At 42.6% G+C, this 144,179-nt stretch overlaps 3 protein-coding genes across 7 annotated transcripts in view; all 3 read right to left on the bottom strand.

Moving 5' to 3' along the window:
• Positions 1–2,021, bottom strand: part of LOC124085501 (signal-regulatory protein beta-1-like) — a 15,442-nt gene extending 13,421 nt beyond the window's left edge. The window contains exon 1 of the mRNA XM_046433181.2: positions 1,906–2,021. Within this exon, the coding sequence (XP_046289137.1) occupies positions 1,906–1,978 (73 nt within the window). The 5' untranslated portion in view covers positions 1,979–2,021. The remainder of the gene's footprint in view (positions 1–1,905) is intronic.
• Positions 2,022–36,348: 34,327 nt separating this feature from the next.
• LOC124085500 (signal-regulatory protein beta-1) lies at positions 36,349–129,488 on the bottom strand. 5 transcript variants are annotated; one of them, XM_058575475.1, is made up of 6 exons: positions 129,369–129,488; positions 110,240–110,593; positions 66,537–66,890; positions 44,884–45,234; positions 37,611–37,725; positions 36,349–37,007 (listed from the first exon to the last, which is right to left on the bottom strand). In XM_058575475.1, the coding sequence occupies exons 1-5, from the start codon at positions 129,439–129,441 to the stop codon at positions 37,613–37,615; spliced, it is 1,245 nt and encodes a 414-aa protein (XP_058431458.1). In that variant the 5' UTR covers positions 129,442–129,488; the 3' UTR covers positions 36,349–37,007; positions 37,611–37,612. The 5 variants fall into 5 exon arrangements, 3 of the variants coding, with proteins under 3 accessions (XP_058431458.1, XP_058431459.1, XP_046289136.1); XR_009225803.1 differs by lacking the exon at positions 36,349–37,007 and adding an exon at positions 42,456–42,697 and having other exon boundaries at positions 37,615–37,725; XR_009225802.1 differs by lacking the exon at positions 36,349–37,007 and adding an exon at positions 42,408–42,697 and having other exon boundaries at positions 37,619–37,725.
• A 12,773-nt stretch (positions 129,489–142,261) lies between these two features.
• LOC131423769 (signal-regulatory protein beta-1-like) lies at positions 142,262–143,162 on the bottom strand. Its single transcript, XM_058575477.1, has one exon. The coding sequence runs from the start codon at positions 143,016–143,018 to the stop codon at positions 142,554–142,556; it is 465 nt and encodes a 154-aa protein (XP_058431460.1). The 5' UTR covers positions 143,019–143,162; the 3' UTR covers positions 142,262–142,553.
• Positions 143,163–144,179: the final 1,017 nt, after the last annotated feature.

Raw genomic sequence — 144,179 nt, 5'->3', positions numbered from 1 at the left:
GTCACCCCCACATTGTGATTCCATCTCACTCCTGTCAGAATGGCAATCATCAAGAACACAAACTACAGATGGTGGTGAGGATGTGGGGGAAAGGAACCCTTACTCACTCTTAGTGAAAATGTCAATTAGTAAACCCACTATGGAAATCAGTGTGGAGCTTCCTCAAGAAACTAAAAACAGAACTACTGTATGATCAATTCTAAAACTTCTTGGTATTTATCTTAAAGAATTGAATTCAGTATAATATGGAGAACTGTAGAGGCACACGCATACCTATTGGAATGAGATGGGCATCATTACCCTAGGTTTATACATGATTGCACACAAGGTGTGACTCTATCGTGTACAACCAGAGAATGAAATGTTGTGCTCTATTTGTGTACAATTAATTGAAGTGCATTCTGATGTCATGTATAACTAAGTAGAACAAATTTACAAAATGGAAAAAAAGAGCTATTTGTCAAATATAGGCAAGAAGCAGAAGAGCTTAGGAGTAATAAACCACAAACCCTCTTCCTCTTATTCCAGCGTTGTCTACACCCATTGGCAGAAGCTGTATATAGTGCATAAATCAGGCAACATATCCCTCACTTACTAATTTCACTTAAAAATTAAAAGAAGACCCTCTTATTTCCTTCAAAAAACAAAGAAAGAAAAGAAACAAGATCAAAATCATCTTGGGGTCTCTAGACCACTCACGATGACCATAAGATGCCCCAGGGATTTGGAAGCAAAAATCAAATCCCATGGTCTTGTGCTACACTACATTAAAACACAATGTTTGAGAAGAGGAGTAGTTGAACCATGAGCTCAGGATCAGACCACCTGCCTGGAACCCCCAGCCCCAGCACTGCCACTGAATGACCACGGAGGTCCTGGTGCTTCTGCTTCTTATCTGCAAGGTGGGGTGACCAGGGTGTCTGCTGTGGGTGTCATGATCACATGACAAGCTGTGTAGCATTTCAAGAGAGTCTGGCCCATGGTGAGTGTTCAAAAATTCAAAGTCATTACACAATAAACTTCCTGAGGCTGAGAGCCTTCCACTGGCCCCCTGTGATGTAGATAGGGGTAAGGACATCGTCACAGACTGTGTCAGTCAGCTTTGCATTACTGTAAGTAATACCTGAGACAATCTGTTACCTCATCTGCAAGTTGGAGTGACCAGAGTGCCTGCTTTGGGTGTCATGATCACATGACATGACAGCTGCACAGCATTTTTTTCAAGAGAGTCTGGCCCATGGTGAGCATTCAAGGAATTAAAAATTAGTACTCAGTAGGTTTCCTGAGGCTGAGAATCTTCCACTGGCCCCTATGATGTAGATAAGGGTACGGACATCGTCACAGCCTGTGTCTGTCAACTTTTCATTAATATAAGTAATACCTGAGACAAATCTACTTATGAAGAGAAAAGTAGGATGACAGCTCACAGTTTTAGAGGTTTCAGTCCAGCATTGATTGGCCCCATGGCTATTGGGTCTGTGGCGGGCAACAAATCAATGGAGGAGAAGGTATGATGGGACAAAGCCATGTACCTCAAGGCCAGACTATGAGAGAGAGTCAGAGAAATTACATCCCTCCATGGTCTTAAGAAGGTCGCCTCAACTTGCCTCTTGGGATCTCAAGAATTTCAGGATATGAACAATGATCTTTCTGGAAAGTTATTCTGTAGGTGAAATATTATAATATGCAAGCTGTTTGAAGAATCAGCTGATGTGACGCCTCTGGCCCCAGCTGCAGGGGAGGCCTCCCAGAGACAGTGCTCAGGACCCTTGGTCTGGGCTCCAGATGATGCCCGTCCCAGCCTCCATGGCAGAGCCTGTGTTTGTCCTGAGTCCCTGGGAGTCCATGGGCAGAGCTGACCCAGGGAGCAGGACAGGGGACTCTCCCCAGACAGAGCTCACTCACCTGTGAGTCCCAGCAGGAGGGTCAGCAGCAGGACAGGACCAGGACCCTTTATCTGGGAGGGAGGCACAGACATCGTGAGCTCTAAGGAGCCTGCTCTGTCCCAGTGTCTTGTGCTGGGGAGGTCACCAAATCTGCTTTATGGAGAAATAGATGCCCAGCTTCTGTTGTTGCAAGAGGAAGTGACAGTGATGGAGTGACAAACAACTTCCTTGAAGATTGTGCTGTAGTGACCAGGGAGCACAGGCAGCAAAGTTTAGGGTTTCTCATGCTCAATTTTCAGAAGGAATTGGACAGGTCTTGAGGAACAAGGCCTCCTTCTTCTGGGCCCGTGCTGGTTCACAAGGCGCCTCGTAGCTTCCTGGGTCTTAGTGACAGTCTATTTGGGAGTCCCAGGACAAGCATGTTGTGTCCTAGACTGCTGATCCTGAGACCCTGGTGTGGCTGGCTGGTGGCCTCACTCTGTAGCAGCTACACACAGAGCTACTCAGGCCTCCTCAATGTTGGGGAGGAATTGGGTCACCTCCTGCCATGGCCAGTCATTGCAATTTTTTTTTCTTTAGAGGATTATGGTTACCCATAACAGTTGGGTTCATCCTGACAAAACCATACGTGCACGGAATTTGGGGTATCATTTCTGGATGCCCCCTTTTTCCTCCTGTCCTCACCCTACACCCAATTCTTCTTCCTAATTTCTATTAGACTTGCTTTAAACCCATGTCTTCATTTATTTTTTATTAGTTCTTTTGATTTATACAAAATGTGAAATTCCCTGTGGTATATTTTTATTTGCACATATATTTTTATTTTAAGGAATTAATGCTGCATTTCCTCTCTTTTTCCATCCCTCCTCTTTGACTCTTGATCACCTTATTCTATTCTACTGACCTCTCCCACATCTTTATTCTATTCTATTCTTCTTTCCTTCTTTCCTTTATTTAACTCTAGTGTCCACAGCTGAGAGAAAACATTTGATGTTTGGGAATGTGACTTATTTAACTTAGTATGATGTTCTCCGTTTCCATTCATTTACCAGCAAATGCCATGATGTTATTCTTCTTTGTGGCTGAGGAGAACAGGAAGTGACCACGATGGAGTGACACGCAATTTCCTTCAAAGTTGTGAAGTAGAAACCAGGGAGCACAGTTATAAAAAGCATAGTTTCTGAATACAGCACCATTTGGCACCTGGTTGATTCAATAATTTAGCTATTATAAATTGTGCTGCTATGAACATTAGGTGGCTGTATCCTGGTGGTATGCTGATCTTAGATCTTTGGAAAAATACCCAATAGCTGGGTCATGTGGTGGTTCCATTCCTAGTTATTTGAGGAATCTCTGTTCTGCCTTCCAGAGTGGTTGTCTTCATTTGCAGTCCCACCAACAATGTATGAGTGTACATTTTCCCCTCATCCTCACCAACACTTACTATGATTTGTGATCTTGGCATTGGCCATCTAATTGGAGTGAGATGAAACCTTAGTGTAATTTTGATTTGCATTTCCTGGATTACAAGGAATGTTGAAAATTTTTTCATATATATATTGGCCATTTGTGTTTTATCTTTTGAGAAGTTTCTGTTTAGTTTTTTGGCCCATTTGTTTTGGGGTTATTATTATTTTGATGATTTAGGTTGTATGTATTTGAGTTCTGTATATATTCTGAATATTAATCCCCTGTTGGAGGAGTAGCTGGAAATGACCTTCTCCCATTCTGTAGGCACTTTCTTCATTTCCTTCATCATTTTCTTTGCTGTAAACAGATGTTAACTGACAGCACCCCAGTCATTGATTCTTGGTTATCTTTCTTGCAATTTGGGGGTTTCATTAAAGAAGTTGTTGCCAGAATCTACATGATAAAGTATTGACTCTATATTTTTTTCTTTTTTCTTTTTTTAGCATATGCAAGGTTTCTGGACTAATTCCTAAGTCTTTGATCCATTTTTATTTGACTTCTGTGCAGAGTGACAGATATGAATCTTATTCCATTTTCTACATGTAGGAGCTATCCAGTTTTCCCAGCACCATTTGGTAAAGAGGCTTTTTTACAAACTATATTTTCAGAACTTTTGTCAAATATCAGATAGATGTGAGTATGTGAATTTGTCTCTGTGCTTTCTATTCTCTTCCATAGGTCTTCATGTCTATTTGTTGTCAATACCATGCTGTTTTGTTACTCTATCTCTGTAGTATAATTTCAGGTCAAGTCTGGTGATGTCCCCTGCATCATTTTTCTTGCTCAGTATGGCTTTGGGTATTCTGTGTCTCATATTTTTCCAAGTGTATTAAATAATTTGTTTATTCTAGTTCTGTGGAGAATGTTATTATTATTTTGATGGGGATTGCATTGAATCTGTATATTAATTTTGGTAGTAAGGTCATTTTGAGTAATTAATTCTGCTTATGCAAGAACATTGGATGTCTTTCCATCTTCAAAGGTTTTCTTCAATTTCAATCCTTAGTGTTCTCTAATTTTTACTGTAGAGCTCTATTATCTCATTGGTTAGATTAATTTCCATGACTATTTTTTTCCTTGAGGTTTTCTGAATGGGTCGCTTTTCTGATTTATTTTTTGGCTGAATCACAGTTGGAGTATAGGGAAGCAACTGATTTTACAGATGTAGATGGTGTGTCCTGTTCCTTTTCTGAATTGATTTATAATCTCTAGAAATCCTCTGATGCAGTTTTGGAGGTCCTCTAGTTATAGGAACATGTCATTAACAAGCAGATGGCTTCTTCTTTTCCTATCTGTATCCCTTAATTTCCACGTCTTGCCTGATTACTCTGTTTGGTGTTTCAATAACTATATTGCACAGGAGTGGTGAGAGTGGACAACCTGTCTTGTACTTAATATTAGATGAAGTGCATTTAATTTTTCTCCATCTGTGACTTTGTCATTCCTAGCCCTTATAATGCTGAGGCAAGTTTCTTTCTTCCTCACCTTCTCCAGAATTTGTAATATGAAGGGATGCTGGATTTTATGAAAGGTCTTTTCTTTACCTATTGAGATAGTCCTGTGATTCCTGTTCTTAATTCTGGCCAAGCGTTGAATATCATTTATTGACTTATGTATGTTGGGCCAACCTAGCATTAAGATTTGGTTGCATGTGACCACACCCATTTTGGAATTCTGGCAAAGGCCTGTGGTCAGGGTGCCAGCAGGTTTACCACCACAAGAGTCTTTGTCTGGAGACTCCAGGCAGTTTTTGCAGGTCCAGTGTTGGTATTCCTCTGGTTTTGGAGGTGCCTAGAGTCTTCCTGTTGGGAGTGCTGGTGTCCCTTGTCTTGCTGCTACATCTCAGGGTTGCTCCTTTGCATGAGTGTATCCCTGGTGGTCTCTCTGCAAGGAGGAGCAGCAATGAGATCTTGGGATGACAGCTTCAGAGAGCCTGCAGTCTCTGAAGCTCAGATCTGTGGGATGGAGACTGGGTTTGCAAGAGCTAATCTGGGTCTGGTGATCCCAGGAGACATTAGAGACAAGGCTGAGAAACTTTTGAATGCTGAGACAGTTTGGCTTTTTATCAAGATTTATTTTGCAATTTTCTAATATCTCCACCATACTTGGAGCAGTGTGTTTTCTATGCATCAGTGTGTGGAAGACAATGATATATGAATGGTGTTTTGCATTTTCATTGTATTCTTCTGTCTTTCATTTTCCCCCTTTGTTCATATTCTTTCTCTCACTTGTCTGTTTTCTTGAAATTTCTTTCCAACTTTTCTCCAACCAACAGACAATCTCTGTTAGCTTCTCTCCCACTATTCCTGTCAATTTTTGCTTCTAGCTTCTCTCATCCTCCCTCATGAACATCATGTACAATGCTACTTCTGTTCTCTCATCCACCATTTGAAATTATAAATCATTTTAGCACATTTTCTGTTTACACTATAGAGAGTTATTGAACTCATCATTTGGGTGTAATGCTTGAAAGAGGAAGAAGCCTTAGTGGGAACTATTAGGTTTAAGGCTATATTTTATTTATACCGGATGCTATTGATACTGATCTCACCATTAAAGGTGAGACACTGGAAACTTTCAGGGACGCAGGGTAGAATTTGTGCTGCCTTAGGTCTATATTCCTAAATGGGAAAATACATGAACAACATGAAAAAAAAACAAGGGAATAAAGTGCCCCAAACAAACCAAGATGCTCCAATGACAAAAGCCACTGATAACACAGTAGAAGGAAAGTCCAAGAAGGAGTTCATAATGTACATAATTCAATTGATCTGTGAAGTAACAGATAGTATAAGAAATAAAATCAAAGAAAAAATACAGGAAGTAAAACATCACTTTAATAAAGAGTTAGATTGTGAAAAAGTAGAAATTCTCAAAATGATGGAATCAGTAAACCAGATTATAAAATCAATAGAAAGCACCACCAGCACACTAGACCCCTTGGAAGACTGAATCTCAGAAAATGAAGACAAAATATATACCCTTGAAAGTATAGTTGACCATGCAGAGATGATGATAAGAAACCATGAAGAGAAGAATTATGGGATAACATGAAAACACCAAATTTAAGAGTCATCAGCATAGATGAAGGAACAGAAATACAAATCAAAGGAATACACAATTGTTTCAATAACACAATAGGAGAAAAATTTTCACACCTAAAGAATGGAATGGAAAGCAAATACAAGAGGCTTACAGAACTCCAAATGTACAAAATTACAGCAGAACCATTATATGACACATTATCATGAGAATGAATAACATAGAGAATAAAGATAAAATCTTACAAAGACTGTGAGAAAAAAATGAAATTACATATGGGGGAAACCAATTCAGATTTCAACTGATTTCTCAATCAAGACCCTCAAAGCTAGTAGGTCCTAGAATAATATATTTCAAGCTGTGAAATATAATGGATAACAATCAAGAATTTTGTACCCAGCAAAATTAAATTTCAGATTTGAAGATGAAGTTAAAACATTTCACACTAAAGAAAAATTAAAAAAATTCTCAACTAGAAAAAGCTTTCTAGTTACACTACAGAACATTATCAACAAAATATTCTATGAGGATGAAGTGGGAAAAAAAGTGAAAACCAGCAAAGGGAGGATCTACACTAAAGGAATATTCAACCAAAGAAGACATTAAGTCAAATTAAGAACCAGAAATAAATAAAAAGGACAAGGAATAGAAATCATATCATAAGAATAAAATATTTATGGCCTAAAGTCATCAATCAAAAGGCATATATAAGCAGATTTGATTACAAAGCAGGACGCAATAATATGCTGTCTTCCAAAGACTCACCTCATGGGCAAAGGCATTCTCAGGCTAAAAGTGAAAGGATGGGAGAAAACTTATCACTCATTGATTGCATAAACAAGCAGGTTTTCATCCTAATCTCAGTTAAAGTAGACTTCAAATCAAAGTTAACCACAAGAAACAAAGAAGAACACTTCATACTTCTTAAGGGAAGCATGTATCAGCAGGACATACAAATTATAAATATTTATGCCCCAAACAATGGAGCATCTATGAACATCAAATAAACCCTTCTCAATTTTAAGAGTCATATAGACCAAAACACAATAAAACTGGGTGATTGTAACACACCTCTCTCACTGCTAGACATATATTCCAAACAAAAGCTAAATAAAGAAACCATATAACTAAATAACACAATCAATAATTGAGACTTAACAGACATACATAGAATATTTCTTCCATCAACAAATACACTTTGTTCTCAGCAGCACATGGCTCCTTCTCTAAAATAGACCATATCTTATGCCACAAAGCAACTCTTACTAAATACAAAAAAAATAATAAAACAGATATAATACTCTTTATTTTATTAGTTTATAATGGAATAAAATTAGAAATCAATGATAAAATAAAAATAGAAACTAGTGTAACAAATGGAGACTAAATAATATACTATTGGATAATGAATGGATAGTAGGAAAAGTCAAGCGAATGAAATAAAAAAAAATTCTTAGAGGTAATTGAGAATATCAATACAACATATCTCTGGGACAATATAAAGGCAGTACTGAGAAGAAATTTTATTGCTTTGAGCTCATTTATTAAAAAAAATAAGACAACAAATAAATAAACTAACACTACACCTCAAAGCCCTAGGGGAAAAAACAAATCAATATGAAAGCATTAGAAGACAGGAAATAATTAAAATCAGAGCTGAAATCAAAGAAATTAAAACAAAAGAAATGATTGAAAACAAATTGTTGAACCAATGAGTTGATTCTATGAAAAAAAATAAAGAAAATAGAAAAACCCCTGGCCATGCTAAAAGGGAAAAAGAGATAAAGCAGAAGAAGAAAAAAAAATACTAAAATACAGGATGAAGAAGAAATATCAAAATGGACATGTCTGAAGTACAGAAGAAATTAAAACTATTTTGAAAATTTATAGTCCAATGAAATAGAAAATATCAAAGACATTGACAAGTTTCTAGAGACATATGCCTCACCCAAATTTAATGAGGAGGTCATGTGTGATTTAAACAAAAATTTCAAGTAATGAAATAAAAAATGCCATCAAAAGCCTAACAACAAAGAAAAGTCCAGGACCAGATATATTCTCAGCCGAGTTCTTCAAGACTTTCAAAGGAGAATTAACATCAATACAGCTCAAAGTATTCCAAAAATAGAAAAGAAGGGAACCCTTCCATACTCTTTCTAGGGGGCTAATATCACCCTTACACCAAAACCACACAAATACACACCAAGGAAAGAAAACTTCAGACCAATATCCCTGATGAACATAGATGCAAAAATTCTCAATAAAATTCTTCAAATCACATACAAAAACATATTAAAAAGATAGTGCACCATGATCAAGTGAGGTTCATCCCACAGATGAAGGGTTGGCTCAACATATGGAAATCAGTAAACATAACTTATTATATTAATAGACTTAAAAACAAAAATTATATGATCATCTCAATAGATGAAGAAAAATTATTTGACAAAATATAGCACACCTTCATGTTCAAAAACACTAGAAAAACTAGGGATAGTAGGAACATACTGTAAGAAAAACAAAAAGAGACAGAAGCAAGATGCAGAGGCAAAGTAAAAGGTGCTCACCCAAGCTTCCAGCTTTATTTATATAAATAGATTACATTAGGTCATTGATATTATTAGTACATATTGCTTATTGTATAAGTAACCATGATGTGGGCAGGTTTAGGCCCAGTGACACATTGGTGTTGTCTAAGAGTGTTCCTTTATTCCCAGAAGCTGATGTCTGAGATCAAGGTCAAGATCTAGCACAGGGTCTCCTCATGAAGGACATTATTATAGCAGTTAGGCTTTGAGAATGTATTAGTAATCTTACCAGTTTCTTGGAGAAATGGCAGAATATTCAAAACTTTGGAAAAAGGGCACCTGTTACTCCCCCCTCCCAGGAGTTTGCTCACCAGAAGAATGCTGTCTTATACATTTTCACAGCCAGAATTCTTACAACATATCTCAAGCTTGTAAAAGCTATATTACTACCCCCAAGGCCAGCATCATTCTAAATAGAGAAATTGAAAGAGAAATTAGGAAAACTACTCCATTCTCAATAGCTTCAAAAAAAAAAAAAAACCACCTGGGAATCAATCTAACAAAAGAAGTGAATGATGTCTACAATGAATGAAAACTACAGAACACTAAAGAAAGAAATTTAAGAAATCCTCAAAAGAAGGAAAGATCTCACAAGCTCCTGGATAGGCAAAATTAATATTGTTAAAATGATCATCCTACTAAAAGTTTTATACATATTTAACACAATTCTCATTAAAATACCACTGATATTCTTTATAGAAATATAAAAAGCAATCATGAAATTTATTTAGAAAAATAAGAGACCCAGAATAGCTAAAGCATTCCTCAGCAAGAAAAGTGAAGTGGGAGGCATCACAATACCAGACCTCAAACTATACTGCAAAGCTATAGTAACAAAACCAGCATGGTATTGGCACCAAAATAGACTTGTAGACCAATGGTACAGAATAGAGGACACAGAGACAAACCCACGTAAATAAAGTTATATCATACTAGACAAAGGTGCCAAAAACATTTACTGGAGAAAAGATAGCCTATTCAACAAATGATGCTGGCAAAACTGGAAATTCATATGTAGCAAAATGAAATTAAACCTCTCTCACTCACCCTACAGAAAAATCAACTCAAAGTGGATCAAGGACTTAGGCACTAGAATATACCCTGCACCTAATAGAAGAAAATATAAGTCCAAATTTTCAACATAGTTTCCAATTATCCTATGTATTTCAGTACTATTTGTGTCAATATTTCCTTCTTCAACACAAACTTTAGTAATTTGAGTTTCTGTATCTCTTCATTAGCATTGACTCAGGATTTATCACTTTTATTAATTTTTTTTTCAAAAAAACCATCTTTTGTCATTAAATTTAATTGTTCCTTTTTCTTGTTCTATCTCATTGATTCATCTTTGATTTTAATCACTTCCTGTCTTCTGCTTTTGGTGTTGATTTGTTTGTTTTTTCTAGGTCTCTCAGTTGTAATGCTAAGTTATTTATTTGTTGACTTTCTCTTCTTTAATGAATGAGATGAAGGCCTTGAAGTTTTCTCTCAGCACTACTTTCAAGTGCTCCAGAGATTTTGATATGTTGTTTTGCTATTCTCATTTACCTCTAATTATTTTTTATTTTTTTCCTGATTTCTTCTGCTATCCTTTGGTTATTCAATAGGTTATTTAAGTTCTAGTGTTATTTAAGTTCTAGGTGTTAGAGTAATTTCTATTTTTATTTCATCATTATATTATTTAATTCCATTATTATCTGATAAACTGCAAGGTATTATCTCTATTTTTAAAAAATTTTCTAAGAGTTGCTTTGTGGCCTAAGATATGGTGTATTTTAGAAAAGGACATGTGTGCTGCTGAGAAGCACATGAATTCAGTCAATGATGCATGAAATATTGTTTATACATATGTTCAATCTAAATTATTACTTATATTTTTTCATTCTGTAGCTTCTTTAGTTTTTGTTTGGTGGATCTTTCCAATAACGAGAGAGGCACTTTAAACTCACTCAGTATTATTGTGTGTGATCTGTTCGATTCTTGCTATTGTGAAAGTTTTTTTTATGTATGTAGAATCTCTATTATTTGGGGCATAAAGATTTATGATTGTTATGTCTTATTTATGTTTAATTCCCTTAAGCAGTATGAATAGCCCTCATAGTCCCCTTTGATTGACTTTGGCTCAAGGTCCATGTCATCTGATAGGAGAATAGAAACCCCTACTTATTTGTAAGATGCTTCTGAATGATATGTTTTCTTTCAAACTATTACATTCTGTTGGTTCTCTCCCTGTGAGGTGAGTCTCTTGAGACAGAATATTGTTGGGTCTTTTTCTTAATTCAATCTGTCAGTCTATGTTTTTTGATTGATGACTTTGTAGGCCATTTACATTCAATGTTAGGGAGAAATGATATTTATTCCCTGTAATGTTTAGGTATTTCTGGGTTTCACTTTGAATGAATTTCTCCTTTGATAGACTATTCTTTACAGTAGTTCTCCATTTGAAGATTTTCACATATATTTTTCATTTCTTCTTCATGAAATATTTTATGGAGTATGTTTTGTAGTGCAGGCTTTCTAATTATGTGTTATTTTCACTTGTGTTTATCATGCAAAAAATTTAATTCAATGTCAATTCTGAAGGATAATTTTGCTGCATATATATATACTACTCTTAGTTGACATCTATTTTTTTCAGCTTGTTATGTATTATTCAGAGACTACCTAGCTTTGAAATTCTGGGTTGAGAAATAGGCTGAGATCAGGATTGATTTCCCTTGAAGTGTGACCTGGCATTTTTCTCTGGTGCCCTTTAAAATTATACCTTTATTCCTTACGGTAGGTGTTTTTATAATAATGTAAATTGGTGTGGGTCTCTTGTAATTTTGAATATTTGGGACCCTGTAAGCCTCTGTATTTGATTTTTCATTTCATTGTTAAGGTTTGGGGATATTTCTGATATTGTTTCATTAAAAGGGTTGTACATTCATTTGGTTTGTATCTCTGAGCCTTCATCTAACCCAATTAATATTATATTTGGTCTTTTGGGGTTATTCCATATTTCATGAACAGCATTGCAGGGGTTTCATCAAGAGAAGCTGTTTCCATAAAGTTGGGCTTTGTGAAGGGATGAGGGACAGACACCTCAGTGGCATTTTGGGTCATCAAGGCAGGGAGAATTGTGTGCTGAAGAGCCAGGACTCACTGGCTCCAGCTCCTGTTCAGAGGCAGACACATATCAGATGGGGATCCTGGGTTGCTTCTTGATATGAGAGGGCTCTGTCAGGAGACCCTGCCATGGGCCCCAGAGGGTTGATTCCAGCACATGTTGCTCTGACATCCACACCCAAGAAAGCCTCCTATGCTGTCCTTCAAAGCTGGGGGACCAGTTTTGCCTGAGGAAAAACTCCTTCCTTTCCCCTGTTGCTTCAGATATCTAGCTCAAGTTTAGTCAACACTTATTGTGTATTATACCTTCTGAAGTAAATATTTTTTATTTCTTAGCTGTCCAGACCCACAACAGAACTTTTTTTTTTTTTTTTTTTTAAATTATTATTATTATTATTTTTAATATTTACTTTTTAGTATTTGGCGGACACAACATCTTTGTCTGTATGTGGTGCTGAGGATCGAACCCGGGCCGCACGCATGCCAGGCGAGCGCGCTACCGCTTGAGCCACATCCCCAGCCCCTCACAACAGAACTTTTAATGCAAAATTTCTAGGTGATGCCTGGGTTGTGGAGCCTTGTCTTCAGTTTCCCATGTGATACCTATGCACAGACAGTGGGGAACCCCCGACCCCACCCACCACAACAGTAAGAACATCTCCACAGGAAGAAGTATTTTGCTCTTGTTTAAAAAGTTTTGTGTGTCCTGCTATGGCATCTCCCTGTGGAAGGAGATCATGGCCAACATTCAGGAGAGGTTCTCCAGTCACTGGGATGAGCTTCAGGGTGTGAATGTGAGTGGCTTCCTGAATCTGTGGGAAATGGAGGAGGAGAAGAGATGCTGCTCACTGCCCAGTGGGTGAGGTCAGGGCCTGTATTGAACCCCTCCTGGGCCCTGGATCCTCCATGGGGATGGTGTCTATTCCCAGGGCCGCAAGAAGCCTGGGCAGTAGCATACGGGAGAAGAATGTTGGCCTGTACTGCTCCTGGCTTTTTGCAGAGCTTACAGAGTGCAGTTTGGAACCCAGTGGGCCTTGGTACTTGTGTCAAATGAAGATTCACCCATACAGGGGAAATGCTCTATGAAGGCAGCAGACATGGTCTGGCTTTGTGACTGGCAAGTTAATCAAACCCTCAGAGTCCTCAGCTGGGGATCCACAGGGCAGGCCAGATGGAAACAGTCAGAGCTGTGGAGCAGGTAAGGGGTACAGATGTCCCCAATTTACCAGCCATGGAACCTTGATCAAATAGTATGTCTCCACAGGCCTTTGCCTCCCTGACCTGCAGAAGGGGTGACAGCAGGTCATGACATGAGCACCCAGTGCTGCTCCTACTTCTTAGCTGTGGCTCTGAGGATAGAGGGCGTGACCTCTGACCTCCTGTCACACACAAGGGAGGAGGAGGCAGCTGCACTCACCTTGTACATACAACTCCATGCCAGGTCCAGACTTAAACTTCTTATCAGTGCCCAATTCCTGGAACTTCACACAGTAGTAGGTCTGTGAGTGTGACATTACTGATGTGGTTGGAAAAGCCCATGTTGTCCCTCCTAGTGACATCTGAAAGATTTGGGACTCAGGAGAAGTAGCCTCCTAAGAACTTGTAAATTAACTCCCGGCCTGGCCCTGCTCCCTTAAACCACTGGATGAGCCCCCACGGAGAGGAGGGAGGTCACAGTGCAGTGCAGAGTGGCTGACTCTCCAGCAGCAACAGACACTGACTTCTCAGGCTGAATCACCTGCAGCTCCTGTGCAGCTGCTCCTGGGGGGAGACACAGGGTGGTTACTGTTCAGCCTAGTGGAATTCTTTTGGTATTTATATATTATCAGCAACACCTGTCAATGACTGAGTGCCCACAGAGCAGCTTTGAGCTCAGGAGAGTGTGTGTGTCCTCACATTGAGTCTCCCTTTGCCTGAACCTACACACTGTGAGACACCTGCCCCTGAGGCCCAGAGCCCTGAGCAAGGAGGAGGGAGGGTACTTGAAGGCCTGAGCTCTCCCATGAGCTCTCACATGTCACCAGCTATTTGTTGATCTTCACTTTATGACTATAAGGTTCCTGGCACTTCATGAACCATGACATTGAGTGGGGTCATGTGCCTCTGTGACTCCTGAGTCTTGAGGGAAATACAGGGTACAGTTGTTGGGACATGCATTTTTATGGTGAGTCTCTGGCTCACCTTTCCTGTTCCACAGAGATCCCAAAGCTCCTAATGGGGTTTTCTCCATCACCTAGGAGGGGATCATGTTACATACAACAATGATCATGCTCAATTAAGAAAGGTGAGATTGCTGAAATCCCTCACATATCTCCCCACAGCATAAACAGGTTATGTATGTGCTATAATGTTACTGTGAGTAATGCCTGCAAACCTAGTGCCTAAAAACAATAGAATTCCATCATTTCATCATTGTGAACATTAGAAGTCCAAATTTGCTCTCACTAGGAATCCACAGAGGGGTTCTGAGAGCTGTGATTCATTACGAGGCTCTATTCCCTGCCCTCCACAATCAGGGGATTCTTGAGCTGCTTTCCCACGTTTCCATGCCTCCTATCACTCTACCCTCTTGCTTCCCCATTCCCATGTCCTTCCCTAGCTCTTACCTTCCTTTTGCTTTCTCATTAGAACACTAGTGACCTCTTGTGCTCAACCTGATAAGAGACCAGAACTGTGAAACAGTTGTTTCAAACATGCTCAGAGGAAAATATGGACGAAGTAGAAAAAGAAATCTGGAATATGAACAGCAAATTGAGAACATCAACAAAGCAAGAAAATATAAAAGGAAACACACAAAAATTTGGGAGTTGATAAGATCAATTAACTCAAAAGTTCACTGGAGATTCCACAACAGATTTTTACAGGCAGTTAAAAAAATCACAAAAGGAGCAGGAAACATTGACATTGCTGAGTCTGCAAATCAGGAAAGAAAAACAGAATCTTATAAAGAACCTAACTTCCTTTCAGGATATCAGAAAGTGCACTGACACACATATGAGAACCCTGGAAGAGATGAGAAAGAAAAAAGAAGCACAACAGTTTGTTTGAAAAAGAAATGTCCTCCACAAACTTGAGTGTAATCAAGTATATTAATGTATAAATCCAAGGTGCTGAACAAACTCCAGGTACCATCATCTCAAGCAGACCCACACTGAGGCACATTGGAATCCATGTCTCAAAGGTAAAGTAAAAGAGACAATGGTGAAGCAGAAAGAGAGACATGGTCACCTCATATAGGACATCCTCCTACAATTTTTATCAGATTCTTAGTGATGGTGATGAAAGGCAGGAAGATGATGGATCTGAAGTGCTTAAAAAAATAAAAATTTACCAAAAATTCTATACCTGGCACAACTGTCTGTCCAATAAGAATAAAAAAATGAAGATATTCCCAGAAAAAAACTGAACAGGTCTCTAGAAACATCCTGCAAGAATTATAAAGGGAGGCCATTAGGTTGGAATAAAATAAATGATAGATATAAGGTCAAGATGTACCACAAAATAAAAATCTTCCCTATCACTAATATTTTAAACTTTCTGATGCCTCAACATCACCACAAACAGATGTGAACACTCCCTCAAACAACAGGTACATCATTGCAATTGGACTGTGATCTAGTGACATCAACATGCACTTGTGAAATCCCTCACAATGTTGGCTTGTGTTCTCTGCAGGGACCTCCAACAAGGTATTTTCCCAGGGGTTCTCTCTACGAATCATGTTCCTGAAAAATTCTTAACTTCTTGTGCATCTCCTGGTTTATTTCTCACAGCTCTGTTGGTGTGGTCCTTAGGTGGCTCATCAGACACAGAGGAGATGAGAAAGGGAGGTCCTAAAGTCAGGTGCAATGTCCCTGGTATATAGCCTCTGACTGCTCATGCCCCACTCCCTGGCTGTCCCCAGTGGCTCCACCATGTTGCACAGCTCTCTAGCCTGCTGGCTGTCTTGTGCCCTGCTTTGTGCATCTCTCTGTTACTTTTCAGAGAGCTGCTAATACTCTCTACCTTACAATGCTGATCCTGTCCCAATACCAAGAATTCACACTGAGATACCAGTTTCTAGCCATGACCCCAGCTACAGAATCATCCTACTAATGGAATGTGGAAAACCAGACCATGAGAATTGTCTGGTGTCTCCTTGTACAGGGAGAATAAAGAAGGAGCGATTTGATTCCTCTGTCCTTAAGATGCCCAAGGAAGTAATTGGAGGTTATAAATCTCCCCTGGACAATATGCTTGGACTTTGAAGTGCTGCTACCATTGACAGGTTATGAGAATCTCCCATATAATTAAGTGGTCACAAATAAAGAATTTAAAAGTTACAATTGAGACCCTTTCCCCTCTGTGTTAGTCAACTTTGTATCACTGTGATCAAATACCTGACAAGAACAACTTAGAAGAGGATGGGTTATTTGGTTTCACAGTTTCAGAGGTTAGTTGTTGTCAACTGGCATGAGGGCAGGATGTTCATAAGAAGAAGAGGAGGAGAAGGAGGAGGAGGAGGAAGAATAGGAGGAGGAGATGATGATGAAGACTAAGAAGAAAAGAAAAAAGAAGAAGAAGAGGAGGAGGAGGAGGAAGAGAAGAAGAAGGAGGAGGGAAAGAGCAAGAGTAGAATGAGAAGAATAGAATGAAAGGTAGTGTCAGTGGGAAGAGCAAGTGAACATTATAGTCCAGGGACAACAGGCAGTCCTCCCGTTCATGCCCCAGGACCTACTTCCTTCCACCAGTCCACACCTGCCTGTAGTTACCACTACATTATGATTCCATCTCACTCCTGTCAGAATGGCAATCATCTAGAATACAAATTATAGATAAGGATGTGGGAAAAAAGCAACTTTTACTCACTGTTAGTGAAAATATCAATTAGTAAACCCACTATGGAAATCAATGTGGAGCTTCCTCAAGAAACTAAGCACATGATCAAATCTATCACTCCTTTGTATTTATCTTAAGAAATTAAAATCAGTATAATGTAGAGAACTGTAGAGGTATATGTATACCTATTATTAATGTTTAGACATGAGGTGTTGCTCAAAAGCTCATGTGAGACTCTCCAAGAATCTATGGAGATCAAATGATTGGGCAATAAAGAGCCTTAACCTAATCAGTGTCCAGTTGGACAATGTTCTCTCTGATATGTGGATGCTAACACACAACAAGAGAGGGTGGGGAGGGAAGCATAAAAGTTCATTGGATTAGACAAAGGGGAATGAAGGGAAAGGAGTGGGAGATGGGAACAGGAAAGACAATAGAATGAATCAAACACAACTTTCCTATGTTCATATATAAATACACAACCAGTGTAACTCTAAAGCATGTACAACCATAAAAATAAAAATAAGTAAATAAAATTGATAAACCATTAGCCATGCTAATGAGAGAAAACTCAAATCCCAAAATGGATTAACTGAGGTATGACTACAAGCATGTATGGTATGCCTGGAGAAGATAAGTCCATGGGAGCAAGCCTTTGGGGTCTGTATTGGTTTGTGAATGAGTTTTTATCTCTTTCTGATTCTTGGTGGCCATGTCCTGACCTGCTTATCCTGCCACATACTTCAGGTATAATGTTGTGCCTCAACTATAACCCTGAGGAATGGAGCCTCTATAGGCTGAGACCTCTGAAATTGTGAGCCCCCAAATTAATCTTTTTCTCCTCTAATTATTCTTGTCATGTCTTTGGGTCACAGTAGAAAAATAGATGCCTAAGACACTCATGTTTATCACAGCACAGCTCATAATAACCAAGTCATGGAATCACCGAAGTGATTCAATGGATGTGTCCTTCAATGGATAAATGGATAAACAATATGTGCTATATTCAGCCATAAAAAAGAATAAAATTATGTCATTTTCAAAAAAAAGAATATAATTGCCGATCATCATATCAAGCAAAATAGGACAGACTCAGACAAGTAATGTTTTCTTCTGTATGTAGAAGACAAAGGGGAAATCCAGGGTATCTTGAAAGTAGAAGAAATGGAAGGAAATCATGCTAGGAGAAAAGGAGGGTACACAGAGGTATTAGGGGCCTTAGAGAGTCATTTCAATCAGCTTATGTCTTATGCATATATGAATATGCCACAGGAAATCCATTATTTTGTAAAATTCCCATACGCTCCACCCTCCAAAAAAATTAAAACAGTAAAAAAGTAAGAAGAAGCCCTGGAAGTTACACAGCTCCACTTCTGCAAGTCATTTGTGATGGGGCCACAGAGTCTTGTCTATACCAAAGAGAGGGGCAACAAAAGGGATGCACCAACATCTTGAAAAGCATGTAGAACTGTATTGTCGAGGTAAATTTTGAAAAGAAAATTGGTCCTAGTATTGATCAAATCTTTTTCTAATCTTACCAACATTTTCCCCCCACTCCATTGATTTTCAAAAATAGTGTTAAAATCTTAAAAAAAGAAAAAGAAGAAGAAAGAGGAACTAAGCTCTCTAGCATTATGTCCATGCTTGCCTTCCAGGCAGAGGAGGTGGGACTACACTTTGCAGAGAAATGATGAGGTAAGGGCCAATTGCCACAGTCTGGCTGGGCACAATCAGGAGCCACTTGTCAAAAGAAACTAACTTTATTTTTAGAACCACACAGGCCAAACAAAACAGCCTCTCAGGAAAAACCCTCAGAGCCTCAACTGCCACCACCGGCTTCCCACAAGCCTCTCTCTCCAACACAAGCTTCTCTCCACCTCCCACAATCCTCCTGCTCTTGAGGACCATTGGCTGGGTCACGTGGGCGGAGCCAAAAAAGTCCCCCAATGAGCAGCTCCGTGGTCTGAAAGGGCAGGGAAACAGCCCAATGAGCATCACCGCAGAGGAGCCAAACAGCTAGATGTTGCTGGGGCAGCTGTGAGCCAATCATCAGCTGGCAGCTGGAAGTTTGCTGGGGCCCCTTCGGCTGTGGCTCTCAACAGCCAATCTATGTCAGCATAATAGCTGCTCAACACATCTATAATGTCAACACAGTTAGGGGAGCAACAGGGAGTCTCCACAGTAGCTGTGCATTGCAAAAGGATCTCATGTCATCTCCCCCACCATCCCCAGAACTCAGGTTGCTGTAACTGGATGCCATCTTAATAAGTGAGGTACTGTCTGAATTTTTACTGCTTGAAGGGATCAAAACCCACTGTGTATCCCCCACTCTGGTACCCCACAATTAATAAAATAATAATTAAATAGAAATCAAAATAAAATAAAAATAGAAGTAATTCTAACTCCTGGACACTATATAATATGCTGTTGAATGACAAATGATTGCAGAAGAAATCAGGGATGAATTTAAAAAATACTTAGAGGCAAATGAGAATAATTATACAACATATCAAAACCTCTGGGATTGTATGAAGGCAGTTCTAATAGGAAAATTCATTGCAATGAGTTTATTCTTTAAAAGAAGGAACGTCACAAAATAAATAGCCTAACATTACTCTAAAAGTCCTAGGAAAAAAAGAAAAAAACAAGTCAACACCAAAGCATTGGGAAGCTAGAAATAATTAAAATCAGAGCTGAAGTCAAGAAAATTGAAACCAAAAAACTATTAAATAATAGACAAAAAAACAAAAAGTTGTTTCTTTGTAGAAAATAAATAAAAGCGATAAAACCTTGGCCAAGCTAACAAAGACAAAGATAGAGAAAACTCAAATAAATTCGTGATGAAAGAAAAACATCACCACGGATGATACTGAAATACAAACAATAATCAGAAACTATTTTAAAAATTTATACTCAAGTAGAAAATCTTGAATAGATTGGCAAATTTCCAGAAACAAATAACCTATTCGAATTAATCAGGAGGACATAGAAAATTTAAGCAGGTCAATTTAAGCAATGAAATTTAAGATGCTATTTCAAGCCTACCAAGAAAGAAAAGTCCTGTATCAGATGGATTCTCAGCCAAAATCTATCAGATCTTCAAAGAATAACTAATACCAATCCTCCTCCAATTGTTCCATGACAAAGAAAAGGAGAGCTCATTCCATGAAGCTATTATCACCCTGATACCAAAGCTGGAAAGATACATCAAGGAAAGAAAGCTTTAGACAAATATCCCTCATTAACATAGATGCAAAAATTCTTAATAAAATACCATCAAATCATATAAAAAACACATTAAAAAGATAGTTCACCATGATCAAGTGGGGTTCATCTCAGAGATTCAAGTTGTCTCAACATACAGAAATCAATAAATGTGATTCATCATCACATCAATAACTTAAAGACAAGAACCAAATAATTATCTCAGTGCATGCAGAAAAATCATCTGACAAAATCCAGCATCCATTCATGCTGAAAACACTAGAAAAACTAAGGATAGTAGGAACATACCTTGTAAAGTCTATATATGATAATCCTAAGGCAGACATCATTCCATACAGAGAAAAATAGAAAGCATTCCCTCTAAAAACTAAAACAAGACAGCAATTCCCTGTTTCACCACTTCTATTCAATAGAGTTCTGGAGAATCTAGCCATAGAAATTAGACAAAAAATAATGGGATACATATAGAAAATAATAACTCACATTATCCCTATTTGCCAATGACATGATTCTATATTTAGACTTCCCCAGAACTTCACTAGAAAATTTCTAGAACTTGAAAAAAGAATTCAGCAAATTAGGAGGCTATAAAATTGAAACCCATAAAACAATTGCAATTCTGAATTTTTAATGTTTGAAGGGATACATTGATGATGAATCAACTGAAAGAGAAATTAGAAAACTCTCCCATTCATGTTAACCTCAAAAGAAATTGAGAATCAATCTAACAAAAGAGATGGAAGACCTCTACATTGAAAACTACAGAACATTAAAAAAAGAAATTGAAGAAGAACTCAGAAGATAGAATGATGTCCCCTTTTCCTGGATAGGCAGAATTAATATTGCCTAAATTGCCATTCTACCAAAAGTGCTATAGATATTTAATGCAATTCTGATTACAATTCCAATGACACTTTTCATAGAAATATGAAAAGCAATCATGAAATTTATTCAGAACCATAAGAGGCCCAGAATAGCCAAAGCAATTCTTATTGAGAAAAGTGATGCAAGGGGCATCACAATAGCAGACCTTAAATTATACTACAGAGCTGTAATAACAAAAACAGCATGGTATTGGTACCAAAACAGACATGAAGACCATTGGAACAGAATTGAAGACACGGAAGCAAACATACATAAATAGTTAACTCATATTAGACAAAAGCACCATAAACATACATTGGAGAAAAGATAGTCTCTTCAACAGATGGTGCTGGGAAAACTGGAAATCCATATGTAGCAAAATGAAATTAAACCCCTATCTCTCACCCTGCATAAAACTAAACTCAAAGCAGATCAAGGACCTTAGCATTTGACCAGAAGCCTTGAACCTATTAGAAGAAAATGTACACCCTACTCTACATCATGTCAACTTAGGAACTGACTTCCATAACAAGACTCCTAAAGTGCAAGAAGTAAAATCAGAAATAAATAAATGAAATAATATCAAACTAAACAGCTTCTTCACAGCTAAGAAACAATCAGGAATGTGAACAGAGAGCCAACAGAATGGGAGAAAATTATTACCACCTGTACCTCAGATACAGCAAAAATCTGAGTATAGAAAGAACTTAAAAGATTTTAATACCTCCTACAAAAAAACCCCAAATAATCCAATCAATAAATGGGCAAAGGAACTAAACATGCACATCACAGAAGAAGAAAATATGATTGGTCAACAAATATTTTTAAAAAGGTTCAACATTTCTACAAATTAGAAAATGTAAATTAATACTATACTGAGATTTTTTCTCACTCCAGTCAGAAGGCAATTATCAAGAATACAGGTAAAAATAAATGTTGGCAAAGATGTGGGGAAAAAGATTCACTCAGACACTGCTGGTGTGACTGCATATTGGTACAACTGCTCTGGAAAGCAGTATGAAGATTCTACAGAAATCTTGGAATGATACCACCCTTTGACCTAGTTATTCCACTCTTTGGCATATACCTAAAGGTCTTAAAATAAGCCTACTACAGGGATGTGGTCACGTCAATGTTTATAGTAGCTCAACTCAAAAAATGAAGCTATAGAATCAACCTAAGTGCCCTTAAACAGATGAAGAAATAGGAAGAACCAGGGAGAAGCCCACATTGCAACACTCCGTGCCCCTGTGATGGGGTTCTTTACTCACCAAAGCATGGCTTCACAGCCCAACATCAGGAGACATATAGGCTTGGGGCTGCCCTACCATGAAACTGGAATATCACCGCTTCTATCAAGGGACAACAATAAGGACCTGGTAAGATGTCACCAATGTTCCCTGAGGGCCTGGCTACACCAGAGGTTTCTCTACTAGGAGTGACAATAGTTATCCTGTTGCTGAGGTAACAGGAATTATTGCCTGGGGTTGCCTATTTCTTTTTTCTCCTACTAACAGCCAACTTCTTATGATTATCCTCTCACTAGTCATATAACCTAATACCTCTGTATTCTCATATCCTACCTCATAAACATCTCAGCCAATGCCCCCCCCAGATCCCTTTCTACCATTAGAAACTGTAAACCATTACAGAAACCTATTGACTATATGTTAGAAGATAACTGAACTCATCATTTCTGATTATAGTGACAAAATTTAAATGTAAAAACAGAATCTAACTGATATATGGATGCATGTTGGGTACATTGAGTGCTGTAATATTGATCTCTCCCTTAATAGTGAGGTATTGATAACTTAAAGGGAAACTATAATACAATAGGGCAGAAATTGTAATACCTTGGATCTACACTGCAAGTGAGGAAGACAGACATCATGAAAAACCAAGGGAGGAAAGTGTGTCCCAAACAAACCAAGATACTACAACAATAGAATCCATAGATACTGAAGTAGGTGAAATGTCAGACAAGAAGTTCAGAATATACATAACTAGAGAAGGAGTTCAGAATATACATCATTAAAATGATTTGGGAATTAAAAATTACCTAAGTGAGCAGATTCAGGCAAAAATCGATCACTCCAAAAAAGAGATAAGAGAGCAAAGACAGGTTACAAGAGATTACTTCAAGATATAGGAATTCTGAAAAGAAAAACCCAGAAATCCTTGAAATTAAAGAAACAATAAGCCAATTAAAAACTCAATAGATAACCTCAACAACAAACTAGATCATTTGGAAGACAGGACCTCAGACAGTAAAGACAAAATATATAGTGTTGAAAATAAAGTTGACCTCACAGTGAAGATGGTAAGAAACCATGAACAGAATATCCAAGAATTATAGGACACATCAAAAGATCAAATTTAAGATTTATTGGGATAGAGAAAGGTTCAGAGATTCAAACCAAAGAAATGCACCATCTCTTCAATGAAATAATATCAGAAAATTTCCCAAGCATGAAAAATAAATTGGAAAATCAAATACAAGAGGCCTATAGGATACCAATTGTACAAAATTACAACAGATTTACACCAATACACATTATAATAAAAATGCCTAGCATACAGAATAATGATAGAATTTTTAAGGCTGCAAGGGAGAAAAATCAGATTACCTATATAGGAAGACCAATTCAGATCTCAGCAGATTTTTCAATGCAGGCCCTCAAAGCAAAGAGAGCCTGGTACAACATATATCAAGCTCTGAAAGATAATGGATGCCAACCAAGCATCTTATATCCTCCAAAATGAAGATTCAGATTTGATGATGAAATAAAAACCTTTCATGATAAACAAAAGCTAAAAGAATGTACAGCAACAAAGCCTACGCTATAGAACATTCTTGGCAAAATATTCCATGAGGAGGAAATTTAAAACAACAATGAAAATCTGCAATGGGAAGAACTACTATAAAGGAAAATCCAACCAAGGAGAAAACAAGTCAAGCTAAATACCAAAAATAAATAAAAATTATCAGTAATATAAATCATCTCTCAATAATAACCCTGAATGTTAATGGCCGAAAATCACCAATTAAAAGGCATAGCCTGGTAGATTGCATCACAAAAAAAATCCCAACCATGTGCTGCCTTTGAGAGATTCATCTCATAGGAAAAGATGCCCACCGACTAAAGGTAAAAGGTTGGATAAAATATACCATTCCCATGGTCTATGTAAAAAAGCAGGGGTTTCCATCCTCATACTTGACTTCAAGCCAAAGTTAATCAAAAGAGATAAAGATGAACACCTCATACTGCTTAAGGGAACCATACATCAACAAGACATAACAGTTATATATGCCCCAAACAATGGAGCATCTATGTTCATCAACCAAACTCTTTTCAATCTTCAAGAATCAAATAGACCACTACAAGATAATTTTGGATGACATTAATGCATCTGTTTCACCACTGGATAGATCTTCCAAACAAAAGCTACACAAAGAAACCAAATAACTCAATAAAACTATCAATAACTTTGACTTATCTGACATATATAGAATATATTATCCATCAACGTGTAAATACACTTTCTTCTCAGCAGCACATGAATCCTTCTCTAAAATATACCATATATTATGCCACAAAGCAACTCTTATTAAATACAAAAAAGTAGGGATACTACTCTGTATTCTATCACACCACAATGGAATAAAGTTAGAAATCAATGATAAAATTTAAAAAAGCTACTCTAACACCTGGAGACTAAATAATATGCTACTGAATGAACAATGGGTGGCAAAAGACATCAAGGAGGAGATTAAAAAATTCTTAGAGGTAAATTGAGAACACTGATACAACATATTGAAAAAATCTGGGACACTAAGAAGGCAGTACTAAGAGGAAATTTCCTTGCATGGAGTACATTCTTTCAAAGAAGAAAAAGTCAACAAATTAATGACCTGACATTATATCTCAAAGCTCTAAAAAAAGAAGAACAAACACCAAAAGCAGTAGAAGACAGTAAATAATTAAAATCAGAGTTGAAATCAGTGAAATTTAAACAAAGGAAACAATTGAAAAAATTGACAGAACAAAGAGTTGGTTCTTAAAAAAAATAAATAAAATGGATAAACCATTAATTATGCTAATGAAGAGAAGGAGAGAGAAAATTGAAATTACTAACAGTCATGATGAAACAGGAAATATCACGATGGACACTATAGAAATACAGAAGATAATTAGAAATTATTCTGAAAATTTGTACTCCAATAAAATAGAAAATATTAAAGATATCGACAAATTTCTAGATGCATATGATATACCCAAATCAGGATCATATGCAAAATTTAAACAGATAAATTTTAAGCAAGGAAACAGGGTTCCATCAGAAGCCTACCAACCAAGAAAAGCCCAGGACTGGATGGATACAGAGCTGTGTTCTACAAGACGTTTAAAGAAACTGACACCAATACTTCTCAAACTATTTCATGAAATAAAAAAGAGGGAACACTTAAAAAACATTCTATGAAGCCAATATCATCCTGATCCCCAAACCAGACAAAGACACATCAAAGAAAAAAAACTTCAGACCAATCTCTCTGATGAGTATAGATAGAAAAATTCTCAATAAAATTCTGGCAAATTGAGTACAAAAACATATCAAGAAGATAGTGCACCAAAATCAAGTAGGGTTCATCCCAGGGATGCAAGGTTGGTTCAACATATGGAAATCAATAAATGCAATTCACCACATCAATAGACTTGTGGGGACAATTGCATGGAGTACTGGATACATGGCATATATTAAGGGTGCCTGAGTGGCAGGCTACTCCCTTCATGTTAGGCATGTGAGCCTCAAGCCACTTACCCTGTAGCCACAGCCCTGAGCATGAGGCCATGTTGTAGTCCTGGCCCTTCCTCCACTGCCCACTCCTTAATTAGTCACTGCAAGGATAGTTAGCTGGAATTGCATTGGTGGCTGTCAGTAATCTGCTTAGCTATTGCCCGAGTATATGTACATGATAACTGCACAATAAAATTAGACCTGCTTCCTTCTTGATCTCTGGAGGTGTTGATTAGAGACTCTGCAGCCACACTCTCCTCTCCCCTGTTCCATGGACCTCCTGGCTGAATGAGAGAGATCCGACAAATAGACTCAAAGATAAAAAACATATGATCATCTCAATAGATACAGAGAAAGCATTTGACAAAATACAGCACTTCTTCATGTTCAAAACACTAGAAAAACTAGGAATATCAGAAAAATACATCAACACTGTAAAGCTTATCTATGATAAGCCCCATGTCAACATCATCCTAAATGAAGAAAAATTGAAAGCCTTCCCTCTAAAAACAGAAACAAGACAGGGATGCCCCATTTCACCACTTCTATTTAACATAGTTCTTGAAACTCTAGCCAGAGCAATTAGACTAACAAAAGAAAATAAAAGAATATGGATAGGAAAAGAAGAACTCAAATTAGCACTATTCGCCAATGATATGATTCTATACCATAGAAGACAAAAAAATCCCACTAGAAATCTTCCAGAACTAATAAATTAATTCAGCAAAATATCAGGATATTGTTTATTTTTGTTATTTAACTTAACTTGGTTTTCCTCTTTGATTAGTTTTTCCTTTATTGTGCTACCTCCCTCTGCTGGTTTTCATTGTTGTTTTCCGTTTCCTCTTCATGAAATATTTTGTAAAGGATGTTTGTAGTGCCAGTTTCCTAGCTATAAATGCTTTTAACTTTTGTTTATCATGGAAGGTTTTTATTTCACCTTCAAATTTGAAGCTTAATTATGCTGGATACAGATTCTTAGTTGGCACCCATTATCTTTCAGAGCTTGAAATATGTTGTTCCAGGATCTTCTGGCTTTCAGGGTCTGTGTTGAAAAATCTGCCATTATCCTAATTGGCTTACCCCTATATGTAATCTGATTCCTTTCTCTTGTGCCTTTTAAAATTCCCTCCTTATTCTGTATGTTGGGCATTTTCAATATAATGTGTCTAGGTGGGGATCTGTTGTTGTTTTGCACATTCGGCTCCTGTAGGCTTCTTGGGTTTGGATTTCTGTTTCATTTTTCATGTCTGGAAAGTATTCTGACATTATTTCATTGAACAGATTGACAATTCCTTTGGTTTGGACCTCTATGCCTTCCTCTATTCCAATAACTCTTTTTTTAAAATTTTTTATTGTTGGCTGTTCAAAACATTACATAGTTCTTGATATATCATATTTCACACTTTGATTCAAGTGGGTTATGAGCTCCCATTTTTACCCCATATACATATTGCAGAATCACATCAGTTACACATCCATTGATTTACATATTGCCATACTAGTGTCTGTTGTGTTCTGCTGCCTTTCCTATCCTCTACTATCCCCCCTCCCCTCCCCTCCCCTCTTCTCTCTCTGCCCCCTCTACTGACATTCATTTGTCCCCCTTGTATTATTTTTCCCTTTCCCCTCACTTCCTCTTGTATGTACTTTTGTATAACTCTGAGGGTCTCCTTCCATTTCCATGCAATTTCCCTTCTCTCTCCCTTTCCCTCCCACCTCTCATCCCTGTTTAATGTTAATCTTCTTCTCATGCTCTTCGACCCTACTCTGTTCTTAGTTACTCTCCTTATATCAAAGAAGACATTTGGCATTTGTTTTTTAGGGATTGGCTAGCTTCACTTAGCATAATCTGCTCTAATGCCATCCATTTCCCTGCAAATTCTATGATTTTGTCATTTTTTAATGCAGAGTAATACTCCATTGTGCATAAATGCCACATTTTTTTAATCCATTCATCTATTGAAGGGCATCTAGGTTGGTTCCACAGTCTTGCTATTGTGAATTGTGCTGCTATGAACATCGATGTAGCAGTGTCCCTGTAGCATGCTCTTTTTAGGTCTTTAGGGAATAGACCGAGAAGGGGAATAGCTGGGTCAAATGGTGGCTCCATTCCCAGCTTTCCAAGAAATCTCCATACTGCTGTCCAAATTGGCTGCACCAATTTGCAGTCCCACCAGCAATGTACAAGTGTACCCTTTTCCCCACATCCTCGCCAGCACTTGTTGTTGTTTGACTTCATAATGGCTGCCAATCTAACTGGAGTGAGATGGTATCTTAGGGTGGTTTTGATTTGCATTTCTCTGACTGCTAGAGATGGTGAGCATTTTTTCATGTACTTGTTGATTGATTGTATGTCCTCCTCTGAGAAGTGTCTGTTCAGGTCCTTGGCCCATTTGTTGATTGGGTTGTTTGTTCTCTTATTGTCTAATTTTTTGAGTTCTTTGTATACTCTGGATATTAGGGCTCTATCTGAAGTGTGAGGAGTAAAGATTTTTTCCCAGGATGTAGGCTCCCTATTTACCTCTCTTATTGTTTCTTTTGCTGAGAAAAAACTTTTTAGTTTGAGTAAGTCCCATTTGTTGATTCTAGTTATTAACTTTTGTGCTATGGGTGTCCTATTGAGGAATTTGGAGCCTGACCCCACAGTATGTAGATCGTAGCCAACTTTTTCTTCTATCAGACGGCGTGTCTCTGATTTGATATCAAGCTCCTTGATCCATTTTGAATTAACTTTTGTGCATGGCAAGAGAAAGGGATTCAGTTTCATTTTGTTGCATGTGGATTTCCAGTTTTCCCAGCACCATTTGTTGAAGATGCTATCCTTCCTCCATTGCATGCTTTTATCCCCTTTATCAAATATAAGGTAGTTGTAGTTTTGTGGATTGGTTTCTGTGTCCTCTATTCTGTACCATTGGTCCACCCGCCTGTTTTGGTACCAGTACCATGCTGTTTTTGTTACTATTGCTCTGTAGTATAGTTTGAAGTCTGGTATCGCTATACCGCCTGATTCACACTTCTTGCTTAGCATTGTTTTTGCTATTCTGGGTCTTTTATTTTTCCATATGAATTTCATGATTGCTTTCTCTATTTCTACAAGAAATGCCGTTGGGATTTTGATTGGCATTGCATTAAACCTATAGAGAACTTTTGGTAATATCGCCATTTTGATGATGTTAGTTCTGCCTATCCATGAACAGGGTATATTTTTCCATCTTCTAAGATCTTCTTCTATTTCTCTCTTTAGGGCTCGTTAGTTTTCATTGTATAAGTCTTTCACCTCTTTTGTTAGGTTGATTCCCAAGTATTTTATTTTTTTTTGAAGATATTTTGAATGGAGTGGTTGTCCTCATTTCCATTTCAGAGGATTTGTCGCTGATATACAGGAATGCCTTTGATTTATGCGTGTTGATTTTATATCCTGCCACTTTGCTGAATTCACTTATTAGCTCTAATAGTTTCTTTGTAGACCCTTTTGGGTCTGCTAGGTATAGAAACATGTCATCTGCAAATAGTGCTAATTTAAGTTCTTCTTTTCCTATTTTTATGCCTTTAATTTCTTTCGTCTGCCTAATTGCTCTGGCCAGCGTTTTGAGAACTATGTTGAACAGAAGTGGTGAGAGAGGGCATCCCTGTCTTGTTCCAGATTTTAGAGGGAATGCCTTCAATTTTTCTCCATTCAGAATGATGCTAGCCTGAGGCTTAGCATAGATTGCTTTTACAATATTGAGGTATGTTCCTGTTATCCCTAGTTTTTCTAGAGTTTTGAACATAAAGGGATGCTGTACTTTGTCGAATGCTTTTTCCACATCTATCGAGATGATCATATGGTTCTTATTTTTAAGTCTATTGATGTGGTGAATAACATTTATTGATTTCCATATATTGAACCAGCCTTGCATCCCAGGGATGAATCCTACTTGATCATGGTGCACAATTTTTTTGATATGTTTTTGTATCCGATTCGCCAGAATTTTATTGAGGATTTTTGCATCTAGGTTCATTAGAGATATTGGTCTGTAGTTTTCTTTCTTTGAAGTGTCTTTGTCTGGTTTAGGTATCAGGGTGATGTTGGCCTCGTAGAATGAATTTGGAAGTTCTCCCTCTTTTTCTATTTCCTGAAGAAGCTTGAAAAGTATTGGTATTAGTTCCTCTTTAAAGGTTTTGTAAAACTCTGCTGTATACACCTCCGGTCCTGGGCTTTTCTTAGTTGGTAGTCTTTTGATGGTTTCTTCTATTTCCTCAATTGATATTGGTCTGTTTAGGTTGTCTATATCCTCCTGACTCAATCTGGGCAGATCATATGACTTAAGAAATTTATCGATGCCTTCACTATCTTCTAATTTATTGGAGTACAAGGATTCAAAATAATTTTTGATTATCTTCTGTATATCTGAAGTGTCTGTTGTGATATTGCCTTTTTCATCCCGTATTCTAGTAATTTGAGTTCTCTCTCTTCTTCTCTTCGCTAGCATGGCTAAGGGTCTGTCGATTTTGTTTATTTTTTCAAAGAACCAACTTTTAGTTTTGTCAATTTTTTCAATTGTTTCTTTTGTTTCGATTTCATTAATTTCAGCTCTGATTTTAATTATTTCTTGCCTTCTACTTCTTTTGCTGTTGTTTTGCTCTTCTTTTTCTAGGATTTTGAGATGAAGTATGAGATCATTTATTTGTTGGTTTTTTTCTTTTTTTAAGGAATGAACTCCAAGCAATGAATTTTCCTCTTAGAACTGCTTTCAATGTGTCCCATAGATTCCGATATGTTGTGTCTGTGTTTTCGTTAATCTCTAAGAATTTTTTAATTTCCTCCTTGATGTCTTCTATAACCCATTGATCATTCAGTAACCTATTGTTCATTTTCCAAGTGATGTATTCTTTTTCCTTCCTTCTTTTATCATTGATTTTCAGTTCCATTCCATTATGATCAGATAGGATGCATGGTATTATCTCTACTCCTTTATATTGTCTAAGAGTTTCCCTGTGACATAATATATGATCTATTTTTGAGAAGGATCCATGTGCTGCTGAGAAAAAAGTGTAACTGCTTGATGTTGGGTGGTATATTCTATATATGTCAATTAAGTCTAGGTTATTAATTGTGTTATTGAGTTCTATAGTTTCCTTATTCAACTTTTGTTTGGAAGATCTGTCCAGTGGTGAGAGAGGTGTGTTGAAGTCTCCCATGATTATTGTATGGTGGTCTATTAGACTCTTGAACTTGAGAAGAGTTTGTTTGATGAACATAGCTGCACCATTGTTTGGGGGCATATATATTTATGATTGTTATGTCTTGTTGGTGTATGGTTCCCTTAAGCAGTATGTAGTGTTCCTCTTTATCCCTTTTGATTAACTTTGGCTTGAAATCTATTTTATTTGATATGAGTATGGACACTCCTGCTTGTTTCCGAAGTCCATATGAGTGATATGATTTTTCCCAACCTTTCACCTTCAGCCTATGTATGTCTTTTCCTATCAAATGCGTCTCCTGTAGGCAGCATATTGTTGGGTCTTGTTTTGTGATCCATTCTACTAGCCTGTGTCTCTTGATTGGTGAGTTTAAGCCATTAACATTTAGGGTTATTATTGAGATATGGGTTGTTCTTCCAGCCATATTTGTTTATTTATGTTACTAAACATGGTTTGTTTTCCTCTTTGATTATTTTTCCCCCTTTAGTGTCCTACCTCCCACTGTTGGTTTTCATTGTTATTTTCCATTTCCTCTTCCTGTAATGTTTTGCCGAGGATGTTTTGAAGAGATGGTTTTCTAGCTGCAAAATCTTTTAACTTTTGTTTATCGTGGAAGGTTTTAATTTCATCTTCCATCCTGAAGCTTAATTTTTCTGGAAACACAATTCTTGGTTGGAACCCATTTTCTTTCAGTGTTTGAAATATGTCATTCCAGGATCTTCTAGCTTTCAGAGTCTGTGGTGAAAGATCAGCTGTTATCCTGATTGGCTTACCCCTAAATGTGATCTGCTTCCTTTCTCTTGTAGCTTTTAAAATTCTCTCCTTATTCTGTATGTTGGGCATCTTTATTATACTGTGTCTAGGTGTGGGTCTCTTATGATTTTGCACATTCGGGGTCCTGTAGGCTTCTAGGATTTGGGATTCTGTCTCATTCTTCATGTCTGGGAAGTTTTCTCGTATTATTTCATTGAATAGATTGCTCATTCCTTTGGTTTGAAACTCTGTCCCTTCCTGTATCCCAATGACTCTTAAATTTGGTCTCTTGATGTTATCCCATATTTCTTGGATGTTCTGCTCATGGTTTCTTAACAGTCTTGCTGACCTGTCTATGTTCTTTTCAAGTTGAAATACTTTATCTTCATTGTCTGATGTTCTATCTTCTAAGTGTTCTACTCTGCTGGTAGTATTCTCAATTGAGTTTTTCAGTTGGTTTATTGCTTCCTGCATTTCTAGGATTTCTGTTTGTTTGTTTTTTATAACCTCTATCTCCCTGTATAGTTGATCTTTTGCTTCTTGGATTTGTTTATGTAATTCATTGTTGAAGTGATCTTTCATTGTCTGATTTTGCTGTCTGATGTCTTCCTTGAGACTCCAGATCATCTGAAGCATGTATATCCTGAATTCTTTATCTGACATTCCATCTGCTGCAGCTATTACCTCTTCTAATGTTGAGTTGACCTGCATTGCTTGTGGTCCTTTCTTTCCTTGTCTCTTCATACTGTTCGCGTTCCTTTCTACTTGGTGAAACTGTTGTGCTATTGAATTTTCCCCCTATATATTTATATTGGTCTTTTATAGTTGCAAAGTCTCCCTCGCAGGCGCGGGCGGTGGCTCTGCCCCTCCTCCAATTGGGGCAATGTGCATACCACGCTGGCAGGCCGCTGGGCCTGCTCTGCCGGTCGGTAGCAGGTCCGCCTACCTTGCAGGCGCGGGCGGCGGCTCTGTCCCTCTGCGGGCCGCTAGGCTTGTTCTGTCAGTGGTCGCAGTTCTGCCTACTTTGCAGGCGCAGGCAGTGGCACTGCCCCTCTGCAGGCCTCTGGGACTGTTCTGCCAGTGGGTCGCAGGTCCGCCTACCTTGCAGGCGCTGGGGGGGGGGGTGGCTCTACCTTTCCTCATGCCACTGGGCCTGTTCTGTCTGTTGGTTGCAGGTCTGGCCTGTTCTGATGGTGGTCACAGTTCCGTCTACCTTGCAGGCGTGGGGGGAGGGGGCGGCTCTGCCTCTCAGCAGGCCGCTGCTCCTCTTCTGCTGGTGGGTCGCAGGCCCGCCTACCTTGCAGGAGTGATTGGAAGCTCTGTCCCACCGCGGGCCTTTTCTGTCGGTGGTCACAGTTCCACCTACCTGGCAGGCACGGGGGGTGGGGGCCGGCTCTGCCCCTCAGCAGGCCGCTGCTCCCCCAATAACTCTTAAATTTGGTCTTTTTATGCTATCTCATATTTCTTGGATGTTCTGCTTTTGTTTTTTTATCATTCTTTTCAAAAGGATATACTTTATCTTCATTGTCTATTATCCTATCTTCTAAGTGGTCTACTCTGTTGGTGATGCTATCATTTGAGTTTTTAATTTGCTTTATTATTTCTTTCATTTCAAGGATTTCTGTTTCTTGTTTTTGTATAACCTCTACTTTACTGTTGAGTTGATATTTTGCTTCTTTGATTTGTTTATGTAGCTCATTATTAAAGTGATCTTTCACTACCTGTATTTGTTGTCTAATGTCTTCTTTGAGATCCCAGTACATTTTATCCATGTATATCCTGAAATCTTTCTCTGTTATTTTTTCTGCTGTAGCTGTCAATTCTTCTAATGATGTGTTGTGTTTAATTTTTTGTGGTACTTTCTTCACTTGTCTTTTCATGTTGCTTGCATTTCTTTTTTTCCAGCTCTGTGGGGCTGGTGTGTTATTGTTTTTACCCTACAGATTTGTAGTGCTCTTGTATGGTTCCAAGATCCCTCCTTTTTGGGAAGGACAATGTTAACAGATCCTAATATCAACAGTGCATCACCTATGAACAAATTATTGTTATTAATACATTTATAGTTAGTCTCAATGTCCAGAAATGTTGGATTCAATTATTATTTAAAATATAATCAGTAGTTTTATAAAAAGTGTACAGTTTCTGGTGGCAGACAGTGAACTGGGGGTTGGGCATAGAACAATTTGCTAAGGGGGAAAGATGTGAGGGTATCGGGCTAATATAACTCAGGAAATTTGAAGGAAAACTCTAATGAAAAGGGTTAGATGCAGGAGAATAGACAGGAGGTGATTTAGGGTAGAAAATTACTTGGGAGGACAGTAGAGTACATAAAAACAAAGGCACGTATGTATTTAGAAAATTACAAGATGTTAAAATAGTAAAATTTGGAGGGTTAAAGAAGAAGAAAGAAGAAAAAAGGGAAAGAAAAAAGAAAGAGAAGAAAGAGAAAAAAAGAAAAAACAGAGAATAAAAAGGGGGGCCTTATGTAATTTCTCTATATTATATTTTCCAGGTGACTCAGTTCTCAAAGTTCTATTTCATGTATAGTTCTTGGTTTCACATATGTCAGGGTTGTGAGGTTCCGAGGATAGAAGTGTAGAGGAGGAAGAAGTATAAGATGGAAAAACAACAACAACAACAAACTCTTAGAATTCCGTTTCCTTCCTTTCTGCTTCTCTTCTCTCCCAGTAGGTGGGGTGGTCTGTTTTAAGCTGGAGTCTCTGTCCTCAGGGTGGTGTAGGTAACCAGGGTGACAAGACTTGAGCCCCGCCCCCCCCATGGTCTCCCTCTCCTGCCTTGAGCACCCAATCCTGGTCTCTCTGATTTGCTTCAGGTTTTTTAGACCCCTCCCTTCCTTTGCTTATCACCCTCAGGTTCCTGCCGGGTGGGTGGGTGGTGCCCTGGTTGCACAGAGGTCCAGTTCAGCTGAGAGTGGTTTTTGTGCTGGGCAGTCATGGTGCCAGTAATCAGAGCTGGGGGGCGGGGGGTTGGGGAGGAAGTTGGAAACCAGGTACCTGTTCAAATGGAAGTCCACACTGATAGCTACACCCACCAAAAAAATGGCGAGAGAGGTTTTCCAGGAAGGAGTCTGTCTGCTTCCTGTGCCAGGATGTCTGGTGAGGTGGGGGGAGCTGGGATGGCCTTGTGCTGTGCGATTGCAGTTGTGTGGCCTGCGTTGGAGCGGAGCGCAGCTGATAAGGTGGTTCTGCTCTGCTGCTTGAGAGCCGTGTGCACTAGAACTGCGGGCTTTGGGTCCGGAGTCCGGAGTCTTACTGGAACAGAGGCTCTGATTTCTGTGCAGGTGGTCGGTAGCAGATCTGATGGTTTCTGTGAAAATCCGCTGTCTAGGGGTCCTGTTGTAGTTTCTGAGATGTTGTAGTCCATCTAGGTGAGACCTTGTGGAGACCTGCCTGACTCTTTTCTTGGTTTAATTCCACAGAGCAGCCAGAAACAGTACCTCCTCTATTCCGCCATGTAGTCTTGAGCTTTTCTTTGTTGGAAGGCTTTTAACTGCTCTTTGAATTTCATTCCTTGATACCATTCTGTTTAGGTTTTCCATACCTTTCAGGTTCAGTTTGGGCAGGTCACATGCATCTGGGAATTTGTCAATGTCTTCTAGATTTTCCAATGTTTTTGAGTCTAAATTTTGAGCATAGTGTCTGTCCAATGTTCCTGGATTTCAGAAGTTTTTCTAGTGATATTTTCTTTTTTGTCTCTACTTTGATTGATTTGTGTCTTCCTTCTCTTACTTTTGGTCATTTGGCTGAGGGATTTTCAATCTTATGTATCTTTTAAATGAACCAATTCCTCCTTGCTTTGAACCTTTGTATTCTTTTTCTTTCTTAATTTCATTAATTTCTTCTCTAATCTTAATGATTTCCTATCACCTGTTCTTTTGGAAATTATTTTGTTCTTTCCTTAAGACCTTGAGTTGGAGTATAAACTTATTTATTGAAATTTCTTTATTTCATTAAAGTAGGCACTCAGTGATTTAGATTTCCCTGCTAGAACTGCATTCATAGTGTCCTAGAGACTTAGATATGTTGTACCTGTGTTCTCATTGCTTCTGAAATTTCTTGGTGTCTACTCTCATTTTTTTGATCTATTTTATATTTAAAGAATAAGCAACTGAGATGAAAGTGCAGTGAGGACAGGAGAGGTAATAATTCTGGAAGTGAAATTAAACTGGGCACAAGGGGTCAAAACAGAAGTTGCTGGCCATGGTGTGTGGACACTGATCCTTCATCAGTGGACTGTTGTGTAGCAGATAGAGGAAACTGGTTAAAGTGGCATTACCTACCTACACTAGAGGGAGGGAAATAGTGGTGCCTAAAAGGGTGATGGTATTAAATGGGGCTAATAATTGGCCAAGGTAGAAAAGATGCTTGCTTCACATCTTCAATTAATAAGAACCAGGTGGACATGGTTGAAACTCCTGCAGATAAGGTTTTACAAACAAATAAATTACTAATGCTCAGTGTCTAGTGTTTCAAATTGCTGTTCACTAAGCTCACATTTTATTATTATTTACATTTCCCTATATGTTTAAACTGACATTTAACTGATAATTTGAGTGTTTTCAATATTTTGAAGAAACACTGTAAAGGTTGAAGAATGATAGTTATTTTTAATGACTGCTATGGAGATTCCCAGAGTTTCAGTTTGCATGGTCATTTTTACAATCCTGCCCTTCCATGGAGAGTGATGACTGCCTGTATCCAGGACAACACGATGTTCATAACTGCTAAGGAGAGAAAATATCTCAGGTTATGGGGCACTTGTTTTTTTTTTCTTTCTGTGTTTGAGGCATAGGACACTTAGGTAAAGAGAAAGGAGAATAACTATTTGCATTACACCATTTGAGTTTCCTTTGAGAAACTCAACAAGGCTGTGGAGAAGGGGTAGATAAGAAAAAGAAGACAGAATGACTCTTGAGAGCAAGGACTTGGGGTACTTGATGGCCAAGCCCAAGGCAATGGAGGAGAGCCATCGTGACATGTTCAGGTGGGGCTTGCTTGTCACATTCTGGGGGGTGTGTGTCATGAGATGCTACACAGAGGCAGGTCTGCAGACTCAGCCATGGGACATCGAGGGCTGGCAGAGGAACATCAGGAGCCTGTGGGCTGGTGAGAGTTCTGGAAGGAGGCATTTGGAGCAGCATCTATAGAAGCTTCCCAGCAGCTCCTTTCTCTCAGGCTGAGCACCATGGAGCAGGAAGAAGGTGGCAGAGACTGAGGGTCACAGGTAGCAGGAAGTGATGAAGGACCTGTGGGAAACATGTCCATATTCAATTATCTGCTCACCATTCATGAGAGTCTCCTTCAAGCTATGAGGTTCTGGTTGGTCCTTGTTAGATGCCTGTCTTGAGTGAACCAGCAGCCCATGGACTGCTCAGCCTCTCAGCCTCTCCTGTGTCCTGTTTCCCTGCAGGTTGGTCACACTAAGAGTCCACAAGGTGGGCATCCCTGGGAGCAGCCCACCTAGAACTTCCCAACATTGCTCCATATGGTAGAACCTTCCTGTCCATGGAGGCCCAGCATTGGAGTATTGGACTAATCTAGAGATGACATCCAAGGGACACACCTAATCTGCTGCCCCTCATTGCATTCCCTCAGCTCATCATCTCTGGAGCCTCAGGACTCAGTGGACACCCATTGTCAACTCTTGACCTCCTCATCTCCTGCACACCCCACACACATCCTGGGAGCTGGGACCCCACAGAAGTTGCCTGAGATCCTGAGGGTGCTGAGGGGTGTGTGCCTGGTTCTCTAGACCCACTGACTCTGCAGCTGTGCACAGGTGGGCTGCCACTCCCCCTGGCCCTGCCCCTTCTGCAGGCTGTGGTCCACCTTTTATCCTGGGTACTTACAGTCAGGACTTCTGCTTCCTGTGGATGTAGATGGCAGAGACACCGACTGCCAATAGGATCTTAGGGCCAATAAATAGGGCTATGAGGTATGAAGAAAGAGTAGACTTCACTGCTCCTGAAAATCAAGGGACAAGAGGGGCTGTTAGAGGGACTCCTAGTTGTCCATTCTCAGGTGCCTACATTTGCCCCAGGTGAAGTTACCAAGGCCCCCAAAGTTGTGAAGCTTTAGCACACACACCCTGTACTAATGTCCTGGTCAAGCCAGAGGCAGAAGCCCAGTCAGAGTTTCCTCATTCCCAGTTACCCAGCCTTAGGTCCCAGGGTGACCCCCTGAGGGAAGGTGGAAATGTGAGCTTCGTGCACATTGCCCACCCAGCTATACTAGTTACCTACTTGATTCTCACTCTCCTGTGCAGAGGGATTATCATCACCTCTTGATTAGGAAACTGAGGTCTTGGGGGTCACAGCCTAGAAGAATCCAAACCCTATATTGTAATTCCTGAGACCATGTTCCTTGGACCAGGGGAATGACCCGATATCTCTGGACTATGAGAACAATTTTCAATGGGGCATGCATATGGGGTGAGGGTTGTTCCATGGGAAGACAGGAGAGCAAGGCTGCCCACTTGGTACCGTGGGTAGCTCAATGTACCTGTGCCTGGGGACCTTGGGAGCCTGCTAAGGAGGTGTAGGATAAACGAACAAAATTGCTGGCTGAAAAACACTTTTGTGGGTCAAGAAAACGTTTCTCATACATGGGAGGGGCCACAATCTCCAAATAGCAGACCACCCCTCCAGTTCTATGTCACCTGAAGTCTCTTTCTGTTGGACACACAAAGCCAGATCCTGGCAAGCAGACCTGTGGAGTCTTTGAATTTTTACCATTAGCCATTTTTTCTTTTAAAATAATGCTAACAAAGATGGAAACATTTTTTATAATAAAGAAATGCTGCAAGTCCTTAAGAAGGAATGGACTCCTCAATGTGTAGGGTGGCTGCCCTACTGGAGGCCATGGTTCTCAGCTCTGGGACTCCCCCTCAGTGGAGGAGAGCTGCACTGCCTGCACCCTCCTCCCTCTAGATGGCACCAGAATCAGAGCCTGGCTGAGCAGGGAGTGGAAGGCCCCGCCCTTCTCCTCCACTGAAAGCAGCTCCACCCTTCCTCTGGCTTCTGTGGGGGCAGCTGAGCTGCTGCTTCTTCTGTCTCAGGTGGGAAGGAACCTGATGTTGATCCTGAGAACATTTCAGAAAGTCCCCCGATCCCCTATGTCCATCACAGAGGGCACTTCCTATGGGAACCCAGTTCCAGGAGTGATCTGGAAAGCAGGCTCTACAATGTGAATCTGAACCTGGGACTCTTCAGCTGGCTGGTCACATAGACGCCAGATCGGGTGGTCAGTGGCACCTCATCAGGCACTGGCCTCTGGTGGAGGTGCTGTTGTTCACACTTTGCAGAAGTGAACTGGTTTAACCACAAGAAGGAAATTCTTGGCATCTGGTTCTTGAACATAAATTGGGAAATTGTTGTTATAAGACTCTGGCATTTAAAGGCTGTTTCTTGGCATCAGTTCATGGGAGAAAGACAATGAGAAGCTAAGCATGAGTCATCAGAAAGTAAAGGCCAAGTGTGAGATCCAAGGGACTTCTTGGTACTCTTGTAGATTTTTTGTCTCCTGTAACCAGAGGGCAGCTGAAGCAGAGGTTACATTCCTAGACATAATTCCAATACTGGAAGAGCTACAGAGGAGATTCATTCTCAGGCTCAAGGGCTTTCCCTAATGCGGAAGTTGTAGATGCTACATATGAAGGTTAGGGCCATATAGATGGAAGCACTCGAAGACCTTCAGTGGACTTCTTGGTTGGTGATCACAGTCACATCAGGATGGCTACCACTTAATTCTGCTCCAGAGACATCCAGTGCCATCTTCCATGTTTCATTCCAACAAAAATGCTTCCTCTGCATCATGTAATCCTCATTCCATCCAAGAAAGGAGAAGTGCTATGGTCCCATGTTACAGAAAGGATCTGGGATGCACCAGGCCACACTTCTAATGGGCTGGCCCTCAGGATGCTGTTTTCATGTTGGTGTCCAGGGTGTCAGAGGAAATTGGGAGAGTCTCAGATCATAATTGAAGCATTCTACCACTAAAGCAACAACAACATGAAGAAAATATACCCTATGCAAGCAGAATAAAGGAAATAATTATGGAAAATCCAATAAAATAGAATACAGAGAACTATACAGAACATCATGGAAACACACAGTTGGTCCATTTGAAAGATCAATGAAATTGAAAATCTCTTGCAAAACTAATGACAGAAAAAAAGAAAGAAAGTGAGAGAGAGAGAAAGGGAGAGAGAGAGAGAAATGGAAGGGACACACTACTAACATCAAGATTGAACAAAATCTTTTTGCAGACATTAGATAGATAATAAGGAGATAGAAGGAGAAAATCTCTGGTATAAATAAAGTTGACACCTTAGATAAAATGGACCAAAATGCTTTGAGAAGCACTACCTAACCCAGTATACTCAAATTGAAATTTGGCAGTTTAGGAAACTGCTAAAAAATTACATCATTTTAAAATTTGGGGAAAGACTTCTTGATGCCCAGATGATATCCTAAGAAACTTTTACCATGCACTTTATGATGAATGAAAAACAATTTTGGTGCAGAGAAAAGAGATATAAAAAGAATTTTGAAAAATTTGAATACATACTGCAATCCTTTTTAATGATTAGAGATAATTATTATTAATTTTATTAACTGGAATAAGGCCATTGGATTTGTAGACGAATGTCCTTCATCATTTGACCATTCCAGCTGTGGACTTCACTGACACTATGTGCATTCCTGATTAAGCGCTGGTGGACGGGATTTGGCAGCCTCCATGTATCTCCTACTATCAAGGAAATTGCTATTCGCTTCCTATCATTACACTTCCTACAAGAAGGCACAGGGACAAATCAGTGGTACAGTGTTGACCCAGCCTATGAGGCATATGGTTGGGCATGCTGAGAAGAACCTGGAACCTGAGCGTCTCTGGAGTCCAGACCTGCTCCTGTGGTTACACAGGGAAATAACTCACATTGGGCCACAGAACGGAATCTCCAGATGACTCTGGTGTTTAAGACAATGTTCATGGGAGAGGGACATTTCTTTAATTAGCAAAAATTTTCATTATAGGCTGGTGTTGGCCCTGTCCCCAGGGACCTTAGTTTTGCATTGAGTCGTGTAGAAAGTCACCAGTGGTCAGGGCAGGAAGTCATCAACAGCAATTCCATTGCTCTCCAGGGCCATTCTGGTTTCCCTTCTGCAAACTCCTAACACACAGGTAGTTGAAGCAAAAAAGAAGGATATACACAAGCAGAAATTTCCATGTTATGAGCATGCTTTAAGGGTCCTCATTACTATCGGTCTGCTATCACAAATCAGAAGGAAAAGATCTGTGGAGTCCACTCGAGGTCACCTAGGGGCCTGGTCCAAACAGTCTCCACATCCTCGGGGAGTCTTTCCGATTTCCCCTAGCAGGTGCCAGTCTGCTGGGTGAGGATAAAGATGTGTATGGAAAATTCTCATCTGGAATGGAAGCTGGGCAGAGGTCAACATGGTAAGGGGGAAGGGGAGGCCCTGAGGAAGGAGAATAGAGCAACTGTTAGGTGCAGAGATGAGAAGCAGGACATTAAGACAGGATTGTTCCTCCCTCCATTTCTTTTTTAATATCTGCGTATTTCAGAAGATCCATGGAGATTTGGATCAAGCTCTTGATAGTGAAGACTCTTGGAGTGAGGAGTGGGGGATTGCAGGTGAATGTAAGGTTCTAATATATATTTATAGACTTGAGAATTATTCTATAATGAATTGGAATACTAACTTTGGCAGTATTTAAAAAAGATACAGGATATAAAAGACCCAGTCGGTTGGGTGAGATGGCTCATGCCCATAATCAGTGGCTTGGGAGGCTGAGGCAGAAGCATTGCAAGTTCAAAGCCAGCCTCAGCAAAAGAAGGCCCTGAGCAAGTCAGGGAGATCCTCTCTAAATAAAATACAAAATAGGGTGGGGATGTGGCTCAGTGTCTGAATGCCCCTGAGTTCATTCCCTGGTACCTCTCACCCCCCAAAAAGATCCTGCCAGCTGGATTGGAGACCCCACCAGGGAGATATCTTTTTCTTTTTCATACTATAGGTACTTAACCAGTGAACCCCATCCCCAGGCTTTTTAAATATTTAATGTCCCCACTCTTGGCACATGAGTTCACTAGGAGCCAGCTCAGTGGTTACAGTTCCAATCCTTGTTATCTTGATGACTGAGGTTTCTGTCCTGGACACATTTCCATTCACACTCAGGTCACATGCAAGCTCAAGAGGTAGAACCTCTTTGCCTGGCAGGTGATAGTCACCTGGTTGTGTGTCACTGTGAATTTTTGAGTGACCTCCAAGATGAGTGGAAAGAGAGGAGGATGGAGAGGGCCAAGAAGACATGACAAGCGTCAGGTGAAGAAGGCAAGTGGTGAGTGCCACAACGGCCCATCCCCCATCCTGCCTTCTTCCTTAGTGTCCCTGTTTGAAGACCCCATGAGATGTATGCCCAACCCCACAGAGGAGACCCTCAGAGTGTGGGTGTGGGGAGCTGACTAAGACGCTGCTGTGTTCCCAGGCTCTGGGTGCCCTGGGGGAAGGGGGGTCACTGCTCTCACAACAGACAACATCAAGGTAAAGTATAAAAGCATTGGATCAGCTGAGAGAGGCCTCTACAGGGGTGTTGTCCAGGCCCTGCTCTCTGGGGCCAGCAGAGACCTGTAGGGTGCAGTTTCTGGTGGTGGTTGGTTTCCCATCATGCTCCACCTGACAGGTGAAAGTCACGTCCTCCCTGTGCACAGAGGCATTGACCAGCAGCCAGCTTGTCAGGTTGAAGGTCCCGTCCTTGTTCTCTCAGAGGGTCAAGGCTGTTTCTCTCCTGGACACGTCACCATTCTCCACCCAGGTCAGCTGTAGGATCTCAGGGTAGAAGTGCTTCACCTGGTAGGTGACATTCACTAGGTTCCCTGCCATGGTGGGCAGTGGGGTGACCTCCACGGTGGGCGGAACTGAAACAACACAGGCAGAAGCTGTGACCTTATGGGACAGACAGCTGAGCTCCTCCCAGCAAGGCAAGGGCCACCCTCGGGACAGGGCCAGGCATGCAGAGGGGCTCAGACACTGAGGGTTTGCACGGGAGTGAATCAGTAACCACAGGGCCTGCCACCCGCAGGTGCCAAGTGAGCAGCAGCTCCCCCGAGGGTAAAAGAGAGTGAGGTTGACAGGCCCAACTCCTGGCCTGCAGGAAGTGAGCACAACAAATGAAATGACCCTGCACATTGAAGCTCCACTCTGTTAGGAGCTCAGCAGTTCTAGTTGCTTCTGGTCAATGAAATGAAGTCACCAGCACATGCTGGACACAGGGCAGGAGTCCAACATGCACTGCAGGTGGCAGCACTGCTGGGAACTAGAGCACAGGTCACTGAGGTCCTGGAGCAAAGGCCCCTGGGGAGCAGCAGTGTGGGCTGGGGCAGGGAGCAGGGTCCTGTACCTCAAATGTGTCAGACAGGTTGGCAGTCCCGCAAAGAGGAGGGCCCCTCTGCAGGATGACATGGGCCACTTCACATAAGATTGAGAGTAGACATCCCTGGGGGTCAATGTCACCTGGGCTGTGCTGGACACACTGTCGGACACACTTTCTCCCATGGGGTCCATACTGGTCTGGGTGTGCGAGAGCTCATTCCCATTTTTGAACCACTTGAGAGTGATGTTGTGGGGGGAGGAGCCGTGGGACTCCCAGGTGATGCTCAACGTTTGCCCAGGTGTGGCCCTGGTCCTAGGACCTGACATCATGCAGGGAGAGGGTCTGGATGTGAAGAAGCATTGACAAACCAGTTAGGTGACTGGGAGACCCCTTCTGAGCACAAGCATGTGACACTCTGAAGAACCTTCCTAGAAGTTTTTGGTGTGGTGGCTGTTGCTGTTGTTATATTATTATTATTTGCGTGATGGGGAACATCCTCAGGTGCTGCTAGTCATCTGCTCTGTCACCTATAAGCACAACAAGACTTCATTTCTTAATCCTCCTCATGAAGGTGCCTGGGTGCTGAGCTGACCCCTGTGTGGTGTCCCTAGTGTCATGCCTCTAGGCGAGCACAGCTGTCCAGCCAGTGAGGAGTGTCCGCCCAGGTGCTACTCCAGAACTTAAGTCACAGCCTTCTTCTCAGTATTAGGATACTGCTACCAACCTGAGCTCCCAAGAACTTACTGACTTGTCTCTGTAGCAACTGTTTCCTACAGGCCTGACCTGGAATCCTTGACAACCAGTACAGCCATTTTTTGAAAAAAAATGCAGGGGACAAATGGTACCAGGACACCACCATGAACATGGGAACTAAGCTCTCCATGCTGAGACGTGGCCCAGCACCTCGTGTGTGGAATGGATTCGTTGGCAAATCTCTTCACAGGCCACACTGCGCACAGTTGGCTTTGGATCACACAGAGCTGCCTCTGGAAAATCAAAATGGTTGGGTGAGTTTCCCAGAGAGTGGGTGGTCAAGGCAGGGGACTCCAAGTTCAAGGCTTGCCAGGGAAACGAAGTAAAAACCTGCCTCAAATAAAAATAAAAAGGGCTGAGGATGTAGCTCAATATTAAAGTGCCCCTGGAGTCAAACCTCAGTACCAAAAACAAGAACAAAAGCAAAACAAAGAAACCCAGAGGCATCATTCTCCCAGACTTACATCTGTGCAGGGCTGTTTTATGGAATATGAATCCATCCCAACTCTTCTTCTTTCCACAAATATGCCATAAGTCTAACCTACACCAAGTCCTGAATTTGAAAGGGAAAGGATGAAGGGCTTCTTTTCTGAGTGGTTGTGGCAAAAGAAGGCTCACCCCACAGGGCAGTGCTCTCTAAATGTAACAGATGTGGTCTGGCTCTGTGATTGGCAAGTCCCTCAAACCCTCAGAGCCCTCAGCTGGGGAGCCACAGGGCTGGGCCAGACAGGAAAAGGTCAGAGCTGTGGAGCAGGCAGGTGAGGGGTGCAGATGCCCCCCATTTACCAGCCATGGAGCCTGGACCAAATAGCACGGCCTCCATAGGCCTCTGCCTCCCTGACCTGCAGAGGGGGTGACAGCAGGTCATGACATGAGCACCCAGTGCTGCTCCTGCTTCTCAGCTGTGGCCCCCAGGGTGGAGGGTGTGACTCCTGACCTCCTGTCCCACCCCAGGGAGGAGGAGGCAGCTGCACTCACCTCGCACAGACAACTCAGTGCCTGGACCAGACTGAACCTCCTTGGGATCAGTGCTTGATAACCTAAATTTAATGCAGTAGTAAGTGCCAGCGTCTGCTGAGGTGACATTACTGATGAGGATGGAAAAGTCTTTGTTGTCCCTCTGTGTTGTATCTGAGAGACTTGTGACTCGGGGGAAGTGTCCTCTGAAGTTGTAGATCAACTCCCGGCCTGGCCCTGCCCCCTTAAACCAATGCATGGGCCCCACAGGGAGCAGGGAGGTCACAGTGCAGTGCAGAGTGGCCGACTCTCCAGCAGCGACAGACACTGACTTCTCAGGCTGGATCACCTGCAGCTCCTGTGCAGCCACTCCTGGGGGAGACACAGGGTGGTCACTGTTCATCCTGGGGGATCCTCTTGGTTTATCACCTGGTATCAGCAAAGCCTGTCACTGACTGAGTGCCCGCAGAGTGGCCTTGAGCTCAGCACAGGGCGTGTGTCCTCACATTGAGCCTCCCCTGGCCTGCACCTCCACACTGTGAGACACCTGCCCCTGAGGCCCAGAGCCCTGAGCAAGGTGGAGGGAGGGGACTTGAGGTCCTGAGCCCTCCCCTGAGCTCTCATGTGTCACCAACTGTTTGTTATTCTTCCCTTTCTGACCACAAGGTCACTGGCATTTCAAGAACCATGACATTGGGGAGGGGGTGTCATGTGGTACTTGAGAATCCTGAGTTGTGGGGGAAGTTAGTGGGACAAGCATTTGACTGTCTGTGAAGATGAGTCTGTGGCTCATCTTCCCTGTTCCACAGAAACCCCCAAGCTCATGATGGGGTTTCCTCCATCAGCCTGGAGTGATCATGGTGCATATAACAATGTGCAGCTCAATTAAGAAATGAAACATTACTCAAGCCCCTTCCATAACTACCCACACTATAATCACATTATGTAAGTATTCTTGTGTTTCTGTGAGAAATGACTGCAAACCTAGTGTCTAAAACAACAGCAGTTTTTCTGTTATGGTTCTGAACATCAGAAGTCCAAATTTTCTCTTGCTGGGCATCCACCCAAGGTCATGAGGTCTGTTTTATTAATTGTCTCTGTTTCCTGCTCTCTACATGCAGGGGGTCCCTGAGCTGCTTCCCCTTGTTTCCTGTCCTCCTGTTGCTCCATCCTCTTGCCTCCCCCATCTCATGTCCTTCCCTGGCTCATTTCTCCTGCCTCCTTCTCATCAGAACATATAGACAAAGTAGAAAAGAAAATCTGTAAGATGATCAGCAAATTGAGAACATCAACAAGGAGAAAGTATAAAAAGGAACCAAATAGAAGTTTGGGAGTTGGTAAGGCTCAATTAACTCTGAATTTCATTAGAGATTCCACCAGACTTGAACAAGCAGTTGAAAAATCCCAAAATGTGGAAGAGAAACCATTGACATTGCTCAGTTTGCGGTTCAGAATGGGAAACAGGAATCAAAAAAAAATTCATTCAGGATACCAGCAAATTGCACTGATGCACATATGAGGATTCCAAAAGAGAAGAATGAAAAGAGAAAGGGCAAAACTTTATTTTAAAGTGAAATGCCCTTTGCTTTCTTAAATGTCATCTAATATATGAAAGTACTAATCCAAGAGGCTGAACAACCTCCACATTCCATCGACTCGAGCAGACGCATGCTGAGGCACATTGTAAACCAATCTGCCAAGGCTAAATTAAACAGACAACACTAAAGCAGAAAGAGAGGCCTGTCCACCACATACAGGGTTCCTCCAAAGGCGTTTATCAAGTTCTTAATGATGGAACCAGAGGCAGCAAGATGATGCATCTACAGTGTTGAAAAAAAAAAATGGTACCAAGAATTCTCTACCTAAGAGAAAAAACAGTGAGAAATGAAGATATTTCCAGAAAAATGAATGAGAAATGAAGATATTTCCAGAAAAAAAACAAAAACTGAGCAATTCACTCCCTGTAGAAATGTCATGCAAGAAATGCTAAAGGGAGACCAGTAAGTTGAAGTGAAAGGATGTTAGATAATAAGTCCAAGTTTTACCAGAAAATAAAGCTCTCCTGTTGTATCATGGATGTTTTAAACTTCCTGATGCCTCAGTATTCCCAGAAACAGATGTGAACACTCCTGTAGGCAATAGGTATATCAATGCAATAAGCTATTCTCGGCCATGAGTCCCCTTGTTGCTGTCCCTCGACTGTGATATAGTGGCATACCCACACGCACACACAAACATATGTGAAATCTCTCCCAATGTTGGTATCTGAGTTTTGCAGCAACTCACAATGAAACACTGCCCAGAGTTTCTTTCTCTAGAAACTGTTTTGCTGATAAATCCCTAATTTCTTGTGCCTCTCCAGGTGCAATTTCCAATGCTCTGTTGTAATGATCCTTAGGTGGCTTATCAGTAGGATTAACTCTCCCATTGACAACACAGTGGAGAGGAGGAAGGGAGGTTCAAAGGTCAGGAGCAAAGTCCCTGGGGCATGGCTTCTGACAGCTCAGGACTCACTCCCTGGCTGACCCCAGTGGCTCTACCATGTTACACAGCTCTCTGGCCTGATGGCTGTCTTGTGCCCTGCTTTGTGCAGCTCTCTGTGGCTTTTTCAGAGAGCTCATAACCCTCTCCACATTACAGTGCTACTTCTGTCCCAACCCCAAGGATGCACACTGGAATACCAGTTCCTAGCCTTGACCCCAGCTGCACAATCATCCTACCATTGGAATCTGGAACACCAGACCCTGTGAACTGGCTCTTTAGCAGCACACTGGAGTGGGAATGTGATTTGAGGAAGGACCTCTGATGGAGGGTGTGTACTTCCATGAGGTGCTGAATGTCCATTGCTGAGTGCTCTTGTGAGAGTCAAAGCAGTAGAGAGCCAGTGTACAGGTATATGAGCCTGTCCACATATAAGTGTGGTAAGTGGCATTTGTGAGAATAGTAATGCATTCTCTTCCTTCATGACCTCACATGGTCCCTTTCCCAAGGAGAGTCCTCCATGACACCCCCTAAATGTCCATGCTACATGTGCTGGCAGACCCTTTTCTGCTGCTTTCTTGATGCTGTTGATCTCCATCTCCCATCCCATCCATGGCTGCCATCCAAGGTGATGCACAAGAAGGAGGGGGGAAAGAGCAATTTGAGCCCTCTCTCTTTAAGATGCCCAAAGAAGTAATTAAAGATTATAAATCTCCTATGGGCAATGTACTGCCAACCACTGACATGCTAAGAATCTTTCCTTTGAAATTGGATTGTAACAAAATAAAGAACTTAAAAGATGTAGTTCAGACCACTATTGCTCTTCTGTCCTTAAAGGAGGGTGCATGTTGGAGAGCACCTCAGCTCATGACAGCCAGAGCCAGGAAAGAGAGAGTAATTTGTGGTGGTGGGAGGAGCATGCAGCAGAGCAAGTGAACACCAGGATCCATGGACAAAATGCAACCTTGAAGGACATGCCCCCATTGACCTGCTTCCCCCAGCAATCCCCACATGTCTAGGGGTACCACTCATGGTCCATTAAAACTGAAATCCATCAGATGGATTAATCCAGATTTGGTTGCAGTTCCATAACTGAGTCATTCCCCTCAGAACCTGCTGCAGTGTCTAATACACAGGGGATTTCAGGGAATGCCCCACATCCAAACATAGCACCCTGTGAGTCTGAATGGTACACCCTTGGAGAAGGGTCACTGCTCACAATAGGGAACACTCCAGAGAATGAGAAGCTTGTCAGTTAACAGTGAAAGAGATTGAGAAAAATTTAGCCACCCAGGGTATAAATCATGGGCAATATTTTGCTGAAGAAGAAAAACATGTGGGCAAAGGGGCAGATTATCCTTTTGTAGGGTCACCCCAAGGACAGACCCCTTCTGAGGACACCAAATCTTTCTATTCCTGATTTTCATTTCCTTTTAGCAACCAGAGGCAGACACTGCTGCAGTAGGTAAGAAGATAACACAAAAAAGAAGGGGAAAGGCTACCACTTTAGATACCTACTGACTCAGAATAATCAAAAAAGAATTTTAACTCTTGTGCACTGAGCTCATTCCAGAGAGAGCAAGGTAGATTTAGAATATGCATTAATTTAAAAAGAAGATATAGGACATAAAATAAATGGGAGTGAAATAAAGTGTAAGCATAAGTAACATTTTATGTAGTTATGTAATAAGTTAACCACTGAGAGGAATTCAGAATGGTGGGCCAGAGAGAGGCAGCATTCTGTGTCGCTCCATGACCTGGGTCTCAACTAGTGGCAATAGTGTTTCTCTGAGAGTAATAGAGGACCCCGCCACAGCTGTTCCCACACAGGAATCAAGGCCCTGTGCTTGTTCAGGGCTCTGGGACTCAGCATTAGAGCAGGACTCCCGACTCCTGGCTACTGAAACTGCACATCTCCCAGCTACATTAGTGGGACCACCAGCATCAGAACTAGTGCAGAATTCCCAGACGTCGCTCCCATTCAGGACACTCAGCCTCTACCCATCTGCAGGAACTCCATCTGCCACTCCCATGTGGACTCCCATCCATTAACGTGGGGCTCACAGGTCACCTCCATCTTGGCACTGGGCAGCCATTGCCATAGGCCCCTATATGCACAGTACCCTGCCTGAACCTGGGGACATCGCACAGGCTCTAAAGACAGCCAACAGCCACAACACTGCACGTCACGGAGCTCACCTTTGAACACATCACACAATGCCATTGCCTGGCTGCCCCAATCCGAACTGACACCCCATTGCTGAAAGCAGCTGCCTCCATCTTGGGTCACCTCCATCACCATCTTTAGTTGGGGCAGCTACCATTTTGGAACACTGGATAGCCAGGTACCCATAGTTTACAATTCCCCCCAATCCCTAGCAGCCACTAACCCGGCACAGTGACTGCCCAATACAAAACTGCCTCAGCAACAGGTGCGCAGCCATCAGAGGGTGACACACAAAACTCCCAGAGAGAAACGTTCCTTATTAGGAAGTAGATAGGGAGAGGGTGAGGGAGATATACTTTAGAGACTAACTTAGAGGGCAGGAACTGTGAGGTTTACAGGCAAGATTAGGAGATATGACTAGGTGCCCACATCACAAAAGCAGGCCCCAAAGGAGATCCTTGAAGTGCAGTCTCCCATCTGGACTGGCAGGTGCCATACCCCACCTCCAGGTGCCCTGCACCCAAGACCACCCTTCATATCCTGGTAACCCCCACCATCCTGAGGGCGGAGATACCAGCTAACAACAGACAACTCACCTATTGGATGAGAAGGGAAGGAGGAAAGATCCTGATATCCAATCAAAACAATCCTTGTTTCTTCCTTTGAGATTTTTTTTCCTTCTCCTTCCCTATTCTCCCACCCTCACATCCCCAACATATGTGAAATCAAGTACTTTGCATGAATCAGATTACTGAGAACTGGGATGTCTGAACAAATTCTTCTCAAGTTCAAGAATGAAATAGACACAACACAATAATTCTGGGTGATCTTTAACCACACCTCTTTCATAAATGGATAGATCTTCCACACAAAAGCTAGACAAAGAAACTATAGAACTCAATAATACAGTCAATAACTTAGACTTAACTGACATATACAGAATATTTGATCATTCAACGAACCAATGCATTTTCTTCTCAGCAGCACATAGATCCTTCTCTAAAATAGACCATATATTATGCCACAAAATGTCTCTTAGCAAATACAAAAAAGTGAAGATACTACCCTACATTCTATCAGATCATAATGGAATGAAATTAGAAACCAATGACAAAATAAAAAAATAAAATAAAAGCTACTCTAATACATGGAGACTAAATAATATGCTTCTGAATAAACAATGGGTTGCAAAAGACATTGAGGAGAAAATTTAAAAATTCTTAGAGGTAAAGTGAGAACACTGATGAAACGTATCGAAATCTCTGGGACACTATAAAGGCAGTACTAAGAGAAAGTTTATTGCATGGAGTTCATTCCGTCAAAGAAGAAAAAGTCAACAAATAAATGACCTGACATTACATCTCAAAGCTCTATAAAAGAAGAACAAACAAACCCCCCAAATAGTAGAAGACAGGAAATCATTAAAATCAGAGCTGAAATCGATGAAATTGAAACAAAGGAAACAATTGAAAAAATTGATAAAACAAAAAGTTGATTCTGTGAAAAAATAAATAAAATGACACCTCTTAGCCATGCTAATGAAGAGAAAGAGAGAGAAAACTCCAATTACTAACATCCATGATGAAAAAGGAAATATCATAATGGACACTACAGAAATACAGAAGATAATTAGAAATTATTTGAAAAACTTGTACTCTAATAAAGTACAAAATACTAAAGTCATCAACAAATTTCTAGAATCATATGATTTTCTTAAATTGAATCATGATGATATACACAATTTAAACAGATCAATTTCAAGCAATGAAATAGTTAATGCCATCAGAAGCCTGCCAATTAATAAAAGCCCAGGACTGGATGGATACACAGCTGAATTCTATAAGACCTTTTAAGAAGAACCAATACCAATACTCTTCAAATTATTTCAGGAAATAGAAAAAGAGGCAGCACTTCCAAACTCATTCTATGATGCTAATATTACGCTGATTCCAAAACCAGACAAAGACACATTAAAAAAAGAAAACTTCTCTGATGAATATAGATGCAAAAATTTTCAATAATTCTGGCAGATCAAATACAAAAACATATCAAAAAGATAGTGTACCATGACAAAGTGGGATTCATCCCAGGGATGCAAGGTTGATTAAACATAAGAAAATCAATAAATGTAATTCATCACATCAATAAACTTAAAGATAAGAAATAAATGATCATCTCAATAGATGCAGAAAAGATATTTGACAAAATACAGCACCGCTTTATGTTCAAAACACTAGAAAAACTAGGGATAACAGAAACATATCTCAACATCTTAAAAGCTATCTATTGCTAAGCCAGGCCAACATCATTCTAAATGGAGAAAAATTGAAAGTATTTCCTCTAAAAACTGGAACAAACCAGGGATGCCTGCTTTCACCACTTCTATTTAACATAATTCTTTAAACAATGGCCAGAGCAGTTAGACAGAGGAAAGAAATTAAAGGGATATGAATAGGAAAAGAAGAACTCAAATTAGCACTATGTGCTGATTATATGATTCTGTACCTAGAAGACTCAAAAAAATTCCACCAGAAAACTTCTAGAACTATTAAATGAATTCAGCAAAGTAGCTAGATATAAAATCAGCAATCATAAATCAAAGGCATTTCTATACATCATTGAAAAATCCTCTGAAAGGGAAATGAGAAAAACTACCCCATGTACAATAGCTTAGGAATTAAATGAGAGACACTATGCCTAATAGAAGGAAGGCCCAAATCTGCATCATGTCAGTTTAGGCCCCAACTGTCTTAATAAGACTCTTATAGTGCAAGAATTAAAATCAAGAATCAATAAATGAGATTGATTCAAGCTAAACAGCTTCTTCTCAGCAAAAGAAACAATCAGTCAGGTGAATAGACAGCCTACATTTTGGGAGCAAATTTATACCACATGTATATCAGATAAAGCACTAGTCTCTAAGATATATAAAAACTCCCAAAATCTTAACACCCAAAAACATAATCCAATCAATAAATGGGCCAAGGAACTGAACAGACACTTCTCAGAAGAGGATATACAATCAATCAACAAACATGAAAAACATCTCTAGCAATTAGAGAAATGCAAATCAAAATACTCTAAGATTTCATCTTACTCCATTCAGAATGGCAGCTATTAAGAGTACAAACAACAATAAGTTTTGGCAAGGATGTGGGGGAAAAGGCACATTCATAGATTAGTGGTGGGACTGCAAATTGGTACAGGCAATATGGAAAACAGTATGGAGATTTCTTGGAAAATTGGGAATGGAACCACCATTTGAAACAACTATCCCACTCCTCAGCTTATATCCAAAGGACTTAAAAACAACATACTACAAGGACACAGCCACATCAATGTTTATAGCAGCACAATTCACAATAGCTACACTGTGAAATCAACCTAGATGCCCTTCAGTAGATGAATGGACAGGGAAACTTTGGTATATATACACAATGGAGTATTACTCAGCATTAAAAGAGAATAAAATCATGGGATTTGCAGGTAAATGGATGAAGTTGGAGAATATAATGCTAAGTGAAGTTAGCTAATCCCTAAAAAACAAATGCTGAATATTTTCTACAATATAATAATGTTGGTTCATGGTGGGGTTGGGAGAAAGCATTGGAGGATTAGATGAACACTAGATAAGGAAAAGGAGTGAAAGGGGAAGGGAGGGGGCATGGCAGGTAGGAACGATTGTGAAACGAGATGGACTTCATTACCCTAAGTACATGTATGAAGACATGAATGGTGTAACTCTAATTTTGTAAAACCAGAGATATGAAAAATTGTGCTCTATGTGTGTACTATGAATTGAAATGCACTCTGCTGTCATATACAACAAATCAGAATAAAAATGAAAGAAAATAACCCATTTGATAAATGGGTAAATGAGCTGAGCAGGTACTTCTCAAAAGAGGACAGAGAACAGAGAAAGGAGAACAAGGAAGGAGAGTCAGGATGGGAGGGAAAAGGGGAGGATAAAGAACGAGATCATAAACTGAAATTGAATTCCACGCATGTATGACTTTGTCAAGATGAACCCAACTACTACATATAACTATGAAGTTGTATTAAAGATATGTCCAACTAAACTTTTTCTAAAAAGGACAAGGAGCCAAAAAATCTAAGAAAAGGTTTTCATCATTCTTAACCATCAGGAAAATGCAAATCCAATCCACATTGTGATTTCATCTTACCCCAGTCAGAATGGCAATCATCAAGATGCAAATACTGAGGTCACTTTGTGATCCTGCATTCCCTACCCCTATGATGTGATGTTCTGAGAAGTGAGCTGATGGCAGTGCTATGCACTTGAATCTCCTACTCTTGTGCTAACTAAACCTCTTCTCTTCCTCTTCTTCTAAAAAAAAAGAATATTAACAATAAATACTGGTGAGGATGTGGACAAAAAACCCAAACCTCATACTCAGTATTAGTGAAAATGCAAATTAGTAAAGCTACCATGGAAATCAGCATGGAAGTTCCTAAAAAAATCTAAAAAGAGAACTATCATTTGATCTAGTTACCGCATTCTTTGGTATTTATCTGAAAGAATTAAAGCCAGCATACTGTAGAGATACATGCACACCCATGTTTATCACAGTACAACTCACAGTAACCAAGTTATGAAATCACCTAGTTGTCTGTTAACAGATGACTGGATAAGGAAAATGTGCTATTACAACCCAAGGAAATAATTTGGTTTTTGCTACTGGTGATTGAACCAGAGAACCTAAACCAATAAACCACATCCTCAGCCCTTTTTTAGCATTTTATTTTGATAAATGTTCCTGCTATGTTGCTTACTGTGGGGACAGGTGCATGGAGTACAGCACACATGGCATATATTAAGGATGTCTGAGTGGCAGGCCACTCACCTCATGCTAGGCATGTGAGTGGCAGGCTGGTTACCCTGTAGGCACAGCCCTGGGCATGAGGTCATGTGTTGCAATCCCTGAGCTTACTCCATGGCCCATTCCTCGATTGATACCATGGGGCCCTCCTATCTACCTATTGTCACATGGAACTATTCCATAATAATTGCATGGGATGGTCCAGGGCTTCTCCTAACCATAGGTGGAGGATTTACATATGTTAACAGAAGCCACACTCCATCTGGGTGTTTCCAGAACATCAAGACCTGGACACCCAGAACCACCAACCAAGATGAAGGAACTAACTCTGGAGGAAAAACCTTGAAAGCAAAGGACTCAGCAATGTAAATGGACCTCACATAACGTAACCTGGAGTGATATTAAAGGTCTCGTTGACCAAGCCACCAGATTGGCTCCTTTGCCTGGTGGCAAGCCCATCCCTGGGCCTATGATGTTGGTCCTATTGTGTGCAATGCTCACTGCTAACAGTGAAGCCTCCGATCAGCTAATTTGGGTGCTGGCTGTTTCTAATTGGGAAGGGCTTTACCCAAGCTCTTCTCTAATAATTCAAACTTTATTGATCCTGAATTATTCATCCAGGAGGTAAACATACCCTGGGATACCAGCATTTCAATACTTACTCTGCCTATTTGTTTCTCCAGAGTAGATAATAAAACCTATAATCCAGACAGTCCCCTCTGTTTTGCTCTTGCCAATGAAACTATTGTAGTTAACTATAAGTCATATGTTGGGATGTCTCTCACTGACCTTATAGTCAAAGCTACCTATAGCCATGGACTCCCTCATGGCAAATGCAAGAAACCCTTGCTGCCAACATGCACAACAATGCTTTTTGGAAAGCCCCCCTCAAATAATGAGAGCATCCCATGGTATCAATGTGTCACAGCCATATCTTATCTCCTTGATAAGAGGAATTTCTCTGGGGAGGAACAACATCTATGTGCCTGGGCAGGCGCAGTTCCCTGGAATGTAACTGATGTGCCCAAAACCCATATAGGCTACTGCAGTAACTGCTACATGGAACAAGCCATTACCAACCATTTTGCAAGAAATTAGTATGGAATGATGGATATCATGCCAATATTACTAGCTGCCAGACCCATCAAATGGGCAGCAGCCAGCTAGATGAATGAGTCTTTACTGAGTCCAGTCCCTGACCATGGATTTGCCTTTGTGACAAATTGTACCCATACCCACTAAGCACAAGCTTCTGTTACACCAGCCTTTGCCATATTAATAATCAATGATACTGATAGCATAAATGTCACTCATACAGAGATCCCTTGTGCAGTCAGTACATCCTTCTGGTTCACAAATTGTCTAACTCTTGCTATGAAAGCTGAACATATATTTATCCTCAGCGTGCCCCCAGCAATCTGGCTTCCAGTGAACCTGTCCAGAGAGTGGAGGAGTCCATGGAACATGGAGATGAAGAATCTTCTGAATGAGATCCTACACTGAACAAGGCATGCAATTAGCTTTATCATCACTGCCATTATTGCCCTGGTAGCCGCCATCGCCACCACAGCCACTGCCACTGCTTTGCTTACTCAGAGTATCCAGTCTGCTCAGACTGTAAACAATTTGTCTACTGCCATGGCAGAAGCCTTTGCCATTCAAAATGACTTAAACAAACTGTCCTGAGCTGCTATTTTAGTCATTCAATAAGAAACAGACTTCCATCAGGAACAACTAGATAGTCTGTTTATATTTCAAAGGCTCACTTGTGACCCTGAATTCCATAGAATTTGTGTCACCCAATTTGCTGTATCTGAAAATGTAGCCTTACACTTCTCCAATTTTTCTCAGTGTACTAAGGGCGCTTGGGGTGCTAACTATGTTATGACTATGCATAAACTTACTAAGGCCTAATTGTCAAAATCAACAAGACTAAGGGGTCTATCTTGACAATCTCTTCTATTTTTCAGGGATTAACTGAACATTGGAAAAACCTGAGAGCCAAGTTAACTAATCCTTGTAATGCTATTATCCTGACCCTAAGTTTATGATAGTGATAATCTTTTCTTATTGTGTTGTGAGATGCCTATATAACTATGTAAAGTCCACCGAATGAAAAACATCAATGCTGGCTAAAGTCCTTGCAGCACAGTCAGACTGAGGAGATATGGAGACAGGTGCATGGAGCACTACACACATGGCATATGTTAAGGGCATCTGAGTGGCAGGCCACTTTCCTCATGCTAAGCACATGAGCAGCAGGCCACATACCCCATAGGCACAACCCTGGGCATAAGACCATGTGTTGCAGTCCTGAGCTGGCTCCACAGCCCACTCCTCGGTCACTGCAAGAACAGCTAGCAGAAATTGCATTGTCTACTGCCTATAATCTGCTTAGCTACTACCTGAGTTTATATACATGGTAACTGTAAAATAAAATCAGACCTGCTTCCTGCTTGGTCCCTGGAGGTTTTGATCAGTGACTCTGCAGCCACACTCTCCTCTACCCTGTTCCATGGACCTCCTTACTGAATGAGAGAGAGAGCCCACACACCTTAAGGACTCACTGAGGCTGGCTTTGAACTTGCAATCCTACTGCCTCAAAATCCCAAGTTGCTAGAAATAAAGGCATGTGCCAGCATGCTTGGCATACAAAGGAATTTTATTCAACCATGTAAAAAAGAAAAATTATGTCACTTTCAGGAAAAGGAATGGTACTGGAGACCATTGTGTCAAATGAAATAAGCCAGATTCAGAAAGAAAAGTACTATATGTCTTCTATGTGGAAGATACAGGAGAAAAATACCATGGTATCATGACTGTAGAATAGAGACCATTGATACAGAGGAAGAAAAGGAAACTGGGGAAGGGGGAAAGAAGGGTACAGATAGGTCTTATGGAGTGAATTTAATCATATTATACACATGCATGAATATGACACCAAGAAACCCATTATTCTGTATAATTAATATGAATACCCCAAAATGCAGGAAAAAAGAAGAGGAAAATGAACAAAGCACCATAATGTCTTTCACCATGTCTCCCCAAGCAGAGGTGGGACTCCCCTTTGCAAAGGAAGGTTGAAGAAGAATGTCCAAGTAACTTCATCACAATGGATGTCAGCATGATGGCTATTGGAAAGGTTCATAGTCAACACAGGCTTGCAGCCCAGTTATGGGAGCAGCCTGGAGTCTCCACAGTAGCTGTGCATTGGAAAAGGATCTCACATCATCTCCCCACCAACCCTAGAACCCAGACTGCTGTAGCTAGGTGCCATCTTAAGAAGTGAGGTATTGTCTAAATTTGTACTGCTTGAGGGGAACAAAAACCACTGTCTATACCCCACTCTGGTACCCTACAGAAAGCCACCACATCAACACCAGTTGTTGCATTCTCACAAATCCAGGTAAACCTAGCAGACCAGAGGTGATCCCAAAACTCAGGTGTGCTCTTTGCCCTGTTTTCTAGCAGATGGCTGTGATAGCTCAGTGGGGAATGAATGGGTAGCTCCCTCCAGAACTAAGAAAAGAGCACTTGTCCTCAGGGGTTACGAGTACAGCCATGTGTGTGTGGTTTTGTGCCAATGCCAGGACTGGTACCCAGCTGGTACTGGCTACCATTGTGCCCCTATGCCATGTCTATGTGCTCTACTCATGTCTATCAGCTCTACTAAGGAGGCTGATAGAATGCTCAAAATAGGGGGCACTGTGGTTTCACTCTGCTCCTCCCTGTGCAGTGTATGGTGTCAACCATTGCCTGGTCTGTGGGCAGGTATTTATGACCCCCATGTTCTGCTGAAGCTGCTTATGCCAGAGGATATTGTCAACAACAGAGTGACAGAGAAGTTGTCCATCACCCAACTGATGCCATCACCCCCATTGTTGAACATGCTTCAGGATGGCCATCCCTTATCCAGTGCTGTGTGAACCTGAATCCTAACAGAGTGTCCTCACCTGTATGGTCTCACCTAGAAAGAGTGGGCCTGTTTAACTCCGCTACAGTATGCACTTTGCCCAAAGTCAATCTTACAGCCCAAGTACTATGGGAGTCCATATTGTGGTCCTCGGCTGGAAAAAAAGGCAGCATTACATATCAAACCAGCAAGACACATCTCCAGGAAAAAGCCTTTTACTATATGAGGTTCACCCCATCAAACTGGGACAAGTAACAACTGATCCATCAGATGCCCAAATCCCAATATAGGAGCATATGAAACATGATAAAGATCAAAATAATTCTAGCAATCTATCTAGCAATAGATTCCAAAGAAACTGATTTTGAAGAAGTACCTGATAAAGAATTTGAAAAATTATAGAGAAGATCAATGATATTCAAGAGAATACAATTATAAATATACTTGCACCTAATGGTGGGATTTCCAATTTGGAAACCCAGATTTGTACTGAATGGGGAAAAGCTGAAAGCTGTTCATTCAAGATATGAAACAGGACAAGTATGTTCACCATCATTGCTAATATTCAGAACAGGATTGGAAGGTTTAGACAGAGTATGAAATCAAAAGACAGAAATTAAAGTTGTAAAAATATGGTAGAAATTGAATGATCCCTGTTCATGGTGGGACTCTCTATAAGCAAATGTCTAAAGCTTCCACGAAGAGATGACTAAAACTTAACAAAATCAATAAAATTGCAGGACACAAATTCCGTATACAAAAAACAGAAGCATTTTTATGGATCTATAAAGATTTTTGAGAACTAAATCAGAAAAGTAATCACTTTTACAATAGCAACAAAACACACACACACACACACACACACACACACACACACACACACATATATATATATATATATATATATCTTATGAATAAATTTACTAAAGATGTAAAAGTTTTCCACAATTAAAATTACAAAACATGATTAAAGACATTTAAAAAAATAGGAAATGGGGCTGGGGATATGGCTCAAGCGGTAGCGCACTCGCCTGGCATGTGTGCGGCCCGGGTTCGATCCTCAGCACCACATACAAACAAAGATGTTGTGCCCGCCGAAAACTAATAAATAAATATTTAAAAATTCTCTCTCTCTCTCTCTCTCTCTCTCTCTCTCTCTCTCTCACTCACTCTTTTAAAAAAATAGAAAAGCTGCTTTTATGGTTTGTGTCTCTAATGTCACCTGAAATACTGATATGTTTAGGCAACTCAGGGGTGTGCAGAGGAGAAATAATCAGATTATGAGAACTATAACCTCATCAGTGGATTAAAAGATCAGAGTAGATTCATCCATTTAATGGATTAATACTTTGTATGAAGTACTGGGTCTTAATTATAGGCAGGTGGGATGTCCGTGGAAGATTAGATCATTGAGGGTGGAGTCTTGAGGACTATATTTTCACCCCCGTCCCTCCCCCCATCTCTCCTTCCTGGCTGCCATGTGCTGAACAGCTTTCCTTCACCATACCTTCTTGTCATGATATAACAAACTGCTTCACCTCCATCCCAGAGCAATGAAGCTGTCTGAGAATGGATTGAACCTCTGAAATGTTAGCTGAAAATGAGCTTTTGTTCCTTTAAATTGTTCTTGTCAAGTATTATGGTCATAGAAGTAAAAAGATAGGTAATATTCCCTCCTGTGGTCATGGATTAGAAGAATTAATATTGCTCAAATGTCCATACTACATGCTTTATGCATGTAAGAAATATCTTTCTGAATCACTTAAAATAGACAACTACCACATGTTAATGTGGACTAAAGTACAATGAAATATTAAATGAATATTAAATATTAATATGAACATATTCAGATAAACAATAGTTAATATGGCACAGCATATGTTAAAACCACACATTCAAGTATTAAAATTAATTACCCCAAATCAAATATATGACATGGTGATTGTCACCTTTGCTTCTTCATTTTAATGGTCAATTTCACTTATTATTATGGCTCCAAAATAATATAGAGCAGATCATGGTGTCTTACTATGATACTTTGTGGCCACATTACCAAGCTTCCATACTCAACCACAAAAATTATTAAAATTTTTGATTGTACTCAAAAACAACTTTATACCCAAATGCCTTAAAAACCAGCATACTACAGTAGCACAGTAAACACATCAATGTTTATAGCAGCTCAATTCACAATAGCTAAACTATGGAACCAACCTAGATGCCTGCCATTCAACAGATAAATGGGTAAAGAAAATGTGATATATATACATAAGAGGATACTACCCAGCCTTTTAAAAAAATATCATGCTAAGCGAAATAAGCCAACCTCCAAAAACCAGAGGCCGAATATTTTCTTTGATATGTGGATGCTAATTCATGATAAGGTGGGGGGGGGCACTAAAGAAGAATAGAGTTACCTTAGATTATGTAGAGGGAAGTGAAGGGAGGGGAAGAGAAGAAAGGGGATGTGGGAATAGGAAGTAGAGTAGAATGAAACATACACTATTATTATCATTATTATTATATGTATATGTATGACTTCATGACCAAAGTGATTCTACAACATGTCACTCAGAAAAATGAGAGATTATACCCCTATGTATATCAAAGTGCATAAATGTATTCTACTGTCATGTGTAACTACATAAAACAAATAAAAAAATTAAAAATTAAGAAAATAAATGAGATTATGGTATTTGCAGGTAAATGAATGTAGTCTATCATGCTAAGTGAAATAAGCCAATTCCAAAAATCCAAAGATGAATATTCTTTTTTATGTGGATGCTGATCCATAATAGGTGAGGGGCTAGTGAAGAATAGAGAAACTCTGGATTGGGCAGAGGGGAATGAGGAAAGAGGAAGAGGTGTGGGGGTAGGAAGGATGGGGGAATGAGATGGACATTATTACCCTATGCACATGTATGATTGCATGAACAGTGTGACTCTGCATCATATACAGTCAATGAAATGAGAAGTTGTGCTCCATTTGTGCACAATGAGTTGAAATGCATTCTGCTGTCATGTATAATTATTTAGAACAAAAAAAAGACCCCTAAAGTGCAAGAAGTAAAACCAAGAATCAACAAACGGGATGGAATCAAACGCAAAAGCTTCACAGCAAAAGAAATGATCAAGAATGTGAACAGAAAGCCTACAGAATGAGAGAAAAATCTCTGCCAACTGCACCTCAGATATATCATTAATCTCCAGGATATACAAAGAACTAAAAAAATTAACACACACCACACAAAAAAGGAAATTCTAAAAAACCCAAACAATAGATGAATAAATGAGTGAACTGAACAGGCACTTCATGTTAGAAGAAATACAATGGTCAAAAAATATATATGAAAAAATGTTCAACATCACTAGCAATTTGGGAAATGCAAATTAAAGCTACATTGAGACTCCATCTCACTCCAGTCAAGAAGACAATTATAAAGAATACCAGTAACAATGAATGTTGGTGAGGATGTGGGGAAAAGGCACACTCATACATTGCTGGTAGGACTGCAAATTGGGGCAACCCCCCTCGAAAGCCATATGGAGATTCCTTAGAAAATTTGGAATGGAACTACCATCTGACTGAGTTATCCCACTCTTAATATATACCAGAGGACTTAAAATCAGCATACTATAGTGACAAGGCCACATCAGTGTTTATAGCAGCTCAATTCACAATAGCTAAGCTAGGGAACCAACCTAGATGCCCCTCAAGAGAAAAGTAGATAAAGAAAAAAATATAAAAATATATACATAATGTGATATTACTCCGTCATAAAGAAGAATAAAATTATGGCATTTTCCAGTAAATTGATGGAACTGGAGATTATCATACTAGGTGAAATAAACCAATCCCAAGAAACCAAAGGCCAAATATTCTCTCTGGATGCTAACCAATAACACAGGAGAGTAGGAATGGGGAGTATGAAGTTCACTGGATTTGAATTAAGGGAAGGGAGCAGGGGTGGGAATAGGGTAGATAGTAGAATGAATTGGCCATAAGCTTCCCATGTTCATATATGATACAGCCACAAGAATGGGAGGTCACACTCCATGTTTGTATAATATGTCAAAATGCACTCTAGTGTCATGTATATCCAGAAAGAACAACTACAAATTTTTAAAAACCCAACACATACCCCTTCAATCAAGCAAAGCCTAATTCCTATTGGAGTCTAGACCACTCACAAGGACCATAAACTGCCTCATGGCTTTGGAGGCAAACATCTGCCCCTCGTGGCTTTGAGTTACATATCATGAAACTCTTTATTGCACACACATCAGATAGAGCATTAATCTCCAGGATATATAAAGAACTCAAAAAACTTCTTGAGTGATTTCTTGGCTCTCTGGGACTTAGATACTCCAAAAACTCACCACCACCCAAGATCCCCACAGCTGCCAAAGCATCATCAGGACAGGACAGAGCAAAACCTAGACGTTCTGGTGTGTACCACATAAGATGGGGTGGCTTCCCCATGCTTAGTCCCTTACATGAAGCCTGGGTATTAGAGGTATTACAGGTCACCTCCCACGAGGCTCCTTGGCTAGCTGTGGAGCCCTAAGAATTATCCCAGTGGGCAACAGATTAGATTAGGTAGAGGGAAGGAAGATTTCATTTATTAATCCTCCTAATAAAGCTCTCTGGGTGCTGTGCTCATCCCTTTGTGGTGTCCCTACCCTCCTGTCTCTAGGCAAGCGCAACTGTCCAGCCAGACAGTGAAGACCATCAGCCCATGGCTGCTCCAGGCCTGAGGTCAGAGCCTTCCTCTCAGCACCAGGGCATTGCTATGAATCTGGGCTCAGAGTGGAACCTGTGGACATGTCTCACTCTTTTTAATATATTTTAAAATTTCTGTTTCTGCTTGCCTACCCTGGAAACTTTACCAATGAGGGTGACCATTTATAGAAAGAAATGCAGGTGACAAATGGCACTAGGATACCATTAGGAACACAGTTACAAAGCTGTCCATGCTGCAATGTGGCCTAGTGCCACATCAGTGGAATGGGGTGGTTGGCATATGTCTTCCCAGGCCACATTGGGCACAGTTGGCTTTGGAACACTCTGGTGATGCTTCTGGAAAATGAGCAAAGACCTGGGCATGTTGGCCTACACCTATAGCCCAGCAACTGGGGAGGCTGAGCAGGAGGATTGCAAGTTCAAGGCCAACCTGGGAGACTTAGCAAGAACCAGCCTCAAAATAAAAAAAATATAAAGGGCTAGAGACATAGCTCAGTGGTAAAGCAAACTTGGGGTGAATGCCCAGTATAAAAACAAAACTAAACTAAACTAACAAACCTGAGAAACCCAGATCCATCCTCTTCCATAGTTAGATATGAATTCAGCCCAATTGTTTTCCTTTAAAGAAATATACCATCAGTTTAATCTGGGACAAGGCCTGAGTTTGAGGAGGAGAGGATGAAGAGCTGCTTCTCTGAATCAGGGCTTCCTTGGTCACTTTTATATTAGAAACACAGGTCACTGAGTGCTGAGGAAGTTACAGGAATAAGTTCATAACTAATGACTAGTTTCAAGATATGCAGACTCAGGTCCCTGAGCAGGTCCTGAGGCACTCATGTGAGACATCAGGTGGCTGCTTGCCTGTGGACAGGTCCTTTGGTGTCTCTAGATTGCTCATCACCACCCAGCACTTTCTACAGCTGTCGACAGGCAGCAAATATCATGAAGGTTTGTATCAGCAAATGTTGACCTCCCTGCCTGACACGCATTGAACACTGGGAGGGCACCATATGGAGGGTATCACTGAAGAAGTGGAGTCACCCAGGACCCAGGAGCCTGGAAGTCCCTATAGAGGTTAGGGACTCTAGTCAGTGACCCTGTTGGTCACTTATCAAGAGATGCTCAGCATCCTAATGCTAGCCTGAGCCCTCGGAGCCCCCCAGCTCTTGAATCCCCACCTGCCCTGTGAGGGAGTCCTAGTGAGAGGCCATTATGGGACAAGGCTCAGAAAGGAGTGTGGCTGTCCAAGGTACCAGGCTGGGGAAGAGGGGATAGAGCAGACTCCTCTAAGATACGCAGGACCATTAATACAATGCCTGTCCTTTTTCTGCTGAGCCTCAGTGTCCCCTTCTGTAGAGTGATTAAAAGCATCACTCTGCATAATGAGGGTGAAAGCAAGGGATGATTTTGGTGTGCAGTAGGTGCCTAATAAATGACACTTGTGGCTGCTATTGTCACACCTTCTGAAACCACACACTCATTGTTTAGCAACAAATGCAGTGAGGACCCCAGGAACAGTTTCCATCCTGTTCCTGGAGCTGCCAGGAGAACCCCAGTGAGAGGAGAAGCAGAAACTCCCTAATGATGGTGCACCACCTGTTTTCCTGCTCCCCTCCCCCAGGTACTGAGAGTCTACCCAGGGCCTCAGGCATGCTCAGCAGGAACCACCACTGAGCTGCGTCCTCATCCTCTCCCTGTGTTCTTAAGAGTCCCCACAGGAAACAAGGTGCAAAAGTGCTTCTCACATCATGAACAGCATCGCAGGGGTTTCCTTTAGAGAAACTATTTCCAGAAAGTGGAGTGACAAGTGCCAGACGGGAGACCCTGCCACAGGCCCCAGGGAGCTAAGCCCAGCACGTGCTGTTCTGAAACATCCACACCTGAGAAGGCTCCCATGCTCTCCTTCATGGGGGACCAGCATAACCTGAGGAAGTACGTCAGAACTTTCCCTATGTCTTCGAGGCATCTAACTCAGGGCTTGTCAGCCTTTGCTGTGTATTAAAACCTTCTGGTGTAACTATTTTTAATTACTCAGATTCCCAGACTCAAGTCAGACCTTTTAATGCAAAATTTCTAGGTGAACCCTGGGTCTGGAAGTTTTTGTCTTCAGTTTCCCACATGATAACTCCGCACAGCAAGTTGGGAGCCCCCGACCCCATCCACCACAACAGTAAGAACAACTGCAACATCCCCACACGAAGAAGTATTTTCTACTTGTTCAAACAACAGAGCAGCTCTGTGTGTCTTCTGGGGAATCTCCCTATAGAAAGAGATTATGGCTGACATTCAGGAGAAGTTCTCCAGTCAGTGTGGGCTTCAGGGTGTGATTGTGAGGGCTTCCTGAACCTTGGGAGATGGAGGGGGAGCCCAGCACGTGCTGTTCTGAAACACCCACACCTGAGAAGGCTCCCACGCTCTCCTTCATGGGGGACCAGCTTTACCTGAGGAAGTACATCAGTGCTCCCTGCCCAGTGGGTCAGGTCAGGGTCTGTATTGAGCCCCTCCTGTGCCCTGGCTCCTCTGTGGGGACAGTGTCTGTTCCCAGGGCAGCAGGAGCCTGGGCTGGAGTCAGGTTGGGCTCTGTCCCCTCCTGGCATTAATGTGCTGTGTGAGAGAGGGCCTGCCTGGGCCTCCAGCTCCCCAGGTCAACAGGGGTGGGCACAGGTGTGAAGGTCCATGTGTGCTGACCACCTCAGCCTCATGGCTTAGGGAGAGTATGCAGAGCTTCTTGTAGGAAACACACAGAGAGGACCTGTGCTTCCTGAACTGGGACCCCTGTGTCACATACATGGAGACTATTGCCTGGTGAGTGACCCAGCTCTGCTCCTACCCTGCAGGGCCTGTGAGGGCTGGTCCCTGAGACACAGGGATTTCCAGGCAGACCCAGGGCAAAGGCCCCACCTCTTGGCAGCTCCTCCACCAGGGCCCCAGGTCTACAGGGAACCTGAGCCTGTCAGAATCCTCCCAGGTGCTGTTCCAGGGGAGGAAGGAAGGAAAGCATGCCCTGCCCCCTCCCTGCTCTGGAGGGCCAGGTCCTTAGGGAGGGACAGGAACAGTAGCCTGTGGGAGGAGAACTTTACCTGCTCTGCTCCCAGCTGTTGCAGACAATCCACAGTGAAGTTTGAAACACAGAGGGCCTTTGTTATTGTGGTATAAAGAGGACTCACCCCCACAGGGCAGTGCTCTCTGAAGGCAGCACACTTGGTCTGGCTCTGTGATTGGCAAGTCCCCCAAACCCTCAGAGCCCTCAGCTGGGGAGCCACAGGGCTGGGCCAGACTGGAAAAGGTCAGGGCTGTGGAGCAGGCAGGTGAGGGGTGCAGATGCCCCCCATTTGCCAGCCATGGAGCCTGGACCAAATAGCATGGCCTCCATAGGCCTCTGCCTCCCTGACCTGCAGAAGGAGTGGCAGCAGGTCATGACATGAGCACCCAGTGCTGCTCCTGCTTCTCAGCTGTGGCCCCCAGGATGGAGGGCGTGACCCCTGACCTCCTGTCCCACCCCAGGGAGGAGGAGGCAGCTGCACTCACCTCGCACAGACAACTCGGTGCCTGGTCCAGACTTATACTCCTTATCAACAGGGGTCGATTTCTGGAACTTCACACAGTAGTAGGTGCCGGCGTCTGCTGGGGTGACATTACTGATGCGGATGGAAAAGTCCCTGTTGTCCCTCTTTGTGGCATCTGAGAGATTTGTGACTCGGGGGAAGTGGCCTTCTTTGTAGCTGTAGATCAACTCCCGGCCTGGCCCTGCCCCCTTAAACCACTGGGTGGGTCCCACGGGGAGCAGGGAGGTCACAGTGCAGTGCAGAGTGGCCGACTCTCCAGCAGCGACAGACACTGACTTCTCAGGCTGGATCACCTGCAGCTCCTGTGCAGCCGCTCCTGGGGGAGACACAGGGTGGTCACTGTTCATCCTGGGGGATCCTCTTGGTTTATCACGTGGTATCAGCAAAGCCTGTCACTGACTGAGTGCCCACAGAGTGGCCTTGAGCTCAGCACAGGGCGTGTGTCCTCACACTGAGCCTCCCCTGGCCTGCGCCTCCACACTGTGAGACACCTGCCCCTGAGGCCCAGAGCCCTGAGCAAGGTGGAGGGAGGGGACTTGAGGGCCTGAGCCCTCCCCTGAGCTCTCATGTGTCACCAGCTATTTGTTGCTCTTCCCTTTCTGACCACAAGCTCATTAGCCCTTATGGACCATGACATTTGTGGACCTCCTGTGCCTCTTGGGTTTCCTGAGTTTTGGGGAAGTATGAATACAACTAGTGGGAAATGTATTTGACATGAGTCTTGGCTCAGCTTCCCTGTTCCACAGAGTTTCCAGCTCATGATGGGGTTCCCTCCTTCAGCCTGGAGTGATCATGGTGCATACCGCAATGAACACGCAGCTCAAGTAAGAAATGAAACATTGCTGAAGCCCCTCACCTATCTCCCCACAGTACAACCACCTTGTGTAAGTTTCTAATGCTGCTGTGACTAAGGACTGCACACCTAGTGCTCACAGCAACAGAAATCTATCATGTTATGGTTGTGACCATCAGAAGCCCAAATTCGCTGTCACTGGGCCTCCACCCAGGGCTCCTCGTGAGAGCTGTTTCCTTAGGAGGCTGTTCCCTGCTCTCCACACCCAGGGGGCTTCCTGGGCTGCTTCCCCTTGTTTCCCATCCTCCTGTTTCTCCCTCCTCTTGCCTCCCCATCCCATGTCCTTCCCTAGCTCTTAACCTCCTGCCTCTTCCTCCTCCTCAGGACCCCAGTGATCTATTGGGCCCCACCTGAAAAGAGACCAGCACTGTGAAGCAGCTGTCTCCAACATGCTCCAGGAAAATTGGGATGAAATGGAAAGAAAATCTAGAATATGATCAGCAAATTGAGAACATCAACAAAGAAAGAGAATGTATTAAAAAAACAGAAATTTGGGAGCTGATAGGCTCAATTAACTCAGAAGTTCACTGGAGATTCCACAACAGGTTTGAACAGGGAGTTGAAAAAAATCACAAAATGTGGAGCAGGACCCATTGACATTGCTGAGTCTGCAATTCAGGAGATAAAAAGGAATATTAAAAAGAACATAAATCCATTCAAGATGTCAGAAAGGGCATTGACAAACATGAGAATCTCAGAGGTACAAAATAATAATAAAAGCTTATTTGAAAGAGAAATGACCTCCACAATCTTGAATATGATCAAGTATTTGAATGTTCTAATCCAAGATACTGAATAAACTCCAGGGACCATCAAGGTGAGCAGACCCACACTGAGGCCACTGGAAACCAATCAGCCAAAGCTAAAGTAAAAGAGAAAATACTGAATCAGAAAGAGAAGCCTGTCCACCAGACACAGGAGAGCTTCCTAAGGTTTTTATTAAGTTCTCAATGATGGGAATCAGAGGCAGTAAGATGATTGATCTAAAGTGTTGAGTGGAAAAGGTACCAAGAATTCTATCCCTGGCACAGGGATAGAATTTCAACATAAATGAGAAATGAAGATATTTTCAGATAATAAAAGCTGAGTAGGGCACTACCTCTAGAAATGTCCTGCAAGAAATCCTAAAGGAGGCCATTAGGTTGAAATGAAAATATTGTAGATAATGAGGCCAAGGCATACCAAAATATAAATATCTTATATATGTTTTAAATTTTCTGGTGCCTCAATATCCCCACAAACAGATGTGAACAATTTATTCAGCCAAAAAGTACTCAACCATGAGTTCCTCTGTGGCTCTCCCTGGTCTAGGATCTAGTGACATTCACACACCTGTGAAATCCCCCACAACATTGGCTTGTGTGCTCTGCAGGGACCCCAAGCAAGGCACTTGCCCAGGAGTTCTCTCTAGGAACTGTGTTCCTGAAAAATCCTCAATTTCTGGTGTCTTTCCAGGTGCAGTTCCCACAGTTATGTTGGGGTGATCCTTATGTTGCTCATCAGTGAGATTAACTCTCCCATTGACCATACAGTGGAGATGAGGAAAGGATGTTCTGAAGTCAGATGCAAAGTCCCTGGGGCTTGACCTATGACTTCTCATGCCTCACCCCAATGGCTCTGACATGTTGCACAGCTCTCTGAACTGCTAGCTTTATGGTGCACTGTTTTGTGCAGCTCTCTGTGGCTTTTTCAGAGAGCTCTAACACTCACCAGCTTACAGTTGCTTCTGTCCCAACTCCAAGAATGCATATTGGAATACCAGTTCCTAGCTTTGCCCCAGCTGCAGAATCATCCTACCATTGGAATCTGGTATTGGCTCTTTGCCAGTGCACTGTGTGGGAATGTGATTTGAGGAAGGACCCTGCTGGGAGGTGTGTAGTTCCATGAGGTGCTGAGTGTCCATTGCTGAGTGCTAGTGTGAGAGTCAAGAGGGCAGAGGGCCACACAAGAGCTGGATGAGCCTGTTCACAGTGTCCACCATGTGGTGAGTGCATTGATGAGAAAGGTAACTGGATCTCTTCCTTCTTGGCTCCCCATGGTCCCCCTCCCAAGGACAGTCCTCTGTGACTCCCCCTAAATGTCCATGCTGCACTGCTGGAAGCCCCTTCTCTGCTGCTTCCTTGATGCTGCTGATCCCCACCTCCCACCCCGTCCATAGCTGCCATCCAAGGTGATGGGTGGCTCCTGGTACAAGAAAAACAGGGGAAGGAGCAATTTGAGCTCTCTCTCCTTCAGATGCCCAAAGAAGAAATTTGAAGTTATAAATCACCCTTGAAAAATGTGGTTGGACTTTGAGGTGAAAGGCTAAGGGTCTCACCCTTAAAATTAAATGGTCACACCAGGCACAGTGGCACATACCTATAATCTCAGAGGCTTTGGAGGCTGAGGCAGGATGATCCCTAGTTCAAAGCCAGCCTCACAAAAGTGAGACACTAAGCAACTCAGTGAGACCCTGCCTCTAAATAAAATACAAAATAGGGCTGGGGATGTGGCTCAGTGGTTGAGTGTCCCTGAGTTCAATCCCAGGTAACTCTTCCCCCCCACACACACAAAAAAGTTACATGGTCACAAATAAAGAATGTACAAGACATACTTGTGTCCACTATTGCTCCTCAGGATGATGACCCCTGTCCCTCTGCATTAGTGAACTTTGTAAGGTCTCTCAAATGATGAATGGATAAAGAAAATGTGCTACATTTACACAATGGAAATTGTATTCAGCCATATAGAAGAATGAAAGTACACCATGCTCAGGAAGAAGAATGTAGCTGGAGATCATGATGTCAAGCAAAATAGGCCAAAAAAAACTCAGAGAGACAAATAATGTTTTCTTCTGTATGTGGAAAATAGACAGGGGGAAAAACCTAGGGATCATGAAAGTGAAAGGGAGAGAGGGAAAAAGAGAGGGAGAAAAGAGGGTACAGAGAGGTATTAGGGCATTAGGAGTGAATTTGCTCATATTATGTTATACACATGTATGAATATGCCACAGGGAAACCCATTATTTTGTAAAATTCATCTGTGCTCCACACTTCAAAAAAAAAAAAAAAACAGTACAAAAGAAAGAGAAACAAAGCCCCCTAGTATTTTCTTAGCTGCACTCCAGGAAGAGAAGGTGAAACTCCCCTTTGCAGAGCAATAATGAGGGAAGTTCCAAGCTATGTCAGCGTCATAGCTGCTAAAAAGATTCACAGCCAACACAGGCTTGAGGACAGTTAGGGAGCAGCCTAGAGTCTCCACAGTAGATTTGTACTGGAAAAGAATGTCAAATCATTTCCCCACTAGCCCCAAAGTCCAGGCTGGGGTAGCTTGGTGCCATCTTTAAAAGTGAGGTATTGTCTGAATTTGTACTCCTTTGTGGGGCTCAAAAATATCACTGAATATCTCACACTCTGGTACCCCATGGTTGATGAATGAGAATGGAATAAAATAAGAAATCAATGATTTAAAAAAGAAGTTACTCTAACACCTGGAGAGAAAATATTTCACCTTTGAGTCACAAATGGATAGTATAAGAAATCAGAAATGAAATAAAAAAAAAACACTTAAGAGGTAAATGAGAATAGTAATACAACATATCAAAAACTCTGGGACACTGTGAAGGCAGTGCTAAGAGGAAAGTTCATTCATTAAAAGAATAGAAAGTCACAAAATAAATAACTTAATATTACATTGGAAGCCCTAGAAAATAAAGAAAAAATCAACACCAAACACAGTGCAAGACAAAAACTAATTAAATAAGAAATAAAATAAATGAAATTAAAACAAAAACAATTTTACACATTGAAAAAGCAAAAGTTTGGTCCTTTGAAAAAAGAGATAAATATTTTAACCGCTTAGCCAAGCTAACCAAGAGAAGGAGAGAGAAAACTCAAATTATAAAAATTCATCATGAAAAAGGAAATATTACAATGGACACTACTGAATTGCAGAAGATAATCAGAAACTGTTTTGAAAATATAGACTTTAATAAAATAGAAAGTATTGAAGACATTGACAAATTTTGAGACACATATGATCTACCCAAACTGAATCAGAAAGACATAGAAAATTCAAACAGCTCATTTTAAACAATGAAATTTAAGATGTCATCAAAAGCTGACCAACAAAGAAAAGCCCAAGACAGATGGATTCTCAGCCTAGTTTGAACAGATCTTCAAAGAAGAAACTAACACCAATGCACCTCAAATTTTTCCATGAAATAGAAAAGGAGGGAACCCTTCAAAACTCATTATATGAGGCTGGTATCACCTGGATACCAAAACTCGACAAAGACACATCAAGGAAAGAAAACTTCAGGTTAATATTCCTGGTAAACATAGATGCAAAAATTCTTAATAAAATACTGACAAATAACATTAAACATATATTAAAAAGATAATGCACCATGATCAAGTGAGGTTCATCCCAAGGATGAAAGGTTGGTTCAACATATGGAAATCCATAAACATTATTCATCATGTCAATAGACCTAAAGTCAGGAACCACTTTATTATCTCAATATATACAGAGAAAGCATTTGACAAGATTCAGAATCAATTCATATTCAAAACACTAGAAAACTAGCGATAGTGGGAACATACCTGAACATTTTCAAAACTATATATGCAAAACACAACACTAACACCATTCTAAGTAAAGAAAAACTGACAGCATTCCCTCTATAAACTGAAACAAGACAGGGATGCCATCTCACCACTTTTATTCAACATTGTCTTTGAAACTCTAACCAGAGCAATTAGAAGAAAGAATTAAAGGAATACGAATAGAAAAAGAAGCACTCAAACCACCTCTGTTTGCCACTGACATAATTTTATATGTAGAAGATCCTAAAAATTACACCAGAAAACATCTCTCAGAAATTAATTCAGAAAACAGAAGGATATAAAATTAACATTCATAAATAAATAGTGCTCCTATATATCAGTGATGAGTTAACTTAAATAAAAATTAGGAAAACCATCCCATTCATAATGGTCTCAAAAATATTTGAAAATCAATCTGACAAAAGAAAAACCTCTACAATGAAAAGTATAAAAGACTAAAGAAAGAAATTGAATAAGACCTTTGAATGTGGAAAGATTTCCCCCCACGTTCTTGGATAGGCAGAGCTAATACTGTCATAATGGCTATATTACCAAAAGCATTATGCCTAATTAGTGCAATACATATTATAATTTCAATAATGTTCTTCATAGAAACAGAAAAAGCAGTCGTGAAATTCATTTGAAAAAATAAGAGTTCCATAATAGAAAAATAATTCTCAGCAAGAAGAATGAAGCAGGAGATATCACAATACCAGACCTTAAAGTATACTACAGAGCTATAGTAACAAAACAGCATGCTGTCAGAACCAAAACAGACATGAAGACCAATGGTAGAGAATAGAAGACAAACAGATACAGCCACATATACAGTTCTCTCATACTAGACAAGGCACCATAAACTAACATTTTAGAAAAGATACCCTCTTTGCAAGTGGTATTGGCAAAATTGGAAAACTTCTTGTAGGAAAATTAAGTTAAACTGCTATCTCTAATCCTGCACAAAACTCAACTCAAGTGGATCAAGAACCTAGGCATTACTAGAGATCTTGGCCCACTGGAATAAAAAAGTAAGCCCAACTCTAAATTATACCAGCTTAGGAAACAAATTCCTCATCAAGACTCCTGAAGTGCAAGAAGTAAAATCAAGAATCAATAAATGGGATTATATCAAACTAAAAAGCTTCTTCACAGCAAAGAGAACATCAAGAAGTTGAACAGAGATCCTACAGAATAGGAGAAAATTTTGGCACTGGCACCTCAGATACAGCATTAATCTCAAGGAACATAAATAGTTCAAAAAACTTAACACCAAAACAAACAAACAAACAAATAACCCAATCAATAAATGAGAACAGAGCTGAACAATTGCTTCATAGAAAAAGAAATATAATCAGTCAAGAAATATGTGAAAAAATGTTCAACATCTCTAGCTATTAGAGAAATGTAAATTAATACTATACTGAGATTTCATCTCACTCCAATCAGAATGGCGATTATCAATAATACAAATAACAATAAATGTTGGCAAGGATGTGGGGGGAAAAGGTACACTAAACATTAATGGTGGAACTGCAAATTGGTGCAACCACTCTGGAAAGCAGTATGGAGATTCCTCAGAAAACTTGGAATGGAATCCCCATTTGATCCAGCTAACACAATTCACTGTTTATACCTGTGGGGACAAGTGCATGGAGTACTGCATACATGGCATACAGTAAGGGCATCTCAGTGGCCGGCCACTCCCCTCATGCTAGGTGTGTGAGCAGCAGGCTGCTTACCCTGTAGGCACAGCTCTAGGCATGAGGCATGTGTTGAAGTCCCTTGTGTATGCTCCATGGCCCACTCCTCGATTGGTCACTGCAAGGATAGTTAGCAGATATTGCATTGGTGGCTGCCTAAAATCTGCTCAGCTACTGCCTGAGTATATATACATGGTAACTACGCAATAAAATCACACCTGCTTCCTGCTTGGTCTCCGGAGGTCTTGATTAGTGACTCCATAGTCACACTCTCCTCTATCCTGTTCCATTGACCTCCTGGCTGAACAAGAGAGAGCCCACGCAGCTGGTGCCTGAACAGGGACCTGAGGTGAGCTTACACAACAGGGTGTGGCCCCTCACAGAGCAGTGAGGAGGGGAAATGGGAACCTACCTAGTTCCACCAAAGACTTTCATATGCAAGTGCTGTGCACTCTCTTAGATACTAGAGGTTTAACCCTGAATAAGAGAGAAGCCCAGAGGTTCTGCGACATTGTGATTGAAACCAGTCCATGGATAAGTGCTGCTGATGTTTTTGATTCTAGGATGTGGGACAAGATAATGGCAAATGTGCAGCAAGCTGAAATGAAACAGGGTATACTTTACCACTATATTTTTTTCTATTGTTACAGTCATTCAGCAAAGTTTAGGGGGCCCTGCAACAGATCCTTGTCATATAATGATAGCCCTGAGGGAAGATGAGTCTGTAAAAGACAAGTAGAAAAAAGTGGGGACAAAAATCTACCTTAAAGCAAGCAACTGTAGCTGGCACAGGAAAGTGGAAGCAAGAATCTACTTCAAATCAAGCAACCACAACAGATGCAGGAGGGAGAGAGGTAGAAAATAGTATCACTACCCTTCATGGTGCATGAAGAGGTGACCACAAATGGTGCAGGTGCACCTTCTACTGACCAGCAAAGATTATATCCTTCCCTAAGTCAATGGCAACTGCCTTCTTATGAGGTAATGTCAAAGCCAGCAAGGGACTATGACAGTTTAGAAATGACCAGGCTGCTGGACAGACCAAGCCATGGTCACCCAGAAACCCATTCCAGGATTCCAGAGATCCTTTTGAAGATCTATGTAAGATAAGAGATGAAAAGTGGGGTAAGGGAGTACAAGCCTTCCCAGTCAACACGGCCCCCCACCACAGCATCCTGCCACTCAGTATCCACATGTAATGGATACCCTGAAGGAATTAAAGAAGGCAGTAAAAGAAGATGGGCCCTGGGGGCCATTTACAGAGCAAATGCTCAAATCACTTGAACTTAATTGCCCTCAAGACTGGAAAGACATGACTAGAGTGGCTCTTGAGCCCATAACATTTTGAATATGAAGGCATTCTTCTATGATGAATGTGAAGAGCAGGAAGATCACAACCACACCACAAATGTCAACATCCCAGCTGAATGCTTGCAGGGAGAGGGAATCTACAGTTCCCCTGCAGTACAGGCTACAGGTCCACCAAATTATTTCAACTAGGTGAGGCTCTGTGCTCTGAGAGCCTGGAGGAAGTTACCAGCTGGGGGAGGTACGTTTCTGTACAGGGGTTAAGGCAGAAAGCCACTGAGGACTTGCCCCAGTTTATTGACAGGGTAAACAAGGCAGTGGAAGGGACGGTGTCTCATGAAACAGCTAGGGCAGGCTTAGCCAAGGAATTGATCTGGGACAGAATAAATAAGAAACATAAAGCAGCAATGGCACCAGTACAAAATGGCACACTGGATGACTGGATTTGGGCCATCCAGAATATAGGGACAAAAGCAGCTGAAACCTCTCTGCTGACCTTAGCCATGGCAGTTGCATAAAAGCAGGACTAAAGAGGCTTGCAGACAGCTAGTCAGAGATGGCAAAAAAAGTGCATCTTTTCTCCCCATTGGACCTTTAAAACCTGCTGGAGAGAATCCCCAAGAGTTAAGATCTAATGCTTTATGGCAAATGGATGTCACTCATTTTGCTCCTTTTGGAAATTTAACATATATTAATGTAATTATTGATGTCTATTCAGGCTGTGTAGTAGCCATAGCCTCTACAGGAGAAACCACAAAAATGGTTATCTCCCATCTACTTAAATGTTTTGGAATTGTGGATGTTCCCATCTCTATTAAAACTGACAATGGGCCCCCTATACTAGCAAGACATTTTAAGCATATTGCAATGATTGGCATATACAGCACTTAACTGGGATCCCATACAACCCTTAGAATCAAGGCATCATAGAAAGAACACACAAGGAATTAAAGACCATGCTACAAAGGGGGGGGGGGAACCTATACCAAGTCCCCTCGTAATGCCTTGAAAAGAATCTTATTTTCTTTAAATTTTCTTTCAATTTCAAAATTTTCTACAGAAATAGCATTGGGCACTATTATGTATAAAGCAACAATAATTGTTGGTGAGGATGTGGGTTAAAAGGTACACTCATCTACTGCTGGTAGGACCACAAATTGGTGCAGTATGGAGAGTCCTTGGAGAACTGGGCTTAGAATCTCCATTTGACTCAGCTGTCCCTCTCATCGGTCTATACCCAAAGGACTTAAAAACAGCATACTACAGGGACACAACCACATCAATGTTTATAGCAGCACAAACAGTAGCTAAACTGTGGAACCAACATAGATGCCCTTCAATAGATGAATGGATAAAAAATAATGTGTATATTATTTTATACATAAACACAATGGAATATATTGTGTATATGTATGAAATAATATATACATTGTGTATATATAATATTCCATTGTGTACATATTCCATATGGAATATATACACAATGGAATATTGTTCAGCAATAAAAGAGAATAAAATCATGGCATGGAGTTAGATGGATGGAGTTAGAGAAGATAATGCTAAGTGAAGTTAGCCAATCCCAAAAAAACAAATGCCAAATGTTTTCTTTGATATAAGGAGGCTGATTCATAGTGATATAGGAAGTGGGAGCCTGAAAGGAATAGATGAACTCTAGATAGGGCAGAGGGGTTGGAAGAAAAGGGAAGGTGCTTGAGGTAATTAATAATGGTGGAAACTGATGATCTTTACTATCCAATGTACATGTATGAAGACATGAATTGATGTGACTATACTATGTATACAACCAGAGATATGAAATATTGTGTTCTATATATGTAATAAGAATTGACATGCATTCTGCTGTCATGTATAAATAAAGAAATAACATTGGGCATAAGTATTGGGCCCCCCTCATGGGGTCCTTCCATCTACCTATGGTCTCATGGAAGGATTCCATAACAAATGCATGGGATGGTCCAGGGGCCCCTCCTAACCATGGGTGGAGGATTTACATATGTTACAGAAGCCTCACCCCATCTGGGTGCCTGCCAGAAAGTCAAGCCCTGGATACCCAGAACCACCAACCAAGAAGATGAAGGGGCTAACTCTGGAGGAGAAACCTCACAAACAATGGACTCAACAATGCAAATGGACCTCACGCAAAGTAACCTATGATAGTAAAGGTCTTGTTGAATAAGCCACCAGAGTGGTCTCTTTGCAGAGTGGCAATCCCATCCCTGGGCCTATGATGATGGTCCTAGTGTGTGCAATGCTCACTCCTAACAGTGAAGCCTCCCATGAGTTAAATTGGGCTTTGGTCACTAGGCCACCATTTTAGCAGTGGCTAGTTGGGAAGGGGCTTTACCCAAGCTTTTCTCTAATAATCCAACCTTATTGATCCTGAGTCATCCATCTAGGAGGTAATCATACCCTGGGATACCAGCATTTCCATACCTACTCTGCCCATTTGTTTCTCCATGGTAGATAATGAAACCATAATCCAGTAGTCCCCTCTGTTTTACACTTGCCAATGAAACTATTGTAGATAACTATAATAAGTCATATGTTGGGCTGTCTCTCACTGACCTTAGAGTTACAGTTAATGCTACCTATAGCCATAGACTCCCCCATGGCAAATGCAAGAAACCCTTGCTGCCAACATGCCCAACAACACTTTTTGGAAAGCCCCTCTCAGATAGTAATAGCATCCCATGGAATATATGTGTCACAGCCATACCTTATCTCCTTGATAAGAAAAATTTCTCTGGGGAAGAACAACATCTATGCACCTGGATGGGCATAGCCCCCTGGAATGTAACTGATGTGTACCAAAACCATATGGGCTACTGTAGTAACTGCTACATGGGACAAGCCATTACCAACCGGTATGCAGGAAATCAGTATGGCATGATGGATATCACGTCAATATTACTAGCTGCCAGACCTGTCAAATGGGCAGCAGCTGGCTGGATGAGTGGGTCTATACTGAGTCTAGACCCTGACTATGGATTTGCTTTTGTGCCAAATTATACCCATACCCACTAAGCACAAGCTTGTGTTACACCACCTTGTACTGTGCTAATAATCAACAATACTGATAACATAAATGTCACTCATACAGAGATCCCTTGTGCAGTCACCACATCCTGCTAGCTCATGAATTGTCCAACCCCTGCTATGAAACCTAAAACTATATTTATCCTCAGGATGCCCCCAGCAATCTGGCCTCCAGTGAACCTGTTCAGAGAGTAGAGGAGTCCATGGGACGTGGAGATGAAGAATCTTCTGAATCAGATCCTACGTCAGACAAAGCATGCAATTAGCCTCATCAAGGCTGGGATTACTGCCCTGGTAGCCGCCATCACCACCGCAGCCACTGTGGCTACTTCGCTCATTCAGAGTATCCAGTCTGCTCAGACTGTAAACAGTAAACAGTTTGTCTACTGCCATGGCAGAAGCCTTTGCCATTCAAAATGACTTAATTAAACTGTCTTGAGCCACTATTTTAGTCATTCAGCAAGAACTAGACGGCCACCAGGAACAACTAGATACTCTGTTTATGTTGCAAAAGCTCACTTGTGACCCTGAAATCCATAGTATTGTGTCACAAAATATATTGTATCTGAAAATGTAACTTGACACTTCTAATTTTTCTCAGTATATTAAGGGAGCTTGGGATGCTAAATATGTTATGACTATGCATAACCTTACTAAGGCAATAGTCAAAATCAATGAGACTAAGGTGTCTATCTTGACAACTTCTTCCTTTTTTCCAGGGGTTGACTGGACATTAGAAAAACCTGATAGCCAAATTAAGTAATCCTTATAATGCTATTACCCTGGCCCTACTGTTCAAAATAGTGATAATATTTTCTTGTGTTGTGAGATGCTTATGTAACCATGTAAAGGCCACCAAATGAAAAACAGAAATGCTGGCTGAAGTCCTTGCAGCACAGTCAGAGGGGGGAGATGTGGAGACAAGTGCATGGAGTACTGCACACATGGCATATGTTAAGGACGTCTGAGTGGCAGGTCACTCCCCTTGTGCTCAGCTTGTGAGCAGCAGGAAAAAGACACAGCCCTGGGCGTGAGCCATGTGTTCCAGTCTCAGTGCTTGCTCCATGGCCCACTCCTCGATTGGTCACTGCAAGGACAGTTAGCAGACATTGCATTGAAGGCTGCCTGTAATCTGCTTAGCTACTGCCTGAGTATGTGTGTGTGTGTGTGTGTGTGTGTGTGTATATATATATATATATATATATATATATATATATATATATATAGTAACTGCGCAATAAAATCAGACCTGCTTCCTGCTGGTCTCTGGAGGTCTTTATTAGTGACTCCGCAGCCACACTCTCTCTACCCTGTTCCAAGGACCTCCTGGCTGGAGGAGAGAGAGCCCACACAATATTCTAAGAACATTAAATCTGCAACTAAAGTGACACAGCCACATCAATGTTTAAAACAGCTCAATTCACAATAGCTAAGCTATGCAACCAACATAGGTGCTCTTCAACAAATAAATGGATAAAGAAAATATGGTTCATATATACATAATAGAATATTACTCAGCCATAAAGAAGAATGAAATTATGATATTTGCCAGTAAATGGATGGAACTATCATTCTAAGTGAAATAAGCGAGTCTGAAAGAAAAAAAAAAAAGCCAAATGTTGTCTCTGATATGCAGAGGCTACCACACAACAAAGGAGGATGAGGACAATGAGAAATAAAAGGAAGTGAGCAGGTGTAGAAATAGGAAAGTCAAAATGAATCAAACATAAATTTCCTATATTCATATATTATTGCACAACCAGAGTAACTTCACAGCATGTAAAACCACAAGAATGGGAAGTTATGCTCCATGTATGTATAATATGTCAAAATACAGTCTAATGGCATGTATATCTAAAATGAACAAATTTTAAAAATTTATTAAAAAGACCAACACACACCCCTGTTATTCCATTTAAGCAGCATTCAGAAATTCCCCTTGGAGGCACTGGACCACTCACCAGGATCACAAACTGCCCCCTGGCTTTGGAAAATTCTTCCCCTCACGGACTTGTCTACATATCATGAAAACAACAGATGTCTGGTGACCCCTTGGCTCTCTAGGGCTTAGATGCTCCATAAACACTGATCACCTCAACTGCTCCCGACAGCTACGAAAGCATCATCAGGAGAAGATAAAGCAAAAGCTAGACCATCTGGCCTTTCCCACTGGCAGGATGGGGTGACTTCCCTAGGCTTAGACCCTTACACAAAGCCTGGGTATCAGGGGGGTCACCTCCCACCAGGCCCCCTGGCTAGCTGGAGCCCTAAGAATTAACCTAATGGATGTAATGGAAATTTGTGGACTATAGGAATGGCAGAGCCACCTGCCATACACTCTGAAACTCAGTGGGATGTGGCTACCTTCCACCCCTTAACCAGAGCCTCCCTCTAAAGCATGGGACCCAAGGACAACACACCTTGCAAAGCCCAGGCAGTCACCTGAGCTCAGGGCTATTCACCTCTCTGCTCCACACCTGGAAGTGGCTCCCATTTCAATCACAGTGAGAGGAACACCCTTGAATACAGCAGGGACATCTGCTCTCATGCCCTGTGCACATGGGGTTTCTCTATCAGGAAGCCCTTCTGCCAGAAAACCTTATGGCCACTCCTGCCCCTCCTCTTAATCTCTGCTCAAATTCCCCTTCTCAGTGATGCCCACCAAGACCACCCCATTTGCAGTGCCTCTCCCACTCATTCTCCAATTCTCTTATCCCGCTTATTGTTTTAAAGTCACATTGATCACTGTTCAACATGTGATATGATTTACCTCTTTATAGTGCATTGTCCCTAGAGGTACCTTAGCTACACAGGGCAAATCCTTTGCCTCTTTTTACACTGCAAGATTCTGTAACAGTTCCTGCATACAGTAGGTGTACAATAATTGTGTACTTAGCGTGTGAATTGCTCAGTGCAACCCTCCCTGCATTGCAGAAGTGGATACATTTTGTAGAAATGGCCACAAGTTGAGTTTCTCACACAGAATACTTAGAAAAACAAGAACTATTTGCCAGATATAGGCAGGAAGTAGAAGAGCCCAGAAGAAGAAAACCACAAACCCTTTTCCTCCTCCATTCTCTATGCCCATTGGCAGAAGCTGTACAAAGCGTGTAAATCAGTCCACATATGCATTGTTTACTAACTTCATATACAAATTTAAACCGGGCACTCTTATAATTGCCTTCAAAAAAAAAGAAGAAAGAAAAGAAACAAGATCCAAATCCTCTTGGGGTCTCTAGACCACCATGATGAGCATGAGATGCCCAGGTCTTTGGAAGCAGACATCTGACCCCATGATGTTGTGCTACACACCATTAAAACAATGTCTGGCCACATGTAGGGTCAGGTCCACAGAGTTTGAGAAGATGGTGGGTGAACCACGAGCTCCAGATCAGAGCATCTGCACCCAAACCCCAGCCCTAGCACTGCCCCTGAATGACCACGGAGCTCCTGGTGCTTCTGCTTCTTAGCTGTAAGGTGGGTGACCAGAGTGTCTGCTGTGGGTGTCATGGTCACGTGATGAGCTGTACAGCATTTCAGAGAGTCTGGCTCATGGTGAGTATTCAAGAAATTGAAACTCATTACTCAGTAGATTTCCTGAGGTCTGGAAACTTCCCCTAGCCCCCTATGATGTAGATAAGGGTAAGGACATCGTCACAGCCTGTGTCAGTCAACTCTTCATTACTGTAAGTAATACCTGAGACAAATCCACTTATGAAGAGAAAAGTAGGATGACAGCTCACAGTTTTAGAGGTTTCAGTCCAGCATTGATTGTCCCATGGCTATTGGGCCTGTTGGAGGCACCAAATCAATGGAGGGGAAGGTATGATGGGACAAAGCCATGTACCTCAAGGCCAGACTATGAGAGAGAGAGAGAGAGAGAGAGAGAGAGAGAGAGAGAGAGAGAGAGAGAGAGCGAGAGAGAGATCATATCACTTACTCCATGGTCTTGAGGAAGTCACCTTATCTTTGATATCTCAGAATTCATCAGGATATAAACTTTGGTCCTTCTGGAAATGTATTATGTAGGCTGAAATATTACAATATGCAAGTCATTCCTGTCACAGGTGTTTGAAGCATCAGCTGATGTGATGCCTCTGGCCCCAGCTGCAGGGGAGGCCTCCCAGAGACACTGCTCAGGACCCTTGGTCTGGGCTCCAGAGAATGCCCTGTCCCAGCCTCCATGGCAGAGCCTGTGTTTGTCCTCAGTCCCTGGGAGTCCATGGGCAGAGCTGACCCAGGGAGCAGGTCAGAGGACTCTCCCCAGACAGTGGTCACTCACCTGTGAGTCCCAGCAGGAGGGTCAGCAGCAGGACAGGACAGGGACGCTGGGGCAGGGAGGCAGGTGCAGACATGGTGGAGCCCTGAGGAGCCTGCTCTGTCCCAGTGTCTGTCCTGGGGAGATCCCTGACTCTGCTCTCTGGAGGGAACTGACACTCTGCCTCCCTTGCTGCAAGAGGAAGTGACTGTGACAGAGTGACAAGCATTTCCTCCAAAATTGTGAAGTAGAAACCAGGAGCACAGACAGCAATGGTTAAGGGTCTCTCATGCTGCATTTTCATAAGGAATTGGACAGGACCTGAAAAACAAGGCCTCCTTTTCCCTGGGTCTGTGCTGGTCCACTAGGCCCCTCATGGTTTCCTGGGCCATAGTGACAGTCTTTTTTGGAGTCGCAGGACATGCAGAACGTGCCCCAGACTCCTGACCCTGAGACCCTGGTGTGGCTAGCTGGTGGCCTCATTCTGCAGCAACTACACACAGAACTACTCAGCTAGAGGGAGGAGGAGGCTCCTGAGACCTGCTCAGTGTTGGGGGGGAACTTGGTCACCTCCTACCATGGCCAATCTTTGCAAATCTTTTTTTTCTTTAATGGATTATAGTTACACATAACAGTTGGGTTCATCCTGACAAAACCATACATGCATGGAATTAAGTATCAATTCTGAATTCCCCCTTTCCTTCCCATACTCAACCCACATCCCCTCTTCTTTCTTATTTTCTACTAGACTTCATTTTGCTCATGTTTTTATTTATTTTTGATTGTTTATTTTGATTTACACAAACTGTAAATTTCCCTGTGGTGTATTTATATTACACATAACATAATTTTTAAAGAATTCATTCTGCGTTTCCTCTGTTTTTTCCATCTCTCCTCTTTGACTCTTGATCTCCTTCTATTCTGATGACCTTTCCTATATCTTTATTATATCTTCTTCTTCTCTCCCTCTTTCCTTTATTTAATTCTAGTGTTCACAGCTGAGAAAAAAAACTGACTTTTGATTTTCTTCTTTTTTTATTATTCTGTTTACTTATTTTTATGTGGTGCTGAGGATCGAACCCAGGGTCTCGCACGTGCTAGATAAGAGCTCTACCACTGATACACAATCCAAGCCCTGACCTTTGATTTTTCTGAGTGTGGCTCATTTCACTTAGCACGATGTTCTCTATGTATATCAATTTACTAGCAAATGTCATAATGTCATGCTTCTATGTGGCTGAGCAGAACAGGAAGTGACTGTGACAGTAAAAAAGCAATTTCCTTCAAAATTGTGAAGCAGACAATTTTGTGACAGAGTTATAAAGACTAAGAGAGATAAAGAGAGAGAGACATAAAGAGAGAGATCACTTACTCCATGGCCTTGAAGAAGTCAGTTATAAAAAGCACAGTTTCTTAATCCATTCCTCTCTTCACAGGTACCAGCTGATTCCATAATTTAGCTATTATGAACTGTGCTGCTATAAACATTTAGGTGTCTGTGTCCCTGTGGTATGCTGATCTTCAATCTTTTGAGAAAATACCAAGGAGTGGGACAGCTGGTCATGTGGTGGTTCCATTCCTCGTTATTTGAGGATTCTCCTTTCTGCTTTCCAGAGTGGTTGCCTTCATTTGCAGTCCCACCAACAGTGTATGAGTGTACATTTTCCCCTCATCCTCACCAACTCTTACTATGATTTGTGATCCTGGCATTTGCCATCTGTCTGGAGTGAAATAAAACCTTAATGTAGTTTTGATTTGCAATTTCCTGATTGTTAAGGTCTGTAAACAAGTCAGGATGGCACCTGGCATTTTGCCAGAGAAATGTTAGAGTCTGTAAACAAGTCTGGATGGTGCCTGGCAAAATCCCAGAGGGAGTGGTTTGTGAAGTAACTCCAGTGAGCCATTAAGTGTGGAGATTCCTTATTGGTTGACTGCTGTATCGAGTTTATGTTAATTAGATAAGCTGTGTGGAATGTATAAATACCGCTCCTGTCCTACAATAAACGGCTCCTACTCCTGCTGCATCAATCTACACAAGTTGTTCGTCAACCCCCCCCCCCCCAAGTTATTTTGCTGCAGCCGGGCTGCGGCAGATGGTGGCCTGTACGGGGAGCCCCGGGACACTCAGGGGTAAGTGACGGAAAAAAAGCTGCCCGTCTATAGATAGGACGGGAGCAAATCTGCTCGTCCCTAGACAGATAGGGTGAGAGGAAAAATGGCCATTTCGAGAAAATGGAGAAGATTGATACAGTATGTTTGTGTCTTGTTTTGACTTGGTGTATTGTATTGTCTTTGTGATGAAAATATGGAAGGGGTGAAAAGTAAATTACTAAGGGAAGAAGGCACCCCAGTGGAACCAAGAGCAGTTAGGGCATGTATTGATAAAAGCACAGGAACTCTAGTCAGAAAGAAAAAGAAAGTTCAAAAGAAGAAGGATTATCAGGAAAAAAGTTGCAGCAAAAGGTTATTACTGAATACTTTTCATTACCGGAGGGTGCATAAATTGGCGTGGCAGCTGCCATGTGCAAGAGCCGGTCATGGTGCAGCAAGGGCTTTCCAAGCAGCAGCAGCCAGCTCTTCCCTGCTGCCTGCCCGGGGAGCGGGACTCCACTTCAAGAGCCCAAATCCAAACCTGACCCAGAGGCACAGTCTCACAGGCTCTTGCTCCCTGTGCCCAGTAGCAGTTTGAGTCTGGGACACTCCCCAGGGCCATCTGGGGCTGCCCGGGATGCTACAGCAGGCAGAAGATGCTACCAGAGTCCCTGATGTTTGGTCATTTTCAATGCCAATAACTAAGCTACAATGGTTCTCCCACACCTGGAGGCTGATAAGTAATGAGCACCATTAAGGCTTATTTCAAATGTAAAAAACCTTGAGATAATGTACTAAATTGTTCAGAAGGTTGTTTTCTTAGTGCCTGCTGGAATACTGCAGGATTTTCTTTAGCCAGCGTTTGGAGTTCCTGCATTCGTCCCAGTGCCAGTGAAAACGAGGGTGGAAGAATTTCCAGTGTTGCTGAAAACTGGACGAAACTTCGGCTGAGAAACAGACGAGACTTCGGAGCTGTTGCTGTTTCTGCTGCTACAGCTTAAGCTAGCTGCCTGCAGAACTTACCTGGACTGTGATTTAAGCTAGCTGCCTGCAGAACTTACCTGGACTGTGATTTAAGCTAGCTGCCTGCAGAACTTACCTGGACTGTGATTTACCTGGACTGTAAGTTAATCTATTGAGACACTGATTTACCTGGACTGAGACAACAAACTGTAATCTACAACAAATTGTAACTTGGTATCTTTGCTAACGGTGTCATTGCTGGTATAATTTTTCCAAGGGCTTCTCGCATGGAGCCATCAGTTGGCTTGATATTGTGGCATTTTGTATCCTCCCCTTCTGCTTGTAGCAGATTATTTATGGTGTTTGTGTAAAAAACCACTATGGTCGTTATTTAATTTTTTATCATTTCATGATTTTTATTTATTTTTTTTAAATTTTTTTATTATTGGTTGTTCAAAACATTACATAGTTCTTGATATATCATATTTCACATTTGATTCAAGTGGATTATGAACTCCCATTTTTACCCCGTATACAAATTGCAGAATCACATCAGTTACACATTCATTGATTTACATATTGCCATACTAGTGTCTGTTGTATTCTGCTGCCTTTCCTATCCTCTACTATCCCCCCTCCCCTCCCCTCCCCTCTTCTCTCTCTACCCCCTCTACTGTCATTCATTTCTCCCCCTTGTATTAATTTCCCCTTTCCCCTCACTTCCTCTTGTATGAAATTTTGTATAACCCTGAGGGTCTCCTTCAATTTCCATGCAATTTCCCTTCTCTCTCCCTTTCCCTCCCACCTCTCATCCCAGTTTAATGTTAATCTTCTTCTCATGCTCTTCGTCCCTACTCTGTTCTTAGTTACTCTCCTTATATCAAAGAAGACATTTGGCATTTGTTTTTTAGGGATTGGCTAGCTTCACTTAGCATAATCTGCTCTAATGCCATCCATTTCCCTGTAAATTCTATGATTTTGTCATTTTTTAATGCAGAGTAATACTCCATTGTGTATAAATGCCACATTTTTTTTATCCATTCGTCTATTGAAGGGCATCTAGGTTGGTTCCACAGTCTTGCTATTGTGAATTGTGCTGCTGTGAACATCGATGTAGCAGTGTCCCTGTAGCATGCTCTTTTTAGGTCTTTAGGGAATAGACCGAGAAGGGGAATAGCTGGGTCAAATGGTGGTTCCATTCCCAGCTTTCCAAGAAATCTCCATGTTGCTTTCCAAATTGGCTGCACCAATTTGCAGTTCCACCAGCAATGTACAAGTGTACCCTTTTCCCCACATCCTTGCCAGCACTTGTTGTTGTTTGACTTCATAATGGCTGCCAATCTTACTGGAGTGAGATGGTATCTTAGGGTGGTTTTGATTTGCATTTCTCTGACTGCTAGAGATGGTGAGCATTTTTTCATGTACTTGTTGATTGATTGTATGTCCTCCTCTGAGAAGTGTCTGTTCAGGTCCTTGGCCCATTTGTTGATTGGGTTATTTGTTATCTTATTGTCTAATTTTTTGAGTTCTTCGTATACTCTGGATATTAGGGCTCTATCTGAAGTGTGAGGAGTAAAGATTTGTTCCCAGGTTGTAGGCTCCCTATTTACCTCTCTTATTGTTTCTTTTGCTGAGAAAAAACTTTTTAGTTTGAGTAAGTCCCATTTGTTGATTCTAGTTATTAACTTTTGTGCTATGGGTGTCCTATTGAGGAATTTGGAGCCTGACCCCACCGACTGTAGATCGTAGCCAACTTTTTCTTCTATCAGACAGCATGTCTCTGATTTGATATCAAGCTCCTTGATCCATTTTGAATTTACTTTTGTGCATGGCGAGAGAAAGGGATTCAGTTTCATTTTGTTGCATATGGATTTCCAGTTTTCCCAGCACCATTTTTTGAAGATGTTATCCTTCCTCCATTGCATGCTTTTAGCCCCTTTATCAAATATAAGATAGTTGTAGTTTTGTGGATTGGTTTCTGTGTCCTCTATTCTGTACCATTGGTCCACCCACCTGTTTTGGTACCAGTACCATGCTGTTTTTGTTACTATTGCTCTGTAGTATAGTTTGAAGTCTGGTATCACTATACCGCCTGATTCACACTTCCTGCTTAGCATTGTTTTTGCTATTCTGGGTCTTTTGTTTTTCCATATGAATTTCATGATTGCTTTCTCTATTTCTACAAGAAATGCCATTGGGATTTTGATTGACATTGCATTAAACCTATAGAGAACTTTTGGTAATATCGCCATTTTGATGATGTTAGTTCTGCCTATCCATGAACAGGGTATATTTTTCCATCTTCTAAGATCTTCTTCTATTTCTCTCTTTAGGGTTCTGTAGTTTTCATTGTATAAGTCTTTCACCTCTTTTGTTAGGTTGATTCCCAAGTACTTTATTTTTTTTGAGGATATTGTGAATGGAGTGGTTGTCCTCATTTCCATTTCAGAGGATTTGTCGCTGATATACAGGAATGCCTTTGATTTATGCGTGTTGATTTTATATCCTGCCACTTTGCTGAATTCATTTATTAGCTCTAATAGTTTCTTTGTAGAGCCTTTTGGGTCTGCTAGGTATAGAATCATGTCATCTGCAAATAGTGATAATTTAAGTTCTTCTTTTCCTATTTTTATGCCTTTAATTTCTTTCGTCTGTCTAATTGCTCTGGCCAGTGTTTCGAGAACTATGTTGAACAGAAGTGGTGATAGAGGGCATCCCTGTCTTGTTCCAGATTTTAGAGGGAATGTCTTCAGTTTTTCTCCATTCAGAATGATGCTAGCCTGAGGCTTAGCATAGATTGCTTTTACAATATTGAGGTATGTTCCTGTTATCCCTAGTTTTTCTAGAGTTTTGAACATAAAGGGATGCTGTACTTTGTCGAATGCTTTTTCCGCATCTATCGAGATGATCATATGGTTCTTATTTTTAAGTCTATTGATGTGGTGAATAACATTTTTTGATTTCCGTATATTGAACCAGCCTTGCATCCCAGGGATGAATCCTACTTGATCATGGTGTACAATTTTTTTGATATGTTTTTGTATCCGATTCGCCAGAATTTTATTGAGGATTTTTGCATCTAGGTTCATTAGAGATATTGGTCTGTAGTTTTCTTTCTTTGAAGTGTCTTTGTCTGGTTTAGGAATCAGGGTGATGTTGGCCTAGTAGAATGAATTTGGAAGTTATCCCTCTTTTTCTATTCCTGAAGTAGCTTGAAAAGTATTGGTATTAGTTCCTCTTTAAAGGTTTTGTAAAACTCTGCTGTATACCCATCCGGTCCTGGGCTTTTCTTAGTTGGTAGTCTTTTGATGGTTTCTTCTATTTCCTCAATTGATATTGGTCTGTTTAGGTTGTCTATATCCTCCTGACTCAATCTGGGCAGATCATATGACTTAAGAAATTTATCTATGCCTTCACTATCTTCTAATTTATTGGAGTATAAGGATTCAAAATAGTTTTTGATTATCTTCTGTATTTCTGAAGTGTCTGTTGTGATATTGCCTTTTTCATCCCGTATGCTAGTAATTTGAGTTCTCTCTCTTCTTCTCTTCGTTAGCATGGCTAAGGGTCTGTCGATTTTATTTATTTTTTCAAAGAACCAACTTTTAGTTTTGTCAATTTTTTCAATTGTTCCTTTTGTTTTGATTTCATTAATTTCAGCTCTGATTTTAATTATTTCTTGCCTTCTACTTCTTTTGCTGTTGTTTTGCTCTTCTTTTTCTAGGATTTTGAGATGAAGTATGAGATCATTTATTTGTTTTTTTTTTCTTTTTTAAGGAATGAACTCCAAGCAATGAATTTTCCTCTTAGAACTGCTTTCAATGTGTCCCATAGATTCCGATATGTTGTGTCTGTGTCTTCATTTATCTCTAAGAATTTTTTAATTTCCTCCTTGATGTCTTCTATAACCCATTGATCATTCAGTAACCTATTGTTCATTCTCCAAGTGATGCATGATTTTTCCTTCCTTCTTTTATCGTTGATTTTCAGTTTCATTCCATTATGATCAGATAAGATGCATGGTATTATCTCTACTCCTTTATATTGTCTAAGAGTTGCCCTGTGACATAATACATGATCTGTTTTTGAGAAGGATCCATGTGCTGCTGAGAAAACAGTGTAACTGCTTGATGTTGGGTGGTATATTCTATATATGTCAATTAGGTCTAGGTTATTAATTGTGTTATTGAGTTCTATAGTTTCCTTATTCAACTTTCGTTTGGAAGATCTGTCCAGTGGTGAGAGAGGTGTGTTGAAGTCTCCCATGATTATTGTATGGTGGTCTATTAGACTCTTGAACTTGAGAAGAGTTTGTTTGATGAACATAGCTGCACCATTGTTTGGGGCATATATATTTATGATTGTTATGTCTTGTTGGTGTATGGTTCCCTTGAGCAGTATGTAGTGTCCCTCTTTATCCCTTTTGATTAACTTTGGCTTGAAATCTATTTTATTTGATATGAGTATGGACACTCCTGCTTGTTTCCGAAGTCCATATGAGTGATATGATTTTTCCCAACCTTTCACCTTCAGCCTATGTATGTCTTTTCCTATCAAATGCGTCTCCTGTAGGCAGCATATTGTTGGGTCTTGTTTTGTGATCCATTCTACTAGCCTGTGTCTCTTAATTGGTGAGTTTAAGCCATTAACATTTAGGGTTATTATTGAGATAGGGGTTGTTCTTCCAGCCATATTTGTTTATTTATGTTACTAAACATGGTTTGTTTTCCTCTTTGATTATTTTTCCCCCCTTTAGTGTCCTACCTCCCACTGTTGGTTTTCATTGTTATTTTCCATTTCCTCTTCCTGTAATGCTTTGCTGAGCATGTTTTGAAGAGATGGTTTTCTAGCTGCAAATTCTTTTAACTTTTGTTTATCGTGGAAGGTTTTAATTTCATCTTCCATCCTGAAGCTTAATTTCGGTGGATACACAATTCTTGGTTGGAACCCATTTTCTTTCAGTGTTTGAAATATGTCATTCCAGGATCTTCTAGCTTTCAGAGTCTGTGTTGAAAGATCAGCTGTTATCCTGATTGGCTTACCCCTAAATGTAATCTGCTTCCTTTCTCTTGTAGCTTTTAAAATTCTCTCCTTATTCTGTATGTTGGGCATCTTCATTATAATGTGTCTAGGTGTGGATCTCATGATTTTGCACATTCGGCATCCTGTAGGCTTCTAGGATTTGGGATTCTGTCTCATTCTTCAAGTCTGGGAAGTTTTCTGGTATTATTTCATTGAATAGATTGCTCATTCCTTTGGTTTGAAACTCTATCCCTTCCTGTATCCCAATGACTCTTAAGTTTGGTCTCTTGATGTTATCCCATATTTCTTGGATGTTCTGCTCATGGTTTCTTAACAGTCTTGCTGAGCTGTCTATGTTCTTTTCCAGTTGAAATACTTTGTCTTCATTGTCTGATGTTCTATCTTCTAAGTGTTCTACTCTGCTGGTAGTATTCTCCATTGAGTTTTTAAGTTGGTTTATTGCTTCCTGCATTTCTAGGATTTCTGTTTGTTTGTTTTTTGTAACCTCTAGCTCCCTGTATAGTTGATCTTTTGCTTCTTGGATTTGTTTATGTAATTCATTGTTGAAGTGATCTTTCATTGTCTGATTTTGCTGTCTGATGTCTTCCTTGAGACTCCAGATCATCTGAAGCATGTATATCCTGAATTCTTTATCTGACATTCCATCTGCTGCAGATATTACCTCTTCTAACATTGAGTTGACCTGCATTGCTTGTGGTCCTTTCTTTCCTTGTATCTTCATACTGTTCGCGTTTCTTTCTGCTTGGTGAAACTGTTGTGCTATTGAATTTTCCCCCTATATATTTATATTGCTCTTTTATAGTTGCAAAGTCTCCCTCGCAGGCGCGGGCAGCGGCTCTGCCCCTCCTCCAATTGGGGCAATGTGCCTACCATGCCGGCAGGCCGCTGGGCCTGTTCTGCCGGTCGGTAGCAGGTCCGCCTACCTTGCAAGCGCGGGCGGCAGCTCTGCCCCTCTGCGGGCCGCTGGGCTTGTTCTGTCGGTGGTCGCAGTTCTGCCTACTTTGCAGGCGCGGGCAGCGGCACTGCCCCTCTGCAGGCCGATGGGCCTGTTCTGCCGGTGGGTCGCAGGTCTGCCTACCTTGCAGGCGTGGGGGGGGGCAGTTCTACCCTTCCGCAGGCTGCTGGGCCTGTTTTGTCTGTCGGTTGCAGGTCTGGCCTGTTCTGTTGGTGGTCGCAGGTCCGCCTACCTTGCAGGTGTGTGGGGCAGCTCTGCCCCTCTGCGGGCCGCTGAGCCTGTTCTGCCTGGGGGTCAGATGTCCGCCTACCTTGCAGGCACGGGGGGAGGAGGCGGCTCTGCCCCTCAGCAGGCCGCTGGGCCTGTTCTTCCGGGGATCGGAGGTCTGCCTACCTTGCAGGCTTGGTTGGCAGCTCTGCCCCTCCGCGGGCCACTGGGCCTGTTCCGTCGGTGGTCACAGTTGTGCCTACCTTGCAGGTGCGGGGGGAGGGGGCGGCTCTGCCCCTCTGTAGGCCGCTGCGCCTGTTCTGCCGGTGGGTCGAAGGTCCGCCTACCTTCTTGTTATTTAAATTAAACAAAAGGGGGAAATGTTAAGGTCTGTAAACAAGTCAGGATGGTGCCTGGCATTTTGCCAGAGAAATGTTAGAGTCTGTAAACAAGTCTGGATGGCGCCTGGCAAAATGCCAGAGGGAGTGGTTTGTGAAGTAACTCCAGTGAGCCATTAAGTGTGGAGATTCCTTATTGGTTGACTGCTGAATCGAGTTTATGTTAATTAGATAAGCTGTGTGGAATGTATAAATACCGCTCCTGTCCTACAATAAACGGCTCCTACTTTTTTATATACATATTGGCCATTTGTGTTTCTTTTTTGAGATGTTTCTGTTTACTTCTTTGTCCCCCTATATTTGGGGGTTACTGTTATTATTATGACTTAGGTTGAATGAACTGAAGTTCTATGTACTCTGAATACTAATCCCCTGTTGGGGAAGTGACTGGCAAGGATCCTCTCCTGTTCAATAGGCTTTTTTTTTTTTTCATTCCCTGCATCATTTCCTTTGCTGTGCATCAGATGTTAACTGATGGCATCCCCCTTACTGATTCTTATTTTATTTTCTTGCACTCTGGGGGTTTCATTAAAGAAATTGTCACCAGCACCTACACGATGGAATGTTGGCTCTATGTTTTCTTTTAGAATTTGCAAGATTTCTGGACTAATTCCTAAGTCATTGATGCATTCTGATTTGACTCCCATGCAGGGTGACAAATATGGATCTAGTTTCTTTTTTCTTTTTCTAATTAATTAATTTATTTTAATTAGATATATATGATAGCAGAATGCATTTTGATTCATTGTACACAATTGCAGCACAACTTTTCATTTCTCTGTTTGTACATGATGTAACATCACACCATATGTGCAGTCATACATGTATCTACAGTAATGATGTTCATCTTATTCCACCATCTTTCCTGCCCCCATGCCCCCTTCTAACCCCCCTTCCCCTTTGCCCTCTCAAAGCTCCTCCATTTCCCATGCCCCCCCATTATGGATCAGCATCTACTTATAAGAGAGGACATTTGGCCTTTGGATTTTTGGGATTGACTTACTTCCCTTAGCATGATATTCTTCAACTCATTCCATTTATTCTCTTTTAATGCTGAGTAATATTCCATTGTGTAAATATACCACAGTTTTTTATCCATTCATCTGTAGAAGGGCATTTAAGTTGCTTCCACAGGTTAGCTATTGTGAACTGAGCTGCTATTAACATTGATGTGGCTGCGTTAGTATATTATGCTGATTTTAAGTTCATTAAGGGCAGACCAAGGAGTGGGAGAGGTGGGTCAAATGGTAGTTTCATTCCAAGTTTTCTAAAGAATCTCTACACTGCTTTCCATATTGGCTACACCCATTACAGTCCCACCAGAAGTGTATGAGTGAGTGTGCCTTTCTCCCCATATCCTTGCCAACATTTATTGTTGTCTGCATTCCTAATAGCTGCCATTCTGACTGGAGTTTTGATTTGCATTTCTCTATTTACTAGAGATGCTGAAAATTTTTCATATATTTATTTATTGATTGTATATTTTTTCCTGAGAAGTGTCTGTTCAATTCCTTAGCCCATTTATTGATTGGGTTATTTGTTTGTTTGGTGTTAAGTTTTTTGAGATCTTTATATATTCTGGATATTAGTGCTCTATCTGATGTGTGAGAGAAAAATTTGCTTCCAAGATGTAGAGACTCTGTTTAATGCACATATTCTTTCTTTTGCTGAAAAGAAACTTTTTAGTTTGAATCCATCCCATTTATTGATTCTCGGTTTTAATTCTTACACTATAGGAGTCTTATTAAGAAAGTTGGGGTCTAATCCCACATGATGGAGACTAGGGCCAACTTTTTCTTCTATTATATGCAGGGTCTCTAGTTTTATTCCTAATTCCTTGATCCATTTTGAGTTGAGTTTTGTGCATGGTGAGAGACAGAGGTTTAATTTTACTTTGTTTCATATGGATTTCTAGTTTTCCAGCACCATTTGTTGAAGAGGCTATCTTTTCTCCAATGCATGTTTTTGGCACCTTTGTCTAATATAAGAGAATTGTAATTTTGTGGGTTAGTATCTCTGTCCTCTGTTCTGTACATTGGTCTACCAATCTGTTTTGGTGTCAATACCATGCTCTATTTGTTACTATTGCTCTGTAGTATAGGTTAAGGTCTGGTATAGTGATGCCACATGCTTCACTCTTCCTGCTAACGATTGCTTTAGCTATTCTGGGTCTCTTATTTTTCCAGATGATTTTTATGATTGCTTTTTCTATTTCTATGAGGAATATCATTGGGACTTTGATCAGAATTGCATTAAATCTGTATAATGCTTTGGTAGTTTGTTTATTTTGATAATATCAATGCTGCCTATCCAAGAGCAAGGTAGATCTTTCTAAAGTCTTCTTTTTTTCTATCTTTAGGGTTCTATAGTTTTCATTTTTAGATTATTCACTTCTTTTGTTAAGTTGATTCCCAAATATTTATTTATTTGTTTGTTTGTTTGTTTTTGTTTACTTGAGGCTATTGTAAATGGGGTATTTTTCTCATTTCCCTCTCAGTGTATTTGTCACTCATATACAGAAATGCCTTTGACTTATGGGTGTTGATTTTATATCTGGCTTCTTTGCTGAATTTATTTACTAGTTATAGAAGATTTCAAATGGAGATTTGAGGTTTTCTAGTTATAGAATCATATCATCAGCAAATAGTGCTCATTTAAGTTCTTCTTTTCCTATCCATATCCCTTTAATTTCTTTCATCTGTCTCATTGCTCTGGCCAGTGTTTCAAGAACTATGTTAAATAAAAGTGGTGAAAGAGGGCATCCCTGTCTTGTTCAAGTTTTTAGAGGAATGCCTTCAATTTTTCTCCATTTAGGATGATGTTGGCCTGGGGCTTAGCATAGATAGCCTTTATGATGTTGAGATAAGTTCCTGTTATCCCTAGTTTTTATAGTGTTTTGAACATGAAGGGGTGCTGTATTTTGTCAAATGCTTTTGCTGCATCTATTGAGATGATCATATGAGTCTTATCTTTAAGTCTACTCATGTGGTGAATTACATTTATTGATTTCCATATATTGAATAAACCTTACATCCATGGGATAAATCCTACTTGATTTTGGTGCACAATCTTTTTGATATGTTTTCGTATTTGATTTTCCAGAATTTTATTGAGAATTTTTGCATCTATGTTCATTAGAGATATTGGTCTGAAGTTTTCTTTTTTTGATGTGTCTCTGGTTTTGGAATCAGGGTAATATTGGCTTCATATGATGAGTTTTGAAGTGCTGCCTCTTTTTCTGTTTCCTAAAATAAATTGAAGAGTATTGGTATTAGTTGTTATTTAAAGGTCTTATAAAACTTGGCTGTGTATCCATCCAGTCCTGGGCTTTTCTTGGTTGGTAGGTTTCTGATGACATCTTCTATTTCACCACTTGATATTGGTGTATTTAAATTGTGTATATTTTCTTGATTCAATATGGGGAAATTGTATGATTTAATAAATTTATTGATGGCTTCAATATCTTCTATTTTATTGGAGTATAAGTTTTCAAAATAATTTCTAACTATATGCTGTATTTCTGTAGTGTCTATTGTGATGTTTCCTTTTTCATCACATATACTGATAATTTGAGTTTTCTCTCTCCTTCTCTTCATTAGCATGGCTAAGAGTTTGTCAATTATATTTATTTTTTCAAAGAAGCAACGTTTTGTTTTGTCAATTTTTTAAAATTGCTTCTTTAGTTTCGATTTCATTGATTTCAGCTCTGTTTGAATTATTTTCTGTCCTCTATGGCTTTTGCTGTTGATTTGTTCTTCTTTTTCTAGGGCTATGAGATGAAATATGAGGTCATTTATTTCTTGACATTTTCTTCTTTTAAGAAATGAAATTCATGAGCTTTCCTCTTAGTACTGCTTTCATAGTGTCCCAGAGATTTTGATATGTTGTATCTATGTTCCCATTTACCTCCAAGAAATTTTTAATCTCCTCCTTGATGTCTTCTGCAACCCATTGTTCATTCAGTAGCATATGGTTTAGCTATAGGTGTTGGAGTTGTTTTTTATCATTTATTTTTTTCATTGATTTCCAATTGCATTGCATTATGATCTGATAGAATGCAGGGTAGTATCTCTACTTTTTTGTATTTGCTTAGAGTTGCTTTGTGGCATAGTATATGGTCTATTTTAGAGAAGGATCCATGTGCTGCTGAGAAGAAAGTGTATCCACTTGATGCAGGTTGAAATATCCTATATACGTCAGTAAAGTCAAAGTTATTAATTGTATTATTGAGATCTTTAGTTTCTTTATTCAAGTTTTGTTTGGAAGATCTATCCAGTGGTGAGACAGGTGTGTTAAAGTCACCCAAGATTATTGTGTTGTGGTCAATTTGACTCTTGAAGTTGAGAAGAATTTGTTTGATGACCACAGCTGCTTCATTGTTTGAGGCACATATATTTATGATTGTTATGTCTTATTGGTGTATGGTTACCTTGAGCAGTATGTAGTGTCCATCTTTATCCCTTTTTATTAACTTTGGCTTATGTCTCCTTTATGTGATACGAGGATAGAAACACCTGCTTCTTCCGCAGTCCATGTGAATGGTATGATTTTTCCCAACGTTTCACCTTTAGTCTGTGTTTGTCTTTTCCTATCACATGAGTCTCCTGGAGGCAGCATATTGTTGGGTCTTTTTTTTTAATCCAGTCTGCTAATCTAAGTCTTTTGATTGGTGAGTTCAATCTGTTAAATTTCAGGGTTATTATGGAAACATGGTTTGTATTCCTAGCCATATTTGTATATTTTTGTTATTTAACTTGACTTGATTTTTTCTTTGTTTATATTTTCCTTTAGAGTACTACCTCCCTCTGCTGATTTTCATTGTTGTTTTCCATTTTATCTTCATGGAATATTTTGCCAACGATATTTGTAGTGCCAGTTTCTAGCTATAAATTCTTTTAACTTTTGTTTATTGTGGAAGGTTTTCATTTCATCATCAAATCTAAAGATTAATTTTGCTGGATACAAGATTCTTGGTTGGCACCCATTTTCTTTCAGAGCTTGTTATATGTTCTTCAAAGATTTTCTAGCTTTCATGGTCTGTGTTGAAAAATCTGCCATTATCCTAATTTGTTTTTCCCTATATGTAATCTGATTCCTTTCTCTCATAGCTTTTAAAATTCTCTCTTATTCTGTATGTTGGGTATTTTTATTATAATATGACTTGTTGTGGATCTGTTGTGATTATGTGCATTTGGTGTCTGGTAGGATTCTTGAATTTGGATTTCCAATTCATTCTTTATGTTTGAAAAGTTTTCTGATATTATTTTATTGAATAAGTGGTTCATTCCTTTGGTTTGGAACTCCATGCCTTTATCTATCTGCATAAATCTTTAATTTGGTCTTTTTATGCTAGCCCATATTTCTTGAATGTTCTGTTCATTGTTTCTTACCTTTATCATGGTATAATCTATGTTCTTTTCAAGATTGTATGTTTTGTCTTCATTGTGTAATGTTCTATCTTCCAAGTGATCTACCCTGTTAGTGATGCTTTAATTTGAGCTTTTAATTTGGTTTATTTTTCCTTCATTTCAAGGATTTCTGATTTTTTTTAGAACTTCTATTTCCCAGTTGAGGTGATTTTTTGCTTCCTTTTATTTATTTATGTAGCTCCTTGTCAAGGTGATCTTTCACTGCCTATATTTGCTCTCTTATATGTTCTCTGAGTTCACAAACATTTTAACCATGTCCATCCTAAACGCCTTCTCTGCCTTTTCTTCTGCTGTGTCTGCCAATGATTCTAATAATGTGGTGTCTTGATTTCTTTGGGGCACTTTCTTCCCTTGTCTTTTCATGTTGCTTGTGTGTCTTCCCTTCCAGCTCTGTGTGTCCAGAGTGTTATTGTTTTTACCTTATAGGTTTGCAGTGCTCTTGTAGGGTTCCAAGACCTCTTCTTTGTTGGGAAAGACAATGTTAACAGATTCCAATATCAACAATATACCACCTATAAACAATTTGTTGTTATTAAGATGTTTACAGTTTGGTCTCAATGTACAGAAATGTCAGATTCAATTATTATATATAATAAATACAGTAATTTGTAGAAGGGTTTACAGTTTCTGATGGAGGACAATGAACTTGGGGTTAGGCATAGGATGATATGCTGAGGAGGTAGTTTGTGAGGATATAGAGTTAATATATCTTAGAAAGTGTGAAAGAGAAATCTAATGAAGACGGTTAGTAGCAATAGAATAGACAGGAAGTAATTCAGGGTAGAAAAGTACATGAGATGACAGTAGAGTACATAAAACAAACACACATATGTATTTAGAAAAATACAGGATGTTAAAATAGTAAAATTCAGCAGGGGAAATAAAAATCAAGAAGAAGAAGGAGGAGGAGGAGGAGGAGGAAAGGGGGCATATACAACACTTCTATATTATATTATTCAGATGGCCAAGTTCTCAAAATCCTATTTCATGGAAAGTTCTTGTTTTCAAATATGTTGAGGATATGAGGGTGAGAGGATAGAGGTTAGAAGAAAAAGAGGAAAAAAATACTTGAAAGAAGAAACCAGGATTGTCACTAGTTTTAGAGATCTTTCCTGCTTCTCTTGTCATCCAATAGGTGAGGTTGTCTGTTGTAAACTGGTGTCTCTGCCTTCAGGGTGGTGGATGTAACCAGGGCGTGAAGGCTGGTCCTAGTGCAGGGTGACTGGAAGCAGGGAGTGGCAACCACCAGTCCCTGCAGGGAGACTGCACCTCATGGGTCCCTTTGTGGGACTACTCAGATGACTTCAGCACCCGGTACTGTCTCCCTCTCTTGCCTGGAGATTTCCCAGTTCCTGATTTCTCTGTTAGGCTCCAAACTTTAGCCCTGTCTCTCTCTCCCTTAGCAGTTCCCAATCAAGGAACCTCTCACATTGGAGCTCCCATGGGCGGCGCCCTGGTTGCACTGTGCACCTGTGTTGGGCAGCTATTTTGTTGGTTACCACAACTGAGGAGGGGGGAAGTTGAAAACCTGGTACCTGGCCACTGGGAGCCTCCCCCACCTATTATGGTGAGAATATTGAGCCAAGATGGAGGCAGTCTGTTTCCAGTACAGGGATGTCTGGTGGGTTGGGGCAAGCTGGGCAATGGCTTGTGCTGTGGGTAGGTAGCACCTGAGTGACCTGTGTGGGAGTAGAGCAAAGTCTTGGAGATCAGCAGATGTGTTGATGTGTGATTCTGCTAAGGCGCTCAAGCCCTGTGTTGGCTAGAACTTCAGACTTTGGGTGTGGGGAGCCAGGAGTCCTGCTTGAATGCAGTGGTCACAGCGCTGGTGATTTCTGAGGAGAGCTTAGGGGTCTTGTAACACTCTCAGAGATGCAGTATTCTGACTAGGTGAGATCTGGATTACAGAGCAACATAGAATGCTGCCTCCCTCTGACCCACCATCTTCCTCCTCTTCTGCTTTTCCATTTTTCAGACTGCTCTATTTCTAGTCTTCAGATAAGAGTTAGCTGGGCCATGGACCTGCTCCTCTTGGCTGTGGGCTGCTACCCTCAAGGGCCAGGTCCTGGAAGCAGGGAGGGGCCCACCAAGGAGCCTGGGGCTGGATATGGGATTGGAGATGAAGCTCTGGGTGAAGTTGTTGGGCAGCCTCTGACCCCTGGCCTGTGAGGGAGGCTTTTCAAGATCATTATTTTTCATGGTCAGTATGGAGATGGCTTCCCAGATTTTCAGTTTGGAAGGTGACTTTTACAATCCTGCTATTCATGGAGAGCAATGACTGCCTTTATCCTGGATAATACTGATGCTCATAAATGCTAAGGTAGAAAATCATTCAGGTGGAGAAAAACCTTTTTTTTCTGATTATAAGGCATAAGACACTTAGGTAAAGAGGACTGAGAATATTTTTCTTATGAAACCAGAATGAGTTTCTTTTGAGGAGCTCAACAAGGCTGGAGAGGAGGGCTTGGCAGGCAAAAAAAAAAATGACTCTTGAGAGTGAGGACTTTGGGTTTCGATGGCCAAGCCCAAGGCAAAGAGGAGGGTCATCCTGATGTGTTTCGATGGGACTTGCTAGTCCCATTCTGGGGAGGGGTCATGAGTTGCAGCCCAGAGGCAGGTCCCAGGGCCCTGCTCAAGACTGTGAGTGCGGACTCAGCCATTGGGCATAAAGGGCTGGGCAGAGGAGCGTCAGGGGCCTGTGGGCTCGTGGGTGTCCTGGGAGGAGGCATTTGGAACAGCATCTATAAAGGCATTTCTGAAGCTCCTTTCCTCAGGCTGAACATCACAGTGCAGTAAGAAGGTGGCAGAAACTGAGAGTCCCAGGCAGCAGGAATGATGAAGGATCTGTGGGAAACATGTCCACATTCAGTTATCTGCTCACCATTGATGAGAGTATCCTGATATCAATCATATTCTCATGTGACTGTCCAGGGACACCTGTTTGAGTAAACCAACAGCCCCAAGACAGGACTCTTAGCTCAGCCTCTTCTGTTTACTAACTCCCCTTCCCTTTTCCTACAATGAAAGTCAAGAGAGTGGCCCTGAGAGCAATTCATCTTTCTAGATGAATTCTCAACATTGCTCCACATGGTAGAACCTTCCTGTCCATGGAGGCCCAGCAGTTGACTATTGGACTAGTCGAGGGGTGGTCTCCAAGGGCCACACCAAATCTCCTGACCCTCATTGCACCATTTCAGCTCATCCTCTCTGGAGCCCTTAGGACTCAGTGGACATCCACTGCCAACCCTTCACCTCCTCATCTCCTGCACACCTCACACACATCCTGGGAGCTGGGAACCCCACAGAAGTTGCCTGAGATCCTGAAGGTGCTGAGGGATGTGTGCCTGGTTCTCTAGACCCACTGACTCTGCAGCTGTGCACAGGAGGGTGGCACTCCCCCTGGCCCTGCCCCCTCGGCAGCAGCCTTTGCTCCATCCTCCCTCCTGGGGACTTACAGTCAGGACTTCTGCTTCCTGTGGACATAGATGGCAGAGACACTAACTCCTAGAAGGATCTTGGGGCCAAGGAAGAGGGCTATGAGGTATGAAGAAGCAAATGTAGACATCACTGCTCCTGAAAACCAAGGGACAAGGGGAGACATTAGAAGGACTCCTACATGTATACTCCTAGAAGCCTGCACTTGTCCTAGGTCAGATTACCTGGGCCCAACAAAATTGTGAAGCTTGAGCTCACACACACCCTGTCCTGGCTGCCCTGGTCAAGCCTGAGGCAGAAACCTGGTCAAGAGGCTCCTTATTCCCATCCACCCAGCCTCAGGTCCCAGAGTGCCCTCCTTGAGGGAAGGTGAAAACATGAGCTCCATGCACACGGCCCACCTGCCATGGAGATTCCTACTTGACCCTCACCATCTCATGGAGAGCCATCACCATCTCCTCCTGTTATGGAGACTGAGGCCTGGGGGGCTTAGGGAGAGTCATGGCTTAGAGGACTCCAAACCCAGAGAAGCTCCTCCCTGGAGTCCTATAGGGTGACACCTAAGATCATGTTTTTTGTACTAAAACAATGTCCAGTGTCTTCATGCCAAGAAAACTATTTTCAATGAGGCGTGCATATAGGGTGAGGACCATTTCATGGTGCCAGAGGAGAGCAAGGCTGCCTGCTCAGTATCATGGGTGTGTGAATGACCCTGTGTCTCAGGACCTTGGGGAGACTGATAAGGAGGTGCAAGATGAATTAGTAAAATTGCTGGCTGAAAAACACTTTTGTGAGTCAAGAAAATGTTTCTCCTATGTGGGAGTGACCAAAATATCCAAAGACCAGACCACCCCTGCAGTGCTGTGTTACCTGAAGTCCTTCTATTGGACACACAAAGCCAAATCCTGGCAACCAGACCTGGGGAGACGTTTTCTTTGTCACCATGGGCCACTTTTACTCTTAAAATAATGGTAGCAACGATGGAAAATTTTTATGTAAATAAAGAAATGCTGCCAGGTCCATAGGAAGGAGTGGACACTGCTACCCTGCTGGGGGCCATGGTTCTCAGCTGAGTGCTGCTCTGGGACTCCCCCTCAGTGGAGGAGAGCTGCACTGCCTGCCCCCTCCTCCCTCTAGAAGGCACTGCATCAGAGCCTGCCTGAGCAGGGAGTGGAAGGCCCCGCCCCTCTCCTCCAGTGAGAGCAGCTCTGGGGCTCCTCTGGCTTCTGTGGGGGCAGCTGAGATGCTGCTTCTTCTCTCCTCAGGTGGGAGGGACCCTGATGTGTGTGCTGAGAACATTCCAGGAAGCTCCTTGATCCCCTGTGTCCATCACAGAGGGCACTTCCTATGGAAAGCCAGCTCCAGGAGAGGTCTGGGAATCAGACTCTACCCTGTGAGTATGAACCTGGGACTCATCAGCTGGCTGGTAACATGGCCCCAGTGCTGGAGGTCAGTGACACCTGGGCAGGCACTGGCCTGTGTTGAGGTGCCCTTGTTCACTCTTTCACCAGAAATAAAGTGGTTTAACCTCAAGAAGGGAGTTCTCTTGGCATCTGGTGCTTGAACATAAGTTAGGAAATGGTTGGTATTAGGCTCCAGCATTGGAGGGCTATTTCTGGGCATCAGTCCCTCTGGGGAATGACAATGAGAAGCTAAACGTGAGAAGCTAAAGCTGACCACAGTCACAGCAGGATGGCTGCCAATTAACTCTGCTGCAAAGACATCCAGTGCCATCTTCTGCGTCCCATCCCAACAAAAATGCTTCTCCTGCATCATGTAATCCTCGCTGCCTCCCAGAAAGGAGAAGTGCTGTGGTTCCAGAGAGAATCTGGGATGCCCACAGGCACACGTCCCATGGGCTGGCCCTCAGGATGCAGTTTTCATGCTGGTGTCAGAGGAAACTGGGAGAGTCTTAGATCAATAACTGAAGCCTCCTCCCACAGAAGCAATAAAAGAAGATCCATATGAACCCCAAGCAGGCAGAATAAGGGAAATAATAAAGAAGAGAAAAGAGTCATAATTCAATAAAATGGAATATATGGAAGTAATAGAGAAGATAATTGAAACACAAAGTTGATCCCTTTAAAAGATCAATAAAATTGAAAATTCTCTTGCACTGATGATAATGATGACGGTGATGATGATGATGATAAGAGAGAGAGAGAAAGGACACACTGGTAACATTAAGATTCAACAGGATGCAGGGCATATTAGGAGAGATTCTGCAAACATTAGACTGATATTTAAGGACATATTAGGTGCAAATCTGCAGTTATGAAGTTGACACAATACATAAAATAGACTAAAACTGCTTCAAGAAGCTCAACCTACCCCAATACACTCAAAATGAAATCTAGCATGTAAATAGTCCTAAACTTCTAAGGAATTACATCATTTTTAAAATTTGGAAAAAGGCTTCCTGATGCCCTGGTGGTTTCCTAAGGAGATTGTACCATGCACTTAAAAATGAATTAAAACCAATTTTGGTGTAGAGAAAAGACCTACAAAACAATTTTTTAAAAATTTAAATACATACTCCAATTATTTTTAACAATTAGAGAAGTTATCATTATTTTTATTAACTGGGACAAAGCTGTTGGATTTGTAGAAGAATGTCCTTCATCATTCGACCATTCCAGCTGTGGACTCCACTGGCACTGATATGCATTTCTGGCAAAGTGATTAGTGGATGGGATTAGGTAGCCTCCATGTATCTCCTACCATAAAGGAAATTGTCTCTCACTTCCAATCATTACTCTTCCTACAAGAAGGGACAGGGATAAATCAGTGGCTCAGTGTTGACCCAGCACATGAGGCCCATGGTAGGGCATGCTGGAAGGAACCTGGACCTTGAAAGACTCTTTCAGAGATACCAGACCTGCTCCTGTGGTTGAACAGGGAAATCATGCACATTGGGCTACAGTATGGGGTCTACAGACCACTGTGGGTCTTTGGGACAATATTCATGGGAGAGGAAACATTTTGTTAATTGGCAAAAATGTTCTCTATAGCTGGTGTTGGCCCTGACCACAGTGACTTTAGATTTGCCTAGAGTGGTTTAGATAGTTTCCACAAGTCAGGGCAGGAAGCCATCAGCAACACTCCCACTACTCTCCAGGGCTGTCCTAGTTTCCCTTTCTGTAAACTCCTAACACACAGGTAGTTGGAGCATCAAAGGAGAATATACACAAGCAGAAATTTACATGTTGTGGTGAGGTTTTGAGAGTCATCATTACAGTAGGTCTATTATCACAAATCAGGAGGAAATTAAGACCCCTGTGGAGACCACTCAAGGTCACCTAGGGGCCTGGTTCAAACAGTCTCCACCTCCTCAGGGAGTCCTTTCCAGATTTCACCTGGTAGAAACCAGCATTTGTTGAGTGAGGCTACAAATGTGTAGGAAAATTCCAATATTGAATGAAGGCTGCAAAGACTCTGAGGAAAAAGAACAAAGCAACTGATAGGTGGATAGACAAAAGGCAGGACAGTCCCCCTCCCTCTCTTTCTTCTTTAATGTCTGTTTATGTCAGAAGATCCATGGAGAGGTGGACCAAGCTCTTGACATTGGAGACTCTAGAGGTAAGGAGTGGGGAATTGCAGGTGAATGTAAGGTTATAATACATACTTATAGACTTGCGAATTATTCTGTAATGGATAGGAATACTTAATTTAGGAATAAAAAAATTAAAACAAAAAGATACAAGATAGAAAAACCCTAGTCACCTCGAGTGGAGACCCCCCCCCCCCAGGGAGATATGTTTTTCATTTTGGTTCTGGAGATTGAACCCAGTGGTGCTGATCCACACAACTGCACCTCAAGCCGTTTTTAATATTTCTTTAGAGACAGGGCCTCGAGGAGTTGATCATGGCCTCACTAAGTTGCAGGTGCTGACCTGGAATTTGCCTTCTTCTTGCCTCAGCCTTCTGAGCTGCTCGGATTAGACACTGACCCTCGCCAGGGAGGTGTCTGTACCCTGCTCCTTCTGGGTGGTGAAGATATTGAGCCTATGGTTTCTGGAGGTGGCTGTCTGCGTTACATGTACCACCTGGCAGGTGACCACCACGTCCCCACTCTGCACACAGGAGTTCACCAGGAGCCCACTAATGTGGTTACAGGTCACATCCTTATTCTCTGACGACTGAGGCAGTTTCCATCTTGGACATGTTTTCCTTCTCCAGTCAGGTCACTTGAAGCTCAGGAGGTAGAAATACTTTTCCCAGCAGGTGATAGTTACCTGGTTCCATCACTGTGTGTTTTGGGGGGACCCTCAATGTGGGTGGAAAGAGAGAAACAGAGAGAGGACCATGAGGATGTGATGAATGTCAGGTGAAAAAGGCAAGTGACGGCTGCCAGGACAGGCCCATCTCCCCTTCCTTCCTCCTTAGTGTCCCTGTTTGAAGGCCCCATGAGATGTGGCCCAACCCAACAGAGGAGACCCTCAGAGTGTGGGTGTGGGGAGCTGACTAAGACGCTGCTGTTCCCAGGCTCTGGGTGCCCTGGGGGAAGGAGGGGTCACTGCTCTCACATCACAACACACAGAGTCAAGATGAAGTAGAAAAGCATTTGGTCAGGTGGAATGGAGGCCTCACCAGGGGTGTTGTCCAGGCCTTGCTCCCTAGGGCCAGCAGAGAACTTCAGGGTGTATTTCCTGGTGGTGGCTGGCTGCCCATCATGCTCCACTCGGCAGGTGAACGTCACGTCCTCCCTGTGCACAGAGGAGTTGACCATCAGCCAGCTCATCAGGTTGAAGGTCCCGTCCTTGTTCTCTGACTGGGTCGAGCCTGTTTCTGTCCTGGACACATTTCCATTCTCCACCCAGGTCAGCTGTAGGCTCCGGGGGTAGAAGTGCTTCACCTGGCAGGTGACGTTCACCTGGTTCCCTGCCATGGTGGGCTGTGAGGAGACCTCCAAGGTGGGCGGAACTGAAACAGCACAGGGAGAAGCTGTGACCTTATGGCACAGATGCTGAGCTCCTCCCAGCAGGGCAGGGGCCTCCCTCGGGACAGGGCCAGGCATGCAGAGGGGCTCAGACACTGGGGGTTTGCACAGGAGTGAATCACTAACCACAGGGCCTGCCACCCACAGGTGCCAAGTGACCAGCAGCTCCCCTGAGGGTAAGTGAGTGAGGCTGACAGGCTGCCTGCAGGAAGTGAGCAAATAGATGAAACCTCCCTGCACGTCAAGGCTCGGCTCTGGGAGGAGCTCAGCAGTGGTAGTTGCTAATGTTCAATGAAATGAAGCCACCAGCACATGCTGGCCACAGGTCAGGAGTCCACACTAGCACAGCAGGTGGCAGCACTGCTGGGAATTAGAGCCAGAGCCACTGAGGTCCTGGCCAAGGCCCCTGGGGAGCAGCAGGCTGGGTGGCAAGTGTGGGCTGAGGTGGGGATCAGGATCCTGTACCTCGGATGGTGTCAGACAAGTTGGCAGTCCCACGAAGAGGGCTCCCCTGTAGGGTGATGTGGGCCACTTCACAGATGACCTTAGAGTGGATGTCTCCAGGGGCCAGGGTCACCTGGGCTGTGCTGGACACGCTGTAGGACACACTTTCTCCCGTGGGGTGCACGCTGGTCTGGGTATGAGAAAGCTCATTCCCATTTTTGAACCACTTGAGGGTGATGTTCCGGGGAGAGAAGCCATGGGACTGGCAGGTGAAGCTCACCATCTGCCCAGGTGTGGCCCTGGTCACAGGACCTGACATCATGGGGGTAGAAGGTCTGGCTGTGAAGGGGATTGACAGACAAGTGAGGTGATTGGGAGACCCCTTCTGACCACTGCGAGTGACACTGTTTAGAATCGTCCCCGACATTATTGTTGGTGTTATTTTTATTGTTGCTGTGCTAGGAATGGGCCCCAGGTGCATGCTGAGCATATGCTCTGTCACTGAGCTACACCCAAAATGTCAAGACATGATTTTTTAATGCTCCTAATAAAGCACTCTGGGTGCTGAGCTGATCCCTGTATGGTGTCCCTACCCTCATGTCCCTGGGCAGTGAGGAATGTCAGCCCAGGAGCTGCTCCAGCCCTGAGGTCAGAGCCTTCCTCTCAGCACCAGGACACTGCTACCAACCTGGGCCCAGGGAGGACCTCACAGCCCTGTCTCAATCTTTGTTAGTAACCTTTTCCTGCTGGCCTGCCTGACGCTTGACACCAAGGGTAGCCTTATTTAGAAACAAATGCAGGGGACAGATAGTATCAGGGCACCAACGTGAACATAGAAGCCAGCTCTCCATGCTGAGACCTGGCCCAGCACCTCATCTGTGGAGTGGGGTGGTTGGCAAATCTCCTCCCAGGCCACACTAAACACTGTTGTCTTTGGATCACACAGAGCTGCCCCTGGAATCTCAGCAAATGATCAGGCTTGTTTTCCAGAGCCTGGGGAGGCTGAGGCTGGAGGATTGCAATTTAAGATCAGACTGGGAAACATATGAGAACCTTCCTCAAAATAAAAAATAAAAAGGGCTGAGGATGTAGCTCAGTCTTAAAGTACCCCTGGTTTCAATCCTTTTCAAAGCAAAAACAAAACAAAACAAAACAAAATAAAAGCACAGGTCCCTCCTTCTCCAAGACATTGTTCTGTGCAGGGCTCATCAACTCAACCCACTTGTTCCTCTTTCCACAAACATGCCATGGGCCTCACCTGGGCCAAGACCTGGATGTGAGAGGGAGAGGATGAAGGGGTGCTTTCTGAATGTGGGCTTCCCTGGGTCACTTGGCATTGGAGTCACAGGTCACTGAACAGGGATGAGTTCATAACTGATGGCTAATTACAAGACATGCAGACCCAGGCCCCTGAGCAGGTCCTGAGGGCACTCAGGTGAGAGCATCAGGAGGCTGCTTGCCTGTGGAGGGGTCCTCAGATGGGCCCTTTGGTGTCTCCAGATTGTTCATCACTAGCCAGAACTTTCTATAGCTGTCGACAGGCAGCAAATATCTTGAAGGTTTGTATCTGAAAATACTGATCTCCCTGCCTGACATGCACCCAACACTCAGAGGGCACAATATGCATGGTGTCACTGAAGAAGTGGAGTCACCCAGATAACAGCAGCCTGGAAGTCCCTACAGGGGTTAGGGACTCTGTAGCCACTTATCAGGAGCTGCTCAGAGGCCTTCATATCTTGATAACCTCAAAATAAGGTTTTGTGAGGAGGTGCTAGTGAGAGCCCATTATGGGATAAGGCTCAGAGAGGGGCGTGGCCAGCCAAGGGCACCAGGCTGGGGGAGAGGGAAGAGACCAGACTACTATAGTCCACACAGAGGATAATGCAACACTTTTTTTTTCTGCTGAGGTTCTGTATCCCCTTCTGCAGAACTCAGTGCCTGGTCCAGACTTATACTCCTTATCAACGATCGATTTTTGGAATTTCACACAGTAGTAGGTGCCAGCGTCTGCTGGTGTGAGGGTTCTTAAAAGCACCACCCTGCAAGAGGAGCGAGAAGGCAAGGCACAGTGCTAGCATGCAGTAGGAGCCTAAGAAATGACACCTGTGTCTGTGTCATCACTCTTTCTGGAACCACACATTCAGTAGACAGAAGGAGCAACAAATGCAGTGGGGACCCCAGGAAAACCTCCATCCTGTTCCTGCAGCCCCCAGGAGAACCTGCGTGAGAGGAGGAGCAGACACCACAGGACAGACACCATTTTGGGACATCAAGGCAGAGAGCTCTGTGTGCTGAAGAGCCAGGGCTTCCTAGCTCCAGCTCCTGTTCAGAGGCACGTGTGTCAGATGTAGGCTCTGGGGTGACCCAGGATCTAGGCAGGCTCCATTGGGAGACCCTGCCACAGGCCCCAGGGAGCTGAGCCCAGCACTTGCTGTTCAGCAGCATCCACACCCGAGAAGGCTCCCGTGCTCTCCTTCATTGCCAGAGGAAAGAACCCCAGCTTTCCTTCCGTGTCTTCAGGACATCTACCTCAGGAGTCGACAGCCCTGGCCATGTGTCAGAAACTTCTGGAGTAAGTGGAAACTTCAGAAGCCCAGACCCTCCTCAGACCTTTTAAAGCAACATTTGTAGGTGAAGCCTGGGTCTGGGAGTTTTTGTGTTCAGGTTCCCCCATGGATCCTATGCACAGCCAGTGGGGAGCCCCCGACCCCACCCACCATGACAACAAGAGCATCAATAACATCTCCCCAGGAAGAAATCTTTTGCCCTTGTTCAAATAAGGGAGCAGCTCTGTGTGTCCTACTGGGGCATCTCCCTATGGAGGGGGATGTGGCTGACACTCAGGAGAGGATCTCCACTCACTGTGGCTTCAGGGTGTGAATGTCAGTGGCACCTGAACCTTGGGAGATAGATGAGGACCAGAGATGCTGCTCGCTGCCCAGTGGGTCAGGTCAGGGTCTGTATTGAGCCCCTCCTGTGCCCTGGCTCCTCTGTGGGGACAGTGTCTATTCCCAGGGCAGCAGGAGCCTGGGCTGGAGTCAGGTCTGGGCTCTGTCCCCTCCTGGCATTAATATGCTGTGTGAGAGAGGGCTGCCTGGGCCTCCAGCTCCCCAGGTCAACAGGGGTGGGCACAGGTGTGAAGGTCCACGTGTGCTGACCACCTCAGCCTCATGGCTTAGGGAGAGCATGCAGAGCTTCTTGTAGGAACCACACAGTGAGCACCTGTGCTTCCTGAACTAGGAACCCCTTTGTCACCTACATGGAGAACACTCTCTGGGTGAGTGACCCAGCTCTGCTCCTGCCCTGCAGGCCCTGTGAGGGCTGGTCCCTGAGACACAGGGATGTCCAGGCAGACCCAGGGCAAAGGCCCTACCTCTTGGCAGCTCCTCCACCAGGGCCCCAGGTCTACAGGGAACCTGAGCCTATCAGAATCCTCTCAGGTGCTGTTCCAGGGGAGGAAGGAAGGAAAGCATGCCCTGCCCCCTCCCTGCTCTGGAGGCCTGGTCCTCAGGGAGGGACAGGAACAGTAGCCTGTGGGAGAAGAACGTTAGCCTGCACTGCTCCCAGCTCTTTCCAGAGCATCCAGAGTGCAGATTGGCACACAGTGGGTCCTGGGTGCTGGTGGTATAAAGAGGACTCACCCCACAGGGCAGTGCTCTCTGAAGGTGGCACTTGGTCTGGCTCTGTGATTGGCAAGTCCCTCAAACCCTCAGAGCCCTCAGCTGGGGAGCCACAGGGCTGGGCCAGATTGGAAAAGGTCAGGGCTGTGGAGCAGGCAGGTGAGGGGTGCAGATGCCCCCCATTTACCAGCCATGGAGCCTGGACCAAATAGCACGGCCTCCACAGGCCTCTGCCTCCCTGACCTGCAGAAGGGGTGACCGCGGGTCATGACATGAGCACCCAGTGCTGCTCCTGCTTCTCAGCTGTGACCCCCAGGGTGGAGGGCGTGACCTCTGACCTCCTGTCCCACCCCAGGGAGGAGGAGGCAGCTGCACTCACCTCGCACAGACAACTCGGTGCCTGGTCCTGACTTATACTCCTTATCAACAGGGGTCGATTTCTGGAACTTCACACAGTAGTAGGTGCCGGCGTCTGCTGGGGAGACATTACTGATGCGGATGGAAAAGTCCCTGTTGTCCCTCTTTGTGGCATCTGAGAGATTTGTGACTCGGGGGAAGTGGCCTTCTTTGTAGCTGTAGATCAACTCCCGGCCTGGCCCTGCCCCCTTAAACCACTTCTGGGGCCCCACGGGGAGCAGGGAGGTCACAGTGCAGTGCAGAGTGGCCGACTCTCCAGCAGCGACAGACACTGACTTCTCAGGCTGGATCACCTGCAGCTCCTGTGCAGCCGCTCCTGGGGGGAGACACAGGGTGGTCACTGTTCATCCTGGGGATCCTCTTGGTTTATCACATGGTATCAGCAATGCCTGTCACAGACTCAGTGCCCACAGAGTGGCCTTGAACTCAGCACAGGGCATGTGTCCTCACACTGAGCCTCCCCTGGCCTGCACCTCCACACTGTGAGACACCTGCCCCTGAGGCCCAGAGCCCTGAGCAAGGAGGAGGGAGGGGACTTGAGGGCCTTGAGACCTCCCCTGAGCTCTCATGTGTCACCAACTATTTGTTGCCCCCTTTTTCTGACCACAAGGACACTGGCACTTCATGGACCAAGACATTGATCTGGGTCATGTGGCTCTTGAGTCTCCTGAGTATTGGGGAAGTGGTGGGTACAATTAGTGGGACATGCATTTGACTGTGAGTCTTGGCTCAGCTCCGTATTCCACAGAGATGCCAGCTCTTGTTCCAGTTCCCTCCTTCAGCCTGAAGTGATGATAGGACATACAACCATGACCGCGCAGCTCAAGTATGAAAGAAAACAGTGCTGAAGCCCCTCGCATATCTCCCCACAGCACAACCACATGGTACTCTCCCTGGCTGATCCCAATGGCTCCACCACGTCGCACAGCCCTCTGGCCTGCTGGCTGTCCTGTGCCCTGGGTTGTGCAGCTCTCTGTCACTTTTCCAGAGAGAGGAAAATGCTCTCCACCTTACAGTACTTCTCCCATCCCAACCACAAGAATACCCACTGAGATACCAGCTCCTAGCCTTGACCCCAGGTGCAGAATCATCCTATCGTTGGAATCTGGAACACCAGACCCTGTGAATTGGCTCTTTACCAGTGCACTGTGTGGGAATGTGATTTGAGGAAGGACCCCTGATGGAGGGTGTGTAGTTCCATGAGGAGCTGAGTGTCCACTGCTGAGTGCTAGTGTGAGAGTCAAGGGGGCAGAGGGCCACACAACAGCTAGATGAGCCTGTTCACAGTGTCCACCACCTGGTGAGTGGCATTGATGAGAAAGGTAACTGGTTCTCTTGAATCTTGACTTCACGTGGTCCCCCTCCCAAGGACAGTCCTCTGTTACCCTCCACCCCCTAACTGTCCATGCTGCTCTGCGGGCAACCCCTTCTCTGCTGCTTCCTTGATGCGTTGATCTCCACCTCCCACCCCGTCCATGGCTGCCATCAAGGTGATGGGTGGCTCCTGGTACAAGGAGAACAGGGGAAGGAGCAATTTGAGCCCTCTCTCCTTCAGATACCCAAAGATATAATTTGAGGCTATAAATCACCCTGGGCAATGTGCGAGGACTTTGAGGTGACAGGCTAAGAGTCTCTCCCTTTAAATTAAATAGTCTCACAAGGCACAGTGGCACCCAGAGGCTTGGGAGGCTGAGGCAAGAGGATCCCTAGTTCAAAGCCTGCTTCAGCAAAAGTGAGACACTAAGCAACTCAGTGAGTCCTGTCTCTAAATATAATACAAAATAGGGCTGGGGTGTGGCTCAGGATGGAGTGCCCTTGAGTTCAATCTCCAGTAACCACCCTCCACCCAAAAAAAAAAGTTAAATGGTCAAAAATAAAGAATGTATAAGACATAATTGTGTCCACTATTACTCCTCAGGATGACAACCCCTGTCCCTCTGCATTAGTCAGCTTTGAATGGCTGTGATCAAATACCTGACAAGATCAACTAAGGGAGGAAAGACTATTTGGGGCTCACAGTTTTAGAGGCCAGTCTACTCTCAACTGGCTCCATGTGGGACGTCCATGACAGGATGAAAGTCCATGGATGGAAGAAGGAGAAGAAGAAGGGGAAGGGGAGGAGGAGGAGGAGGAGGAGGAGGAGGAGGAGGAGGAGGAGAAAGGCAGTGGTGGTGGGAAGAGCAAGTGGACATGAAGATCCAGGGACAAAAACACAGTCCTCGGGGACATTCCCCAGGGACCTACTTCCTTCAGACAGTCCACACCTGCACAGAGTTCCCACCACATTGTGACTCCATCTCTCTCCTGTCAGAATGGCCATCATCAAGAATCCAAAATATAAATGGTGGTGAGGATGTGGGAAAAGGGGAACTCTCACTGTTAGTGAAAATGTCAATTAGTACACCCACTATGGAAGTCAGTGTGGAGGTTCTTCAAGAAACTGAAAACATAACCAGTGTATGAGGAAATCTAATACTGCTTGGTATCTATCTTAAAGAATTAAAATCAGTATAGAGTAGAGAACTGTCAAGGCACATGCATACAGATTGTCATGGTTTAGACATGAGGAGTCCCTCACCAGCTCATGTGAGACAATGCAAGAAATCAGTTTAGGGTTGAAATGACTGGGTAATGAGAGCCTTAACCTAGGCAGGGTCTTAGTCCCTCATAGGGATTAGCTGAGGGGTGACTGCAAGCAGGTCTGGTGTGGCTAAAGAGGTGGGTCCATGGAGGCCTGCCTGTGGGGTCCATATGTGGTCCTTGTAGGGAGCTCTGTCTCTCTCCCTCTCTGCTTCTTGGTGGCCATGTCCTCACCTGCTTATGCTGCTACAGACTCCTGGTATAATGTTGTGCCTTGACTCTATCCCTGAGGAATGGAGCCTCTATAGGATGAGACCTCTGAAATTGTGAGCCCCTAAGTTAATCATTTCCCTCCAATTATTCATGTCTAGTCTTGGGATCATGGCAAAAAAGATGACTTAGACATCCATGTTTATCACAGCACAACTCACAATAAGCAAGTCATGGAATCACCTCAGTGTCTCTCAAATGATGAAGGCTAAAGAAACTGTGCTACATTTACACAATGGAATTGTATTCAGCCCATTTTATTCAGGAGAAAGAATGTAGCTGGAGATCATCATGTCAAGCAAAATAGGCCAAAGTCAGAGAGACAAGTAATGTTTTCTTCCATATGTGGAAAATAGACAGGGAAAAGAAACAGGGCATCATGAAAGAGAAAGGGGGGAGGGAAACAGGGAGGGGGAAGAGAGGGTGCAGAGAGGTATCAGGGGCATTAGGAGTGAATGTGATCATGTTATGTTATATGAATACGCCACAGGGAAACCCAGTATTTTGTAAAATTCATCTGTGCTCCACACTCCAAAAAAAATAAAATAGTAAAAAAAAGGAACAAAGATTCTTGGCATTTTCCCAGCTGCCTTTCCAGGCAGAGGAGGTGGGGCTCCCCTTTGCAGAGCAATGATGAGGGAAGGTCCAAGCTATGTCAGTGTCATAGCTGCTGGAAAGGTTCACAGCCAACACAGGCTTGAGGATAGTTAGGGAGCAGCCTGGAGTCTCCACACTAGATTTGCACTGGAAAAGAATGTCAAGTCATCTCCCCACCAACCCCTGAGCCCAGGCTGGGGTAGCTTGGTGCCATCTTACAAAGTGAGGTATTCTCTGAATTTGTACTGCTTTGTGGGGATCAAATACCACTGAATATCCCTCACTCTGGTTCCCCATAGTTGATGAATGAGAATGGAATAAAATAAGAAATCAATGATTTTTTTAAAAAAAGCTACTCTAAAACCTGGGGACAAAATATTACACTTTGAGTGACCAATGGATAGTAGGAGAAATAAGGGATGAAATTAAAAAAAAAACACTTGGCGGGGGGGGGGAAGGAAGATGGCGGCGAGGGGAGTGCATTGCCCCCGTGTGCTGCTTCACTGTGTGGGAGTATGACAAGTCAGGACGGCTAAAGGCTATCTTGTTAGGAATTTCCAGCAATAGTGGGGTGCTCCGGAACCTGGAGGAAGGATTTCCATCGCACGAGGATTGGCTACGGGGACTCAAACGCGAGAGGTTTGTCGCACGGAGGGTAACACTGCTTATTCAGCAAATCGCCCCGCGGCTAGAGTCTGCAGCGCGCGCTGGGAAACGAGGAGATAGCGACGCAGGGATACAGCGCTGCAGTTTCTGCCAGCCGTGCAAGCACCGTACTCAGGGCTGAATTCTGGGTTCGAGACGGGGGAAGGAAGCGGTCCATCCCGGTTCTCCACACCGGTCAGACCACAGAGGAGGCCAGCAGCCACCATGTTGGAAAGCTGACGTCACCATCCCTGTTTTCGACTGACCGCAGCTCATTCAGCTATAGAACAGGTAATTTCAGGCTGCAATTCGCCTGCGGCTTGCAGACAGATTGCTAGGGTTCAGTGCCTGGGTGCTTCTTAGAACCTGATCTTATCGGAGCGAACACCGAGTTCGGGGCGGCCGAGTTCCGGCTACCGGAACCGTCCCGGAACCGCCCTGGCCCAGGGCTGCGGAGCCTGCGGAGGCTGCTTCTTGGACCCTGCTCCTATCAGAGCATACACCAAGCACTAAGCGGCCGAATTCCGGCTCCTGGAACTGAGCCCGCGGGGACTGCTTCTTGGAGCCTACACTTATAGGAGCTTACACTGAGCACGGAGCGGCCGAGTTCTGGCTCCCGGAACTTCCCTGGCCCGGGGCTAGGAGCCTGCGGAAACTGCTTCTCGGTCCGGGTCCTGCTGAGGGCCGGTCAGGACTCACCCGTTGCTTTGGTTGCCCGGCAAGGGGAACGAAATGCTGCCATTAGCATAGGATACCAACATGGCAGAGATCTGATGTCATCAGAAAGCGGTGGAGGAGAGAACTTCATCAATACCAGCGGCGACATAAACAGTTGGTCTCCTGGTAGGGGGGGTGAGGCACAGACACCCGAGTCTCCTCAATTTGTCGTCGAGCCAGAGGGGAGGAGCCAGGCCGCCGCCAGCACCCAGAGCAGGCCCAGCGGCTCGCCAGCGTGGTGACCGCATGACCCCAATTGGAGAGGGGGCGGAGCGGAGCCGCCACCCGCACCCGCAAGGTGGGCAGACCCGCGACCCAGTGGTACATGGGCGTGGTAGGAGGGGCAGGGCAGAGCCGCCATTCGCGCTTGCAAGGTAAACAGACCTGTGACAGCCTGGCGGGTCAGGCCCAGTGGCCTGCCAGTGTGGTACACACGTCACCCCAACTGGAATAGGGGCAGAGCAGATCCTTCTCCCACGCCCGGATCAGGCCCTGCCGGTGTGGTGGTCACGTGACCCCAATTGGAGTGGGGGTGGAGCGGAACCGCCACCCGTGCCCGCAGGGTGAGCAGACCTGTGACCAACCTGCAGATCAGGCCCAGGGGTCCGCAGGCGTGGTAGGAGGGGCAGGGCAGATCCGCCGCCCGTGCCTCCAAGATAGGCAGACCTGCAAAGGACCGGCGGATCAGGCCCAGGAGCCTGCCAGCGTGGTACACACACCACCCTAATTGGAGTAGGGGCAGAGCAGAGTCGCCGCCCGTGCCAGGAACAGGCCCAGCGTCCTGCAGGCGGGGTAGTCACGACACCCCAATTGGAGTAGGGGCAGAGCAGAGCCTCCACCCGTGCCCGAAAGGTGGGCAGATCTGCGACCGACCAGCGGGACAGGCCCAGTGGCCTGCCGGTACAGCAGACACATCACCCCATTTGGAGTAGGGGCAGAGTAGAGCCGCCGCCTGCGCCTGCAGGGTAGGCAAACCTGCAACCGACCGGCGGATCAGGCCTGGTGGCCTGCCGGCGTGGTACACTCGTCACCCCAATTGGAGTAGGGGCAGAACAGAGCCGCCGCCAGCGCCCAGAACAGGCCCAGTGACCTGCCGACGTGGTAGCCACGACACCCCAATTGGAATAAGGAGAGAGCAGAGCCGCCGCCCGCGCCTGCAGGAAAGATACGCAAGCAGTATGAAAAGACAAGGAAAGAAAGGACCACAAGCAATGCAGGTCAACGCAACTTTAGAAGAGGTAACAGCTGCAGCAGATGGAATGTCAGATAAAGAATTCAGGATATACATGCTTCAGATGATCTGGAGTATCAAGGAAGACATTAAACAGCAAAATCAGACAATGAAAGATCACTTCGACAATGAATTACGCAAACAAATCCAGGAAACAAAGGATCAACTATACAGGGAGATAGAGGTTATAAAAAACAAACAAACAGAAATCCTAGAAATGCAGGAAGCAATAAACCAACTTAAAAACTCAATGGAGAATACTACCAGCAGAGTAGAACACTTAGAAGATAGAACATCAGACAATGAAGACAAAGTATTTCAACTGGAAAAGAACATAGACAGCTCAGCAAGACTGTTAAGAAACCATGAGCAGAACATCCAAGAAATATGGGATAACATTAAGAGACCAAACATAAGAGTCATTGGGATACAGGAAGGTACAGAGCTCCAAACCAAAGGAATGAGCAGTCTATTCAATGAAATAATACGAGAAAACTTCCCAGACTTGAAGAATGAGACAGAATCCCAAATTCTAGAAGCCTACAGGATGCCGAATGTGCAAAATCATAAGAGACCCACACCGAGACACATTATAATGAAGATGCCCAACATACAGAATAAGGAGAGAATTTTAAAAGCTACAAGAGAAAGGAAGCAGATTACATTTAGGGGTAAGCCAATCAGGATAACAGCTGATCTTTCAACACAGACTCTGAAAGCTAGAAGATCCTGGAATAACATATTTCAAACACTGAAAGAAAATGGGTTCCAACCAAGAATTGTGTATCCAGTGAAATTAAGCTTCAGGATGGAAGATGAAATTAAAACCTTCCACGATAAACAAAAGTTTAAAGAATTCGCAGCTAGAAAACCATCTCTTCAAAACATCCTCGCCAAAGCATTACAGGAAGAGGAAATGGAAAATAACAATGAAAACCAACAGTGGGAGGTAGGACAGTAAAGGGGGGGAAAATAATCAAAGAGGAAAACAAACCATGTTTAGTAACAGAAATAAACAAATATGGCTGGAAGAACAACCAATATCTCAATAATAACCCTAAATGTTAATGGCTTAAACTCACCAATTAAGAGACACAGGCTAGTAGAATGGATCACAAAACAAGACCCAACAATATGCTGCCTACAGGAGACGCATTTGATAGGAAAAGACATACATAGGCTGAAGGTGAAAGGTTGGGAAAAATCATATCACTCATATGGACTTCGGAAACAAGCAGGAGTGTCCATACTCATATCAAATAAAATAGATTTCAAGCCAAAGTTAATCAAAAGGGATAAAGAGGGACACTACATACTGCTTAAGGGAACCATACACCAACAAGACATAACAATCATAAATATTTATGCCCCAAACAATGGTGCAGCTATGTTCGTCAAACAAACTCTTCTCAAGTTCAAGAGTCTAATAGACCACCATACCATAATCATGGGAGACTTCAACACACCTCTCTCGCCACTGGACAGATCTTCCAAACAAAAGTTGAATAAGGAAACTATAGAACTCAATAACACTATTAATAACCTAGACCTAATTGACATATATAGAGTATACCACCCAACATCAAGCAGTTACACTTTTTTCTCAGCAGCACATGGATCCTTCTCAAAAATAGATCATATATTATGTCACAGGGCAACTCTTAGACAATATGAAGGAGTAGAGATAATACCAAGCATCTTATCTGATCATAATGGAATGAAACTGAAAATCAACGATAAAAGAAGGAAGGAAAAAGCATACATCACTTGGAGAATGAACAATAGGTTACTGAATGATCAATGGGTTATAGAAGACATCAAGGAGGAAATTAAAAAATTCTTAGAGATAAATGAAAACACAGACAAAACATATCGGAATCTATGGGACACATTGAAAGCAGTTCTAAGAGGAAAATTCATTGCTTGGAGTTCATTCCTTAAAAAAAGAAAAAAACCAACAAATAAATGATCTCATACTTCATCTCAAAATCCTAGAAAAAGAAGAGCAAAACAACAGCAAAAGAAGTAGAAGGCAAGAAATAATTAAAATCAGAGCTGAAATTAATGAAATCAAAACAAAAGAAACAATTGAAAAAATTGACAAAACTAAAAGTTGGTTCTTTGAAAAAATAAACAAAATTGACAGACCCTTAGCGATGCTAGCGAAGAGAAGAAGAGAGAGAACTCAAATTACTAGCATACGGGATGAAAAAGGCAATATCACAACAGACACTTCAGAAATACAGAAGATAATCAAAAACTATTTTGAATCCTTATACTCCAATAAATTAGAAGATAGTGAAGGCATAGATAAATTTCTTAAGTCATATGATCTGCCCAGATTGAGTCAGGAGGATATAGAAAACCTAAACAGACCAATATCAATTGAGGAAATAGAAGAAACCATCAAAAGACTACCAACTAAGAAAAGCCCAGGTCCGGATGGGTACACAGCAGAATTTAACAAAACCTTTAAAGAAGAACTAATACCGGGATGCTGTACTTTGTCAAATGCTTTTTCCGCATCTATCGAGATGATCATATGATTCTTATTTTTAAGTCTATTGATGTGGTGAATAACATTTATTGATTTCCGTATATTGAACCAGCCTTGCATCCCAGGGATGAATCCTACTTGATCATGGTGCACAATTTTTTTGATAAGTTTTTGTATCCGAGTGGCCAGAATTTTATTGAGGATTTTTGCATCTGGGTTCATTAGAGATATTGGTCTGTAGTTTTCTTTCTTTGAAGTGTCTTTGTCTGGTTTAGGTATCAGGGTGATGTTGGCCTCGTAGAATGAATTTGGAAGTTCTCCCTCTTTTTCTATTTCCCGAAGTAGCTTGAAAAGTATTGGTATTAGTTCCTCTTTAAAGGTTTTGTAAAACTCTGCTGTATACCCATCCGGTCCTGGGCTTTTCTTAGTTGGTAATCCCAACGGCATTTCTTGTAGAAATAGAGAAAGCAATCATGAAATTCATATGGAAAAACAAAAGACCCAGAATAGCAAAAACAATGCTAAGCAGGAAGTGTGAATCAGGAGGTATAGCGATACCAGACTTCAAACTATACTACAGAGCAATAGTAACAAAAACAGCATGGTACTGGTACCAAAACAGGCGGGTGGACAAATGGTACAGAATAGAGGACACAGAAACCAATCCACAAAACTACAACTACCTTATATTTGATAAAGGGGCTAAAATCATGCAATGGAAGAAGGATAGCATCTTCAACAAATGGTGCTGGGAAAACTGGAAATCCATATGCAACAAAATGAAACTGAATCCCTTTCTCTCGCCATGCACAAAAGTGAATTCAAAATGGATCAAGGAGCTTGATATCAAATCAGAGACACGCCGTCTGATAGAAGAAAAAGTTGGCTACGATCTACATACTGTGGGGTCGGTCTCCAAATTCCTCAATAGGACACCCATAGCACAAAAGTTAATAACTAGAATCAACAAATGGGACTTACTCAAACTAAAAAGTTTTTTCTCAGCAAAAGATACAATAAGAGAGGTAAATAGAGAGCCTACATCCTGGGAACAAATCTTTAATCCTCACACTTCAGATAGAGCCCTAATATCCAGAGTATACAAAGAACTCAAAAAATTAGACAATAAGAGAACAAACAACCCAATCAACAAATGGGCCAAGGACCTGAACAGACACTTCTCAGAGGAGGACATACAGTCAATCAACAAGTACATGAAAAAATGCTCACCATCTCTAGCAGTCAGAGAAATGCAAATCAAAACCACCCTAAGATACCATCTCACTCCAGTAAGATTGGCAGCCATTATGAAGTCAAACAACAACAAGTGCTGGCGAGGATGTGGGGAAAAGGGTACACTTGTACATTGCTGGTGGGACTGCAAATTGGTGCAGCCAATTTGGAAAGCAGTATGGAGATTTCGTGGAAAGCTGGGAATGGAGCCACCATTTGACCCAGCTATTCCCCTTCTCAGTCTATTCCCTAAAGACCTAAAAAGAGCATGCTACAGGGACACTGCTACATCGATGTTCATAGCAGCACAATTCACAATAGCAAGACTGTGGAACCAACCTAGATGCCCTTCAATGGATGAATGGATAAAAAAATGTGGCATTTATACACAATGGAGTATTACTCTGCATTAAAAAATGACAAAATCATAGAATTTACAGGGAAATGGATGGCATTAGAGCAGATTATGCTAAGTGAAGCTAGCCAATCCCTAAAAAACAAATGCCAAATGTCTTCTTTGATATAAGGAGAGTAACTAAGAACAGAGTAGGGTCGAAGAGCATGAGAAGAAGATTAACATTAAACAGGGATGAGAGGTGGGAGGGAAAGGGAGAGAGAAGGGAAAATGCATGTAAATGGAAGGAGACCCTCAGAGTTATACAAAAGTACATACAAGAGGAAGTGAGGGGAAGGGGAAAAATAATATAAGGGGGACAAACGAATGTCAGTAGAGGGAGCAGAGAGAGAAGAGGGGAGGGGAGGGGAGGGGAGGGGAGGGGAGGGGGGATAGTAGGGGATAGGAAAGGCAACAGAATACATCAGACACTAGTATGGCAATATGTAAATCAATGGATGTGTAACTGATGTGATTCTGCAATCTGTATATGGGGTAAAAATGGGAGCTCATAACCCACTTGAATCAAATTGTGAAATATGATATATCAAGAACTATGTAGTGTTTTGAACAGCCAACAATAAAAAATTAAAAAAAAAGAAGAACTAATACCAATACTTTTCAAGCTACTTCAGGAAATAGAAAAGGAGGGAGAACTTCCAAATTCATTCTATGAGGCCAACATCACCCTGATACCTAAACCAGACAAAGACACTTCAAAAAAAGAAAACTACAGACCAATATCTCTAATGAACCTAGATGCAAAAATCCTCAATAAAATTCTGGCGAATCGGATACAAAAACATATCAAAAAAATTGTACACCATGATCAAGTAGGATTCATCCCTGGGATGCAAGGCTGGTTCAATATATGGAAATCAATAAATGTTATTCACCACATCAATAGACTTAAAAATAAGAACCATATGATCATCTCGATAGATGCGGAAAAAGCATTTGACAAAGTACAGCATCCCTTTATGTTCAAAACTCTAGAAAAACTAGGGATAACAGGAACATACCTCAATATTGTAAAAGCAATCTATGCTAAGCCTCAGGCTAGCATCATTCTGAATGGAGAAAAACTGAAGACATTCCCTCTAAAATCTGGAACAAGACAGGGATGCCCTCTCTCTCCACTTCTGTTCAACATAGTTCTCGAAACACTGGCCAGAGCAATTAGACAGACGAAAGAAATTAAAGGCATAAAAATAGGAAAAGAAGAACTTAAATTATCACTATTTGCAGATGATATGATTCTATACCTAGCAGACCCAAAAGGCTCTACAAAGAAACTATTAGAGCTAATAAATGAATTCAGCAAAGTGGCAGGATATAAAATCAACACGCATAAATCAAAGGCATTCCTGTATATCAGCGACAAATCCTCTGAAATGGAAATGAGGACAACCACTCCATTCAAAATATCCTCAAAAAAAATAAAATACTTGGGAATCAACCTAACAAAAGAGGTGAAAGACTTATACAATGAGAACTACAGAACCCTAAAGAGAGAAATAGAAGAAGATCTTAGAAGATGGAAAAATATAGCCTGTTCATGGATAGGCAGAACTAACATCATCAAAATGGCGATATTACCAAAAGTTCTCTATAGGTTTAATGCAATGCCAATCAAAATCCCAATGGCATTTCTTGTAGAAATAGAGAAAGCAATCATGAAATTCATATGGAAAAATAAAAGACCCAGAATAGCAAAAACAATGCTAAGCAGGAAGTGTGAATCAGGAGGTATAGCAATACCAGACTTCAAACTATACTACAGAGCAATAGTAACAAAAACAGCATGGTACTGGTACCAAAACAGGCGGGTGGACCAATGGTACAGAACAGAGGACACAGAAACCAATCCACAAAATTACAACTATCTTATATTTGATAAAGTGGCTAAAAGCATGCAATGGAGGAAAGATAGCATCTTCAACAAATGGTGCTGGGAAAACTGGAAATCCATATGCAACAAAATGAAACTGAATCCCTTTCTCTCGCCATGCACAAAAGTGAATTCAAAATGGATCAAGGAGCTTGATATCAAATCAGAGACACGCCGTCTGATAGAAGAAAAAGTTGGCTACGATCTACATACTGTAGGGTCGGGCTCCAAATTCCTCAATAGGACACCCATAGCACAAAAGTTAATAACTAGAATCAACAAATGGGACTTATTCAAACTAAAAAGTTTTTTCTCAGCAAAAGAAACAATAAGAGAGGTAAATAGGGAGCCTACACCCTGGGAACAAATCTTTACTCCTCACACTTCAGATAGAGCCCTAATATCCAGAGTATACAAAGAACTCAAAAAATTAGACAATAAGAGAACAAACAACCCAATCAACAAATGGGCCAAGGACCTGAACAGACACTTCTCAGAGGAGGACATACAGTCAATCAACAAGTACATGAAAAAATGCTCACCATCTCTAGCTGTCAGAGAAATGCAAATCAAAACCACCCTAAGATACCATCTCACTCCAGTGAGATTGGCAGCCATTATGAAGTCAAACAACAACAAGTGCTGGCAAGGATGTGGGGAAAAGGGTACACTTGTACATTGCTGGTGGGACTGCAAATTGGTGCAGCCAATTTGGAAAGCAGTATGGAGATTTCTTGGAAAGCTGGGAATGGAGCCACCATTTGACCCAGCTATTTCCCTTCTTGGTCTATTTCCTAAAGACCTAAAAAGAGCATGCTACAGGGACACTGCTACATCGATGTTCATAGCAGCACAGTTCACAATAGCAAGACTGTGGAACCAACCTAGATGCCCTTCAATAGACGAATGGATAAAAAAAATGTGGCATTTATACACAATGGAGTATTACTCTGCATTAAAAAATGACAAAATCATAGAATTTACAGGGAAATGGATGGCATTAGAGCAGATTATGCTAAGTGAAGCTAGCCAATCCCTAAAAAACAAATGCCAAATGTCTTCTTTGATATAAGGAGAGTAACTAAGATCAGAGTAGGGACGAAGAGCAGGAGAAGAAGATTAACATTTAACAGGGATGAGAGGTGGGAGGGAAAGGGAGAGAGAAGGGAAATTGCATGGTAATGGAAGGAGACCCTCAGGGTTATACAGTGGAGGGGGTAGAGAGAGAGGAGGGGAGGGGAGGGGAGAGATGGGGAGGGGGGAGGGTGGAGGATGGGAAAGGCAGGGAGCACAACAGACACTAGTATGGCAATATGTAAATCAATGGATGTGTAACTGATGTGATTCTGCAATCTGTGTATGGGGTGAAGGTGGGAGTTCATAACCCACTTGAATCAAAGTGTGGAATATGATATGTCAAGAAATTTTTAATGTTTTGAACAACCCACAATAAAAAATTTTAAAAAAACACTTAAGAGGTAAATGAGAATAATAATACAACATATCAAAAACTCTAGGACACTGTGAAGGCAGTGTACTCTACAACAAAACGTACAAAATATGGAAAGAAAGAAATTGAATAAGACCTTAGAATGTGGAAAGATTCCCCCCACGTTCTTGGACAGGTAGAGCTAATACTGTCATGAAGAAAGTTCATTGCATTGAGCTCATTCATTAAAAGAATAGAAAGTCTCAAAATAAATAACTTAATATTACATCTGAAGCCCTAGAAAATCAAGATAAAAATCAACACCAAACACAGTGAAAGACCAAAAAATAATTAAAATAAGAGCTGAAATCAATAAAATTGAAAAAAAAAACAACAATTTTCCACATTGAAAACCCAAAAGGTTGGTTCATTGAAAAAAGAGATAAATGTTTTAACTGCTAAGCCAAGCTAACCAAAAGAAGGAGAGAGAAAACTCAAATTATAAAAATTCGTGATGAAAAAGGAAATATCACCATGGACACTACTGAAATGCAGAAGATAATCAGAAACTGTTTTAAAAATATATATTCTAATAAAATAGAAAATCTTAAAGACATTGACAAATTTTGAGACCCATATGATCTACCCAAAGTGAATCAGAAAGACATAGAAAAGTGAAACAGATCATTTTAAGCAATGGAATTGAAAATGCCATCAAAAGCAGATCAACAGAGAAAAGCCCACACTGATGGATTCTCAGCCTACTGGGAACAGATCTTCAAACAAGCAGTAACACCAATGCACCTCAAATTATTCCATGAAATAGAAAGGGAGGGATTTCTTCCAAATTCATTATATGAGGCTGGTATCACCCTGATAACAAAACTAGACAAAGACACATCAAAGAAAGAAAACTTCATATCAATATTCCTGATGAACATAGCTGCAAAAATTCTTAATAAAATACTGATAAATAACATAAAAAAAACATTAAAAATATAATGTACCGTGATCATGTGAGGTTCATCCCAGGAATGCAAGGTTGGTTCAACATATGGAAATCAATAAACATAATTCATCATGTCAATAGACATAAAGACACGAACCACTTTATTATATCAATTGATACAGAGAAAGCATTTGGCAAAATTCAGGATCAATTCATACTCAAAACACTAAAAAACTAGTGATAATGGGAACATACCTCAACATTTTCAAAGTTTTATATGCAAAATACAAGGCTAACACCATTCTAAACAACGAAAAGATGACAGCATTCTCTCTAGAAACTGGAACAAGTCAGGGATGCCCTCTCACCACTTTTATTCAACACCTTCCTTGAAACTCTAGCCAGAGCAATTAGACAGAAGAAAGGAGTTAAAGGAATACAGATAGGAAAAGAAGAACAAAAACCATCTCTCTTTGCCACTGACATGATTCTATATGTAGAAGATCCAAAAAATTACACCTCTACAATGAAAAGTCCAAAATATGAAAGAAATAAATTGAATAAGACCTTAGAATGTGTAAAGATTCCCCCCACTTGCTTGGACAGGCAGAGCTAATACTGTCATGATGGCTCTACTACCAAAAGCACTGTGCCTAATTAGAGCAATACATATTATAATTCCAATAATGTTCTTCATAAAAATAGAAAAAGGAGTTGTGAAATTTATTTGAAAAAATAAGAATCCCAGAACAGAAAAATAATCCTCAGCAAGAAAAGTGAAGCAGGAGACATCAAATCGGACCTTAAATTATACTACAGAGCTAGAGTAACAAAAACAGCATGGTTTCAGCACCAAAACAGACATGAAGACCAATGGCACAGATTGGAAGACAAACAGATGCATTCACACACACAGTTCTCTCATACTAGACAAGGCAACATAAACCTATGCTGGACAAAAGATAGCCTCTTTGCAAATGGTACTGGCAAAACTGGACAGCTGCATGTAGCAAAATGACATTAAACTGCTATCTCTAACCCTGTCCCAAACTCAACTCAAAGTGGATCAAGGACCTAGGTATTACACCAGAGACCTTGTGCCAACTAGAAGAAAAAATAGGCCCAACTCTAAATTATATCAGCTTAGGGATCAACTACCTCAATAAGACTCGTAAAGTGCAAGAAGTAAAATCAAGAATCAATAAATGGGATGATATCAAACTAAAAAGCTTCTTCACAGCAAGGGGAACATCAGGAAGTTGAGCAGAGATCCTACAGAATGGGAAAAAAAATTTTGCCACTGACACCTCAGACACAACATCAATCTCAAGGATATATAAAGAATTCAGAAAAACTTAACTCCAAAACCAACAAACAAATGACCCAATAAATAAGTGGGAAAGGAACTGAAGAGTTGCTTTATAGAAGAAGAAATATAATCAGTCAACAAGTATATGCAAAATGTTCAACATCTCTATCAATTAGAGAAATGTAAATTAGTACTACAGGGAGATTCCCTCTCACTCCAGTCAGAATGGCAATTATCAATAATACAGGTAACAGTAAAATGTTGGCAAGTATGTGGGGGCAAAAAAGGTTCACTCAAAGATTAATGGTGGGACTGCAAATTGGTGCAACCACTATGGAAAGCAGTATAAAGATTCCTCAGAAAACTGGGAATGGAATCACCATTTGTTCCAGCTAACACAATTCACTATTTATACCCTAAGAATATTAAATCAGCATCTACAGTGACATGGCCACTGCAATGTTTAAAACAGCTCAATTCACAATAGCTAAGCTATGGAACCAACCTAGGTGTCCTTCAACAAATAACCGGATAAAGAAAATATGGTGTATAATATACACAATAGAATATTACTGAGCCATAAAGAAGAATGAAATTACGACATATGCCAATAAATGGATGGAACTATCATGCTAAGTGAAATAAGCCAGTCTGAGAGAAAAACCAAAGGCCAAATCTTGTCTCTGATACGCAGAGGCTACCACACAACAATGGGGCATGATGAGGAAAGAATACAAGTTCACTGGATTTGACAAAGAGAAATAAAAGGAAGGGAGTGGGGATAGGAATAGGAAAGTCAGAATGACTCAGACATGAGTTTCCTATATTCATATATAAATGCACAACCAGTGTAACCCCACAGCATGCACAACCACAAGAATGGGAAGTTATACTCCATGTATGTATAATATGTCAAAACACATTCTACTGTCCTGTATAACTAAAAAGAACAAATTTTAAAAGACGAACACACACCCCTGTTATTCCATTTAAGCAGCAGACAAAAATTCCCCTTGGAGGCACTGGACCACTCCCCAGGATCATAAACTGCCCCATGGCTTTGAAAATTCTTCCCCTCATGGACTTGTCTACATATCATGAAAACAACAGATGTCTGCTGACCCCTTGGCTCTCTAGGGCTTACATGCTCCATAAACACTGATAACCTCAACTGCTCCCGACAGCTATGAAAGCATCATCAGGACAAGATAAAGCAAAACCTAGACCATCTGGCCTTTCCCACTGGCAGGATGGGGTGACTTCCCTAGGCTTAGACCCTTACACAAAGCCTGGGTATCAGAGGGGTAACCTCCCACCAGGCCCCATGGCTAGCTGAAGCCCTAAGAATTAACCTAGTGGATGTAATGGAAATCCGTGGACTGTAGGAATGGCACAGCCACCCGTCATACACCCTGGAACCCAGTGGGATATGGCTGCCTTCCACCCCTTAACCAGAGCCTCCCTCTAAAGCATGGGACCCAAGGACAACACACCTTGCAAAGCCCAGGCAGTCTCCTGAGCTCAGGGCAATTCACCTCTCTGTTCCACACCTGGAAGTGGCTCCCATTTCAATCAGAGTGAGAGGAACTCCCTTGAACACAGCAGGGACATCTGCTCTCACACCCTATGCACATGGGGTTTCTCTATCGGGAAGCCCTTCTGCCAGAAAACCTCATGGCCACTCCTGCCCCTCCTCTTAATCTCTGCTCAAATTCCCCTTCTCAGTGATGCCTGCCCAGACCACTCCATTTGCAGTGCCTCTCCCACTCGTTCTCCAGTTCCCTTATCCCACTGATTGTTTTCAAGTCACATTGATCACTGTTCAATATGTGATATGAATTACCTCTTTGTAGTGTGTTGATCACCACCATTGTCCCTAGAGGTACCTTAGCTACACATGGCAAATTCTTTGCCTCTTTTATTCTCAATATACTGCAAGTTTCTGTAAACTGTTCCTGCACACAGTAGGTGTACACTCAGTGTGTATTTAGTGTGTGAATTGCTCAGTGCCACACCCCCTGCATTGCAGAAGTCGATTTGCAGTGGATACATTTTGTAAAAATGGCCACAACTTGAGTTTACCTCACAGAATATTTAGCAAAACAAGAACTATTTGTAGAAATAGGAAGGAAGTAGAAGAGCCCACGAGAAGAAAACCACAAACCCTTTTCTTCTACCATTGTCTACACCCATTGGCAGAAGCTGTACAAAGTGTGTAAATCAGTCTATATATGCATTGTTTACTAACTTCATAAACGAATTTAAACCAGGCACCCTTCTTATTGTCTTCAAATATAAATATAATAAAAGAAACAAGATCCAAACCCTCTTGGGGTCTCTAGACCACTATGATGAGCATGAGATGCTCTAGGTCTTTGGAAGCAGACATCTGACCCCATGATGTCATGCTACACACCACTAAAACAATGTCTGGCCACATGTAGGGTCAGGGCCACAGAGTTTGAGAAGATGGTGGGTGAACCACGAGCTCCAGATCAGAGCATCTGCACCCAAACCCCAGCCCTCGCACTGCCCCTGAATGACCACGGAGCTCCTGGTGATTCTGCTTCTAATCTGTAAGGTGGGTGACCAGAGTGTCTGCTGTGGGTGTCATGGTCACGTGATGAGCTGTACAGCATTTCAAGAGAGTCTGGCCCATGGTGAGTGTTCAAGAAATTGAAAGTCATTACTCAGTAGATTTCCTGAGGCCTGGAGACTTCCACTGGCCCCCTATGATGTAGATAAGGGTAAGGACATCGTCACAGCCTGTGTCAGTCAACTCTTCATTACTGTAAGTAATACCAGAGACAAATCCACTTATGAAGAGAAAAGCAGGATGACAGCTCACAGTTTTAGAGGTTTCAGTCCAGCATTGATTATCCCCATGGCTGTTGGACCTGTGGGAGGAACCAAATCAATGGTGGAGAAGGTATGATGGGACAAAGCCATGTACCTCAAGACCAGAGTATGAGAAAGAGAGAGAGAGACTGAGAGAAAGAGATTGCTTGCTCCATGGCCTTAAGGAGGTCACCTCATCTTTGGTGTCTCAGAAATTATCAGGATATAAACATTGATCTTCTAGAAATGTATTTTGTGAGCTAAAATATTACAATATGCAAGTCATTCTTGTCACTGCTGTTTGAAGTATCAGCTGATGTGATGCCTCTGGCCCCAGCTGCAGGGGAGGCCTCCCAGAGACACTGCTCAGGACCCTTGGTCTGGGCTCCAGAGAATGCCCTGTCCCAGCCTCCATGGCAGAGCCTGTGTTTGTCCTGAGTCCCTGGGAGTCCAGGGCAGAGCTGACCCAGGGAGCAGGACAGAGGACTCTCCCCAGACAGTGCTCACTCACCTGTGAGTCCCAGCAGGAGGGTCAGCAGCAGGACAGGACAGGGACACTGGGGCCAGGAGGCAGGTGCAGACATGGTGGAGCCGTGAGGAGCCTGCTCTGTCCCAGTGTCTGTGCTGGGGCGATCCCTGACTCTGCTCTCTGGAGGGAACTGACACTCTGTGTCCCTTGTTGCAAGAGGAAGTGACAGTGACAGAGTGACAAGTACTTTCCTCCAAAATTTTGAAGTAGAAACCAGGAGCATGGACAGCGAAAGTTAAAGGTCTCTCATGCTGCATTTTCAGAAGGAATTGGACGGGCCTCCTTCCCCTGGGCCTGCTCTAGTCCACTAGGCCCCTCGTGGTTTCCTGGGTCTTAGTGACAATCTATTTGAGAGTCACAGGACAGGCAGGCTGTGCCCCAGACTCCTGACCCTGAGACCCTGGTGTGGCTGGCTGGTGGCCTCACTCTGCAGCAGCTACACACAGAGCTACTCAGCTGGAGGGAGTAGGGGTCCTGGGGCCTGCTCAGTGTTGGGGAGGAACTGGTCACCTCCTGCCCTGGCCAATCACTGCAAAGCATTTTTTCTGTAAAGGATCATAGTTCCCATAACAGTTGGGTTCATCCTGACAAAACCATACGTGCATGGAATTAGGGATCAATTCTGGGTCTCCCTTTTGCTCTCCCGTGCTCACCCCACACCCTCCTCCTTCCTAATTTCTACTAGACTTCCTTTTTCTCATGTCTTCATTTATTTTTATTGTTTCTTTCAGTTCATATATAAATGTGGTGTATTTATATTACACATAACACAATTTTAAAAGAACTCCTTCGGCATTTCCTTCCATTTTCCATCCCTCCTCTTTGACTCTTGCTCTCCTTCTGTTCTACTGACCTTTCCCACATCTATGTGATGTCCTGTCCTTCTCTCCTTCTTTCCTTTATTACACTCTAGTGTGCAGAGCTGAGAGAAAACATTAGACCTTTGACTTTCTGAGTGTGACTTCTTTACTTAGCATGATGTTCTCCATGTCCATCAACTTACTGTCAAATGCCATGATGTCATTCTTCTTTGTGGCTGAGGAGAACAGGAAGTGACCATGATGGAGCGAGAAGCAATTTCCTTCAAATTCTGAAGTAGAAACCAGGGAGCACAGTCAAAAATCACAGTTTCTTAATCCATTTATCTATTGACAGGCTCTGATTGACTCCATAATTTAGCTATTGTGAATTGTTTCTACAAACCCTTAGCTGGCTGCATACCTGTAGGATGCTAATTTTAGATCTTTTGGAAAAATACCAAGGAGTGGATTAGCTGGGTCATGTGGCGGTTCCATTCCTAGTTATTTGATGACTCTCCACTCTGCTTTCCTGAATGGTTTCCTTCATTTGCATTCCCACCAACAATGGATGAGTGTGCATTTTCCAGTCATCATCGCCAACACTTATGATTTGTGATCCTGGCATTTGCCGTCTGACTGGAGTGAGATGAAGCTGTATTGTAGTGTTGATTTGCATTTCCCTGAGGACAAGGAAGGTTGAAAATGTCTTCGTATATATATATAAGCCCTCAGGACCTGCTCAGGGGCCTGGGTCTGCATCTCTTGTAATTAGCCATCAGTTATGAACTCATCCCTGTTCAGTGACCTGTGACTCCAATGCCAAGTGACCCAGGGAAGCCCACATTCAAAAAGCACCCCTTCATCCTCTCCCTCTCACATCCAGGTCTTGGCCCAGGTGAGGCCCATGGCATGTTTGTGGAAAGAGGAACAAGTCGGCCGATGTCATGAGGGGGCAAAATTGTGCTGTATGCAGTCAAGGGGAGAAATAAAGAATGTTCCCGTGTTTCTGCCCCTTTCAATGCTTTATTCACTCATATTACTCAATACAATTTCACTCTATAGGTTCTTAATCACGAAAACGACAGTCCTTAATGCTAGGCACTACAAGAGACATAATCAGTTCACAGCAAATAATTCTAGATTAATTCTAAGCACTGCAAACACAGTTAATCTTGACAGGCTAATGACAGACATTCCCTCTGCATCCTAAGTTCAAAAGTCTCAAGCCTTAGGCTTCACGTCCAGCAGATGCACACTCACTCAGAAGGCGGTGATCAGGTTGGGAACCAAGGCAGGCTTTTCCTGGTGGGGAATGGACGACCGTTTGAGGAGGGCGTTGTAGGGAGGAGCTGCTTCTCTCACCAAGGTCCAGAAGAGGCCTTAGAGTTTGAGAGCGGTGAGGAACATGCAGAGGCTCAGGAAGGATGACAAGTGAAGGGATGTCAGGTCCTCATCAGGCTCTCCAGCTCGAGTGCATCCTTGTTTCGGCTGCTGAATCCCTGTTCATTTGCTCTATCATTGATACTAAATTTGGGGCTTTTGACCCCCCTTTCAATTCTTATTGGCTACCACCGGATTTCTCAGTGACATTTACCCTGGGGTCAGAAACATCTGGTCTGGTGGTCTCCACCCTTATCTTCTCACTTTTCCCTCTTATAAGGTGAGCACAGCCTGCCAGGGGCTTCACTCTGTTTATCAGGGTGAGGGAAAGTAACTTGTTTGAGGCCATCCTGGAGGGCTCTGTTGGGTGTGCCTGGTGAGACTGCAGGTTTCAAACTGGAGTTTTTAAAATGGAGTTGCTTAGGTTCAGGCCTAAGGCTATCTTGACAGCTGATATCAGAACCACCTGAGAACCAGCCCTGCACAGAACAAAGCCTGTTATAAGGAGGGACCTGGGCTTGTTTTTTTGCTTTGGTTTTGCTTTGAAAAGGATTGAAACCAGGGGCATTTTACATCTGAGCTACATTCCTCAGCCCTTTTTATTTTTTATTTTGAGGAAGGTTCTCATATGTTTCTCAGTCTGATTTAAATTACAATCCTCCAGCCTCAGCCTCCCCAGTCTCTGGGCAACATAACCGACCATTTGCTGAGATTCCAGGGGCAGCTCTGTGTGACCCAAAGCCACCTGTGCTCAGTGTGGCCTGGGAAGAGACTTGCCAACCACCCCACTCCACAGATGAGGAATGTTTCTCAGCATGGAGAGCTGGCTTCTATGTTCATTTTAGTGTCCTGGTACTATTTGTCCCCTGTATTTGTTTCTAAATACGACTCCCCTTGGTGTCAAGCATTATTAGGCAGGCCAGCAGGACACGGTTGTTAAGAAAGAGTGACACGGGGCTGTGGGGTTCTCCCTGGGCCCAGGTTGGTAGCAGTGCCTGGTGCTGAGAGGAAGGTTCTAACCTCAGGCCTGGAGCAGCACCTGGACTTGCTGTCTTTTGCCCAGGGACATGAGGGTAGAGACACCACACAGGGATCAGGTCAGCACCCAGAGCACTTTATTAGGAGCATTAAAATATCTTGTCTTGTCATTTTGGGTGTAGCCCAGTGACAGAGCATGTGCTTAGCAGGTACCTGGGGCCAATTCCCAGCACAGAAAATAATAATACCAAAAATAACGTCAGGGACGATTCCTAACATCATCAGTTGCTGTGGTCAGAAGGGGTCTCCTAATCATCTCACTTGTCTGTCAATCCCCTTCACAGCCAGACCTTCTGCCCCCATGGTGTCAGGTCCTGGGACCAGGGCCACATCTGGGCAGACGGTGAGCTTCACCTGCCAGTCCCATGGCTTCTCCCCCTGGAACATCACCCTCAAGTGGTTCAAAAATGGGAATGAGCTCTCACACACCCAGACCAGCGTGCACCCCACGGGAGAAAGTGTGTCCTTCAATGTGACCAGCACAGCCCAGGTGACCCTGGCCCCTGGAGACGTCCACTCTCAAGTCATCTGTGAGGTGGCCCACGTCACCCTACAGGGGAGCCCTCTTCGTGGGACTGCCAACTTGTCTGACACTGTCCGAGGTACAGAACCCTGCTCCCCACCTCAGCCCACACTGCCCACCCAGCCTGCTTCTCCCCAGGGGCCTTTGCTCCAGGAACTCAGTGGCTTAGGCTCTAGTTGTCAGCAGTGTTGTTACCTGCCATCACATATGGACTCCTGACCTGTGGCCAGCATGTGCTGGTGGCTTCATTTCATTGAACATCAGCAACTACCACTGCTGAGCACCTCCCAGAGCCGAGCCTTGACGTGCAGGGAGGTTTCATCTATTTGCTCACTTCCTGCAGGCAGCCTGTCAGCCTCACTCACTTACCCTCAGGGGAGCTGCTGGTCCCTTGGCACCTGTGGGTGGCAGGCCCTGTGGTTAGTGATTCACTCCCGTGCAAACCCTCAGTGTCTGAGCCCCTGCTTCACACTTGTCCCTGTCCCGAGGGAGGCCCCTGCCCTGCTGGGAGGAGCTCAGCTGTCTGTGCCATAGGGTCACAGCATCTCCCTGTGCTGTTTCAGTTCCGCCCACCCCGGAGGTCACCCCACAGCCCACCATGGCATGGAACCTTGTGAACGTCACCTGCCAGGTGAAGCACTTCTACCCCCGGAGCCTACAGCTGACCTGGGTGGAGAATGGAAATGTGTCCAGGACAGAAACAGGCTCGACCCGCTCAGAGAACAAGGACGGGACCTTCAACCTGACGAGTGGCTGCTGGTCAACTCCTCTGTGCACAGGGAGGACGTGACGTTCACCTGCCGGGTAGAGCATGATGGGCAGTCAGCCACCACCAGGAGCTACACCCTGCAGGTCTTTGCTGGCCTCAGGGAGCAAGGCCTGGACAACACCCCTGGTGAGGCCTCAATTCCAGCTGACCAAATGCTTTTATACTTCATCCTGACTCTGTGTGTTGTGATGTGAGAGCAGTGACCCCTCCTTCCCCCAGGGCACCCAGAGCCTGGGAACAGCAGCGTCTTAGCTCCCCACACCCACACTCTGAGGGTCTCCTCTGTTGGGTTGGGCACACATCTCATGGGGCCTTCAAACAGGGACACGAAGGAGGAAGGCAGGATGGGGGATGGGCCTGTCCTGGCACCTGCCACTTGCCTTCTTCACCTGACACTTGTCATATCCTCATGGCCCTCTTTCTGTTTCTCTCTTTCCACCCACATTGAGGGTCCCCCCAAAACACACAGTGATGGAACCAGGTAACTATCACCTGCCAGGGAAAGTAGTTCTACCTCCTGAGCTTCAAGTGACCTGACTGGAGAATGGACACATGACCAAGATGGAAACTGCCTCAGTCGTCAGAGAACAAGGACACGACCTGTAACCACATTAGTGGGCTCCTGGTGAACTCCTGTGTGCAGAGTGGGGACGTGGTGGTCACCTGCCAGGTGGTACGCAGCCAGCCACCTCCTGAAGGCTAATTATTTTAACTCCCCCCAGAAGGAGCAGGGTACAGACACTTCTCTGGCGAGGGTCAGTGTCTAATCTGAGCAGCTCAGAAGGCTGAGGCAAGAGGGAGGTAAATTCCAGGTCAGCACCTGCAACTTAGTGAGGCCCTGAGCAACCCCTCGAGGCCCTGTCTCTAAATCAATATTAAAAAGGGCTGGGGAGGTGGTTGTGTGGATCAGCACCACTGGGTTCAACCTCCAGGACCAAAATGAAAAACATATCTACCTGGGGGGTCTCCACACCAGGTGAATGGGTCTTTTCTGTCTTGTATCTTTTTGTGTTAATTTTTTAGTCATAAATTTAGTATTCCTATCCATTACAGAATAATTCACAAGTCTATAAGTATGTATTATAACCTTAAATTCCCCTCCATCCCCCACTCCTTACCTCTAGAGTCTCCACTGTCAGGAGTTTGGTCCATCTCTCCATGGATCTTCTGACATAAACAGACATTAAAGAAGAAAGAGAGGGAGGGGGACTGTCCTGTCCTACTGTCCTGCCTTTTGTCTATCCACCTATCAGTTGCTTTGTTCTTTTTCCTCAGAGTCTCTCCAGCCTTCATTCAATATTGGAATTTTCCTACACATCTCTAGCCTCACTCGACAAATGCTGGTACCTACTAGGTGAAATCTGGAAAGGACTCCCTGAGGAGGTGGAGACGGTTTGGAGCAGGCCCCTAAGTAACATTGAGTGGTCTCCACAGGGGTCAATTTCCTCCTGATTTGTGGTCACAGACCTACTGAAGTGAGGATCCTCAAACCCTCATCACAACATGTAAATTTCTGCTTGTGTATATTCTCCTTTGATGCTCCAACTACCTGTGTGTTGGGAGTTTACAGAAACGGAAACTAGGACAGCCCTGGAGAGCAATGGGAGTGTTGCTGATGGCTTCCTTCCCTGGCTTGTGGAAACTATCTAAACCACTTTAGGCAAATCTAAGTCAGTGGGGTCAGGGCCAACAGCAGCTATAGAGCAAATTTTTGCTAATTAAAAAATGTTCCTTCTCCCATAAATATTGTCCCAAAGATCCACAGCATTCTGGAGACCCCATTCTGTAGCCCCATGTGCCCTATTTCCCTGTGTAAGCACAGGAGCATGTCTGGACTCCTACAGACTCTTTCAAGGTCCAGGTTCCTCCCAGCATGCCCTACCATGGGCTTCATGTGCTGGGTCAACACTGGGCCACTGATTTATCCTTGTCCCTTCTTGCAGGAAGAGTAATGATTATAAGTAAGAGACAATTTCCCTCATGGTAGGAGATACATGGAGGCTACCTAATCCCATCCACTAATCAATCACTTTGCCAGAAATGCACACCAGTGCCAGTGGAGTCCGCAGCTGGAAAGGTCGAATGATGAAGGACATTCTTCTACAAATCCAACAGCTTTGTTGCAGTTAATAAAAATAATGATAGTTTTCTCTAATCATAAAAAATAATTGGAGTATGTATTCTAATTTTTCAAAATTCTTTTTATTGCTCTTTTCTCTGCACCAACATTGGTTTTAATTCATCCTTCAGTGCATGGTACAATCTCCTTACAAAACCACCTGGGCATTAGGAAACCTTTCTCCAAGATTTAAAAATGATGTCTTTCCTTAGCAGTTAAAGACCATTCATGTGCTAGATTTCATTTTGGCTGCATTGGGGTACCTTGAGCTTCTTGAAGCAGTTTTAGTCTATTTTGTGAATAGTGTCAACTTTATAACTGCAGATTTCAGTCTAAAATCTGCAGAATTTCTACAAATACACCCAGCACCCTGTTTAGTCTTGATGTTGGTGTGTCCTTTCTCTCATCATCATCATCATCATCATCATCATCATCATCAGTGTAAGAGCATTTTCAATTTTATTGATCTTTTAAAGTTATCAACTTTGTGTTTCAATGATCTTCTCTATTACTTCTCTGTGTTCCATTTTATTGAATTTTGACTCTTTTCTTTATTATTTCCCTTATTCTGCTTGCTTGGGTTTCATATGGATCTTCTTTTATTGCTTCTGTGGGAGGAGGCTTCAGTTATTGATCTAAGACTCTCCCAGTTTCCTCTGACACCAGCATGAAAACTGCATCCTGAGGGCCAGCCCATGGGACGTGTGCCTGTGGGCATCCCAGATTCTCTCTGGAACCACAGCACTTCTCCTTTCTGGGAGGCAGCGAGGATTACATGATGCAGGAGAAGCATTTTTGTTGGGATGGGACGTGGAAAATGCCACTGGATGTCTTTGCAGCAGAGTTAATTGGCAGCCATCCTGCTGTGACTGTGGTCAGCTTTAGCTTCTCACGTTTAGCTTCTCATTGTCATTCCCCAGAGGGACTGATGCCCAGAAATAGCCCTCCAATGCTAGAGCCTAATAGCAACCATTTCCTAACTTATGTTCAAGCACCAGATGCCAAGAGAACTCCCTTCTTGAGGTTAAACCACTTTATTTCTGGTGAAAGAGTGAACAAGGGCACCTCAACACAGGCCAGTGCCTGCCCAGGTGTCACTGACCTCCAGCACTGGGGCCATGTTACCAGCCAGCTGATGAGTCCCAGGTTCAAACTCACAGTGTAGAGTCTGATTCCCAGACCTCTCCTGGAGCTGGCTTTCCATAGGAAGTGCCCTGTGTGATGGACAAAGGGGATCAAGGAGCTTCCTGGAATGTTCTCAGCACACACATCAGGGTCCCTCCCACCTGAGGAGAGAAGAAGCAGCATCTCAGCTGCCCCCACAGAAGCCAGAGGAGCCCCAGAGCTGCTGTCACTGGAGGAGAGGAGCGGGGCCTTCCACTCCCTGCTCAGCCAGGCTCTGATGCTGGTGCCTTCTAGAGGGAGGAGGGGGCAGGCAGTGCAGCTCTCCTCCACTGAGGGGGAGTCCCAGAGCAGTCACTCAGCTGAGAACCATGGCCCCCAGCATGGTAGCAGTGTCCACTCCTTCTTTTTTTTTGTTGTTAATTGGGTTATTTTTTTTGTGTGTGTGTGTGTGTGAGTATATTTATTCTATGATGTTTACACAATGATGAAATCACATACTGATAATTTTCTCAAATCATAGCTCATCATTAAATGACTTTATTATTGAACACAGTGGGTATGCTTTTTTTTTTTGGGGGGGGTACCAGGAATTGAACCCAGAGGTGCTTAACCACTGAGCCACATCTCCAGCCCTTTTTATATTATTTTTATTTTGAGACAGGGTCTTGCTGAGCTGCTGAGGGCCTCACTAAATTGCCGAGTCTGGCTTTGAACTTGCAATTCTCCTGCCTCAGCCTCCCAACCCTCTGGGATTACAGGTGTGCACCACCACACCCAGCAGTTTTTGGTGGGTACAAAGCCAAAAAGCACAACCAAAAGATAAAAGAGTGGAGAAAGGTAAAGAGAGAAATGGGGTTTATTTCCAAAGCAAGGCTCTCCCCAAGGAATAGAAGTGTGGGGATTTTATTTGGGGAGCTTATCCATATTCATACAGGAAAGCAATTTAGGGGAGGACACATTCCTGAGTATGGTCAACTTAAAGTGTACATTGCTCAGCTCAAGGTCATAGAGCCCAAGTTCCTAAGGTTAGGATGGTGGGCATGCACAATTCAATATTATAATGATCCAGGTTTATTCTAGGTCACCTAAAAGAATAAAGCAAAGTGGCTGGGTGACTTTAGCTGATTCTCTGAAAGTCTGAAAGAGTCTTAGATGAAATGTTAACAGTTATCCACTTTATGCTTTGAATATGGCCCTTGCTGCTCTGCCACTGAGATTTATTTTTTTTAATTTTTATTGTTGGTTGTTCAAAACATTACATAGTTCTTGACAAATCATATTTCACACTTTGATTCAAGTGGGTTATGAACTCCCATTTTTACCCCGTATACAGATTGCAGAATCACATCAGTTACACATCCATTGATTTACATATTGCCATACTAGTGTCTGTTGTATTCTGCTGCCTTTCCTATCCTCTACTATCCCCCCTCCCCTCCCCTCCCATCTTCTCTCTCTACCCCATCTACTGTAATACATTTCTCCCCCTTGTTTTTTTCCCTTTCCCCTCATTTCCTCTTGTATGTAATTTTGTATAACCATGAGGGTCTCCTTCCATTTCCATGCAATTTCCCTTCTCTCTCCATTTCCCTCCCACCTCTAATCACTGTTTAATGTTAATCTTCTTCTCATGCTCTTCCTCCCTACTCTGTTCTTAGTTACTCTCCTTATATCAAAGAAGACATTTGGCATTTGTTTTTTAGGGATTGGCTAGCTTCACTTAGCATAATCTGCTCTAATGTCATCCATTTCCCTGCAAATTCCATGATTTTGTCATTTTTTAATGCAGAGTAATACTCCATTGTGTATAAATGCCACATTTTTTTTTATCCATTCATCTATTGAAGGGCATCTAGGTTGGTTCCACAGTCTTGCTATTGTGAATTGTGCTGCTATGAACATCGATGTAGCAGTGTCCTGTAGTATGCTCTTTTTAGGTCTTTAGGAAATAGACCAAGAAGGGGAATAGCTGGGTCAAATGGTGGTTCCATTCCTAGCTTTCCAAGAAATCTCCATACTGCTTTCCAAATTGGCTGCACCAATTTGCAGTCCCACCAGCAATGTACAAGTGTACCCTTTTCCCCACATCCTCGCCAGCACTTGTTGTTGTTTGACTTCATAATGGCTGCCAATCTCACTGGAGTGAGATGGTATCTTAGGGTGGTTTTGATTTGCATTTCTCTGACTGCTAGAGATGGTGAGCATTTTTTCATGTACTTGTTGATTGATTGTATGTCCTCCTCTGAGAAGCATCTGTTCAGGTCCTTGCCCATTTGTTGATTGGGTTATTTGTTTTCTTATTGTCTAATTTTTTGAGTTCTTTGTATACTCTGGATATTAGGGCTCTATCTGAAGTGTGAGGATTAAAGATTTGTTCCCAGGATGTAGGCTCTCTATTTACCTCTCTTATTGTTTCTTTTGCTGAGAAAAAACCTTTTAGTTTGAGTAAGTCCCATTTGTTGATTCTAGTTATTAACTCTTGTGCTATGGGTGTCCTATTGAGGAATTTGGAGCCCAACCCCACAGTATGTAGATCGTAGTCAACTTTTTCTTCTATCAGACGGCGTGTCTCTGATTTGATATCAAGCTCCTTGATCCATTTTGAGTTAACTTTTGTGCATGGCGAGAGAAAGGGATTCAGTTTCATTTTGTTGCATATGGATTTCCAGTTTTCCCAGCACCATTTGTTGAAGATGCTATCCTTCCTCCATTGCATGCTTTTAGCCACTTTATCAAATATAAGATAGTTGTAATTTTGTGGATTGGTTTCTGTGTCCTCTGTTCTGTACCATTGGTCCACCCGCCTGTTTTGGTACCAGTACCATGCTGTTTTTGTTACTATTGCTCTGTAGTATAGTTTGAGATCTGGTATCGCTATACCGCCTGATTCACACTTCCTGCTTAGAGTTGTTTTTGCTATTCTGGGTCTTTTATTTTTCCATATGAATTTCATGATTGCTTTCTCTATTTCTACAAGAAATGCCATTGGGATTTTGATTGGCATTGCATTAAACCTATAGAGAACTTTTGGTAATATCGCCATTTTGATGATGTTAGTTCTGCCTATCCATGAACAGGGTATATTTTTCCATCTTCTAAGATCTTCTTCTATTTCTCTCTTTAGGGTTCTGTAGTTCTCATTGTATAAGTCTTTCACCTCTTTTGTTAGGTTGATTCCCAAGTATTTTATTTTTTTTGAGGATATTGTGAATGGAGTGGTTGCCCTAATTTCCATTTCAGAAGATTTGTCACTGATATACAGGAATGCCTTTGATTTATGCGTGTTGATTTTATATCCTGCCACTTTGCTGAATTCATTTATTAGCTCTAATAGTTTCTTTGTAGACCCTTTTGGGTCTGCTAGGTATAGAATCATGTCAGCTGCAAATAGTGATAATTTAAGTTCTTCTTTTCCTATTTTTATGCCTTTAATTTCTTTCATCTGTCTAATTGCTCTGGCCAGTGTTTCAAGAACTATGTTGAACGGAAGTGGTGAGAGAGGGCATCCCTGTCATGTTCCAGATTTTAGAGGGAATGCCTTCAATTTTTCTCCGTTCAGAATGATGCTAGCCTGAGGCTTAGCATAGATAGCTTTTACAATATTGAGGTATGTTCCTGTTATCCCTAGTTTTTCTAGAATTTTGAACATAAAGGGATGCTGTACTTTGTCGAATGCTTTTTCTGCATCTATCGAGATGATCATAGGGTTCTTATCTTTAAGTCTATTGATGTGGTGAATAACATTTATTGATTTCCATATATTGAACCAGCCTTGCATCCCAGGGATGAATCCTACTTGATCATGGTGCACAATTTTTTTGATATGTTTTTGTATCCGATTCGCCAGAATTTTATTGAGGATTTTTGCATCTAGGTTCATTAGAGATATTGGTCTGTAGTTTTCTTTCTTTGAAGTGTCTTTGTCTGGTTTAGGAATCAGGGTGATGTTGGCCTCTTAGAATGAATTTGGAAGTTCTCCCTCTTTTTCTATTTCCTGAAATAGCCTGAAAAGTATTGGTAGTAATTCTTCTTTAAAGGTTTTGTAAAACTCTGCTGTATACCCATCTGGTCCTGGGCTTTTCTTAGTTGGTAGTGTTTTGATGGCTTCTTCTATTTCCTCAATTGATATTGGTCTGTTTAGGTTGTCTATATCCTCCTGACTCAATCTGGGCAGATCATATGACTTAAGAAATTTATCGATGCCTTCACTATTTTCTATTTTGTTGGAGTATAAGGATTCAAAATAATTTCTAATTATCTTCTGTATTTCTGAAGTGTCTGTTGTGCTATTGCCTTTTTCATCCCTTATGCTAGTAATTTGAGTTCTCTCTCTTCTTCTCTTCATTAGCATGGCTAAGGGTCTGTCGATCTTATTTATTTTTTCAAAGAACCAACTTTTAGTTTTGTCAATTTTTTCAATTGTTTCTTTTGTTTTGATTTCATTAATTTCAGCTCTGATTTTAATTATTTCTTGCCTTCTACTTCTTTTGCTGCTGTTTTGCTCTTCTTTTTCTAGGATTTTGAGATGAAGTGTGAGATCATTTATTTGTTGGTTTTTTCTTTTTTTAAGGAATGAACTCCAGGCAATGAATTTTCCTCTTAGGACTGCTTTCATTGTGTCCCATAGATTCCGATATGTTTTGTCTGTGTTTTCATTTATCTCTAAGAATTTTTAAATTTCCTCCTTGATGTCTTCTATAACCCATTGATCATTCAGTAACCTATTGTTCATTCTCCAAGTGATGCATGATTTTTCCTTCCTTCTTTTATCATTGATTTCCAGTTTCATTCCATTATGATCAGATAAGATGCATGGTATTATCTCTACTCCTTTATAATGTCTAAGAGTTGCCCTGTGACATAATATATGATCTATTTTTGAGAAGGATCCATGTGCTGCTGAGAAAAAAGTGTAACTGCTTGATGTTGGGTGGTATATTCTATATATGTCAATTAAGTCTAGGTTATTAATTGTATTATTTAGTTCTATAGTTTCTTTATTCAACTTTTGTTTGGAAGCTTTTGTTTTGGTAGCTTGTTGGAAGAAATTTCCCTACTGTTTTATAGCAGTCAGAGCACAGAGCGGCACACAGGAGGCCTTCTCAGTCTGTGGCAAAAAGAGAAGGCTCACCCACACAGGGGAAGTGCTCACTAAAGGTAACAGATGTGGTCTGGCTCTGTGATTGGAAGGTCCCCCAAACCCTCAGAGCCCTCAGCTGGGGAGCCACAGGGCTGGGCCAGATTGGAAAAGGTCAGGGCTTTGGAGCAGGCAGGTGAGGGGTGCAGATGTCCCCCATTTCCCAGCCATGGAGCCTGGACCAAATAGCATGGCCCCCTCAGGCCTCTGCCTCCCTGACCTGCAGAAGGGGTGACAGCAGGTCATGACATGAGCACCCAGTGCTGCTCCTGCTTCTCAGCTGTGGCCCCCAGGGTGGAGGGCGTGACCCCTGACCTCCTGTCCCACCCCAGGGAGGAGGAGGCAGCTGCACTCACCTCGCACAGACAACTCGGTGCCTGGTTCAGACTTGTACTCCTTATCATAAGGGGTCGATTTCTGGAACTTCACACAGTAGTAGGTGCCGGCGTCTGCTGGGGTGACGTTACTAATGCGGATGGAAAAGTCCTTGTTGTCCCTCTTTGTGACATCTGAGAGAACTGTGACTCGGGGGAAGTAGCCTCCTAAGAACTTGTAGATCAACTCCCGGCCTGGCCCTGCCCCCTTAAACCACAGATGGGGACCCACGGGGAGCAGGTAGGTCACAGAGCAGTGCAGAGTGGCCGACTCTCCAGCAGCGACAGACACTGGCTTCTCAGGCTGAATCACCTGCAGCTCCTGTGCAGCCACTCCTGGGGGAGACACAGGGTGGTCACTGTTCATCCTGGGGGTCCTCTTGGTTTATCACGTGGTGTCAGCAAAGCCTGTCACTGACTGAGTGCCCACAGAGTGGCCTTGAGCTCAGCACAGGGCATGTGTCCTCACACTGAGCCTCCCCTGGTCTGTACCTCCACACTGTGAGACACCTGTCCCTGAGGCCCAGAGCCCTGAGCAAGGTGGAGGGAGGGGACTTGAGGGCCTGAGCCCTCCCCTGAGCTCTCATGTGTCACCAACTATTTGTTCCTCTTCCCTTTCTGACCACAAGGTCACTGGCACTTCATGGTCCATGACATTGGGTGGGGTCCTAGTGCTCTTGAGTCTCCTGAGTTTTGGGGAGGTGTGAGTACAGTTAGTGGGAAATGCATTTGACTGTGAGTCTTGGCTCAGCTTCCCTGTTCCACAGAAGACCTCTGCTCATGATGGGGTTCCCTCCTTCAGCCTAGAGTGATCATGGTGCATACAGCAATGAACGTGCAGCTCAAGTAAGAAATGAAACATTGCTGAAGCCCCTCACATATCTCCCCACAGTACAACCACATTGTGTAAGTTTCTAATGCTGCTGTGACAAAGGACTGCACACCTAGTGCCTACAGCAACAGAAATCTATCATGTTATGGTTGTGACCATCAGAAGCCCAAATTTGCTGTCACTGGGCCTCCACCCAGGGCTCCTCGTGAGAGCTGTTTCCTTAGGAGGCTGTTCCCTGCTCTCCACACCCAGGGGGCTGCCTGGGCTGCTTCCCCTTGTTTCCCATCCTCCTATCCCTCCTCCCTCCTGCTTCCCTGATCCATGGGCAGGTGGTCAGAGGGTAAGAGCTAGGGAAGGACATGGCATGGGGGAGGCAAGAGGGTGGAACAATGAGGATAAATCTCCACATTCAGGAGGAGGAGCCTGTCCACAGTGGCCACCGTGTGGTGTGGGGCATTTGTGAGAAAGATAATTCGTTCTCTTTTCTCTTGACCCCACTGGTCCCCCTCCCAAGGACAGTCCTACATGACATCCATCAATGGAGTTTCTGCTGCTCTGTGGGTAGCCCTGTCTCTGCTGCTTCCTTGATGCTGCTGCTGATCCCCACCTCCCACCTCGTCCATGGCTGCCATCCAGTGGGATGGGTGGCTCCTGGTACAAGGAGAACAGGGGAAGGAACAATTTGAGCTCTCTCTC

This window comes from Marmota monax, unplaced genomic scaffold (assembly GCF_021218885.2).
Source record: "Marmota monax isolate L192 unplaced genomic scaffold, Marmota_monax_Labrador192_F-V1.1 WCK01_AAM20220418_F8-fsc00014, whole genome shotgun sequence".
In the NCBI taxonomy this organism is placed as follows: Eukaryota; Metazoa; Chordata; class Mammalia; order Rodentia; family Sciuridae; genus Marmota; species Marmota monax.
This window is presented reverse-complemented; position numbering and strand designations above follow the sequence as displayed.

What these genes read in the sequence shown, in the direction of transcription:
- LOC131423769 (XM_058575477.1), bottom strand. Translation starts at nt 143,018, where the DNA reads ATGAACAGTGACCACCCTGTGTCTCCCCCAGGAGTGGCTGCACAGGAG.
- LOC124085500 (XM_058575475.1), bottom strand. Translation starts at nt 129,441, where the DNA reads ATGTCTGCACCTGCCTCCTGGCCCCAGTGTCCCTGTCCTGTCCTGCTG. An exon ending in CCTCCTGCTGGGACTCACAG is followed by an intron (nt 110,594 to 129,368) that starts GTGAGTGAGCAC and finishes GTCTCCCCCCAG; the next exon opens with GAGCGGCTGCACAGGAGCTG. An exon ending in CACTGAGTTGTCTGTGCGAG is followed by an intron (nt 37,726 to 44,883) that starts GTGAGTGCAGCT and finishes CTTGATTTTCAG; the next exon opens with GAGCAGTGAAGTCTACTCTT.